General features: G+C 31.3%; 8 protein-coding genes, 1 non-coding gene and 1 pseudogene across 12 annotated transcripts; 4 read left to right on the forward strand and 6 right to left on the reverse strand.

The window, feature by feature from the left end:
- The first annotated feature begins 3,618 nt into the window (after positions 1–3,618).
- On the forward strand, positions 3,619–7,348 carry LOC110613279 (annotated as a pseudogene).
- A 3,836-nt stretch (positions 7,349–11,184) lies between these two features.
- LOC110612962 (agmatine coumaroyltransferase-2) lies at positions 11,185–12,782 on the forward strand. Its single transcript, XM_021753837.2, has one exon. It carries the CDS (start codon positions 11,242–11,244, stop codon positions 12,562–12,564), a length of 1,323 nt encoding a protein of 440 aa, XP_021609529.1. The 5' UTR covers positions 11,185–11,241; the 3' UTR covers positions 12,565–12,782.
- Positions 12,783–33,869: 21,087 nt separating this feature from the next.
- On the forward strand, positions 33,870–40,021 carry LOC110613720 (protein argonaute 5). The gene is made up of 22 exons (XM_021754977.2): positions 33,870–34,436; positions 34,951–35,168; positions 35,248–35,397; positions 35,523–35,656; positions 35,741–35,850; positions 36,105–36,208; positions 36,311–36,449; positions 36,538–36,654; positions 36,749–36,859; positions 36,957–37,028; positions 37,121–37,243; positions 37,343–37,505; positions 37,598–37,719; positions 37,809–37,946; positions 38,026–38,168; positions 38,263–38,325; positions 38,403–38,466; positions 38,858–38,984; positions 39,063–39,136; positions 39,216–39,310; positions 39,422–39,453; positions 39,563–40,021. Exons 1-22 carry the CDS (start codon positions 33,933–33,935, stop codon positions 39,733–39,735), a joined length of 2,976 nt encoding a protein of 991 aa, XP_021610669.1. The 5' UTR covers positions 33,870–33,932; the 3' UTR covers positions 39,736–40,021.
- Positions 40,022–41,664: 1,643 nt separating this feature from the next.
- LOC110614110 (aspartic proteinase 36) lies at positions 41,665–46,787 on the reverse strand. 2 transcript variants are annotated; one of them, XM_021755589.2, is made up of 10 exons: positions 46,332–46,787; positions 45,742–45,871; positions 45,423–45,673; positions 45,099–45,326; positions 44,117–44,279; positions 43,963–44,036; positions 43,776–43,872; positions 43,481–43,547; positions 42,488–42,559; positions 41,665–42,224 (listed from the first exon to the last, which is right to left on the reverse strand). In XM_021755589.2, exons 1-10 carry the CDS (start codon positions 46,565–46,567, stop codon positions 42,052–42,054), a joined length of 1,491 nt encoding a protein of 496 aa, XP_021611281.1. In that variant the 5' UTR covers positions 46,568–46,787; the 3' UTR covers positions 41,665–42,051. The 2 variants fall into 2 exon arrangements, 1 of the variants encoding a protein (XP_021611281.1); XR_006350558.1 differs by having other exon boundaries at positions 42,085–42,224; positions 42,358–42,559.
- Positions 46,788–67,416: 20,629 nt separating this feature from the next.
- On the reverse strand, positions 67,417–70,313 carry LOC110613294 (lysosomal Pro-X carboxypeptidase). The gene is made up of 9 exons (XM_021754345.2): positions 69,848–70,313; positions 69,500–69,686; positions 69,077–69,210; positions 68,885–68,997; positions 68,419–68,668; positions 68,187–68,339; positions 67,992–68,071; positions 67,836–67,885; positions 67,417–67,717 (listed from the first exon to the last, which is right to left on the reverse strand). The coding sequence occupies exons 1-9, from the start codon at positions 70,256–70,258 to the stop codon at positions 67,557–67,559; spliced, it is 1,539 nt and encodes a 512-aa protein (XP_021610037.1). The 5' UTR covers positions 70,259–70,313; the 3' UTR covers positions 67,417–67,556.
- Positions 70,314–81,194: 10,881 nt separating this feature from the next.
- LOC110612939 (lysosomal Pro-X carboxypeptidase) lies at positions 81,195–85,101 on the reverse strand. The gene is made up of 9 exons (XM_021753802.2): positions 84,278–85,101; positions 84,007–84,193; positions 83,780–83,913; positions 83,588–83,700; positions 83,239–83,479; positions 82,936–83,088; positions 82,766–82,845; positions 82,009–82,058; positions 81,195–81,925 (listed from the first exon to the last, which is right to left on the reverse strand). The coding sequence occupies exons 1-9, from the start codon at positions 84,662–84,664 to the stop codon at positions 81,789–81,791; spliced, it is 1,482 nt and encodes a 493-aa protein (XP_021609494.1). The 5' UTR covers positions 84,665–85,101; the 3' UTR covers positions 81,195–81,788.
- Positions 85,102–89,388: 4,287 nt separating this feature from the next.
- TRNAC-GCA lies at positions 89,389–89,460 on the reverse strand. Its single transcript has one exon. It is a non-coding gene; the product is annotated as a tRNA-Cys (tRNA).
- Positions 89,461–90,352: 892 nt separating this feature from the next.
- LOC110613741 (vacuolar protein sorting-associated protein 41 homolog) lies at positions 90,353–102,468 on the reverse strand. Its single transcript, XM_021755020.2, has 19 exons — positions 102,046–102,468; positions 100,732–101,001; positions 100,464–100,643; positions 100,042–100,302; positions 97,633–97,765; positions 97,457–97,547; positions 95,012–95,114; positions 94,401–94,504; positions 94,235–94,328; positions 94,006–94,161; positions 93,854–93,916; positions 93,628–93,693; positions 93,283–93,483; positions 92,270–92,347; positions 92,047–92,166; positions 91,850–91,930; positions 91,654–91,739; positions 91,099–91,180; positions 90,353–91,001 (listed from the first exon to the last, which is right to left on the reverse strand). The coding sequence occupies exons 1-19, from the start codon at positions 102,280–102,282 to the stop codon at positions 90,585–90,587; spliced, it is 2,823 nt and encodes a 940-aa protein (XP_021610712.1). The 5' UTR covers positions 102,283–102,468; the 3' UTR covers positions 90,353–90,584.
- A 725-nt stretch (positions 102,469–103,193) lies between these two features.
- Positions 103,194–109,277, reverse strand: LOC110612893 (serine carboxypeptidase-like 51). Of its 3 annotated transcripts, none has more exons than XM_043955725.1 (13): positions 108,874–109,277; positions 108,681–108,775; positions 108,486–108,593; positions 108,141–108,381; positions 108,006–108,049; positions 107,853–107,920; positions 107,639–107,744; positions 107,349–107,545; positions 107,163–107,232; positions 106,700–106,750; positions 106,342–106,394; positions 106,088–106,220; positions 103,194–103,494 (listed from the first exon to the last, which is right to left on the reverse strand). In XM_043955725.1, the coding sequence occupies exons 2-13, from the start codon at positions 108,765–108,767 to the stop codon at positions 103,381–103,383; spliced, it is 1,272 nt and encodes a 423-aa protein (XP_043811660.1). In that variant the 5' UTR covers positions 108,768–108,775; positions 108,874–109,277; the 3' UTR covers positions 103,194–103,380. The 3 variants fall into 3 exon arrangements, 2 of the variants coding, with proteins under 2 accessions (XP_043811660.1, XP_021609427.1); XM_021753735.2 differs by having other exon boundaries at positions 108,864–109,277; XR_006350399.1 differs by lacking the exon at positions 106,342–106,394 and having other exon boundaries at positions 103,355–103,494; positions 108,864–109,276.
- Positions 109,278–113,218: 3,941 nt separating this feature from the next.
- LOC110612894 (cyclin-dependent protein kinase inhibitor SMR5) lies at positions 113,219–113,566 on the forward strand. Its single transcript, XM_021753737.2, has one exon. It carries the CDS (start codon positions 113,219–113,221, stop codon positions 113,564–113,566), a length of 348 nt encoding a protein of 115 aa, XP_021609429.1.
- The last annotated feature ends 8,330 nt before the right edge of the window (positions 113,567–121,896 follow it).

The following is a 121,896-nucleotide window of genomic DNA, read 5'->3' on the forward strand; positions in this document are numbered from 1 at the left end:
TGTAATGTAAAGTTGTGTAATTATGAAAAAGAAATGTATTGTGTAGAGATGATGCAAAGTAAGGTTATGTTATATACAGAGTTATAGTATTGTGTTTGGCCCGAGTTGGATAATTCCTTTATACATGAGTTTTATATTGACATATGTGTTGGACCGAGTTTGACATAAGGTATGCTGACCCTATTAGAGCATTATTGAGGGCTCTAGCATAGAGGTTCTATGTGTTCAGACATAGTGCATGCACAGGTCAAGCTTGATAAATGAAAAGTTTTAATATTTTATGGAAATGTTTGATCATGTATGGGATTATACCAGCTGTATAGGATGCATTGTAGGCTTGCTACGGGTCCCGGCGGCCTTAAGCCGATCTGGACCCTAGCGCCGGTAGCGGTCCGGTTTTCGGGTTGTTACATGAATCATGCTAAAACTTTATTTATTCACTTTGCAACATAAAGAGTTATTCTACTCACCTCAGTCTAGCTCTGACAAGACACTGAAGCAGCTGACTCATTGCTGGGGTCCTCGGTTCCTCGGGTCCGAACCTACACAGGTGGACTTCAAATGAGGGACCACACATACATGAACATGACTCTAAAATACTCCCCGAAAACCCCCCTAAAACATTTTAAAACAATCATAGAAAACATGCAAAGGAAGGCTGAACATGGCACTTTCGGAGGCAGGTTCGACGGCCGAAAGTCCCTCCAGAGCTGAAAGTCATGCATGTTCGGCGGCACCTTCAGTGGCCGAAACTCCCTTCCAGAGCCGAAAGTCCACTTTCGGGGGCAGGGTTCGGCAGCCAAAGGCTGGCCTCCACAGACAGGTTCGGCGGCCGAAAGTCCCTTCGGCTGCCGAACCTGAGTTCTTCCAAAGGGCAGAACTCAGCCTCCAATCATGCACATTTGCCTCCCAAACCAATCAACTCAAACACAACACTTCCACAACATGCATACACACATACATAAGCTCCTAGGGGCTTCAAACTATCTTAAACCCCAACTACAACACATCAAACATACATAAACAACCCACATTGTTCAAAACTCAACATAAACCCATAAACTCAATAAAAACCTAAACATGCATTTCTCTCCCATAACTTTCATAAAACTTGTTTAAAACATAAAATGGGCTAAAGATCTACTCTTACCTCTTGAAGATCGAGAGGAGAGGCGATCTAACTCGGAGATGGGAGATATCTAACTCTTTGGGTCTCCAAACTTCAAAACTTACTCTTTTTGCTCAAATATCTTCAAACCAAGATAAAATTGGTTAAAACTCGAAAGATTGGAGGAAAACATCAAAAATCAACCATGGGAGAGCATGGACTCACCGTTGGCCAAAAATAGGGAGAAAACTCACCCGTTTCGGCCATGGAGCCCTCTTATAGGGGCTGGCTAGACCACCTTTCGGCAGCCTAAAGTGCCTCCAAAACTCATGCAAGTTCGGCGGCCGAACATGACCTTCGGTGGCCGAACCTGAACCACTTTTGGAAGCCTAACTTGTCCCCCTAAACTATCTCATGTTCGGCGGCCGAACCTGAGGTTCGGCTGCCGAACCTGGAAATGCCTCCATGGTCTTTTTTCATTCAAAATCCAGTTTCTTTCTTACTCAAAATCTTAAAATACATTAAAACATTTTATAAAAACATGATTTTACCCTTCTAGAGGTTTTCGACATCCGAGATTCCACTGGACGGTAGGAATTCCGATACCGGAGTCTAGCTGAGTATTACAAAGAGTTTTAACCCGTCTAGTAGTACAGAGATAGTGCATGCACGGGTTGAGCCTTGGTACAGAGCAAAGTTTTATATTTTTACAGCAAATGTATGATCATGTATGAGATTTTACAGGTACACAGAGAGTATGGCAGGCTTGCTACGGGTCCCGGCGACCTTAAGTCGATCTGGATCCTAGCGTAGCGGTCCGATTTTCGGGGCGTTACATAAGTCCCTCACTTTCTTTTCCGTCCAAATTCGTAGTCCTTCCGTCCATTTAAACCGTTTGTTCAAAGAGTCAAAGGTGAGAGGTGATAATTTTTTTCAAAAATACCCTTCTCTCAATGTGAAATCCCTATTTTTTTCTCTTTCATGTTTTCTCCAGTTGTAGAAAGGGTAGGAAGAAGAAGAAGAAGAAGAAGAAGAAGTTGCAGAAAGGGTAGGACGAAGAAGAAGAAGAAGAAGAAGAAGAGGCATTTGGGTTTGGGTTTTGTGATTTTGAAATAGCGGGATTTTTAGAGGGTTAATTTTGTCAATTTATGTGTCTCAAACGGCTATTTTGAACGGAAGGACTACGAATTTGGATAGAAAAGAAAGTGAGGGACTTAAGTGTTGGATCGCCAAAATAGAAGGAGAAGTGTTAATTACGTTAAATCTCAGGAATTAAAAAGTAATTTTTCCTTTAAGAAATGTGTGAATCAATCACATTTTATGAGGAAGTGATTATTTGAATATTGTATTAGTGATGTCTATCTTTCCTAGAAAAGAATTTATTATTTTACTTGTAAACTGTCACTTGGAGATCAAGTCATGTCTGCAGCCTTATCTTTCCTAGACATAGAATACACAATTAGACCACGTTTGTCAAATACAAATTTAAAAGTTGTGTTTAAGAAAGAGAAAATTACTTTTTAATTCCTGAGATTTAACATAATTAACACTTCTGTCCCTTTATTTTGGCGACCCAACACTTAAGTCTTTCACTTTCTTTTCCGTCCAAATTCGTAGTCCTTCCGTCCATTTAAACCGTTTGGTCAAAGAGTTAAAGGTGAGAGGTGATAATTTTTTCCAAAAATACCCTTCTCTCAATGTGAAATCCCTATTTTTTTTCTCTTTTATGTTTTCTCCGGTTGTAGAAAGGGTAGGAAGAAGAAGAAGAAGAAGAAGAAGAAGAAGAAGAAGTTGCAGAAAGGGTAGGAAGAAGAATAAGAAAGAAGAAGAAAAAGAAGAAGAAGTTGCAGAAAGGGTAGGAAGAAGAAGAAGAAGAAGAAGAAGAAAGAAGAAGAAGAAGAAGAAAGAAGAAGAAGAAGAAGAAGAAGTTGCAAAAAGGGTAGGAAGAAGAAGAAGAAGAAGAAGAGGCATTTGGGTTTGGGTTTTGTGATTTTGAAATAGCGGGATTTTTAGAGGGTTAATTTTATCAATTCATGTGTCCCAAACGGCTATTTTGGATAGAAGGACTACGAATTTGGACAGAAAAGAAAGTAAGGGACTTAAGTGTTGGATCGCCAAAATAGAGGGACAGAAGTGTTAATTACGTTAAACCTCAAGAACTAAAAAATAATTTTCCCTTTGAGAAATATGTGAATCGATCACATTTTATGGGGAAGTGATTATTTGAATATTGTATTAGTGATGTCTATCTTTCGTCTAGAATTTATTATTTTACTTGTAAACTGTCACTTGGAGATCAAGTCATGTCTGCAGTCTTATCTTTCCTAGACATAGAATACAGAATTAGACCACGTTTGTCAAATACTTAATTAGCTTCTACACCTTTTCATTAGACTTTAGAGAACAATTCACCAACCACTAAAGTATTGGTATAAGGCGACACTTCACTATATAAGGAGGTGAGCTTTGCCTCTGCTGGATATGCTAGAAATAGCAAGATATAGCCAAAATATCAGCCTAGCTAGCCAAAAACCATGAAGGTGAGAATTGAGAGCACAAGAACTATTAAGCCAATCTATGAAGGCAATTGCCATCCCCCAACCACTCATTGTATCTCTTTGAGTATATTTGATAAGATCACATATAACGGTCACATAGCCGTTATTTATGCTTATCGTCCACCAACATCAGCAAATGCAACCATTGAGTTTGGCCTCCAAAGGGCCTTATCGCAATATAGAGAATGGGCTGGACGGCTAGGGGAAGGTGAGAAAGGTGATCCTGTTATTTTTCTTAATGACAAAGGAGTTAAACTAGTTGAAGCATCTGTAGATGGCAAGCTTGATCAACTCATGTGCTTGAAGCCATCTCCTTTTTCGCATAGCCTTCACCCTAGCTTGAAGGATGTGGAGGAGCTTCTGCAAGTTCAGCTCACAAGGTTCACTTGTGGCTCTTTAGTGGTTGGCTTCACAGCTCATCACTTGATAGCTGATGGGCATTCCACTAGCAATTTCTTGGTTTCATGGGGCAAAGCTAGTCGTGGAGCTGACATGAGCCCACTTCCTCTTCATGATCGAACCATTTTCATCCCTCGAAAACCTCCTCATTTTGAGTTTGAACACAAGGAAGTTGATTTTAAAAGCAAGAATCTTCCCAAAGATTGTCCAAATAAACATAAGGATAACTTTGTGGATGATATTATAGTCTATAAAGTCCATTTCACATTGGATTTTCTCTCCAAGCTCAAAGCTAGGGCTTCTCCACCAACTAATAATCCGCAGTCCAAGCCTTACAGTACTTTTGAGAGTTTGGTTGCTCATCTATGGAGAGCCATAACAAGGGCTCGAGGGCTTAGTGGATTTGAGACAACAAATGTAAGAATGTCAGTGAATAGACGCATGCGAATGAATCCAAGAGTACCAAATGAGTATTTTGGGAACTTGGTGCTATGGGCATTCTCAAGTGCTAGGGTTAAAGACCTATTGGAGATAATAACAAACAAAGATAATGTTAGTTAGATGTGTATATTTAAAGTATATTTGTATTTTGTAATTCCTAAGATATAGGGACTCAACTGTGTATTTATACCTCTGTATTCTTTATGAAGTAATATACAAAAACCACTTCTCTCATCTCATTCACATGGTATCAGAGCCACGATGAGTACCTCTCCTCAAATTTCTGAAACAAACATTCCAGTTCTTCCTGTATCTCCTTCTCTTTCATCTCTTACATCACCCATTCTTCCTATTCAAACATCAAATTTATTCACCACACCACCTCATGCTCAACTCTCTTTCTCATTAAAATTGAAAGAGACAAACTATTTAGCCTGGAAAACCCAGTTCCTACCTATCATCAAATGCTATAATCTCAATCAGCATATTGATGGAACACCAGCCCCTCTTCCTATTATTACCGATTCTGCTACTGATATATCACTTTCAGTCCCGCATCACTCTGAACCTTCTATTATTGAACAGACAGCAGCTGCAGAAATTGAATCCGCAGAACCACTACAAGTTGCTCTCCCATCTGCTACTTCTGCTCCTCCAATTCGTACTCATCCAATGCTGTTACGACCGAATCCAAAGAAGAAGAAATTTTTTGGTTTACAAACAAAGGTGGATATTTTACAGGAATCAATTACAGAACCTTCTTGTTACTCCAAAGCTATTAAAATACCAATTTGGCGAGAGGCTATGAGTAAGGAAATTTCAGCTTTACTTCAACATCAAACTTGGACGTTGGTTCCAAAGCCTTTACATACAAATATTGTTGGAAACAAGTGGGTCTTCAAAGTGAAACGCAATCCGGATGGTACTATTGAACGATGTAAAGCGCGATTAGTAGCGAAGGGTTATAATCAAGTCGAGGGGATTGATTATGAAGCTACTTTTAGTCCGGTAATTAAATCGCAAACTATTCGTATTATTCTTTCACTTGCTGTTTCACATAAATGGGAAATGCGACAGCTTGACATATCTAATGCGTTTCTCCATGGTTATTTGGAAGAGACTGTGTACATGTCGCAGCCACCTGGATTTACAGATCCTAGATGTCCATCCTATGTTTGTAAGCTCAACAAATCTATATATGGGTTAAAACAAGCTCCGCGAGCTTGGTTCCAACGGCTGAGTGCTTATTTAGTCAGTATTGGGTTTGAAGGTTCTCACACGGATTCCTCTCTTTTTATTTACAAGAGTGATGCAGTAGTTCTCTATATTCTTCTCTATGTGGATGACATAGTTATTACTGGGAATAGTTCAGTTGCAATTACTACTTGTCTCAAACAGCTCTCTACTGAATTTAAACTCCGTGATCTAGGACGGCTGCATTATTTTTTGGGTATTGAGGTACTTCATCTTCCGAAAGGAATCTTGCTTTCTCAACAGAAATATCTTCAAGATTTGCTCAAAGAGACGACAATGGATCAAGCGACTGCTGTTAAGACACCTATGGCTCCTTCTTGTCAGTTACATATCAGTGATGGTGAGCCTATGGACAATCCAACTTTGTATCGAAAGACTGTGGGTGCATTACAATACGCTTGTTTAACGCGGCCAGATCTTGCGTTTGCAGTGAATAAGCTATGTCAATTTTTATCTGCCCCTACCACAATACATTGGGCAGCCTGTAAAAGAGTCCTTCGGTATGTCAAAGGTACCATTCGACATGGGTTGTTTGTTACACCATCACCTGCAGCTACTTTACAAGCATTCTGTGATGCTGACTGGGCAGGGAATGCTATTGATCGTCGTTCAACAGGTGGTTTTGCAATTTATTTGGGACCAAACTTAATTTCATGGTCAGCTAAGAAGCAACCAACCGTTGCAAGGTCTTCGACAGAGGCTGAATATCGTTCAGTCGCCAATACAGTTGCTGAATTAATTTGGATCCGGTCACTGCTTACAGAATTGAAACAGCCACTACGCAACCCAACTGTAGTTTGGTGTGATAATATAGGAGCCTCTTATCTTGCAATAAACCCTTGTTTTAAAGCACGAACAAAGCACATTGAGGTAGACTTCCATTTTGTTCGTGAGCAAGTTAAAGAGGGTCATATAAGTGTTCACTATATTTCTTCACTAGATCAGTTGGCTGATATTTTCACAAAACCATTGAGTTCAACCAGATTCTTGCAACACAAAAACAAGCTGCGAATTCTTGACAGAGATTCTTAGCTTGAGAGGGGGTATTGGAGATAATAACAAACAAAGATAATGTTAGTTAGATGTGTATATTTAAAGTATATTTGTATTTTGTAATTCCTAAGATATAGGGACTCAACTGTGTATTTATACCTCTGTATTCTTTATGAAGTAATATACAAAAACCACTTCTCTCATCTCATTCACAAGACCTACTGCGAGAGCCATTACCTTATGCAGCCAAACTCATTCATGAAGCTATAACAAAGGTAAACAACAACTACTTCAAATCATTCATTGACTTCATTCGCACAAGGCGGAGAAGGAAAAAGACCTCGTGCCGACAGTGGAGATGAACGAGTCAGTGTTGTGCCCTAATTTGGAAGTTGATAGTTGGCTAAGGTTTCCATTTTATGATTTGGATTTTGGAGGAGGAAGTCCGTATATGTTTATGCCGTCATATTTTCCAATTGAAGGAATGATGTTTCTCCTACCTTCGTTCATTGGAGATGGAAGCATAGACGCCTTCGTAGGTTGTTCCAAGGAAAATCTGGCAACCTTCAAGGAAATTATCTATTCATTGGACTAAGTGTTAGTTATTCTTTTTTTTTTCATTGTTATAAGAAGTCCTGGTTAAATAATAATTGTGTCATGTGTTTTTTGCACCATTTGATTCAAATTGAAAATTTTGATTGAAATAAATTAATTTAAAATTTTAATTTGATTTTTTATTCATTTTGATTTAATTTTTAATTTTAAAAATTTTAATTCAACTTTAATTTAAAAAAAAATAAACCGAACCAAACTGATTAGTGATAATAATATATTATATTGTATAATATAGAGATATTAAATTTTATTAGAAATCTCAATTCATGAAACCAAAGCGAATAAAATTAAGTTAGACCAGTTCGATTCAATTTGATTTCTTTTCAAAATCAATTCAATTTAATTTTTACAAATATTAAAATTTTAATTTTTAATTTAATTTAATTTTTAACCGATTCTACCGAAATCCAAATACAAGTCACAACTGCTTCAAGAGACATCGTATATAGAGATTTAATTATATTTGCACGGAAAACCTTTATGGGAAGTAACCATAAATGCATATTGTTTTATGTATCTATATATCTATGACCAATCAACAATCAACCATTTAGTTGGGTTTATTTTTTCTTTCAGTCAGATTTTAATTATTTTTAAGGAATAAAATTATATTTTAAATGCAAATGTAAAATTTTAAGTTTTTTTTCTTTCTATTAATTCTGAGAGAAAATTAGTGTTAAATAAATGGAAGATTTACATTTTAGTTTTTGGATATTACCATTATTAACAAGTCAGTCCCTACATTTTCAGAAATCTATTAAAACGTTCTTAATTTTTATCTCCGTCAACGAAATAATTCTTCTGTCATGTTTTCTATTAAAAATAAATAAAGAATGAGAGAGAAAATTTTTAAAATCCAATTTTACCCTCAAATAAAACCCTTTATTTAATCATTGAATATTGCTATTACTAACAAGTCAGTCCCTATATTTTCAAAGATCTATTAAAACGTTCTTATCTTTTCTCATATCTATTGAAACGTCCTTATCGTTTATTTCCGTTAACAAAATAGTCCCTCCTTAAAAAAGAAGAAAAAGAAGAATAAGAAGATGATGATGATGATGAAGGATAAGAAGAAGAAAAAGAAGAAGAAAGAGAGAAGAAGAAGATGATGATGAAGAAGAAGAAGAAGATGATGATGAAGAAGAATCTCCTCCTCCTGCTCCTTAAAGAAGAAGAATAAAAAGAAAAATCGAAGAAGAAGAAGAAAAAAAAGAACCAAATAAGAAGAATCAATGAAAAAGAAGGAGGAAGAGGAGGAGGAGGAGGAGGAAAAGAATGGGATAATTTGATCTTTTATTATATTTTTAATAGCAGAAATAGATGAAAGAACTATTTTGTTGACGGAGAGAAAAGATAAGGAAGTTTTAATAGATTTTTAAAAATACAATAACTGACTTGTTAATAATGACAATATTGATAGACTAAATTATAAATCTCCCTAAATAAATTATACATAATATTAAACATTCTAATTATATAATTGAATTCATAATTATATAACTTTTACTAATTAAGAATTTTATAAAAATTTAATTTAATTGATTTTTTTATCAATTTTCTTATTTAAAATAAAAAAAATTAAATTTTTTAATAGTAAAATTAATTTTATTATATGATTTTTTAATACTAATTTTTAATAATGATTTAAATGGCAGAATTGAAAGAAATAAGTGGAAAAGTAAATTATAAGAAGGGATAAGTTTTTTTTTTTTTTAATGTAAACTTTCTTGGGAAAAAAAATACTATCCTTCCTGTAATAGATATTAAAGTACTTCAAATATAATTATTGTACAAAATACATACTTAAAATTTTTATGCATAGTTTTTTTTTTCTCATAATAAAATGACCCAATACTTAATAAGAAATAATATTATATTTGAAATATTTATCAATAAATTTAAATTTTTAAATTTGCAATTGGCAGCTTTAATTCAAAATAAAGCTGTAATCAATGAATTAAACTATTATTAAACTTTAAGTGTGAAAGTGATTATTCGTCAAACTGTCCTATTTTGTCTTTCAACCAAATTGTAAAATATGCCAAACTATCCAATTTTATAATTTATGAATTAAATAGTATTTCCTATTAAAACTTAAATTTGATCGATACTGAGTAAATTTGAAAAGTTTTAAATTTATTTTTTCAATTTTCAATCTCATTTAAAAATAAATAAATAAATAATTTAAAAATAAAATCATACTTTTAAAAGATTTTATGTTACAAAATTAAATTTATGTATTTATTATAACTTGCAAGTTGATGTATTATTTATATAAATTATTTTTATTTAATTCTTTTACTTTTAAAAATATATTAAAAAATCACATCTCTCCGTAGTTAACTATTTAGTTTTTTTTATTTTTTTATTTTCAAAGACAGATTAAATAGTTTGTCTCCGTTAACTGTAGCAACGAAATAGTTATTATTTTAAAGCTTTGAAAACTAAATAGTTATGTTTTAAAATTACAAATACTAATTAGAAACAATAGAATAATTTTAGTTATTTTATATATATTAACAGTTTAAATATATCAAATAATTAAATAATCAATGGTCCAAAATCTAAATCCAAAAAATATTTAGTATATTTTTATAAATAAAAAATTAAGTAATTGATACAAAAACTAAATAATAAATGTGCTTATATTAATTATGGAGACGTAATTATGTGCATGAATGGTTGTAGTCTTGCAGTTGCCCATTATATATACTGCAAGTCCAAAACAATAACTAATCTCCAATAGGAAGATTAATTTTATACAGTATATATTATGAAATAGTCTGATCAAATTGATTCAAATAATTTTTGAAATTATTTTTTATTTAATTTAAAATGATTAATTCAAATTATTTAATAATTTTGTACTAACTATTATATACAATTTCGTAAACTGTTGATATGGGACGGAAAGTGCACAGCTAAATATGACACTCTTCTTTATTAAATTTGCGATATTCTCGTCGCAATTAAATCGGATACAATTGCTAAATTAGAATCGAACTCTCGGATATTGTGATTCGCTAGTATTTCAGATTGTTCCACTTCATTTCACACGGGTAACCCTTTTTTCGTAAATTCACAAGCTCCGCACAATTTGTCTGAATTATGGTGGCTCTGATAGCAATTAAAACAGTATTGTTTAAACTGACCTAAATAATTTTTTGACTCACTTTTCATTTGTTTCAAAATAATTGTCTGAATTATGATGGCTCTGATAGCAATTAAAACAGCACTGTTTAAACTGACCTGAATAATTTTTTAATCCACTTTTCATTTGTTTCAAAATAATCTATTCAAATTGTTTAATAGTTTTATGTTAACTATTATATACTATTTTGATTTGCCGTAAACCGTGAATCTAGACCGTAGAATATCACATATTAATGACCAATAATTTAACAGTATTAATTAAAATTGTTAACAGTATTTAATCATTTTCAAGTGACTAAACGTATTCCTAATACGTAATAGATGATCTGGCCATTCTCAACCCTTCAGCCCAAAGTTCCAGATTTTTCTATCTAACTTTAGATCCATTGTTCTATTGTACTGAATTAATCTTTGACTTGTAATAATTCTTCTCTACTACATGGAGCTGATAAAGTCATATCTGCAGTCTATCTTTCCTATAAAAAAAAAAAAAGAAATATAGAATCAGTCCTCGTTTGGCAAATAGTTAATTAGCTTCCATTCCTTTTCTTTAGACTTGAGAGAACAATTCACCAACCACTAAGGTTTTGGCATAGGCCACACTTCACTATATAAGGAGGTGAGCTCTGCCTCAGCAAGATGTGCTCAAAAATAATAAGATATAGCCAACATTAGCCTACCTAGAGCAAAAAAACAAAAGCCCAAATACCAAAAACCATGAAGGTGAGAATTGAGAGCACAAGAACTATTAAGCCAATCTATGAAGGCAATTGCCCTCCCCCAACCTCTCACTGTATCCCTCTGAGTGTGTTTGATAAGGTTACCTATAACGCCCATATAGCAGTTATTTATGCCTATCATCCACCAACACCAACAAATGCAACCATTGAGCTTGGCCTCCGAAGAGGCTTATCGGAATATAGAGAATGGGCGGGACGGCTAGGTGAAGATGAGAAAGGTGATTCTGTTATTTTTCTTAATGACAAAGGGGTTAAACTAGTTGAAGCATCCGTGGATAGTAAGCTTGATCAACTCATGCCCTTGAAGCCATCTCCTTTTTTGCTTAGCCTTCACCCTAGCTTGAAGGATGTGGAGGAGCTTGTGCAAGTTCAGCTCACAAGGTTCACTTGTGGCTCATTAGTGGTTGGCTTCACATCTAATCACTTGGTAGCTGATGGTCATTCCACTAGCAATTTCTTGGTTGCATGGGGCAAAGCTAGTCGTGGAGTTGACATGAGCCCACTTCCTCTTCATGATCGAACCATTTTCATCCCTCGAAAACCTCCTCACTTTGAGTTTGAACACAGGGGAATTGAGTTTAAAAGCAACAATCTTCTCAAAGATTGTCCAAATAAATATAACGATAACTTTGTGGATGATATTACAGTCCATAAAGTCCATTTCACATTGGATTTTCTCTCCAAGCTCAAAGCTAGAACTTGTCCACCATCAAATAATCTGCAGAACAAGGCTTACAGTACATTCGAAAGCTTGGTTGCTCATCTATGGAGAACCATAACAAGGGCTCGAGGGCTCAGTGGGTTCAAGACAACACATGTAAGAATCTCAGTGAATGGACGCATGCGAATGAATCCAAGAGTATCCAACGAGTACTTTGGAAACTTGGTGTTATGGGCATTCCCCAGTGCTAGGGTTAAAGACCTATTGAAAGAGCCATTACCTTATGCAGCTAAGCTCATTCATGAAGCTATATCAAAGGTAAATAACAACTACTTCAAATCATTCATTGACTTCGCTACTCACAAGGCGGAGAAGGAAGAAAACCTCATGCCCACTGCGGAGATGGACAAGTCGGTGTTGTGCCCTAATCTGGAAGTTGATAGTTGGCTAAGGTTTCCATTTTATGATTTAGATTTTGGAGGAGGAAGTCCATATATATTTATGCCATCTTATTTTCCAACTGAAGGAATGATGTTTCTTCTACCGTCATTCATTGGAGATGGAAGCATAGACGCCTTCATACCTCTTTTCCAGGAAAATTTGGCAAGCTTCAAGGAAATTATCTATTCATTGGACTAAGTATCAATTTTTTTTTTTCTCTTTTCCATTGTTATAAGAAGTTCTTGTTTAATGATAGTTGTTGTCGTGTATTTTTCTTGAAGGTGGACCATTTACCAGCTTGTCATAACAATTGCTTTCAAGAGATATCATATATAGAGTTTTAATTATATTTGCATGGAGAACTTTTCTTCAGAGTTACTATAAGTGCATTGTTTAATATATATGATCAATCAACGTTTAACCATTTGATTTGGGTTTTTTCTTGTTCATTGTTTTATTATTTTTCACGAATATAATTATATTTTAACTTTTATATTTTAAATTCCAATAAAGAGATTATGTTAACGTGAAGAACCATGTCTGGTTGTCCCTAGTCAATTTGTTTTTGTATAAAAAGAAAATTTTATTAATTAAAGAAAAAAGGAAAAAAATACAACATAAGATCAAAAGGAAAACCTGATAAATCTTCCAAAACGGATCTTAAAGCCAAATTTGATCTAGTACGAAATGAACACCTAGCAGACCAAAGAGATAAAGAAAGGAACTGGATTCCAAAAAGAACCCAGAACACCTAAGGCTAAAACTAGAGATGCAGCAAACTAAAAGGGTTAGAACCCAGCAAGTAAGGCACATTCATGTTTGATTAGCTTCCTTTTCAAGATCTTCTGCAACTGATGATTCTATGATGGTGGAATCCGTTCCGTACTTGAACCAGTCTTAAAAAACAAACTCAGTGATTCATTAGGAAGCCTTTCTTGTTTTAAAAATGGCCAACATGGATTCGCAGTTCTTCTCCTATGACTTTGCTTTCAAAAACAAACAGAATGTCAATCATCTTCTCCAAACAAAAAGCGGCGGGAAAATTTAATTTGGGATTAACTTTTTCTATATATATATAAAAAAAAGAATTACGTCTTTTTACCGCTTCTTTAGAAAGCTAAACCATTTGTTTGACTTAGGTTTCTATTTTTAGATTTGTTTTTGTTAGTATAAATTTTTAAAAAATAAATAAATTAAGTTTATTGCCTATTTGTTCCTACAATTGTAACTCGATTCACTATTAAAAATGTTAAATTAAGTTAGCAGTAAATATTTTTCTATTAAAAATTATAAATTTATAATTATAAATTTATGAGAGCAATATATAATTATTTATAAAAAAATATGATTATAAATATTTTATAATAAAACTATAATTTTCACTAAAAAAATAATTATTATAAATATAAATATTATATTAAAAATAAATTTTACTGATATTGCATAATAATCATCAAAAGTAAGCTGTGAGTTATTATTGTGAGATAAGAGTGATCAAGTGAATATAAATAAATTTTTCAGCTGACGAAACTTTAAATACAGCTTAAAAAATAGCTGTGTGATCAAGGGAAGCTAAAATAATACGAACAACAAAAATTAGTCAAAACGTGTCATGAAATTGAAAAGACAAACCATTTATCTTCAAATCTGAAGAATCGAAGACTAATGAGTGATCTTTGATATTGCGTAACAATTGCCCCAAATAACTCATAAGCTGCGAGATAAGTTCACATGACAAAGATCTAATGAGTAGGAAATGCGGTTCGTTCCAACAAATGAAGGTACGGACACCTTAACACACAAAACATCATCAAGACTCGCGCTTCCCTCAATTGGAAGAGTCTCGGCGCCAAATTACCGTTAACAAGCATAGCACTATGTATCCCCATAATCATGAGATTACCAACCTATTAGCTGACGATATGTCTTATCGAGCAATGTCTATATTATTATCGGATTATTGAAAAATTCTATATTTATATCTATTTTCTTACAATATAAAATAAGAGAAATTACATATACAAATGTACGCTATTTTGGAACACTACTCTAGTCCTAAACAGTTCATTGCAAGGTACGCTATTCTGAAACACTACTCCAGTCCTAAACAGTTCATTGCATTCTCTCTATTTTTTAATATACTAACTTGAGTGTCGGAATGACTGTCGCGGATACCTACTATTACCTCACCTTCTCTTTATTGCATATCTAATCAATCACGACCTAACTCTTATTAATTAAATTTCTGCAATATTATTTACGGATGTTCATAATTTTTATTGTTATTTTTTTATGTATTATTAACAAAATCATTCATATTATTACTATATATTAATTATTATTATTATTTATATTAATTTTGTTGTTAATTTTAATATTTATTTTAGTGATTTAAATGGTGGGATTGAAAGAAATAAGTGGAAAAAGAAATTATAAGAAGGGATAAGTTTTTTTTATATGTAAACTTTTTTGGGTTAAAATTGGAAGAAAAATATTATCCTTCCCCTAAAGTTAAAATATTTTACATATAATTATTCTACAAAATATACTTAAAATTTTTTTGAAATTACTTTTTTCTCACTACAAAGTGACCCAATACTTAATAAGATATATATTAATATTATTTTTGAAAATTTTATTTAATTCAAAATAAAGCTGTAATGGAGAATTAAAATATTATCAATTGTGAATTTGTAAATCTGGAAGGGATATATTATTCGTCAAACTGTCCTAGTTTTGTCTTTCAACCAAATTGCAAAATATATTAAAGATTTTGAGAGACAAGTTTGCAAGAAAATAATAAATAATTTAAATTTAAAAGCTTTGTTCTGTGAATCAATCCATTTTCTGGTGAAGTGAATTATTTGAACCAGTGTGACAAGTTAGGTTGAGAAAAATATGTTTCACCGGCTAAGCCGTGTTGATTAAATCAATTTGATTAATTCATAATCTTCAAATTATATTCTTAAATTGTTTATTTATTTATCATATTTTAAATTTAAATATAAATAATGATTTTATTTTTTAAATAAATTTAATTATTTAAAATATTACCTAATATGAATGCATGTTTAATTTTTTTTCTGAGCTTTAATTAATTTTAATTATTTAGTAATTGGATAGGATAATTATTAAAAATTAATAATTTTGATAATATTTAAATTTTAATAATAAAAAATTAAAATTTTTGACATAAGATAATTAAAATAACAAATTAAAATATCAAATTAAAAATCTTAGAATATTAAAATATTTATCATATTATTAAACTATTATATTTAAATTTTTAATTATTCTATATTTTAATTGGTCAATTTTAATTTAATATTTAATTTATAATATAATAATTGATAATTTTTAAAATATAACCTAATTAATTTAATCACCTAACTTAATTTTGGTAAAACTAATATAATCTAATCTAATTATTTAATCTAATTCTGCTAAAATTTAACTTTTAAATTTTTAAATTATTTAAATTTCAAAATTTTATTTTTATTTTTTCATAAAATTTTAAATTTTTTATTTATTTTTCTGTATTTTAATTTATATTTTTTAATTAATAATTTTTAAACGCAATATAATTTATTCATCTAATTTAATTCTACAAAAACTAATATAATCATCTAATTTAATCATATTAAACTAAATTTTTAAATTTTTAATTATTTTAATTATTTACATTTATCTTTATATATATATGCATATATGAATTGAAACAAAGAGAAAGTTTAATTTTTTTTTTAATTTACTTGATCTTTTTAATAATTATATTTTACAATTTTCTTTGTACTCAATATTTTAAAGTTTTAATAAATATATTAAAAATTTTCAAATAAATTTTTTTATAAGAAAAATTGTTAGTTTAAATTTAAAAAGAAAAAATATTCTTTTTTTTACTATATCATTTTAGCATTTAAATTAGAAAAACGGTTATATTCGAATCCGAAACTCCAGAAACGATCTGCATACCTCGTGATTCAAGGAATGGGAGTATCAAAAAGTTTTTTAAATTAGAAGATAAATATTTTAATTATTAAGCTGTTAAATTAATGTAATTTTTTATGAGAAATAATTTTTTAAAACTATCTTATTAAGATTAAAAATCTAATAAATTTTTTTTTTTGAGAGTTTTAATTTAAAATATTTTAATTATTAATTTAATTTATAGGCCCATATTACAGTGGGCTTCACCGATCCAAATGAGTGCTGGATCAACTTTTTGGGGCTTGAAAAAAAGGCCCACGGATTTTTTTCTTAACTTATTTATTATTTTTTTTTAGCCGAAAATTGAGGATCGAGAGAATAGAAATTAATATCTCCTGAATTTACTCGGATGCAATTAAAAAATTAAAAAATATAATTTTTATGATTTTTCACTTTTTAACTTTTAAATATAATATTATATAATTTTTTATATTATCAATGGATCTTTCAACGAGTGGAAACTTACTCTTGTCATTCTCCTTTGAAGCACAGATTCGTTGTCGTATAGTTTAAGCTTTCCTTTAGATAAAGAAAAAGGCATTAAAGCCTCTGTTTGAATAGAAGGAAAGTAAAGGAAAAAGAAAATAATGGATAAAAATTAAAAAAAAATAAAAATCAGAAGAGAGTAAAATAAAATTTTTTTTTTTATCGATTCGGGTGATTAAGACTTGAATATATTCTTTATCCATTTCCATCCATTTTCCTTCCACCGACGTAATGTATCCAAACAAAGCGTGAGAAAATTGGAAGAGATTCTATAGGAAAGTTCGAAGCTAGCTTTTATTCTGTTCTCTTTCTATTCTTTTCATACCTTCTCAAGTCTCAATCACGTAATCTCCAATAGTTTGATGCTCAAAGTTGAGGATAATATAGCTTGAATTCAACTCTTTGCTATAATCTATCAGAAAAATAAATATGTATAGAATTATATATTTCATCTCATAATTTTATATTTTAAACTTAAATATTTAATAAAAGTATAAGTTAATTAACACCAATATTTTAATTATATTGTAATTAATTCGTACATGCAAATATTTTATTATAATTTTATTTATTTTTTTAGCTTTTAATATTCATATGTATAAGAGAGTTAAATTTTATAGAACTATTTTTTGAGAATTTTGTAGATAGCCGTTGGTGAAAGAATCTCTACATATGTGATATCGATATTTTAAAATCGCATCTATGCGTATAATGGTTCACACTCTCTTAAATCTTTTTTGATTGAATCATGTATCGTTTTTTATTTCGATTCGTAGCGATTGATAAATTTTTTAATTCGTATTAATGATTTTTCTTTTTATATTTATTTTTTAGTATTTTTCTTTTTGTGTAATTAAATAATAAATTTATTTTTGAAATAAGAATAATAATTACTTAGGACAGAAATATTCTGAGTCTGATTAAAGGGAAAAAGGAAAAGCAACCACCCATAACCGAAATTGAAATAAAAAATGAAGAAACCTATAAAATTGTAAAAGGAAGCAAAAGAAACAGGTGCATATGAAATGGGAAAAAAGCCAGACAAAGGCAGATACAACATTGAAGTTAGAGTGAGCAGAACTTGAATTGTGACTTTCACTTTCCCATGTGCAAAGGAAAAATAATATTCCATTCTTTCCCTTTTTTTATTTTTCTACCCTTTTCTTTGCTTCTCCATTTGGCTTTCCCCTAAAGTCTACTTCATGTGATGGGAACCCACTCCAATAATCCAAATGCTGCATGTATCAGCCAATTGAAAGGGTAAATAAGTAATTTGGCCTCTAATTCATATAAAAAAATTGCCATTATAATATTTTCGTTATTAACTTATAATGTTTATTTTTTTTATATAAATTTATTAATAAATTTTATTTTTTAAATTAAAATTAAATAATAAAAAATAAATTATTTCGTTTATAAAAATTATTTTCTTTATAAATTTAAAAATTTTTTTTGTTTTTTTGGCTCAACAAAGAGAAAAACAGTAAGTATACTGATGGGGTAGATTTCCACAATTTTACGTAAGGATCCAGCATGCACCAAAACAACCATAAACTTTAGTAACCAATGATTTTAAAACAAATTTTAATGTCACATTTCACAAAAGTTAAATTATGGGTCAAAAATGCTATAGTCACTACTAGACAATCACATAATTCTTTGTCTTTATTGTTCAATTAAAAAAAAAAAACAATTCAATCATGAAAATATGAACAATAATGTCTTCGTACAATTTTAGAATACTTGTGACAACAGATGAATTGTAACGTAGCAATTTGTCGGTTCTATGGTCTTTCTATAAGTTTATTAGATAATTTTAAAAAAAATTAAATAATAATTTAAAATATGAATAATATATTATTTATAAAAATATTAAATATTTTTTTGAGTTTGCAAAAATATATAAAATTTCACATTAATTTAAAATAGAGTAATATATTTTTTATAAGAAAATAGTTCAAACATTCTTTCCTTCACCTAATTTTTAAAATAAATTAAATTTAATTCAAATTTAATTTTTTAAATTTTAAATTTTATCACTAATTTAAATATTTTATTTTAAAAATTATATTATTTAGTTTATTAATTTTATTTCCGTCAAACATTCATGTTTCAGTTATTTTTAAAATTATTGATTCAAAAAAGTTATTTTTAAAATTAAATTATAATTTAATTCTTTAATATTGTAATTATGTATAATAACATTCTGTATATTGAAAAGTAGTTAAAATAATACTAAAACTTTAATTATTTCAAAAAAAAAACTATAAGTTAAAAATTTGAATTACCAACTTTTTGTTATGATATTTAAACATTAACTGCAGCCATTATACCACACATATAATCCCTCAAATAAAAAGTCATGAAAAGCATATATAAATTTAAAAAAATTATTATTTAATAGGAAAAAATTTATTAATTATTTTTTTAACTTTAAAAAATATATTAAAATATTTTTAATATTTAAAAATTTTATTAATTAATTTTTTATTAATTTTAATCGTTAAATATATACTACTTAATTTTTACAATTTTAAAAAATTTATTAATTGATTTCTTAAATTTCTTAAAAATCTACTAATTAATCTCTTTATATTAGAAATATTTTATATTTTTTTACGATAATTAACTATTAAAATTAATTAATATATTAATTAATAAAATTTTTAAAATGTGACAGATATTTTATTAAATTTTTTAATATAAATAAATCAATTAATAAATTTCTACTAAATAATAAAATTCTCACTAAATTTCTATTATTGGCCGAATCAAAACGTTTCCTTAGCCTTGTGTTAGGGGCAGTATACTAAATATGGGGTGTTAAATTTAACTTTCCCTGTTGTAACTTTAGCTAGATACAAAAATAAGAGGTTAAAAAATAAAAGTAAATTTACCTACGTACTATATTGCGAGGTAAAATACATTAAATTTTATTTTTTCATTTAAATTTATTTTTAAATTATTATTTGATAACGTATAAAAAAATAAGATCTAAAATCGTGATATGTATACATATGAATCGAAAGTCTTAATATTTGGCCAGACCAGACAATAAGAAATCTGATCTATTGAGTACAAAGAATGAGATTAGCAACACCCCTGAGTTTATCAAAATTTAAAATAAACAAACCGACCTCTTTCAAAACTAGAGAGGACAGGTAGACATCCTCAAAAGTCCATATTACAATGAGACTTTGAATGTCAATGTGGTTGATCCCAATAACCGAAAGGAACTCATTTCTATGTAAGCTGAATGAACCAGGCACGACATAAAAAAACTAGAGCACAGATACTGACTTCCTTCGAGCTGGTTGTCTCCTTGGTATAGTATAGGATCATAAGTGCGCGTATAGAGAGTACAAACCGGCCAGCCTCACATTTATTGTCTTGTAACCCATCATTAATGTACCGCCTGATACATCTGTATAAAAGTATCTCTGTTCTATTAGAAGGGAACATAGCACTAGGGGCATTAATTTTATTCAAAAGTATTTATATACCGAACTAACCTTAAATAGAAAATATCTCATTGTCAAGAGCAAAACTCTATATCTCTTTATTTCGCTATTAGACAGAGAGAACCAAAAAATTACCATTCTTTTCTCTTCTTTGTCTTACTTCTCTTAATTCCACTAAGTTCCCAAATTTGACTTGAGCATCGGAGGGTCCCTACCAGAAACTTCTCTGGTGGACTCCTGACCGTCTTCTTCATCTTACAGGTCTCATTCCTCAAAGCTAAGCATGAAGGGATACAATGGACCGATCACAGATCGATAATCAGTCCAGCGAATCAGACCTCTACCTAGGTGTTCTCATCTGGATGCCCCGCCAAATCTCACCATTAGCAAGTGGCGTCATCTGTAGGAACAAAAGAGACTATCCTGTTGTCGAAATTTTCAAATAAAACACATTGAGATCCAAATGGCAAATCAAGAAAAACTAGTGGCCAAACAACTAAAAAGAACCAAAGAAAAGAGAGATGGTGAAAGACCCGAGAATCACCAGCTACATATAAAAGCTACACGGTGAAAATCAGAAAAAGGCAGACCACGATGTGAGAATGGAATGCAACACGAGAGCAATCCGCCAAGCGTGGAAGAGAGGTAACATGCACAAGTTAACTAAACTATACAGTTATTTATTTAGTTCAAAGTATTTTTGTCATCATGACTAGTTTCAAACATTAATCCTTCTGAATATATGTTTGAGTATGATAGTATTTTAGAAACAACTTATGAATTCCTTAAGAAATAGATTATTTGCTTAAGCATGTTGCTATGAGAATTAAAAACTGCGGAATGATTTATGTATGAGAAATATTATTTATCAAAATTCTTAGAATCATATGAGATAATATAGTTGGACAAAATTAATAGTTGCATTCAATTATAATATGAAGCTAAATATCTTACTATTTAAATTAACAGTAAACATTCTCGTTATATATACTCTGTGCAAACTTTAATTTTGCGGATAAATTTTAAAAGTAAGAGCAAGACTAATAAGTTTGGTAGCTACGACCACAAAATGAAGAAAAAAATCCCAATGAGGTAGGTGATCGATCTCAAAAATAGACCATCGACACCACAAAACTGAATTGAGGAAGCGAAGACCCCAATGAGGTGGGTGACTGGTCTTGAAAATAGATCGCAAGTCGCAGAAATAGACTGTTGGCACTACAAAACCGAGTTGAGAAAGTAAAGACCCCAATAAGATGAGTGACCGGCCTCGAAAATAGACTGCCAGTCACGAAAATAGACAGTTGGCACCATAAAACTGAGTTGAGGAAGTGAAGACCCCAATAAGGTGGATAACCGGTCTTGAAAATAAATTGTCGGCACCACAAAACCTAGTTAAGGAAGTGAAGACCCTAATAAGGTGGATAACCGGTCTTGAAAATAAATTGTCGGCACCACAAAACCTAGTTAAGAAAGTAAAGACCCCAATGAGGTGGATGACCAGTTTCAAAAATAGACCGCCAGTCACGAAAATAGATGGTTGGCACCATAAAACCGAATTGAGGAAGTGAATACCCCAATTAGGTGCATAACCAGTCTCAAAAATAAACCGTCGGCACCACAAAACCGAGTTAAGAAAGTAAATACCCCAATGAGGTGGGTGACCAGTCTCGAAAATAGACCGTCAGCAATATAAAACCAAGTTGAGGAATTGAAGACCCTAATGAGGTGGGTGACCGGTCTCGAAAATAGGTTGCCGGCACTACAAACCAAGTTGGAAAAATGAAAACCCCAATGAGAGGGTGGCCAATCTCATAAATAGACCGTTGGCACCACAAAACCGAGTTGAGGAAGTGAAGACCCTAGTGTAGAAGGTGATCGGTCTCGGAAATAGACCACTTGCACCATTAAATCGAGTTGAGGAAGTGAATACCCAATAAAGTGGGTGACCAGTCTCGAAAATTGACCTCCGTCATCAAAAAGCCGAGTTGAGAAAAAAAAAATTGAAGCAAACCAACGAGTTGAAGAGCTCAAATGATCAATAGCAAAAATGCTCGAAAATGCTTAAGGGCAGATAGTCCGGAAGAGCAAAAACGCTCGAAAGACATTTGGAGGCAAATAGTCCAGAAAGTGCTTAAGGGTAGATAGCCTAGAAGACACAAAGAGTCAAAGAGCTCGGATGAATAATTAGGGCTAAAGAGCCCGGCAAAAAGTCAGCCAAAGAACTAAAACGCTTGGAAGACACTTGAGGGAAAATAGCCCGAAAAGTGATTAAGGGTATGAATGCCAAACTCCTACGAGCTAGTCATCTCTTTGGTACAGTATAGGATTCATAAGTGCACGTGCAGATGGTACAAACTGGTTAGTACCACATTTATTATCCTATAACTCATCACTAATGTACCACTTGACATACATTTACAAAAGCATCTATGTTATGTTTGAAGGGGACACGGTATCAGAGACATCAACTTTATTCAGAAGTATTTATACACCGAACTAACCCTAAAAAAAGAATATATTATTTTCGAGAAAAAACTTATCCCTTTCTCTCGCCATCATATAGAGAAAACCTAAAAACCACCATTCTCTTCTCTTATTTGTTTTACTTCTCTTAATTCTATTAAATTTCCAAATTTGACTTGAGCGTCAGGGATCTCCACCGAAAATTTTCCTAATGGACCCCCGACTGTCTTCTTCGTCTTACATATCTTATTCCTCAAAATTAAGTATGGAGGGATCTAACGAACCAATCATAAATCAATGATCAACCCAACAATTAAACCTCTGTTTAGGTGTCTTTATAAATGTTCCATCGGATCTCACCATTATCATTATTAATATATTAAATATATTTAAATAGATAAAATAGAATGTAACTCACATTTTTTAATTATTGATAAGTGATAAATTTATTTAATTTTTAAATAATAATTTATGAATTAATTTAAACCAAAAGACTAAATTTTGTATTCTTAATGAAAGCTTATATAGTTGAATAGCAAATTTAACTTTTTTTATAAAAAAATAAATTAAAGATAAATATTTTGTCATCAAGACCTTGTAAGCTTTACCTCACATTCCACAATCATTTTAGTTGACTAAAAAGTACTTAGGTCATTCTTCTTTAATTTGTTATCACTAATCCCTATCCAATTCATTTGATATGCCCACATCCTTTAATCATTTCTCTTTTTCAAAAGAAAACTATCAATTTAATCTTAAAGTCATGACTTATTAAGTTATCCTAATGGGGTTCTGAATATTAAAAATTAAATCATTTTTATATTTTTTTTATACAAATAGTTATTTGAATTACAACTTATGAAATTTACTTTAAATTAATAAAAAAAATATTTTAGATTTTATTTATTTTGTAAAAAATATTTTTTTATTTTTCATATTTGAATACTTAAAAATTTTAATTAACGAAAAATATTTTTTATCAAAACAAAAATTTAAAATTTTTGTATGTAAATTTATTAATAAATTTTATTTTTAAATTAAAATTAAATAATAAAAAATAAATTATCTACAAGATTATTCGTATAATCTGGCACACTACACAGTGATGTAATAAAAAAAAAGGTCCCATATGATCAGATTCGGAGATTATATGAATATAGTATCCTAAAAATCACTGTATAAATATAAATAAGTTTATATTTAATAAGTGAATATTATTATTTAAATGTTTGAAATAAATTATAAAAAAAAATCATGAAAATACATGTCTAATCCAGGATTATGTTTGTTTTTAGAAAATTATTTTGTAATTTTTTTTATAAGAAAAAAAATTTGTTGGTAAAAAATAAAATATAGTCATTTTTAAAGAATATTATTACATTTTTAAAAATGTTTTTAAATTTTTAAATATAAATTTAGTAATTTTTTATTTTTAAATTACATTAAAAAATAAAAAATATTTTAATGTGAAATATTTTTCAAACTAGATCCCTGAAGCCATCATACTTCCATCCAAAATATTAAAAAAAAAATTTTAATTTTTTTTCAAATTAAAATAAAATTATAATAATTAATTTATATATTATTATAATTTTATTTTTAATAAATCTCTGAAGAATTTTTTTAATATTTAATAAAATTATTATATTTAAAATGAATATAATTAAAAATTAATAAAAAAATTATATATTTTTTAATATATATAAAAAAATAAAAAACTTTATATAACAGAAGAAATATTATTAATAATAGTAATTAGAGTATAATTAATTTAATAGTTATGATTTAAGGGGCGAGTATTAAGAAAAATTAAAGTAAAATTGGTGATAGTGATAAATTTTTATTTAATTTAAAAAGATAAATAAAATATATTATTTTAATTATATGTAAAATATTCCTTTTTTTATAATACAATATTCTTAAATTATATTAAACATAAAAATATCTTTTTCCAATGAATAAGAATATTTTTATTATAAAATAATCCAGCAATAGAGTATAATAGGGTGAGTATCACACGATCACAACGAATAAAAGTTTCAAAAGGTCAATTATGATTTTTTTTTTTTTAAGAAAAACATTATCCGTACTCTTTTTTGCTGTAACGGCCGTAACACTCAGTTTTCGGAGCGGGGGGAGAGGCGAGGGATGGAAGATTTTTTTATTTTTTATTTGTAAATAAATAAAATTCAACAAATAATATTAAAAAATGTAATTTTAACTTAATAGAAAAAGTAAAATTTTAATATAAAAACATATAAATTGCTTGAATTTATAATTTATAATTTTTTTTTTTTTTTGGAAGAGAAATGATTAAAGGGTGTGGGAATGCCCAGCTAATTGAATAGGGATTAGTGATAACAAATTAAAGAAGAATGAGTTAGTACTTTTTCAGTCAACTAAAATGATTGTAGAATGTGAGCTTTAAACATTTAATTCAAAGTAATGTAAATTTGTTTGCCTTTACATATTTTAATTATTAATTATATGTATTTTTTAATTTTAAAGAATTTTAAGTAATGACATTCAATATATAAAATTGAAATTTAATTTAAACTTTACAATTATTGTATTTTGAACTTAATACGATTTAAATTTTAATATAATTATATATTACCCAAATTCATTTAAATAATATAAATATAATTAAATTAAATTTGAAAAAATTATTCAAACTCCTTGCCATTTTAGTATCACCTGAAGCGTGAAAATTAGGGCCGAGCAAAATTCGGTTTAAACTGAAATAATCGATCGAACCGATTAATTTTAAAAATTTGGTTTGATTTTATTTTTTATTCAGTTCGATTTGATTTTAATTTTTTAAAAAATCGGTGATTTCGATTCGGTTCGGTTTTAAATTTAAAAATTTCGATTAGACCGAACTGAACTGAAATCATTTATATTACGTCGTTTTGAAATGTACCCTTATTTGCCCTAAATCTAAAAGCCATGTCACTGAGTAGAATTCACACGCTAGTCTCCATTCCACGCCGCCTCACGTCACAGTTCACACACAATGCCTGTGCCTCTTCTCTGAGCACTGAGCTCCACCACTTCCGGCCGGTCCACCTCCACTCTCCTTCTGGCATCGACTGATTAATCATCCCGGCTAACTCTGGTCGTTGCTCTTCACTATGTTGTGGATGCACGACTTAGCAACTCCAACTCATCCTCACCTCAGTGTCGCTCTCTAGTCTCTCTCTCCACACAATCGTTGGCGTCGGCCGTCGCTCTCCACGCAATCGTCGCCCGTCGCTCTCCAGTCCGTCGGCTCTCCGCACCGTCAGCAACTTGGTTGTCCTCAGTCCTCTAGTCTTCTTTCCATCCCTCACGGCTCGGGCTCGCGCCTCGAGTCTCTCTCTCACGGCCGTCGCTCACGGCTCGCATCTCTCCCTGACGACCATCGCTCGCGGCTCGCATTTCTCCCTGGCGGCTCGCATCTCCTCTTACAATGTGGTAAATTATAATTATGGTCTAGTTTAATTAGAGAAAAGCTCAAAAACTGATTTCGAACCGAACCGAACCGAACTAATTTGGTTCGGTTCGATTCAGTTTTCTATCTTATTCGGTTCGATCTGCAATTTAAATAAATTTGATTAAATTGGTTTTAGCCGATTCGATTCGATATCGAACCGAACCGACCGATGCACACCCCTAGTGAAAATGGGTACGAAAAATTCAATATTGAATGATGGTAATATATGATCAATTTGATACCGTAATTTTTGGTATAATTATTGAAAAAAAAAGTTAAAATACTTTTATGGTATAATATTTAAAATTGGTAATTTTTTCACTATTTTCCTATTAAAATATATCATTATCTTATATTATTTTACTAAAAAGTTTAATTTTGTTTAGAACTAAAGTATTTTATTTTTTAAATATATATTTAAAGAAAAGATAACCTATGATTTGGATTATATAAAAAAAGTTATCTTGATAAGATAGATAAAACATCGACGAGTTTTAGGGGAAAAAAAAAGCCTAACAGTAGAGATTTAAAAAAATTGGTCAGATAAAATCTTAATTAATAGTAGAGATTAAACAAGGGATGTGGATTTAACTGGCCGCAGGGATTAGTATGGAGTTTCCCACACTTTCATTTTGATTATATTTATTTTAATATAATTAATAGATTAATTTTTAAATTCTTTAAATTGAATATTTAAATTTTTTTATAATTAATTCATAAAAATTAGAGCCGTTAAAAGTATAAAAATACATTTATTATTTTTTTAAATAGATAAACTATATTTCAATTTTTAAATTTTAATATAATTAATAGATATTTTTAAAATTATAAACTTAATTTTTATTTATCACAATTTAAATATTTTGATATTTTATTTTTTATTTGAAATAATATTTAAATTCTCATTAACTTTTATCTATAATATTTCATTTAACTAATTTTAACACTTTTTATTATTCAATTTTCATTTATTAAAATATTCCAATACTTATAATTTTAAAACTTTTAAAAAATAATTAAAATTTTGGCTATTTTAAATGGCACCAAGTAAATTTTTTAAAAATATTTAGAAATTCAGTTATTTTAAAGTGGTACTAAATAAACTTTAAATAAATTATAAACTTTTATAAATAATATTTTAAAAAAAATTATACTTTCAACATAAATTTTACTGTTTATTAAATTTGAACTCATGTATATAATGAACGAAAAAATTGTAATTTTATATTAATTAAATATAAAAAAATTTAATAATTTAATTTTAAAAATATAAAGATTAATTTATAAATTATGCTAAAATTTAAAATTAAAGTTTAATTTACACAATATAATATTTTTATTTATATTAAAAAAGATTTAAGTGTTCTTAGAGTATTTTAATTATTTAATATATTTATTTTCATTTTAATCAATTGACTAATGGAATTATGAAAATACCAATTGACATATTATAAATAAACTTAAAAATTTAATTTTAAAAATATAAAAATTTATTTATTAATTATATTAAAATTTATAGATTAAAGTGTATATTAAAAAAATTATATAAGAATTTATCTATAAAAAAGTTATATAATAATTCGAGGTTAATTGTATTTATATTTTCAAAATATTTATTAAATATTTTTATTTATTTTTAAATATTTTTTATTTGAAATGGGATCGGAGATTAATAGAGTAAAACCTGAAATTTCAGATTTATTTAAATATATTTTATTCCAAGTTTACTTAGATATATTTTATCACAGGTTAAACTTGTAAGTGTGCTTATTTATTTTTAAAAGTTAAACTTAAATATATTAAATTCGAATCATGATAATTTTGAATTTAGTAAATAATCGTGTATATATGAGCCACTAATTTCTTAAAATTAAAGTCTAAATTTGCTTATGAATCCTTTACAACTTAAAAGAACCAAGTTAAATACTTTCTTATTAAGTCTCCACATGTAAAAATAACTGGAAATATTTTTTATAAAAAATATTTTTGAAGGAAAATATTTTATAGAAAATAATTTATTTTTTATTATTTAATTTTAATTTAAAAATATTAGTAAAATTATATTTAAAGATATTAATAATATTTTCAAAATGTAAAAAAAAAACTACTTATTGTTATAAAAAATAAATAAGTAATTTTTCTTAAAATAATCTAAATTTTAATTTTCTTTGCTAAAAAATATTTTCAATTAATTATTTTTTTAACAGTAAAATATTGGAAAACTGAAAAATATATTAAACTTAACAATGCAGATAAAAAAATCTGGTAAATTTTTTAATATAACTCATTGCTTTTGCCATTGAAACTCATTATATTTGTTGTTTAATTGGGTAAAAAGAATAAAATTTTCAAATATATTCACATTTAACTTATTTTCAATTGAAATTAAAAACTTAAAGCTCCTCCAAGTCTACGTAAAGATACGTAAATCTCATGTGAATTGCCTTTGGCACAGAACTCATATGACTTTTGTGCTCTTAAAAATAAAAATAATTAAAAAAAATAAAAACCCTTTTTTTTAAAAAAAAGAGAAAATCTCGTACGAGCATAACTTTATTAACAAAAAAGTTCCTTTTTAAAGCAAATATAATAATTATTATTTGTCTGCATGAGTGCATGTTCACTCTCATCTCACCCTTAGCCCTAACTTTTTCAAAATGAGAATTTCAAAAAAAAAAAAAAGAAAGCTGGTGATGACGATGATCACTTTCTTTATCTTCTGCAGATTTTTTTTTGGTCTTTTTTTAAACTTCTCTGCATTCATTAGCTATTTATGTATTATAAAACAGACCACTTTCTTCTTTACCGCAGCTTTACTGGCAAACTCAACCACACTTGCAGTAGCTTTTCCTGCAAACCAACTGTTCATATTTTGGACTTTCACTTTAATTTCTTGCTTTTTTTTTTCTTAAAATATGAAATAATTTGAATTATTATTTTTTAATGAAAAAATATACATAAATTCTTATTTTTATTCATTCCAAGTTATCAACTACCGACCATAACGGATTCGCATTTTAACACTCAATTAAAATCATGCGGCACTTGATTTGAACACCTTCAAGCTAAGTCAGCCTTTGAAAATTATCCAATTTCTTGTGAATATGAATATCCTGATTAGTTAAGGTTTCACTCGCGAACAACGAAACCAATAGACAACATTCAATTAGAAGTCTCGCATAAAGATAAAAACTGAACATGAAAATTTATGAACAGACTACTTATTTTATTTCAATGGCAAAATAATAATTATACATTATCACCGATATTATCGTTACAATAATTTTCACCTCCCTTGTAGACAGAAAAAACGGTTTACAAGGAGTTACAATAATTATCACTTCCCTTGTAGACAGGAGGGACAGTCTACAAGGAATGAAGTCACAACTCAAGATCTTCGAAGACCTATGAGAGCCAACTGGACCCAGCCCTTGCTGGTGGGCGACTAGTCACTCCCCCTAAAGAGCCTTAGAAACAACTTGACTTGTGGCAGGATGAGACATCAATATGTCTCATATAACACACTCCTCTAAATAAATAATCTAAAAGAAATTACAGAAATCTGACACAACACTTAGCTTACTTCTATTTTCCACTAATTTATCCCAATATTATTTTCAAAAAAAATTTCAAATAGTAACTCATTGGTTAGTTTTATAATATACTCCTTATTTTATATATTGAAAAATAATAAAATTTATTAATTTTAATAATAACTTAATATTTGATATCGACTATATTAAATATATTTTTATGTGAAAAAATAAATAGATAATTAGTAATCTAAAATAATGACTATTGTTATTATTAAATCTAAGATTTTGAATTATTCATGTGTCTGTTAGAAACTATTTAAAATTTTGGTGTCATTTAGAAAAATTAATATCATTGAATTTTTAGTTAAAAACTATAATTTGAAATTTTTATAACTAAAGTATATTAATTTAATTTAAAATAACAATATATATTTATTATATTTTTTATTAAATAAAATAAAAATATAAAAAATAACGATTCGATATAAACTGATCTAAATAATTTTTGAATGATATGATAATTTTTTCCACTCTATTTCATAATATTCTATTGTGTTGCGATCTAATTGTACGGAATCGAATACCATTGTTATGTCAAAACATGAAAATACTGTGATTTGTTAGTATTTTAGACAGTTAAATATAATTGCTATACTAATACATGAAAGTATTGTGATTTGTTAGTATTTTGTGTGATTTTACTTATCTGTTCTCTCTTTATAAATTCACTGAATTTATATAATTTTATGATTCAAAATAACTTTTTATACTAATTATAACCGTTTGAATTAAATTAATCCAAATAATTTTTAAATATATTTTTTATTTTATTTAAAATAATTAATTTAAATTATTTAATATTTTAATACTAACTATTATATATAATTCTATTTTTCCTTGTATCAATACGTCGTATAAACAAGCTCTTATCATGCATGATTAATTTTATACAAATATCATCTATATGAATTAATCTTTACTACCCCTAGGCAGTTGGCCAATTCGATGAACAGAAGTTGGCAAAAGTATAATTATCAAATTTTGATAATATAATCAATAAACTCTAATTCATTATTGGACTGTTTTTAATATCGTAACAATTTAAATTTAAACTAAAACTACAATGGACTTATTCAAATTGAATAAAAAGAGATAATATTTTATGTTATGTTATTTAATTTTTTATTTAATAATAATAATAATAATAAATTAATTTATTTTAAAAAAGAGTTGATATTTTTAAAAGTTAAAAAAATTATTTCTATACTTTAAAAATGTTAGTAGTATTTCTCTATATAAATTTATTAATATATTTTATTCTTTAAAATAAAATTAAACTATAAAAAAATCATTTTATTAGAAAATATTTTAAAAAATATTTTTTAAATATAATTTTTTTAGATAAGTAGAGACTTAATTTTAAAATAAATTAATAATAATTTAGTTAAAATATCTCTTTTTAATAATTTTATTTTTTAAAATATTAAAATTAACTGATTTAAAAATTAGTAAATATATAAATAAAAATAAAAATTAATGTTATTTTAACTTTTTTAAAGTGAGATATAGTTTAAGATAAAAAAATTATTTAAAATAATTATTATTATAGGTTGACGATAATATATAAAAAAATTTCCAGTCGAAAATTAAAGTGATCCGGAAAGAAAAAGGTTCATCCAAACAAGAGATCCAACGGTTAGATAACTATAGTTAGTTTCTAATTTGGAATTCGTGATAACCCTCTAAGTGAAGTTAGCGCTTTCAATTAAACCTCAAATGCAAAGTTAGTTGCTGTGTTGGCACTTTAGTTTCTAATTCGGAATTCGTGATAACCCTCTAAGTGAAGTTGGCGCTTTCAATTAAACCTCAAATGCGAAGTTAGTTGCTGAGTTGGCGGTGAGTGCCAATAACAGCATGTGTCCAGCAAAACATCACCATTGCAATATAGCCAATAGACACTCGAAACGTGTCAAATATAATATGTATACACGTAGATTATCCATTCATTTATTTATTTTTAATTCACTCGATTTTCCATGTCGTCAATTGCATTCATTCCTTGCCTGGAGTACAAAGCACAAGTCTCTCCTTTTTACAACCACGTGTGGATCCCACAAAGCACGTGGGTCCCATCTCCTAACCATTGTGTAGGACCCACATTAACTTCCCATTACTCCCTTGAAAACCTCGCGTGCTTTCCGATTAGTAATGATAGTTGTTTTCTCTGGGCTAGCGCCGCCGCCGCCTAGAAGGCTGCAAAGGTAATCGAATGGTTTCGTTTTGTAGTTTTAGTTCAAAACGACCTTAGTTTTGAGGTGTAGGTGGTAAATTTGGTTCGCCTGCGGGACCGGACCCAGCTCCGTTGCTCTGCACGGACAAATGGCTTTACGGTCTTCTCGATTCTCAAGCAATGTAATTTTTTAAAATAGTATTTTATAAACTAAAACATGACGTCCGGTTGGACGTAAGAAATGACGTCCAACCAAAAAAACAAACCAAGTATTGGTTAATAATAATAATAAGATTTAAAAAAATTTAATTTAAGTAATTTTTATTTACGGACAGCCTATACATCTATATTAGGAATGTAATTAGGGGAATATGAACGAAAATTAAATTATTTAAATTTAATTTATATTAATAAATTTAAATTTATTTCAAATTTAATTAAAAATTAATTAAACTATTTAAATTCATTATAAATCTAATTATTACTATTTAAATAATTCTATTATTATTATCCAAATAAAATTTGAACCCATTTAATTTTATATATTTTAATTAATAATAATTTTTATTTAAAAAATTTAACATTTTTAAAAAAATTTTGATTTTAATTTTTAAATAAAAATATATAAAAAATTTATAAATATTATTATAAAATAATTTTTATATTAAATTAATTATTTATATAAACATTTCAAATAATAAATATTATATACTTAAAACTCAAATTTAATCTGAATCCACCATAAATATTATTTTTTTAATTTGATGGGTTGCCGTCACTAATTTATCTTAATATACATATTAATTTTGAAAAGGGTAAAATTAAGATAGCTAATCTCATGAGTTAGAAGGATAAATTAGTATTTCACATGGGTTTGACATAAAAAAATAATAGAAATTGATGAATGACTTATATAGCTAATGAAGACAAAAATTAAGACATTTTTAATTAGAGGCAAGTGTTAGGTAACTACCAGCGAATAAATAAGAAATCTTCTTAAAGCATAGAATCTTCGCAGAAAAAAAAATTTATAATTGCTGTAAAAAAAATCCACACATCTAGACACCAATTTAATACTTGAAATATTTATTTCGTAGTAAATGAAATTAATGATCCAAATATTTACCGCTTTTAATAATTTTTTAATTAAAAAATCTCATTAGATTTGGCCATCAATTTGACTTGAATTAATTTCAAAGTTAAATAATTAAGGTAAATTCATAATTAACATTTTAATTTGATTTATAAATTATCCAAATTGAATAAGTATTAAACAATTTCTTTTTGTTTATGATGTAAACTTACATTTTTTTCACATGTATTTATGTGCACAACAAAAATAATAAGTATGGATTTTTTTTAAACTAAAATTAGAAAATCATGTTATCCTTGTCAATTTTGTTTTGTTCAAGTTTGTTCCCATTTCTCCCGCCATCGACCCCATCATTTTCTAAAGAGATCATAAAACTCTTCAGTGGTTTACATACCACCCCACGAGTAATTATAAGGTGAAGTGGTAACACGATATTATATCAGAGTATCTACTAATTTTCTTTGAAATAAAAACGTGTGATCAATGATAATTACAGTTTATAAAAAAAATCAACCGTATGCAGGTGTCTACATATAATTGGCTTGGTATTCTAAATGGGAGAATAATAGTTGTATTATATAATTTCTGATTTCTCCCACCCCGCCCTTTCTTGCCTTTTGCTTTTATATGAAATTAGTACAAAAGACCAAGGGTATAATCGTCAACTTACGTCTCAGTAGTCTCCCTGACGTCTCACACACCTCACGCCACGACTCACGTCCTTAGACGGGCCTTCTCTACTATATATCCTCTCTTCCACACTTTCTTCTACACTCCTTCTTTCCTTAGAAATTTCTTCCTACTTGCTCTTTAAGTGTAACCGTTGGACACAATGTCTCGACGTGGCGGTGGCCGCCGGCCGGATTCTCGCTCGGACCAGCAATCATCATCCCCATCGCCGTCATTTCAGCGCGGTGGTGGAGGCGGTAGGGGTGGTAGAGGTGGAAGAGGTGGCCGAGGACGTGAAGGACCTGGCCATAGTCCGCTTCCAACTTTCACTCAATCTGCTTCCACGCCGGCTACGTCCTTCTCTCCAATATCTCGTCCGCCGGTGCCTGCTTACTCTCCTGAAGCTCAAACCCCGTCGGTTGCTCCGTCGCCTCCTCAAGCTGTGGCTTCTTCGTCGCGAGCACCGCCGTCTAAGGCGGCAGCTTCGAGTTCGACGGCGGAGGAGATTCGACGAGAGGTCGAACAAAAGCTGTCGCTTGGAGATCAGGCGACCAAGGCTGTTCGTTTCCCGTCTAGGCCTGGGTTTGGGACTGTCGGCATGAAGTGCGTGGTTAAGGCGAACCATTTTTTGGTCCAAGTCGCTGACAGGGATCTCTGCCAATATGATGTAAAGTTTTTGTAATCCGATTGCACTTGCATACATAAGTCCATGAAAAATAACTATTACATATGACGCTTTTTTAAACTGTTGATATGGACTAATCTGGATGTTTTTTCTGTATGCATTTCTTTTCTCCTCTTATATGAATTTTTGAATTCTCTATATATAGTTTTTATTTATTTAAACCTTCCCCCTTTATCATATGGTCGAATTGTTGTTTCTCTCTCCCAGCAAGTTTTGAGCCTTATGATTTTCTGCTGCATTGATAAATGAATATGATCATGCCTTTTTTTTTATACTCTGTTAACGAGTTTGTGTACAATTTATGCTCATTTCGGCCAATAGTTTAGATTATAACTTCATTTTTTCATTCACTCAGTATTTCCTATTTTTTTTGGTTTTTTAATAATTTTGAAATGAAACTAGTGTGAACGAAAATAAAGTTATTTATTGCTATTTCACTGTGTGTGTGCACCTCGATCGTGGATGTTCACAATTTGTGTTATTGCTTCTTATTTAGGTCACCATAACTCCTGAAGTAACTTCAAAGAAGGTAAACAGGGATATAATATCTGAGCTTGTTCGAATGTATCGTGCATCACATTTGGGCAACCGAATGCCTGCTTATGATGGCAGGAAAAACCTCTATACAGCAGGGCCTTTGCCTTTTGAATCTAAAGAATTTATTGTCAAGCTGGTTGAGAAGAATAATGCAGCTGGGTCTTCTGGTTCATCCAAGTAATTATATTATTAAACTTAATATATGATATATTATTGTTGAAGCTTTTGTCATTTCATGTTATTCATCCCTATGCAGGAGGGAAAGACAATTTAAAGTGGCAATCAAATTTGCGTCTAAGGCGGACCTTCATCATTTGCAACAATTTTTGTATGGCAGACAAGCAGATGCTCCGCAAGAAACCGTACAAGTTCTTGATATTGTACTCAGGGCATCACCATCAGAAAAGTACTCTAGCTTTGTTGTCTTATGGAGCACTTTTAATTGTTTCTGTCAATTTTTCTTTTCTGTTGTATTTGCAGAATATTATAAATGTTGATGTTTTGTTAATCACCTGGAAAAAATTTGAGCAGGTATACAACTGTTGGGAGGTCATTTTTCTCACCTGATCTGGGGCCAAGGGGTGAGCTTGGTGATGGTATAGAATATTGGAGAGGATATTATCAAAGCCTTCGCCCAACCCAGATGGGACTGTCTTTTAATGTTGGTCAGTTTCTTGTAATTTTTACTTCTTTTGGTATGTATTATATTTTTATTTCTCTATCCTGAATATCTAATTTACGTATCACAGATGTGTCAGCCAGATCCTTCTTTGAGCCAATTATGGTGACTGACTTTGTAGCTAAGTACTTTAGGTTGAGAGATTTGTCAAGGCCTCTGTCTGAACAAGATCGCATAAAGGTCTGATTCTTTGGTTTCAGTTCCTAGTGTAAGCGAGTATATGAAGGGTGTTCAATTTCAAATCTGAATAAGTGATGGGTGTCATTTTATGGCTTCTAACTGGAGCTACATGAACCACTTAAAATCTCTGCTCTATTTGAAAAGGATGAGTTAAGAAAAAAGAAGGGGGGGGGGGGATCGAAGTTTTCTGCATTGTTTCTCATTGCTAATAGTTTTGATAAATTTAACCTTTCCCCTAAAATCTTCATTTCCAGGTGAAGAAGTCTTTAAAAGGAGTAAAAGTAGAGCTACATCACAGGGAGTATCCTAAAAGCTACAAGATCACTAGCTTATCTAATCAGCCAATGAATCAAACTTTGTATGTTTATGCATTTTTATTTTTTGTTGATAAATGTCTTTCCTTTTAACAGTTTTATCATAATTTATTCAGCATCGTGCCTAATTTTGTTCTCTTGTCCAGCTTCACTCTCGATGATAAGAATTCAAAAGTATCAGTTGTTCAATACTTTCGTGAGAGATACAACATTATGCTCAAATATACGTCCTTGCCTGCCCTTCAAGCCGGCAGTGATTCAAAGCCCGTTTATTTGCCTATGGAGGTTTTCTTCTTAATTTAGGATACTTCTTTGCTTTATTCTCATCTATAAGAGGTGTCGTTCACCCAACTGTGTTTTCTTTGTATTACAGCTTTGTAGGATTGTTGAAGGACAGAGGTACACAAAGAAATTGAACGAAAGGCAAGTTACTCAGCTGTTAAGGGCAACTTGTCAACGCCCTCATGATCGGGAAAATAGCATTAAGCAGGTAATGTGTCATTTTCTAAACTCTTGTTTACGTTGTTAATATGTTGAGGGTTAAGTGTGCCCTTTTTCCTCCCTTGAATATTTTGTTCTTGTAGATGGTTAGGCGGAATAATTACAGTAGAGATGAGCTTGTGGCAAATGAATTTGGAATTCAAGTTAAAGAAGAACTTGCACTCGTTGATGCTCGAGTTTTGCCGCCTCCAATGGTAATTATCTAATAGTTTTTTTTTAATTATTTTCTTTTTGTTATTTTGATTCTTAAAGTTGGAAGAGTGTATATTTTCCTTTCTATGCTTGATGCAGCTTAAGTATCATGAAACTGGGGGTGAATCAAGGGTTGATCCACGCTTAGGCCAATGGAATATGATAAACAAGGTGGATTTCATAATTTAAATGCACGCCATATGGAAATTTTAATATTCACAAAGGTAACAATAAGATGACAGTTTGTATTTCTGATTTTGCAGAAAATGGTGAATGGAGGGAGAGTGGATTTTTGGACATGTGTGAACTTCTCTTCGCAAATCCATCCAAATTTGCCTCGTGACTTTTGTCAGCAGTTAGTTCAGATGTGTGTCAGCAAAGGAATGGCAAGTTGTGCTAATAACATTCGTATGCTTGTTTAACCATGAAGTTCTTTCTCAATCTAGTAGATTGACCTTTTTGAGTTTATTTGATATAATTTGTAGGGATTCAATCCAAACCCTATTCTGCCAATACAATCAGCTCATCCTAGCCAGATTGAGAGGGCTCTGGCTGATGTTCACAAGCAGTGTACTGCAAAACTTGCAAATGAGAAGAAACAGCTTCAGTTGTTGATAATCATTTTACCAGATTTCACTGGGTCTTATGGTGAGGAACAAATAGGTTTAAAATTTATAAATTCTAATTAGAAGTCTGTCCGTCCTGCATCTGAATTTGTTGTTTTTTTTTTTTTTTAAAAGGGAAGATCAAACGAATCTGTGAAACAGAATTTGGAATTGTCTCTCAGTGCTGTCAACCAAAGCAGGCAGCAAAGCTAAGTAAACAGTATTTTGAAAATGTTGCCCTCAAAATCAATGTTAAGGTTGGTTGTTTTGTAGGGTGCTTGATATTTGCTTGCTTTTCATTTGTTGCTTCTATATAATTTGAATTGATTATTGGAACTTTTGCTAGGTTGGCGGTAGAAATACTGTGTTGAATGATGCTATTCAAAGGAGAATTCCCCTTGTGACTGATCTTCCTACAATTATTTTTGGTGCTGATGTAACTCATCCAGCTCCTGGGGAGGACTCTAATCCATCGATAGCTGCAGTATGTGAACCCTAAAAGTTATTTGTTTTTCCGCCTCTACTTGTTCCTTGGTGTATTGAGTATTGATTGACTGATGCAGGTAGTAGCTTCAATGGACTGGCCAGAGGTAACAAAGTATAGAGGCCTTGTCTCTGCACAAGCTCATCGAGAAGAAATTATCCAGGATCTCTATAAATCATATCATAATCCAGATAAGGGATTAGTTCATTTAGGAATGATAAGGTGAGGATTTGGCATGAATGCTCCAGTGTCTTGCTTCTGATCTGTTCTATATGAAAAAGCCTCCTTTAACTCTTGTCCATTTGCTTATGTGCAGGGAATTACTAATATCCTTCAGAAAATCAACTGGGCATAAACCTGGCAGGATTATATTCTACAGGTTATTATTTTGATACTTAATATGGAAGTTGGCATGTTTCAAATTGATAGCTGAATTTGTTTAATTTCTTCTGACAGAGATGGTGTTAGTGAGGGCCAATTTAGCCAGGTCTTGCTACATGAGATGGATGCCATACGAAAGGTATTATGGACTTTGTTGATGTAGTCAGCCTATGGGTTAAATATAGTAAAGTTAAAGATATTTAAGCAAGAAAATGGATCCTTTGCTTTTGTGCAAGTATGTGCACGCCAGTACACCTCCAATTTTGAGCCTCTATTTTGTTGACTGATTATTTCCAGTCCTGTTCCCCATCTTTGCGTGTGTTGGTTTTTGGTGGTTTTTCCATTTATATTGTACCGAGTGTCCTTAGCTTTGACAGGAAAGCTTTTTTAGCTTGCCTGATATCACATTGATGCAACTCTTTTAGTAATTTTCATAAAGATCAGAAAAATCATAATATCAGTTGAATTACTAGGGATGTTTTTAGTGTTAAAGCATGCTCAGGTTTTAATAATAACTATCTTCTTTCCAGGCTTGTTCTTCACTTGAGGAGGGATACCTTCCACGTGTTACCTTTGTTGTAGTTCAGAAGAGACATCATACACGACTTTTTCCTGTTGATCGTGGTCAGACAGACAGGAGTGGCAATATTCTGCCAGGTTTTGTGATGTGCTCCTCCAATGAATTTTGCTGCATCTTCCTTGACTAGGACTAACCATTTCTTTTTTGTTTTATAGGCACTGTTATTGATACTAAGATATGCCACCCGAAGGAGTTCGATTTCTACCTCAACAGCCATGCTGGAATTCAGGTATTTGTTATTTCAACATTGTGTTGTATCAACTCCTCTGATTGGAAAACTAATACTTTAGCTGCTTTGGACCTTCCAGGGAACAAGCAGACCTACACACTACCATGTGTTGTATGATGAGAATGGGTTCACTGCCGATGGGTTGCAAATTCTGACTAACAATCTTTGTTATACGTAATATTTAAACTTCCTTTTCATCAACCATTTTGTCTAGTACACATCTGTTAACATGGTTTGACCTCCTTTTGTTTGCTGATTTGTTGCAACTGTTTAAAACCTTTTCAGGTATGCGAGGTGTACCCGTTCTGTCTCAATAGGTCCGACTCCTGCTCTCTTTTGCCATTCTTTCATATGAACCCTTTTTATTTACTGGTTCCAACAACTATATTGTTGATGGTTAAATATTTTTCTTTTTAAATAATGCAGTCCCTCCTGCCTATTATGCGCATTTAGCTGCTTTTCGGGCTCGATATTACATAGAGGGCGAAACATCAGATAGTGGATCTTCAAGTGGTAGGAATACAATAGGGAGGAGTAAGGAGGTCCAGCCTCTTCCTGTGATCAAAGATAATGTGAAAGATGTTATGTTTTATTGCTGAGATACCGGCGTCACAATTTTTGTGCGGACTCCTTTTTTTGCTCAAATGGTCTTTTGCAGTTGGTGCAACTGAAAGAACCTTGACGCAACTGAATGAAACTTGTTCTATTACAGGGGCCTTTTTGGGGCAAAATATTATTTAAGTTCAACTGGTATCAGTTGTTTAAGGCCGGTTTTAGGGTTTTGGGACTTGGGATGGCAAGTGAAGTAATGTGGGTGCTTGGTCAAGTAAATTTACTTGTAAATGCGAATTTTAATTAATGAGCAATCTCTTTATTGTCATTAAAGGTCTCGTAATTTTGGTTTCAAATTTGTTGTAAATATTCATACCCTAGTTTCTGTATCAAATATTTTGATGAAGCACTTGCAATTTTTTTTTTTTCTTGGAAGAGTTAAATGAATACTGCATTATATAAAACAGAAAAAATATCCATAGAGGCCAGTGTAATCGCATGAAGAGGGAGCATATCCTTCCAAATTGCTTCTGAATCGCCATACAGGAAATGTTTGCTTGCATTCACAAACTTAATTTTGTGGTTAGGCATTAAGTTGAACAGGGATAGTCCCCTGCCCTCTTATTTAAAAAAAAAAAATACTAAATTTTTAATTGTTTTATATAATATATTTTTCACATTATTTTGACATCTAGGCAAATAAGGTGTTTTTGTTTATAAAGGAGATCAGTTTTACAATATTTATTTGTGAAAAATAATTTATATTGACCTTCATAGTTTTCTTATTTAAGCTTGTAGGTGTATTGCTGACCGAGAGCTCAATGAATCCAGTTGCCTTCGATAAAAGAAATATAAAGAGTTAATCGTCTAAAAAGTTTTATATTTCTGATTTTGTTTATTAAAATTTATTTTAATTATACTCTATTATTTCTATATTGTTAAAAATTAATAAAATGATCATTTCATTTATTATAGTAATTTATATCACCATGCTATATAAATAAAATTTAAAATTAATTATAAAATAATTTTTATATTTTACTTTTGTTAAAGTTGCATTCTATACTTTAATCTTTTACTCATTAAATTCTATCCTTTATACAGTTAAAAACTTATTTTTATCAGTACTTATATAGTTAAAAATTTATAAAATTATAAAATTACTCTTTTTTATTATTAAATATATTTAGAAATTATTATTTATATTATAATTTATTTTTTTAATTTTTATCAATAATTTTTTAATAATAATTTATTTAATTTTATTTTAATTAAAATTATTATGAATCGACTTTTTTTTAATTTATAATAATAATTTACTTAATTTTATTTTAATTAAAATTATTATCAATCAATTTTTTTTAAAATTTATCTAATATACTTATTATTTAATATTATTTTTAAAACTATCATATAAAAAAATAATTTTATTAAATTCATTAGTTATAAAATATTAAAAAATAATTTAAAATAATATTTAACATGATTAATTTAAGAATATTAAAAATAATTTTTTAATATATATATTTTAAAATTATTTTTTTTAACTCTCAAATACAATGCTAATCCACCACTTATTTTTAAATTATATAAATATTTAGAATAAATTTTAAAATAATTAATAATATATTAATTAAATATTTAATTATCTAACATAATTCAATTGACTAAAAAATATGTAATTTATTTGAAATTATAAATTAAAATTTTGTTATGTTAATTTTTAATAGGATATAATTAAAATAACACTAAAAGATTAAAAAAAATACAAATGTAATTACAATAAAATTAAAAGTAGATAAATTTTTTTACCATTAACTCATAAAAATCTATTATTTCAGTTCCTCTAGACTAATAATTCAAAGGTAAACAATCATAAAGAAAGACAAGATGAACCCTAATCATGGCACGCTGTCGCCATAACCAACTACTCCAATGAGATCTTTTAGCAGATGAAAACATAATACAAAAATAACTGAAGTAACAAAACTAAGATATTTCTATAAATTAATTCTAACATTACATCATTGATCCTGTATGAAATATAATTTACAAAGGTGACAATAGACTCTAATCTCAATGGAAGAAAGTCTCGATTTACACGGCTGACGAAAAATATTACCAACAAAAAATGCAGCCACAATGAAGAACCATAATCTATTTGCACAACCCGAACCACAACTCTCCTCTTCTTGGCTTTACCGGTTGTTATATATATTGTTGATCGATAGAATCTGTATATCAAATCTGTTAATTGTGCAAATTCCTATAATTACGTAATTTACTCCTAATTACGCAGTTCATCCCAATGTATATAAACCGGCAAGCTTGTTGCAAAGAAAGAATTTTAGCTCAGGAGTATGCTATAAAAACAGGTAACTTCCGAGTGTGAAGATATTGAGGAGAACTGTCATGGCTATTTGTATAAGCTTGCGAAGTTCATTCCTTGTCGAACGACTGTCGTTGATCTCCCCGGCACTGACAAACTCACTTTTGCCTGTGTTCATATTTGTCGAGACATTCACAGACATTGAACCTAACATGATGGGATTCACATGTAATGTATCAGTTGTGTGCAGGAATGAAATTAAACAACTAGAACCAGAGACATTTTCTTTTCGAATTCAGTGCAACAGATAGAGGGTGGCTTTGTGTAATAATAAAGTTACTTCATTTATGTCTTGAAAGTTATGGGCAGTGGTGGATGCAAGAATTTTCCTTTGGCCCATATGCAGCTTTGCTACTGATCGTGAGTTCGAGCTATAAAAATATAGAGTGTAGAAAGGAACAGCAACTTACAGTCATAATTAGTCCATCCAAGTCGTTGATTAGCAATATCATAAACAAAGATTTTGTCTTTTAGAACAAGATCTACAAAAGAAAATGGCAAATACTGTTAGCAGATGCACAGGATTGCTACTAAATTGAAATAGCAAAGAAAAATAATGGAATAATACAAAATATGTTAAATGAAAATGAGAAAAAAGATACTAAGTTATAGCTTCTCTTCACAGTATAATATTAGGGATGAGCAAACAGAACTTCGGTATTTAAAAAGAGTGAGGAAAAAAAAAATCCGAAAATTTTCATTAGTAACTTGCAGGTGCCCAAGTAAAAGGCTGCATATATGAATCACTACGCACAGGTTTTATGGGAGGAAGGAAAATTCAGAATGTTTTTTTTTTTTTTGGAAATTTACTATTTAGTCTTTATATGTTACTTGGAAACTCATTAGTTGGTCCCTTGATTTTGAAAAATATATTAAAATGTCTCTGAAATTTTAAAAAATCTACTAATTAGTTTTTCCATTAGTTTTAGCCATTAAATGTTTTACTATTTAGTCTGAAAAAACTCATTAATTGATCTCTCAATTTTATAAAACATTTATTAATTAATCCTTCCAAATTGAAAGTATTTTAGACATTAAATGTTAATTTAAGAACTAATTAGTAGACTTTTTAAAACCTCAAGAATATTTTAATGTAATTTTTAAAAAATGAGGGACTAACTAATGAGTTTTGCTATAATAGAAAGATCAAATGGTAATTTTCCCTTTTCCCTGAGATGGGTAACTGTATTGCCATTAGAAGATTAGAAAAACTAAAACTAAAACCTCATGCATAATGTTATTTTGCTTTGATATAAACTTAGAAAATAATTGCTCTGAAGGAGTTGAATCATAAGACTGCAAGGAAATCTGGACTCCTACAAGGCTTGTATCTTTGGCAACCACAAAAAATGTCTTAGAAATAAATCCAAAAACAAGATTATTTTTTTCGTTGGTGTCATTACCTCCTAAGATACTAATCTCTTGACCAGGAGTTTTTTGAAAGCCAATGCACCACACTGCAGCTCCACCCTGCAATTCCAATTCACATATCCCAGTTAGAGATGCAAGATTAAATTTAGGATAGAGGATATAAAAAGAAAAGAAAAAAGGAAAAAAGAAAGACTTAGAAGTTTAAGATGATTTTGAACTTAAAATCTGTGCTTGTTTGAAAGAAAAGAAGAAATATAAACTTTATACTAATATATTTCTTAAACGACAAATAAAAAATTGAACGAAATAATCAGCTTAACAACTCACAACAGAATTTTGCTGTAAAAGGTAGTCCAGAGGATTTAAAATCAGGGATGCACCTCCAGCAAAGTTGAAACTTACTTGAGGAAACACATCATTAATACTGCACAAATATGTAATTCCAGTTTAGGATCATCTCACATAATAAACTCAATGAAAAAACAAACTGAGATCACACGTGTGGAAAGAGAACCTGCTGGTGACCAAGTAACATTCATTTCCCCTGGAAAGATAGGTACGTGCATTTTGTGATACAATAGATGTAATCTGCATCAAGAAGACAACTAAATACTTCAAATATAGTTAAACTTTGGTAAAAGGTAAAAATATGTTCCTTTGAAACTTACAGCATTGACAAAAGGATCATAAGCTGCTTCAGCAAGGTATGCCAAGGTTGTTCCGGAATCAACTATAGTCCCCCGATTGCTTGATGTTGCAAAAACTGATGGATCAATTGCTAAAGTTTGGCCACTGATAGATATGCTCTGTAGATTTAAATTATAATGGGGCCTGAAATTTCAGAGGTAAAGCAGAAACAAATTATACTTTCATTGCTTTGAGCATTGGTTAGAAAAGATTGGTGCAGGTTATCCAACAAATTAAAAGCTACCAAACAGCTATAGTTCATTCACAAACTAATCATCCAGTACATAAGGATGATGCTATTGTAGCTATTCATGCATTGAGCTTAATCTCAAATAATTGGTTTTCGATTTTTGAGGATAGCGACTAAGATATATGCCAATAATAAACTGAGCTAAAGCATCTTAAAGTAAGAAAATTTTTCAGCCCTAAGCCTATGCATTGAAATAACTCAGGATCCACAAGCTTAGCTGAACCAAACTTACAAAGTTTGACCAGGACTCTTATTAACCGTATTGAGATCTAAACTTATAGTTCAGATGGTTTATTTAGTAAACACATGTTAATAAGCCTCCAAGACCTAAGTAGCCAATCCCAAGCTCGATTTCATTCAACAGCTTGATACATACATGCCCAACATATAAGCTGATTCATGGCAATTGGTAACTCAATACAAAAATAAACACAGAATTATCCGCAGAAAAAATCCAATACATACCCTCTTCCTCACATTCAATAAAGCAACAAGCATTAAATTATAAACTATCTGAAGACCAACTGTAGTGATACTGTTCTCCTAAACAAGCTCTGAAAGTTCAAAGCAGCAAACGGATGGTTAAAAAAATTGCACGCATTAGAAAATTCTCAATTGAAGTTGAAAAAGAATATGTATTAAACAAGAAAGCTCTTCATTGTTCTTACTAAAGGAAAAAAATCTAAATAGACAAAGCAGGGAGCAGAACATACTGAGATGGGACAAGTGGAGTATAAACAATATTTGGCTCCACAATTTCTCCAAGAACCAATACACCACCACCAGCATCATCTCCTTTCAAGCAATGAGAGAACACCTTTGGTGTTATCCCCTGTGAAGCCAGCTGGGAGATTACAGACATATCTTGTTGCCCAAAACCAAAGATCCCATCAATTGCTCTATCAGATTTTGTCAAGTCACCAGTCTGTAATGTGCTGCACCTGTTTCAAAATTCACTGTCTAAATTCAAGAATCCCAATTTCTCACAGATAAAAAATGATCCCACATCCATTTTTGACAAATTCGTGACAGCTTACCCAAAGACAACAGCAGCTGAAGAATTATTAGTCACAGATCCACCAAGAACGGTATCAAAATGCAATAAATCGGCTACATAATAGCCTGATGTACCACTGCCATCCCCATACTGGAACGTGTAACCACACTGATTGCTTTGAGAAGAACAGAGAGAATCTGATGATTGAATTCCAACAGTGCATCGTTGGTCTGAACAAGAGATCAATGCAGCTGTTGATGAGCTTCCAGGATCAAAAAAATTGAGTGGAATCTGTAAGGGAAGCTTTGTGAGACTAAAATCAAGCAAGTAAAATTTGGATAAGTTAAAAGTGAACTTACTTGGAGTCCACTAGTAACTGGGCAACCATTGCAGGAGCTGCAACTGACCCACAGAACATCACTTCCAGTATCTATTTGTACGTAGAAGTCTTTTGGAGGAGAACCCAATTGCACTTTTGTGTAATAAAGCCTATTAACACAATCAAAATAAGTACAGTGAATAAATTACTGCATAATCAACTGGTACCAATGTGCAGCTTTTACGCGTCCAATGTAACAATCATTAAGAACTCAACTGCAGATGGAATTTTTTTTTATAAGTGTTTGGGTTCCATACAAAACCAGCAAGAGCCCACAAAACTAAGCTGCATAGCTCAATTAAAACCGCCGGACAAGATAACAAGGAATAATACTAAATTCCATAGTCTAAAACTCCAATCCAGAAACCGACGGAACTGGTAACCAATAGAAAGTAGAAACAGAAAGATCCTTACACAAACAAAGAAACCACTGAGAGGCATTCAACTTTTTACATTTCGAAATACAGAAACTCAATTAAATATCCGCACAACAGCCACAGTGACCAACAACCAAACAACAACCCAAAATTGAACTTCACTTAAACAATACAAACAGCAAAAAGAAAATACCCAACAAGGAAAGGATTGAAGGTTCCTTGAACTGGGAAATCCACGATACCACCAGCAGACTGCAATATTCTACGATGCCTAAAGCTATCTCGTTCTCTAAGCTGGTTCAACTCAAGCCTATGACTCGGAGGAATTCCCCTCTCGAGAGTAAGAGTAGCCGGAAAAGAAGAAAGAACGAGTGTGACAGGAAAAAGTACGGCAGCGATGACAATTCCGGCAGGAAAAGTCACTGCCATTCCTGTTCTTCTTTTGCTTTTGCAGTGTTTCCCGTCGATCTCAATGGAAGAAGACTAGGAAACTGTGAGATAATGCAAACAGGAGAGATTTGCAGTTCTGTTGTGAAATTGGAAGCGAAATGAGCAGATTCACAGATACAAAATTAAGAGATACAAAGAGAGAAAGGAAAGGGAAGTTGAAAGAAACAAACAACTGGTCGTTTGAAACAGAGAAGAAACGCTTATATGGATTACGTTGATGTTGTTAAATCCCCTTGTAATTATTATTGTAGGGGTATTTTACCATTTAGTCCTTCAAGTATTACAAAAATTACATTTTCGTTTATATATTTTTATTGTTCAGTCCATTATTAAAGCTTTATTCTACAATATTAATTATTTTAATAATTACTAATTATTTAAATAATTATTAATTAAAAATTAAAAAATAATTTTTTATAATTTACCCACGCACATTCTAAATACTAATTTTTATTGAAATATTAAAAACTCTTTTTAATTTGGTGTACGGAGAGTTGTTGGAAGATTCAGTTTAATGTGTTAAAATTAAATTGAAAATTAAAAAGGATGGCCCCACTGAACACTCTTTGTTTAACCATCATGTGGGCCCAGTCTTTTGTCTTACCAAAGATAGGCCCCATCAACCACTTCCATTTGAAATAAAGCCGAATTCTCTTTGTTACTTTAGCAAAACCCAATGCACAATTATTTGCCATTTTTCACTTTCTTTTTTAAATTGTCTTTATTTTAAAAAAAAATTTAAAAAAAATTTGTCCACGTAGTCATCTTTTTTATTACTTTTATTATTGTACAATTATACAGCAATACTTAATGACAAAGCTTTGGCTTGCCTTTTTCACAATGACTTTCTTGCCCTTGTATTTTTTATAATAATTATTCTTAATTTTTAAACAATTCAATTATGTTTCTAGAAATTTAAGACACTAAATAATTGAATCAAAATTTTAATAATTTGATTCTTTGCATTTTTAGGCGAGATCTATCAAGAGGATATGGTTCGTCATTTTGTGAGATTATAAGGGTAAGTTTGTCATTGGAAAGAGTAATTTTCCAGTGCCTTGTTTCGACCGGCGAAAGCAAATGTGAAAGGTTGAGCCGGGCAACGGGAAACCGGCAACCGCAAGTACGCCCTGAACTTTAATGGGACCCACTGCAAAAAGTCAAATACCTTATTATTATTTTTCTTTTTATTGGGCATGTATTTTTTTTTAAATTAAATATTTCTAATAAAATTATTTATTAAGTATTTCAATTATAATCACATTTCAATTTATCTTTATAGTTGTTTTTTACCATAATTTATTTAGTACTTAATTTATTAATAATAATAATAATCAAAGTCCATTGCGTTTTGTTGGATGGGCGAGTCAAATCACACCGTAAGTTTTTATATTTTTGAATTGTAAATTTTCAACTAGTTAAATTGCCATAATCCAACGTAATCCACGGTCAAGTTTGAGTCTTATCATTCTTATATATAATTTAGTAAAATATACAAGCTAGCTACTTAATTTTTGTAATTTTAAATAATCTAACAACTTATCCTATTTTTACCACTTAATTCTTATAATTTTAATAATTTAATTCATATAATTTAAATATTTACAATAAATTAGTCATTAAAAATAATATTACAATAATGATTTAACTATATTTTTCATGATATAAGATGACAGCCAGACTCTGGATGTCCGAGTCTTGGTAAAGTCCATAATAGAAAGATTGGATCTCAGCTCTATTAGAGTCCAACGCGCGGCCCTACTCTTCATACAAGCTCAAAATTTGTCCCGACAAAATGGCTAGGCGTGAACCTGCACGTGAGGTCTAGGTATCGAATATCCGTTAGTCACATAGGATAACAAACCCCGTGATGTCTAAGATAGTGTCCAAGTAGCGCTGAATGAAATTAAATGGCCGTCTGACGATAAAAAAAGACACAGTAGGCTAGCGTGCATATGATAAGAGGGTATAAGCGCAAGATAGCGGTTATATATCGCTAAAGGACAAAAGAAAAAAAGAAAAAAAGAAAATAAGGAGAATAGACAAACCAAGCTTACCAAAACATACTTTGAATCTAACCCCTTATTGGATCTCAGACATCAATTGGCGCCATCTGTGGGAAACGAAGGAGCTCTTATTGTCACCGGATTTCTATCCTCATTCACCCATTGAGATCCATATGGCCAATCATAGTGAAAACTATACCAGAAACACCTCAAATGACATGAACTCAACTCAGGAAGGTCCACAATTCTCATTCTCTAGCCTAACCGCCTATGTTACTTAACCCTTCACCAAGCTCAGCTAGAACCATGCCTCGAACTTCCCTGTTTGACCAAGATCTGAGCATGGCTCTCTAGTTACAGAACACTACCTACTGGCTAAGCCATATATTACAGTAGAGAGGGCTCAGCAACTCGTTGAGCAGACCACCAGTCCTACATTGAATTATCAAATTCCCCAACAGAGCAGTAAGAGGATAGACAATGGAGACGGGGAAGCTGTAATACCCGGCTAGACCCTGGCATCGGAATTCCTACCTTCCGGCGGAATCTCCATTGGAATCGAGAATTTTCGGATGTCGGAGCCTTTTAAAAGGGTAAAATAAGGGTTTTCTAAAATGTTTTTACATGTTTTATGGTTTTATTAGAGAAAGAAAATTAAGTTTTGAAAGAAAATATTTTGGAGGAGAAACCCAGGTTCTGTCGCAGAACATGGTGGAGTTGCGGAGGCACTTTTGGCTTCCGAAGGTGGTCTGTCCAGCCACCTATAAAAGGCCCCATATCCGAAAATGGGCGAGTTTTCTCTCTTCATTTTTGAGCAAGGTGAGTCTCCGCCACCCCCTTGTTGATCTTGTATTTCCTCCTCAAATCCTTCAAGATTTTTATGAGTTTTTACCATGTTTTGAAGATTTTTAAGCTAAAATCAAAGTTTTGAAGCTTGGAGACCCTGAACCTCGATTTCTCCCATCTCCGAGTTTGGATCGCCTCTCCTTTCGATTTTCAAGAGGTAAGTGGAGCTCCTACCCTTCTTTTATGCTTTACGTAAGTTTTGAGGGATTTTAGAGAGCTTTGATGTATGTTTAGAGTAGTTGTTAAAGGTTAGGATTTATGTGAGTTAAATGAGAAAATGTATGTTTATTGTATGCTATATGTTGTTGTTGTTGGGGTATAGGCTAGTTTTAAGCCCCTATATACTTAAGAATGTGTTTATGCATGTTTTTGCATGAGTTGGTTTGAGTTTGGAGGGTTTGGGAGGCAAAATGTGCATGAGAGGCTTGAGTTCTCCCATTCTGGAAGAACTCAGGTTCGGCTGCCGAAGCCATGTTTGGCTGCCGAACCTGCCTAGGGAGGCAGTTTTGGCTGCCGAACCCTGCTCCCGAACGTGCATGACTTTCGGCTCTGAAGGGACTTTCGGTCGCCGAACCTGCCGCCGAAAGTGCCCTGTCCAGCCTTCCTTTGCATGTTTTCTATGCATATTTTGGTGATGTTTTAGGGGGTTTTTGGGGAGATATTTAGAGTCATGTTAGTGTATGTTTGGTCCCTCATTTGAGTCCACCTGTGTAGGTTCAGACCCGAGGAACCGAGGACCCCAGCAGTGAGATAGCTGCTTCAGAGTCTTTTCAGAGTCAACCTGAGGTGAGTAGAATGGATCTTTAAAGCAAATAAATTTTGAGCATGTTCATGCATCATGAATGCCATGATATATACTAGGTTGTTTGCATTAGAAGTCACGAATATGTTACATTGCATTCTATGATGTTGATGTGGATGGATGTTGGATGACCCATTAGCCCTCGATATGATATGATGACGATGATACGGTACAGAAGTCCAGTGAGGCCCATTCTACTCCCCTGGCACAAAGTAAGAGAAAGACCAGTGGGCCCATTCTACGCCCCTAGCATATTGGAGATGCTATGTTATGTTATGTTTAAAAGAAAGACCAGTGGGACCCATTCTACGCCCCCTAGCACCATTGGAATGTGTAGAGAGCTATTGGTGACAAGTCCATCCTTGATGTGAATTGTTTGTGATGTGATGCATTTCATGAAAGTATAGATTTTAATATATTGTTTTACTATTATGCTCACTGGGCTCTAGTAGCTCACCTCTTTCCCTTAACCCCGAGGCTTGCAGGTTCGAGATAGACCAGGAGGTCAGCAAGAGTAAAGGCATATTGTATGTAATAGTTAGTTGTGGACATGAAAGATAATGTAATGTAATGTAAGATATTGTATAGAATTGTATTGAGGATTAATATTGTGCTTGACCCTAGAGTTTATGGTTAATCCCTTTTGATACATGATCTTTATGTAATGTTTTATTAATGTGATGTAAACCAAGCTTGATGTATGTAATGTTGACCCAACTAGAGCATTTGATGAGGGCTCTAGTGTGGGGTTTTTATGTATTCAGTTTCAGTACATGCTCAGGTCAAGCTTGGTAGATGAAAAGTATAAAATTTTTATGAAAATGTATGATCATGTATGGGATTTATCAGGTATGACAGGTTGTATGCTAGGCTTGTTACGGGTCCCGGCGACCTTAAGTCGATCTGGATCCTAGCGCCGGTAGCGGTCCGATTTCGGGTCGTTACAGATTGGTATCAGAGCCCTAGGTTCATATGGTCGGACTTAGAGTGTGTTGGGCTCATAGATGTCATAGAAGGGCAAACACAATAGAAAAATCATGTCCACTAGGATAGGATGTGGAGTCCTGTCTTGAATGATGATGTGAAATGCCATGATTTTATGCATGTGCATTATGTATGAATGTGATGCGGGTTCATGTGTTTCCACATGAACCATATGATGCTGATGTTTTGTGTATGTGTTGTTTTTCAGTAAGCAGGATGAGAGGCACTCGTCGATCTGCACGATTGACTGGAGTCCCACCAGAAAATGAGGGCATGGATGCCCATCCCCTGCATTGCCGAGGGCAATGTCCTGCAGATCTAGTAGGGAGAGAGTGTCAAGGGACCCTAGAAAGTCTTTTGATACAAGCAGAAGGGGAGCAGTTCAGGGAGGAGTGTCAACTGAGGGGGATGAAATGGATGTTGATCAGAGAAGGGATGGAAGTTTGGGTGTAAGCATGTCTGAAGAGGGCATGGGAGAATCTCAAGGAGGCACTCAGGCCTCGGGGTTTGCTCAACCACCCCAATATCAACCCTTTCCACAGGGCCCCGGGTATTCGATGGGAGGTACATCGGATTACCCCAGCTTTAACCCTTATCCCTCTTTCATGCCTTACCCTCCTTTCTATCCACCATACCCCCAATACCCAATGTACCCACCCTCACCTTTCTATCCAAATGTAACAAACCCTAATCAAGGGAATGTTGCACCTCCTCCACCACCCCCTGAACCTGTAGCTCCTGAAGTCCAAGTACCTAAACCTAGCTCATCTAGAGGGAGCAGAGTTAAGATGACTGACTACTTGAAGCTGGATGCTCCTAAGTTCAAGACGGGAGATGATCCATTTGAGTACCTGAAGACAGTAAAAATGATTACAGATGAGTTAGGGGCAGATGATTGTAGAGCCATTCAGATGGCGGGGTTCACACTTAAATGCAAAAAGGCCCGTGAGTGGTTTAAAAACTATGTGGACCCAAGATTGGACAGTTTAACTTGGGAGGAGTTTGCTAATGAATTTGCAGGATGGGCTTTCCCTGATAGCTCAAGGGAATTGAAGATAATCGAGTTTGAACAGTTAAGGCAGACTGAAGAGATGAGTGTGGATGAGTTCACAGATAAGTTCTTGAAGCTGTTGCTGTTTGCGGAGCAAACTTATGATATGGACCAGAAGAAAGCAAAGAGGTATACCATGAGGCTCCACCCTAGGTATTCCTCCCTAATTCTTGCAGCAGAGAGGGAGAGCTTCCACACTATAGTGGATGCAGCATGGAAGATGGAGGCTAGTGTCATCATTCAGGGGACAATTAAGCAGTCTGTGGCACAGTCTTCGGGTTCCAAGACCCCAGGCAGGGGAAAGCTAGATCCTTCTTCTCTGAGTGCAGCAGCTTCAGGTAGTAAGAGGTGGGGTAGCACCACCAAAAAAGCCAAAAAAGAATAAGTTCTGGAATCGCTTGAAATCAGGTCTGGGACTCGGTGGTGGCTCGAGCTCGGGTTCAGATGGTGCAGAGTGTTTGAGGTGTGGTAAGCTACACAAGGGAGTGTGTCGGTTTGGGACCACAGCCTGCTTCAGATGTGGGCAGGAGGGACACATGGCACAGGAGTGTCCTAGGACACCTTTTATGGCACAGTCCCAGTAGACAGCTTCTGGCAGTGTGGCACAGCCAGCAGCTCCAGCCATGACACAGGGCAGTGGCAGAGGCAGAGGGAGAGGGGCAGCCTTTTCTTCAGCAGGTTCCCGAGGTGAAGGTCCATCAGCTCCAGCTCGGATTTTCACTATGACACAGCAGGAGGCAAACACGTCCAATACCGTGGTGTCAGGTAATCTCATCATTGGTTGTTTAGATGTGCATGCTTTAATAGACCCTGGTGTATCTCGTTCTTTTATTGCTCCGAGAGCCGTAGAGAGTGTAATACCCGGCTAGAGTCCGGCACCGGAAGTCTGATCGTCCGGTGGACTCCGGAATGTCGGAATCCTCTAGAAGGGTAAGAGATATGATTTTCTAAAGAAATGTTGTATGGTTGAATGTGTTCAAGGTAACTGGAACCAAGGTTTGAGTTGAAATGAACCAAGGCTGAGGAGCTAAGTTCGGCCGCCGAAGGTAAGTTCGGCCGCCGAAAGTGCCCAATGTTCGGCTTCCGAAGCTCAGATTCGGCCCCCGAAGGTTGCATGGTTTTGCATGCGATTCGGCAGCCAAAGCTGAGTTGGCTAGCCAACAATTGAGCATTCCTGAGTCAGCATTTTGGACAGGTGTTGGCTCCAAACCCTGTCCAGAAGCTTGGCTACGTCTCCTATGTGGTACCACTCCTGCAAAGTGTGTGTTTTGTTGGTTTTCACAAGGTGGTGAAGGTTTGGAAGCAAAAAGCTTAGGTTTGAGAGTTTAGTGAAACTCAAGAGAAGTTGATCTATTTTCTTTGTTCAGATCGTTCATCTTCGTGTTTACAGGAGGTATGTGAAGATCTTGAACATGTTTTACTGTTTTACAGATGGTAGAGATGCATGCTTAGGTGACAAAGGGTGTGTTTGATGGTTTAGCTTGTAAAGATGATTAGGTGTTATGTTGGATGTGTTTGTTGGGGTGTTTAGGTAGTGTTAGACCCCGTTTTACATATACATGAGTATATGTGTGTTAAGGAGTTGCAGTGTGCATGTTTTGCGAGATTGAAGGGATGGAGGAGCTTGTTTGCCGTCGGGGCTGAGTTCTGGATGAACTCAGGTTCGGCAGCCGAAGGTTCATTCGGCCGCCGAACCTCTTGCATGGTGGCTTAGGCTGCCACAGCTTGCCCCCACGAGTTTTGCATGTTCGGCTCTGTTTGGGGGATTCGGCCGCCGAAGGTGCCGCCGAAGGTTAGAGACTTTCGTCTCTGGAGTGCCTTTTGGCCCCCGAAACTTGCCCCCGAAAGGGTTCGGCCGCCGAAGCTTGAGATTCGGCCGCCGAAGGTGCTTGAGTTTCGTTTCTGGAGAGGACTTTCGGCCGCCGAACCTGCCGCCGAAAGTGTCCTGTCCAGCTTTCTTTTGCATGCTTTGCATGGCTAGTTGAGTGAGTTTAAGGGGATTCTTGGGGAGTTTCAGAGAGTTATTCATCAGCTTGTTTGGTCCCTCATTTGAGTCCATCTGTATAGGTACAGACCAGAGGAACCAGAGAGAGCAGCAGTGAGTACTGCTCCAGAGTTTCAGAGCCTGCAGTGTCTGTCAGTCCAGATAGCCAGAGGTGAGTGGAACTAAACTGAACTCTTTTCATTTGCATAATGAAATGATTTAGCATATCTCATGCATCATAATTCTACCATAGGTTGATTGCATTAGCGTACACGAATATGTTGCATTGCATAGTTATTTGATGATGTGAGTGAATGCTGAATGATCCAATAGTCTCAGACAGGAAGTCCAGGAGCCTTTGACTACGCCCTGGCAAGTATAGCAAAGTCCAGGAGCCTTTGACTACGCCCTGGCAGGTATAGCAAAGTCCAGGAGCCTTTGACTACGCCTTGGCAATGGTAAGTACAGAGGTGTTATATACACATATACATATATGACAGGAAGACCAGGTGCTCGATTCTATGCCCTGGCACAGAGTTACTGGGGCTATGTGGTGACAAGTTTACTCTTGATGTGGCTTGTCTGTGCTATGGTGCATTCCATGAGATCATCTTTTACTGCGATGCTTTACTGTTCTACTCACTGAGCTATAGAGCTCATCCCACTCCCTTAACTCCAGTTTTGCAGGTTCAGTGTACAGTGTACAGGGACAGTTCAGCAGAGTACAGGAAGAGTAAAGAGATTTGTAATAGCTTAGAGTGGACATGTAATATTAAAGAGATGTAATAGTTGTGTATACAGTTAGAAATGTGCTTGACCTAGTGATGTCTGTTTTGTACATGATCTGTATATGTATATATGTTTTCCTGTATGTGAAAACTAGGCTTAACAGGTATGAGTGAACCCAGCTAGAGTAAGCTCTAGTCAGGGGTACAGAGTACAGAGATAGTGCATGCACAGGTTAAGCCTTGGTACAGAAATGAGTTTTTATTTTCACAAAAAAATGTATGATCATGTATGAGTTTTACAGGTACACAGAGAGTATAGCAGGCTTGCTACGGGTTCTGGCGACCTTAAGCCGACCTGAATCCTAGCGCCGGTGACGGTCCATTTTGGGGTCGTTACAGATTGGTATCAAAGCCCTAGGTTCACATGATCGGACCTATAGAGACAGTGTTGGGCTCATACAGGGTCGAAGTGGTCAAGCACAATAGGAAATCATGTCCACTAGAATAGGGTATTGCATCCTATCTGCTATGATATGCCATGAGTTTTGCATGTGTCTGATTGATATGTGATGTTTATGTGCTAACGTGTTATGTTATATGTTGTGTTTCCAGAGTAAAGATGAGAGGAACTCGTCGATCAGCTCGATTGACGGGAGTCCCACCAGAGAGTGAGAGACCAGCTGCTCGTCCTCCTGCATTGCCCAGGGCAAGGTCTCAGCGATCTAGCAGGGAAGGTACGTCAATAGACCCTCGAAGGTCTGTAGACGAGAGCAGAAGAGGGACAGCTAGGGGAGGAAGATCAGAGGAAAGGAGGAAAGCTATGGAGATTGATCAGTCGAGAGATGACAGCATAGGTATAGGCAGCTTTGAGGAAGGTATGGGAGAGTCGCAGGGAGGCGCTCAGACCTCAGGTTTTGGCTATCCAGAGTATCCGATGGGAGGTATGTCGGAGTACTCGAGTTTTGTGCCATATCCTCCTTACATGCCTTATATGCCTTATCCTTACTATCCACCATATCCTATGTATCCATCTTCCCCTACCCATCCAAGTGCAGCACACCTAGAGCCAAATGAACCAGTACCACCACCAGAACCAGTAGCCCCTGTTGTTGACAGACATGAACCTAGCTCATCTGGAGGTAAAGTCCAAATGACGGAGTACTTGAAATTGGATGCTCCGAAGTATAACACGGGAGATGATCCATTTGACTACCTCAGAGCAGTTAGGATGATAACCAGTGAATTGGGAGTAGATGATAGGAGAGCCATTGAGATGGCAGGGTTTACACTTAAAATGCAAGAAAGCCAGAGAATGGTTTAAGAATTATGTGGAGCCTAGAATGGACAACATGTCATGGGGAGAGTTCGCCAATGAGTTTGTAGGGTGGGCTTTTCCTGATAGTTCCAGGGAGATGAAGGTAATAGAGTTTGAACAGTTGAGACAGACAGATGAGATGAGTGTTGATGAATTCACAGATAAGTTCCTGGATTTGCTTCAGTATGTGGGTCAAGCCTATGATACTGATCAGAAGAAAGCAAGGAGATATACTATGAGACTGCATCCCAGGTATGCTTCCTTGATTCTTCCAGCAGAAAAGGAGAGTTTTCATACCATAGTGGACGCAGCCAGGAAAATGGAAGCTAGTGCCAATATTCAGAAACAGTCAAAGGCACAGGCTTCGGGTTCTAAAGTCCCCACTCCAGGCAGTAAGAGATGGGATCGAGCAAAAGGAACAAAGAGTAAGTTCTGGAGTAAAGTCAAGTCAGGTCTGGGACTAGGTAGTGGCTCAAGCTCTGGCACAGCTTCAGTCTGCAGAAGATGCGGAAAACCACATGGAGGAGTTTGTCAGTTGGGATCTACAGCTTGTTTTCGTTGTGGACAGGAAGGGCATATCGCTCGGAATTGTCCGCAGGTGACATTTGCACCATCCCAGCAGATGAGTTCAGGCAGTGTGGTACAGCCAGTTGTACGGCCAGCAGCTCCGGTCATGCCTCAGAGTAGTGGCAGAGGTAGAGGGAGAGGGGCAGCCTCTACGTCAGCAGCAGGTTCCCGAGGTGGAAATCCGGTAGCCCCAGCACGGATTTTCACAGTGACACAGGAGGAGGCGAACACATCGAACACAGTGGTGTCAGGTAATCTCATCATTGGGTGTTCAGATGTGTATGCTTTGATGGACCCCGGTGCTTCTCATTCCTTTATTGCTTCGAGAGCCATAGAGAGATTGGGTTTGATCAGTTCTGAGTTAGAGTATCCTCTCTGGGTCAGTGGACCTAAGTGTGACCCATCAGTGGCAGTGTCAGTCTGTCGTTTTAGTCCAGTGTTTATAGAGGGTAGATACCTTCCAGCTGACCTTGTGGTTCTAGATTTGACGGATTTTGATGTCATTCTAGGGATGGATTGGTTATCTACATATAGTGCTACTTTGGACTGTAGAGAGAAGTTAGTGAGTCTCAGAGACCAGGATGGGTCAGAGTGTGTCTTCAGAGGAGACAGGAGAGGTATACCCAGAGGTGTGATTTCAGCCCTTCAGGCTCATCATTTGCTTAGGAGGGGTTGTCAAGGGTTTCTCGCTCATGTGAGAGAGCTAGACAGTCAGGTGAGGGAACCAGCTACAGTACCAATAGTCCGAGAGTTTCTCGATGTTTTCCCAGACGATTTGCCAGGACTACCACCTGATAGGGAGATAGGGTTTGAAATTGAATTACTGCCAGGTACCAGACCTATCTCTATTCCTCCCTACAGGATGGCGCCAGTAGAGTTAAAAGAGTTGAAAGAACAGTTGCAGGACTTGGTAGATAAGGGTTTCATCCGCCCCAGTACCTCACCTTGGGGTGCTCCAGTGCTCTACTCCGGAATGTCGGAATCCTCTAGAAGGGTAGGAGATATGATTTTCTAAAGAAATGTTGTATGGTTGAATGTGTTCAAGGTAACTGGAACCAAGGTTTGAGTTGAAATGAACCAAGGCTGAGGAGCTAAGTTCGGCCGCCGAAGGTAAGTTCGGCCGCCGAAGGTAAGTTCGGCCGCCGAAAGTGCCCAATGTTCGGCTTTCGAAGCTCAGATTCGGCCCCCGAAGGTTGCATGGTTTTGCATGCGATTCGGCAGCCGAAGCTGAGTTGGCTAGCCAACAATTGAGCATTCCTGAGTCAGCATTTTGGACAGGTGTTGGCTCCAAACCCTGTCCAGAAGCTTGGCTACGTCTCCTATGTGGTACCACTCCTGCAAAGTGTGTGTTTTGTTGGTTTTCACAAGGTGGTGAAGGTTTGGAAGCAAAAAGCTTAGGTTTGAGAGTTTAGTGAAACTCAAGAGAAGTTGATCTATTTTCTTTGTTCAGATCGTTCATCTTCGTGTTTACAGGAGGTATGTGAAGATCTTGAACATGTTTTACTGTTTTACAGATGGTAGAGATGCATGCTTAGGTGACAAAGGGTGTGTTTGATGGTTTAGCTTGTAAACATGATTAGGTGTTATGTTGGATGTGTTTGTTGGGGTGTTTAGGTAGTGTTAGACCCCGTTTTACATATACATGAGTATATGTGTGTTGAGGAGTTGCAGTGTGCATGTTTTGCGAGATTGAAGGGATGGAGGAGCTTGTTTGCCGTCGGGGCTGAGTTCTAGATGAACTCAGGTTCGGCAGCCGAAGGTTCATTCGGCCGCCGAACCTCTTGCATGGTGGCTTAGGCTGCCACAGCTTGCCCCCATGAGTTTTGCATGTTCGGCTCTGTTTGGGGGATTCGGCCGCCGAAGGTGCCGCCGAAGGTTAGAGACTTTCGTCTCTGGAGTGCCTTTTGGCCCCCGAAACTTGCCCCCGAAAGGGTTCGGCCGCCGAAGCTTGAGATTCGGCCGCCGAAGGTGCTTGAGTTTCGTTTCTGGAGAGGACTTTCGGCCGCCGAACCTGCCGCCGAAAGTGTCCTGTCCAGCTTTCTTTTGCATGCTTTGCATGGCTAGTTGAGTGAGTTTAAGGGGATTCTTGGGGAGTTTCAGAGAGTTATTCATCAGCTTGTTTGGTCCCTCATTTGAGTCCATCTGTATAGGTACAGACCAGAGGAACCAGAGAGAGCAGCAGTGAGTACTGCTCCAGAGTTTCAGAGCCTGCAGTGTCAGTCAGTCCAGATAGCCAGAGGTGAGTGGAACTAAACTGAACTCTTTTCATTTGCATAATGAAATGATTTAGCATATCTCATGCATCATAATTCTACCATAGGTTGATTGCATTAGCGTACACGAATATGTTGCATTGCATAGTTATTTGATGATGTGAGTGAATGCTGAATGATCCAATAGTCTCAGACAGGAAGTCCAGGAGCCTTTGACTACGCCCTGGCAAGTATAGCAAAGTCCAGGAGCCTTTGACTACGCCCTGGCAGGTATAGCAAAGTCCAGGAGCCTTTGACTACGCCTTGGCAATGGTAAGTACAGAGGTGTTATATACACATATACATATATGACAGGAAGACCAGGTGCTCGATTCTATGCCCTGGCACAGAGTTATTGGGGCTATGTGGTGACAGGTTTACTCTTGATGTGGCTTGTCTGTACTATGGTGCATTCCATGAGATCATCTTTTACTGCGATGTTTTACTGTTCTACTCACTGGGCTATAGAGCTCATCCCACTCCCTTAACCCCAGTTTTGCAGGTTCAGTGTACAGTGTACAGGGACAGTTCAGCAGAGTACAGGAAGAGTAAAGAGATTTGTAATAGCTTAGAGTGGACATGTAATATTAAAGAGATGTAATAGTTGTGTATACAGTTAGAAATGTGCTTGACCTAGTGATGTCTGTTTTGTACATGATCTGTATATGTATATATGTTTTCCTGTATGTGAAAACCAGGCTTAACAGGTATGAGTAAACCCAGCTAGAGTAAGCTCTAGTCAGGGGTACAGAGTACAGAGATAGTGCATGCACAGGTTAAGCCTTGGTACAGAAATGAGTTTTTATTTTCACAAAAAAATGTATGATCATGTATGAGTTTTACAGGTACACAGAGAGTATAGCAGGCTTGCTACGGGTTCTGGCGACCTTAAGCCGACCTGAATCCTAGCGCCGGTGACGATCCATTTTGGGGTCGTTACAGAGAGGTTGTGCCAGGGGCGTAGAATGGGCCCCGCTGGTCTTTCTCTTAACATAACATAACATAACATTCCAATGTGCCAGGGGCGTAGAATGGGCCTCACTGGTCTTTCTCTTACTTTGTGCTAGGGGCGTAGAATGGGCCTCACTGGACTTCCATACCGTATCATCTTCATCATATCATATCGAGGGCTAATGGGTCATCCAACATCCATCCGCATCAACATCATAATATGCAATGCAACATATTCGTGAATTCTAATGCAAACAACCTAGTATATATCATGGCATTCGTGATGCATGAACATGCTCAAAATGTATTTACTTTAAAACTTAAAGATCCATTCTACTCACCTCAGGCTGACTCTAAAAAGACTTTGAAGTAGCTATCTCACTGCTGGGGTCCTCGGTTCCTCGGGTCCGAACCTACACAGGTGGACTCAAATGAGGGACCAAACATACACTATCATAACTCTAAACATCTCCCCAAAAACTCCCTAAAACATCATAAAACATTCATAGAAAACATGCAAAGGAAGGCTGGACAGGGCACTTTCAGTGGCAGGTTCGGCGGCCGAAAGTCCCTCCAGAGTCGAAAGTCAGGCACTTTTGAGGGTAGGGTTCGGCGGGCGAAAGTCTGTCCAGAGCCGAAAGTCACCAACCTTCGGCGGCAGGTTCGGCGGCCGAAACTCCCCTCCAGAGCCGAAAGTCCAAACTTTCGGGGGCAAATTTAGGCGGCCAAACTGCCTCCACAGGCAGGTTCGGCGACCGAACATGGCTTCGGCAGCCGAACCTGAGTTCTTCCAGAATAGGAGAACTCAAGCCTCTCATGCACATTTGAGCTCTATGGAAACTAAAGATTTTGTCCCAAATGCTAATGCTAATGGGGTTTACCCTGTTAGTGTCCGAGGTGTAATCCATAATGCCCACAAGATGCTATACAGCTCAGATGCCCAATTCTTTTTAGCACCGTCTAACCGTTTTTTTAGCCCTTAGAGGATAGCTCGATTCATCACCTCGAATGAACCAATGAGGAAAACTTATGCCATATACCCATGTTCCTTGTAAAATCCCCAATCATTGGGTTCAAAGCAATGATGAAGACACCAATAGTGAGAAATTGAGGAGCAACCTGGATGCCCTAGAGGAAATCAGGGATGAAGCACAAGTGCGAATAGCCGCTTATCCGCAAAAAGCAGCTCAGTACTACAACTAGAAAGTTCGTAAGAGAAACTTGAAAATTTGAGACTTAGCCCTGAGAAGACTAGAAGCCATAGAAAAAAGAGCTTCTGTGGGAAAGTTAGCACTGACCTGGGAAGGACCATTTATAGTTACCAAAGTAATCAGACCGAGAAGTAAAATTAGAAAAACTAGAAACTAAAAAATGCTTTTAAGAAAGACAAACGACTTACCATGAGGAGCCTCTCCCTTAGACTGTCCCCGAGATCCTCCAGGGAGCATGAGCTAAGTTGCTTACTATTTGGTGGCACAAGTCAGATGACTAATAAGGGCCAGAAAATGGGGTTAGAAGCATTTGGGATCCCCCCAAACATCTTACTGCACAACATCTCAGCCATGAAATCTGGCATCGACTCTGCGGTCACCTCGGTCTCGTTCAACAACTTGTTGTCCGAGGCAGACGAAAAGTGCTCTACTGCCTTCTTCCCCTTATTAACAGGAGGGGAAGGAGTTGCCCTTGCAGGTTCTAAAGTCCAAGCACATTTAGCAGCCCGGCCCTCAATGGTGATAGCACCCACAGTTTGAATAGGTGGGACATCCAATGGAGCAGACTTGGTGCCCTCTTTTGAACTACTCTCAGTCGACCCACTGACCACGATAGGCTCTTGAGGAACTTCCTTTGGAGCAAGGGGAGCCTTGGAAGAGGCTGGCGCTTTAGGAGGGACTGATATTCTGGAAGCTGCTGAACGAGAGCTCCCTGACACCAAAGCCAGAGAAGGTGGGGGGTAGGAGTAGAGCGAGAACTGACGATGTAGGAGTTGCAGCATGAAAAACCTCTCGAGTCACATTAGCAACAAACTTGTTGTCCTTAAAAATGGTTATAGTCTCCTTCATGCTCTCCCTAGACAGAGTGAAGTTCTTGGGGAGCTTGATGGAGCCCATTGGTACGACATTAGCTGAAAAGGAAATATCAGTTCAGTTAGAACTCGAAACAACAAAAGAGGAACATAAAAGGAAAAAAACTAAAAAATATCAGCTTCCCGGCAGTCCCACAGGTTAGATATAAATATGCACTTATCGACGTCATATTTCTTCTTTACAGAGGTCAGTCAAAGAGGGAAAATTTGGTCTACTAGGCTTAACCTAGGGAAGACATTATAACCCTAAAGGATTTCCCCCCAGGAGAGGTTGATATCCCAATTAACCTCTAAGCTTTCCTTTAGCTCGACAACCACAAAATTTTCTACCCAATATTTAATCAAGTCCTTGCACCCCACGAATATAGACAACCCAAACCGAGAACTGAAATAATAAAACCCATGGTTAGACCTAATAAGGAAGAAGAAGGTACAAAATAACTCAATAGAAGGGGCAAAACCTCAACACAGGTAGATGGACTCAAAGCAGCACATGAACAAGACAGAGTTAGGGGACAACATTCGAGGAGTCACCCTAAAATGATGGAAAACCTCGATGAAGAAAGAGGTAAAAGGGAGGTTAGCTCGAAGTCATGCTATTTGACGAAAAAAATCAAATTACTTCCCTGTTGAGCGTCTATCAAGTCTGTTGATGGTGGGTAGGGAAGAACAATTCGTTCATTGGGTAAAGGAACCCTAATTTTAAAGATGGTGATGTCAGAGTAGTCGTAGAAAAAAAATAGTGAGAGAAGGAGAAAAAAGTAACGGAGGACACTAGACCTACTACATCGGGAATCCTAGTAGAAGCTATGAGAGGAGTAAAACGTACCTCGAATTGAAAAATCAAGAATTACAGAGAAGAGAAAGAGCAAGATAGTAGAAGTAGCACAAAAAGCAAAGCAACGAGTGAAAGTAAGGGCACAAGTTTAAAATGGGTAAAGGTAAAGAAAGGATATTTTGACAAAACTCTTATAGAGCCGCGCGGTAATAATCGGAATCCGAAATTTACCCACTCATAAATCATGAAATAATTAATGAGCGGGTAAAGTGACACTTGATAACGTTCGAGCTCTGGATGCCCGAGCCTTGGCAAAATCTGTGATAAAAAGATTGGGCCTGAGCTCTATTAGGGCCCAACGCGCGGCCCTACTCCTCATTAGGGGTGAGCATTCGATCGGTTCGGTTCAAAATTGAACCGAACCGAATAAACCGAAAATCAAAATTTTAGTGTTTATGAAAATCAAACCGAATCGATTTTGGTCGGAAATAGAATCGAACCGGTTTGATTCAGTTCTATTCGATTCGGTTTGATCGATTTCGATTTTTAATAATTTTTTTATTTTTTAACTTTATTTTTAGTATTTACAAATTTAATTAAAATATTTTAATTTTAATATGATTTAATTTCTCTATATTATTGAAAAAATATATTATTATCACTAATTGGTTCGGTTTGATTTTTTCGATTTTTTTCTAATCAAAACCGAACCGAATCGAAATAATCGAAATTTTTGAAATTAAAAACCGAACCGAACCGAAATGTATAAGAAACTGAACCAAAATTTTAAATCAGTTCGATTCGGTCAGTTTTTTCGGTTTGAACCGAATATTGCTCACCCCTACTCCTCATACAAGCCCAGGACTTATCTCGACAAGCCGGCTGGACGCGAACCTGCACGTTAGGCCCAGGCCTCCAATATTCGTTAGCCCCACGGGATAATAAACCCGTAATGTCTGGAATCGTATTCACGTGGCGCCAGATGAAATTAAATGGTCGTCCAACGATAAAAAATAATATAATATATTCGTACGTATAATTAATATGGATATGATAGGAGGATACAAGTACAGAGCGGTGGTTATATGTTACTTAAAAAAAAAAGAAAAAGAAAATAAAGAGAATAGACAAACTAAACTTACCAAAAACATACTCTGAATCTAACTCCTTAGTAGATCTCAAACATCGATACAAATTAATTTATTGATTTTTTTAAAATTATAAAGTTTAAGTAGCTATTTTTTTAAACAATAAGGAGTAAATTACAATTTATCCTAAAAACAATATAGACTCTTTTAAAATTATAAATAAATTAAACTTATATATAAACTATTTAAAATTTAAACAAGTTAAATTTAACTTAATTCATTTTCTAAAGATACAAGATCAAACCTAATTTTAAACCCATTTAATAAATAAACGAAATTCAAGCTTGTGGTTATTGAAGAGCTATAGCTTAAAGCTAATTTAGATAATTAGTTTATTTTATTTTAAATATTTAATTTTATAATGCTAATTTTTAAATTAGGTATTTAATTTTTAATAAAGGTAACTAATTAATTACATTTGAGCCATCGTTTTCCTTTTCTTTCTTTTTTTTTTTTTTTCTCCCTTTTCAGATGTATATATAACACCAAAATGTTGTGGTTATTATTTCAACAAATGAGATTCATTTTTTTATCTGAAAATTTGTGATAAAAACATCGAGTTGATATACGGAAATGGACATTTTGAAATCTTTCAATGAGAAAACTTAAAATTTTCAAACAAATTTGCATAATCTCCATTTTATTTTATAAAAAATATTTTTTAAAAATATTTTTCACCAGATTTTTTTTTACAACCTAATTGAATTTTTAATTACACCACTCATCAAACTATCATTAGCCCATAAGCACCTAATTTTTTTAGATTATGACATTTGACAAACTCAAACCTATAATAATATTTAATTAATTTGGTGAGTTTTATTTGTCATTCCAAACCCTCACCATAATAATAATAATAATAATAATAATAATAAATATCAAGATTTATAGTTTGTAGCTAGTGATTGACATGCATTTGAGCAGGCCGCCGCGTTAGGGTAGCCCTATTCGGTTTAAATTGAAAAAATCGATCGAATTGAATTAATTTTAAAATTCGATTTGATTTTTTATTCAATTCGATTCGATTTTTAATTTTAGAAATTTTAGTTATTTTGATTCGGTTTGATTTTGATAAAAAAATCAAAAAAATCAAACCGAACCGATTAGTGATAATAATATGTTATTTTTAATAATATAGAAAAATTAAATTATATTAAAATTAAAATATTTTAATTAAATTTTAAAAAATTAAAAATAAAGTATAAAAAATAAAAAAATTATTAAAAATCGAAACTGATCAAACCGAATCGAATCGAACCGAATCAGACCAGTTCGATTCGATTTGATTTCTGACCAAAATTAATTCGGTTCAATTTTTATAAATACTAAAATTTCGATTTTCAATTTATTCGATTCGGTTCAATTTTAAACAAAACCAATCGAATGCTCAGCCTACGCGACGTCAATTTCTATAAATATATATATTCTCGGTGAAAATTAATTTTCTCGTATTTTATTTTAATTATTGGTCTAAATTTTTATATATATATTTAATTTTTTTAATTGTTAGTGACATATTTATTTTATATTATTTGTTCATTTAATTTTTTTTATAATTTTTTAATTATTAAAAATATATATTTTTATTTTTTTTTAAATTACAAATTTGTATATAAATTCTGGTTTCGCCGGTACTTTAAGCATAAAGATATATACAAAAGATTGGTTTGGTTTGTTGAGGTGTTATCCTTCTCTCCGATCACCTAATCCTGTGCTTTTCTTGAAAGAGCTGTGACAACCAAATCTTCGGTCAACAAATTAATAATAATAAGCTTAGAAAGCCGGAGAAAAATAATTTCCACGAATGTTATGTTTATTTTATAAAAAAATTAATAAATATTTTTTTAATATTTTTAATATTTAAAATATTAAAAAAAAATTAATCAATAAAAAATATTTTTTAATAAAAAAATTAAATTATTTTAATAAATAATAACTTTTTTTTTAAAAAAAAAATTTATACACTTTAATAATTTTATTATAATTATATTTAAAATTAAAATTTAAATAAGAGAGTGCATTTCGATCATATGGCAAGATGCAATGTATGCAATTTAGATAAATGTTATTAATAAAAAAAATTAAAATGATAATTTTATTAATTTTAAAAATTTTAAATTAAATTATAAAATAGCTAAAATTTTAAATTTTTATATAAATAAATATTTTTTGTAAATAATATTTTTTTAAAAAATATTTTTTAAATAAAAATTATTTTTAAAAACAAACAGAGGTCTTATTAAATAATTTTAACTAAATCATGTCATAATATTATTTATTTTGAATTATTAAAAACAATATTTATTTTTTATGAAAATATTGACACTATTGTAATTAAGTCATGTGTGTAGCACATGTTCAAAATCTTGAATTGTGATAAGCAAATTGATGGGGATATTCCAACTCAGCCTTATAATTTCTATAATATTTAATTATCCACCAACATCCCATGTTATTTGCTAGACAAAATAATTTGCTTCAACTACAATGTGCTACCAAACTCCAAAAAGACTTTGACAAAATAATTAATTAATTAAATTAAATAAAAAATCTTTCCAACAAAATGAAAAAAAAAATTTTTAGAATCGAAAAAATTAATCCAACTGAATTAATTTAAAATTTTAGTTTAATTTTTTATTTATTTTAATTTGATTTAATTTTTAATTTTAAAAATTTCAATTATTTTACTTCATTTCGATTTTAATAAAAAAAATTAAAAAAATCAAACCGAACCGATTAGTGATAATAATATATTATTTTTAATAATATAGAGATTAGATCATATTAAAGTTAAAATATTTTAATTAAATTTAAAATATTAAAAATAAGGTGTAAAAAATAATTTTTTTTTATTAAAAATTTAAATCAATCAAATTAAATTGAATCTAATCGAATCGAATCACACTGATTCAGTTCGATTCAATTTTTTTAAATCAAAATAGATTCGGTTTGATTTTCATAAATACTAAAATTTTAATTTTTAATTTATTCGATTCGATTTAATTTTAAACCGAACTGATCGAATACTCATCCCTATCTATATAGAATATATATTAAAAAATAAAATTTGACATTGTATTAAAAAATTAAATAAAATTTAGTTTTTTATTATATCAATTATATTATTTTAAATTATTTTAGTAAAAACATATACTATTTTTTAGTATTCAATTCATGTGGTGTAGTAGAATTAATATTAATTTTATATCGGCTAAATGCTAAATGTACTCTTATATGTATACAAAATTTAATATGAACTATTTTCATTATGGGCTAAATTAAATTTCCTTAATAAATAAAAGGATGAAATTGAGTTTTAATATAATAAAAAAATTAAATAGTAAATTTTTTTTATATAATTTATTATTAATTTAATTGACTTAAGAAGCTACTGGTATTAGATATAATGCCTTTAATGGCCGACAATAACATGATAAACGTGGCACTTAATGGGTGACGTGTCCCAATAACAGCTAGAAGTAGCTTGGAGTTGTAGTTCCATCTCTGAGCTCAGCAAGATCAGTATAGTATTTGGAAATCCAGGCTTTGATTATTTCTACCTCTGATTTTCTTTGCATCACCAACCAGTGTGGATCACTTGGCCTCTCTCCTTGTATGTCTAAGCAATGAGATCCTGCAAACATGATCATCCACTTTTTAGTATTTAATTATTATTTTTTTAAAAAATATTTATGGTTAAGTACCCACGTTTGAAATATTTAAAAAAATTAATTAATAAAAAATATTCATACCATTAACTGTAGTAAGGGCAACAATACTATCTGATATGCTCTCCAACACTCTGCAATAATAAAAAAAAAGAAATCACATATTTAAAAAAAAAATTCAATAAAAATAAATGGGTAATTAGTATAATTGATAATTTAATTATTTAATTATTTAATTACCCGCCACTGCTATAAGGATCCCTGAGACCATTGGAGAAGATGATATTACTAGCAAATCTATGAAGAATCAATTTCAAATCCTGCCATTGTTGTTGAATGTCATCATCATCATCATCCTCTTTTTTTTTAATATAATAATAATAATAATAAAGAGTTTTAAATTAAGCAGTTAATTATAAAATATTATGTACATACATGGCCTCCATAATAAGTAGTGACCCAGTGAGGCTGAGGTAGGACACCAAACAAGGTCTTACACTCCTTTATGTAGCTTTTCAAATTGAATGGTGCTGGTGGAAACATTGTGTTTCTATCATGCCCTATGGGCATCACCAACTCACTACATGTCTGCACATACATACATACACAAAATGTTTATGGATATAGAAAATTTTTAGGTGAACACAATGAAGATAATTAATTAAACCTGCCATCTCCATGCAATGGATGTATCTTGAGAAGGGTCATAAAATTCATCCATGTCATAGCAAGGCTTGTCTCCCATGAAAGCAACAACTCCACCAAAAATTTTGCTGAGAATGTCACTTCCTTTGGGTGCTGCATCTATTCCTCCACACACAACACTTACTGGATAGTTTGGTGGTTCATTATACTGAGCTGCTTCACAATATATTGAGTCCAAGTAGTCTTTCAGCTCAAAAGTCCTCTTCAATGGTCTAACCCAACAAAGCAACACCATAAATTAACAAATATTAGATCCAAAACTTTTTAATTATAATATATCATGCATGATTCTTTTATTTTCTTTCAGAAGAAAATTCAATATTAATTATTATTATTATTATTATTATTATTATTATTTTCTTTTATATTCTTCCAGACAATTTTAGAAGCATGGATGTTTGGTATTGAATTTCAAGATTGATGTTTACGAGCAAGTCTTGAATTTCTTGCTGAGCATTGAAAGACCATTAGGCTTGGAAGCTACTCTTTCAATTTCTGCCCAGGATTTGCGTATGGTATTGTAGCAACTCTCACTAGTTTCCTGTAATTAATTATTTGAATTAATAAATTAATTAATTATAATCCAAAAGAAATTAAGTAATAAAGATGGTCTGTCTTACTTTAAAATCCTTGGTGACAATGGAATAGTAACCATTACGTGGAGCAATATCATCAAAGTAGAGAATTGGAGCTGACGAAGCCAAAGCACCAAGAGCAACATGTGGATATTTTAATCTAAACCATGAAGCTAACACTGCACCACCTCATCAAAATAAGCTGACGTCACAAGTATTAATTTTTTTTTTTTGCTTATCATATTATTAATTAAACTATTCATCTCTAAAGCCCTAGGTATATATGCTTATAAAATAAAGCCAGCCCTAGGAATAGAGCAATGAAGACATTGCACTCATTTGCTAACCTGCAGGCTGCTACTAGCTTGGAAACTCATTTGGCAGATAATTTTAAATAAAATAATTTATAAAAAGTTAAAGTGGATGGAGGAAATATATAAAAGAATGAAAGAATGATCGATCACTTACTTCCACCATAGGATCCACCAATGACAATAACAGGAGAAGTATTTGCAGAATATTTTTTCTTGACATGCATGATAACAGCAGCATAATCTGCTATGGCTTGAGCTGAGTTGAAATAACCAAGAGAACTAGCATTTCTTAATGCTTCTTTACTCGATCCAAATGGTACAGATTTTCCATAATAACGATGCTGTCAAAATTCATTAATATCTATAATTAAAAACCCATAATATATATTAATTAATATATTCATTTTTCTATTAATATATCTGCATGGATAAATTCAATTTAATCGAATTATATATATCAAAAAATAAATACCTATATTCATTTTTTTTATTAAATGTTTACCTCAATATAAAGAAGGAGAGCCTTGAAACGAGGAGCATTATCAGTGAGGAAACCAATGGCATGAAGATCATCATCAATATTCTCTTCTGCACCAAAGAATACAAAGATGGGTGCACTTGTATTTGGGCCACCCCAATACTTAAAATTCATCACATATCTTTGCTTGAAAGTGGTATAGCTTTCAGGCTTATAGTTGAAGTGGTCAAGTGTTTGTGAGTAATAAAATGTCACAAAATCACTTGAAGCTGCAGATTCTGAGCTCATGCTGCTTTGAGGTAGGTCATTACCTCTGCTATGTTTCCTGAGTGCCCTAAGCCTTGAGATCTTAGATTGAACTGCAGAGGCATGAAGTGAGAGAATTAGTAGCAATATTGAGAGAAATTGATGAAAAGGGTATCTGAGAATGTGCATGGTCTTGAGGTTTATTGGCTGAATAGTTGGTGTGGCTAGCTAGCTCTTGTGCTTGTAGTTTGAGCTTGGAAATTGTGAGCTCTCACTTAGACCTATTTATAGAAGAATATTAGCAATGGCAGTGAGGTCATGTCATTGGGTTATTGAGAAATGGGTATTCCGTTTAGTTGTGATGACCGCTGGGTTCCACCATCTGAGTATGAGGCCGAATTTAAAAAAACTCATGAAGTCTCCCTGACAATCCGGACCAACATTTTCGGTCTCAATTCAGACCCACAGAGCAAACTGAATCACTCACAAACCCAAGTCCATCCATTATTGGCTTAGTCTGGTGACGTGACCTGGGAGGGACAGTAAGTCCAGTCATTTCGCAGCCCTGTTTCCACGCGCGTCGGGGGAATTAAATAGCCGCTTGGCGTAAAGAGTATGTCTGACGCTTTCGTACGTACGGACCTGACGCTTTCGTACGTACGGACCTGCGTGATCGAGACAGGTAGACAGGTGGCACTGTAGCAGAGAAGCCGTTACGCGTCACTATTAGATAAAAGAAAATAAATAAAAAGAGATGACACATTTCTCTCCCCACAATCTTACATAATTATTATAAACCAACATCAAGTTGAATAAAATTATTTTATTTGGACGTTTTTTATGGGTATTATTTTATTTATAAAAATCGAATTATCAGTCTATTTATAAAAAATAATACCAAATCATTCATTTCAATATTTATTGAGTATCATTTTAAAGTGGTCAAAATGGTACTGCCCTTTTTATCATATTAACAAAGACTTAGACACATTACTAGGATTGAAAAGAGATGGTAGCCCTTTAGCTAAATGGTTGGTATAAGTAGATTCACATCCAAATAATTCATGACGCAAGTGATGATTACATAAGCCCATTACATAAACATATTTCAAATAAAATATTCTTCATCACAAAAAAATTATTTTCTTTAAATTTACAAATTTAATTCAATCATTTCATTTTTAGTGTGAAACTGTTTATTTGATTTAATTAATATCAACTTTAGCATCAAATTTTTCTTTTGAAATGAAAAATAAAATTTAAAATTTCAGAAAATATATTTACTATTATATTAAATATGTGAGTGCAAGAAACAAACTTTATATTTATTTGTAAATTAAAAATTGAATAATAATAATAATAATAATAATTGGTTGAAGAAAATAATTTATTGATATATTAATTTCATAAATAAGCAGGGTATCCACTAATATTCTTATTGCTCATAAATCTTAAAAATCTTTGGGTTGGTGTAATGGAATTTGAGGTGGAAACCAAATCAGATTAAACTTAAGAGGAAATATAAGGTAAAAAGATCAACAACCCTCAGATCATTTCATTGGCTTTTTAATAAATCATTAATTCTATTTTTATAAATTAAAAGATTGAGATAAGATGCAACTTCAATGGCCAGCACATTAATCTTATAATCATAGTAATTAATTTTTTAATATTAATATCCAAATTTATAATATTCCCACTCACCTTAATGGAGACCTAATTTTATCTATATTGCTTTTCCATTTTAAACCTGTAATTTCTTGGAGTTTACTTCTGGTAAAAATATATAAAACCTAATTTTATCACAATAATAAACATCTAAAAAACAATTTCAGAAATAATTTTTTATAAAAATACTTAATTTTTCTTTTAATTAAAAAAAAATACTTTCCCTCAATTAAATTTTTAAAATGATTAAATCAAATAGATATATAATTCGAAAAATATCGATTTAAATATAATTAAAAGAAAAAAATTCGAATCGAATCGAATATATTTTTATTGCCAAACTCTCTATAATGTCACAATAAGGGGGATATGCATGATTACAAAGAAACACTTCTCTCATTGTTTCTCCATTGTAGTGGATGGCACTGCTCAGGTAGAAAAAGAAAAAGAAAGTCAACAAAGGGGCTGTACAGTAATAAGCAAAAATAGTTGTCCCAATGTGAAATGGATTTTCATTAAGTCATCAAAGTATTAATTTTTCAATATTAATAATATTTTTTTAAAAAAATATATTTATGAAAGAGTTAGTATCATATGAATTTTTTTTTTATTAATTTTCACTTTTAGAGAGAGGTGTGGTTGGGAAAAAACAGAGCAATGTGAAACCCATGAAGCCATTATCTTGATACAGTAGAAAGTTGGAAAAGAAAAGCAAATAATGATTATAAATTAGTGCCCACGATTTGAATGAAACCACCTCTCCATCTCTTTCATCTATATGCGGAGGGCTGGCTTCGACTCCCCTTCATCATTTTTCCTTTGCTTTCTATTAGGATAATGCTCTCTCTTTTATCTTTCTTTCTCTTTTATTTGGTTAAAGTTGCTCCATAAATCTAATATATATATTTTTATAAATAAAATTTTAATTTATTATTATCCATAAAAAAATTGTTTTTATTTTTAAATATTTAGGGTTTTTGAGGTTATGACTTATGTATTTATAAATCACAAATTATTTTGAATTCCCATTGCATAAATTGAGTCCATTTAAATGGATTCATTCTGGATTTGTTTAGGAGGCTGAAATCAAATTTTAGGGTATCCTTGATTTTAGGTTTGATCTTGAATTAAATTTTGTCATTATTCAATTCGATTTTGATTAAGTCTAACGATAAATTTGTGTTCCTAAATTTTTATTTTCTTGTTGAATTAAAAAAATTTTTTTTAATAAAAGAAAAACTTAGTTTATCCAAAACTAAATACAACAGTTTTGTCTTATTCAAATTAGGTGGATTTGGATATAGCCTGAGTCTAACGTGACTCACGGTTAGGTATACATCAACTAATTATCAATTAAACAATTCAACGGACAAAGGCATAATAAAATTGAGAAAATTATTCGTTAGTCCTTCTAATATAAAAAAAATTATTAATTATTTTTTTTAAAAATATATTAAAATATTTTTTACATTTTTAAAAAATCTATAAATTAATTTATTCATTAATTTTAACCGTTAAATATTATAAAAAAATTTAAAATGTCCTTAAAAATTTTTTTAAAAATTTAAGATATCAATTAATAAATTTTTTTAAAATTATAGGAATTAAATAGTAAAATACTTAATGGTAAAATTAATAGAGAGACTAATTAATAAAATTTTAAAACGTCAAGGATATTTTAATATATTTTTCAAAATTGAGAGATTGACTAATAAATTTTCTTATACTATAGGAGTTAAATAGTAATTTTTCGAATTGTGAAATTTATGGGTTTTTTTATTTAAATTTATTATGAATTTAGTTTATGTAAGAGTTATTATATATATAATAGAATTGATTAGGAATCATTTTAAGTCTAGTTAAAGTTTACCATTAGAGATAATTTAGTCTTATTTGGTATGAGAGAATTTAACTAAGAAATAGAACTTTCTTAATATGTAAAAATCTAAAAAAATAATAAAATTATAAAATTGACATCTAAACAATGAAATTTTTATCTCGAATTTTGTGACAGATTTGCCTTCGTCACATTTCTAAAAGTTGTGTGTCTTGAAATTTTCTTTTTGAAAAACGATTATGGGCTTCTAATGGTCGTCGACAACAAAAATTAAGTCTGGTCCAAGTCTAACATAAGAATCTAAAGCTAATTACTCTGCATCATTCTCTTTTATTTGTAAAGAACTCAATCTCAAGTTGTCATTAGCAGGATAGTACTGAAATAAATTTGTCACGTTAAATGTCTTGGAAATTTTCATATAACTTGGGAGGTTAAGAACATATGTATTGTCATTAATCTTCTGATTAATCCAAAATAGACCAATTTTATTTGGGTCAAACTTTTTCTGTCTTTCATCACGTTTCTTATACAGATATATCATATCTTATCACCGACATTGAAGCACTTGAAACATCTATGTTTATCAACTGCAGCTTTATACTTGTCATTGGCTTTTGTAAGATATTGTTGTACCTATTTGAAAACATCCACATACTGATTTGCCAAACTGTTTGTTGCAATACTGTTATGAAAACCTGTAGGAAGGGTAATAAGGTTAACTGTATGTGTTGAAATTTTTCTATACACAACTACAAAAGGTGACATCTTTATAGATTTATGGATAAAATTATTGTAAGCAAATTCTATTTGGGTAATAGCAAGATCCCAAGCAGTTTTCTTATCACTGCATATGCAACGCAAAAGATTGCTAAGAGTGCAGTTCACTACTTCAGTTTGGCCATCAGTTTAAGGATGAGCAGCAATTCTATATCGAAGTTCAGTCCTAAAACGATTCTATAAAGTCACCCAAAAGTGAGCTAGAAACTTCACATTTATGTCAGAAGTAATGGTTTTAGAAATACCATATAAACGAACAACCTCCTGAAAAAACAGTTTTACAATATGAGAAGCATCATTAGTTTTCTTGCAAGGAATGAAATGCGTTATTTTAGAGAATCTAACAACGACAATAAAAATGGAATCTGATCTACGTTGAGTACGTAGAAGACTAAGAACAAAATCCATAGTCAAGTCCTCCGAAAGATATTTTAGAATAGGTAAGGGAGTATATGCTTCCATATTCTGGGAAGACCCTTTTGAGTTTGACAAACTGGGCACCTCTGTACCATCCGACCTGTATCATTTTTTAATTGTGGCCAATAAAAACACTCCTCTAAACCAGCAATAGTCTTGTCGTGCCGCAAATGACCACTCAAACCTCCATTATGGACCTCTCAAATCAATTTTTCCTGCAAAGAAGAACGAGGAATGCATAGTCTGTTCTCCTTAAAAAGAAATTTATCATGTATCAAGAACTCATCAGCATGCTGACGAGTCTAGACCTTCGCCCATATATTAGTAAAATCATTATCTGCAGCATACAAATCCTTCAAAAATTCAAAATCCATGACCTCTTGACTAACTATAATCAATAAAACAACCCTCTTACTCAAAGCGTCTACTACCTTATTACTATAGCAACTTTATATTTTATGACATAATGGAAAGTTCCAAAATAAGTTGTCCATCGAGCATGCATCTTATTTACATATTTTTGAGTTTTAAAGTGAATAAAAAATTGATGATCTATATGAATATTGAACTCCTACCCCATCAGATATTGTTTCCAAGTTTTAAAGGCCAAAACACTGCATATAATTCCTGCTCATAAGTAAACCACTTCTTTCTAACATTATTTAATTTCTCACTAAAGAAGGCAATAGGCCTATTAGACTATGATACACACCGCCAATCCCAACTCTAGAAACATCACATTCAACCTCAGATAGTTTATCAAAATCAAGTAGAGCAATAATATGAGCAAAAATAATCTTATTTTTAATCTCCTCAAAGCTTTTGTTGGCAGAAGTTAGTCCAAGTAAATTTCTGCACTCTCTTTCTTCAAACAATCTTTGATAGGAACAACGATACTGCGGAAATTTCTGATAAACTGCCGATAGAATGTAGCAAGTCCATGAAAGCTATGGACTTCTGAAATATTTTTAGAAATGGGCTAGTTCTACATTGTTTTTACCTTCTTCTTATCAATATGTATCCCTTTTGCACTAACAACAAATCCAAGAAACAGAACATGCTCCATCATATAGATGCATTTTTTTAAATTAATAACCATCTCATTTTCTTACAAGATTGTCATGACTTGACGGAGGTACTGTAAATATTTTTCTTCGCTGCGACTAAAAATCAAGACGTCATCAAAATAAACAACCATGAATTTGCATAAGAAAGGATATAGAACCTGTTTCATAAGTCGCATTAACGTGCTAGGTGCATTTGTCAAACCAAACGGCATAACCAGCCACTCGTACAAGCCTTTCGTAGTTTTAAAGGTTGTCTTCCATTCATCTCCCTCCTTAATGCGAACTTGGTGATAGCCACTTTTAAGGTCAATTTTATAAAAGATTTTAGACCCTGATAACTGATCCAGCATGTCATCTAGGCGAGGAATAGAAAATTGATATTGAATTGTAATCCTATTGATGGCTCTGCTATCTACACACATTCTTCAAGTTTCATCTATTTTTGAAACTAATAAGGTAGGGACTCCGCAAGGGCTAATGCTCTTCGGAATGTGCCCCTTCTTCAATAACTCTTCAATCTGTTCTTAAATGATTTCGCTCTCCTTTGGGTTCATCTTGTAATGAGGTAGATTCAGTAATTTGAATCCAGAAATGAGATCAATCTGATGTTGAATATCTCGCAAAGATCAAAGTTTTGAAGGTTCCTCCACTACCCTAGGAAACTCCTCCAACAACTCTTTGACGGATGGTGGTGAAGATAGTACATTCTTCACTTCTCCTTTTGTTCTCACCAATAAAGCTAGTGTGCTTCCAGATTTCTAAAATGCGCTTGATAACCTTTGCACTTCCGTAGAGACATCAACAACAGTTTTCCCTTCCACTTTAAAATATTTTGCAGAACCAGAAGGCAAAATAGTCATATTCTTCAGATTTTATGTAAACATGTATAAATTCTCCTTCCTTTTATGCAATGCATCAACATCAAACTACCAAGAACAACCTAACAAAATTTCACAACAATGCATATTTATAACATCATAATTAACATATTCAATGTAAGATTTACCAATAGAAATAGGCATACTATAGATTTTATTGACTTCAATTGTCGGACCTTCCTTAATCCATCCAACTTTGTATGGTGAATGGTGACACTGTGTAGGCAACTACAGTTTCTCCATCAATTGCTTAGCTATCAGATTCTCACAATTGCAACTATCTATAATTAGCCTGCAAATTGCTTCTCCCGCTTGACAATTTGCCTAAAAAATCTTCCTCATTTGCATTCCATCCTCCTATTTCGTTGAACATAAATTTTTCTTCACCATATAAATAATCTCCCCATCTTCAGAACCAGCAATAGACCCATCATCTTCATTCACTTCCTTCTCAGATTCAATCACCTCCTCAACCACATTAACCTGTCAACAATCATTATTAACTCCCTTGCATTCTGAATGATTATTCGATCGATGTTCAGATTGCTTGCAGCGATAACATATGTTTCCGGTTGATTTCTGATAAGGATTGATTTTGCCTCCTTTGTCTGTTGTATTAATGATTGTCTGTCCCTTACTGTCTCTTCTTTCTTCCACAGTATTTTGATGATTACTAGAATTTATAGCCCTATAAGAATGTCCACTATAATTACCTCTATATTGCTAAGTTCCTATTGAACTATAATTTTTGTAATTAAAATTCTGATTAGACTGATATTGAGGCTGTCATTCAACACGTTCCTCTGCTCTTTTCACTATGTCAATGGCATCTGCTAAAGTGAAAATCGCAGCTACTCCATCATACAATGAATTTCGTGATTCAGTCTCCTCTGATAATGAGTAACCTGCTGGGCTTCATTCTCATAGTTATTACACCTCGCTTGCAACCGCACAAACTCCTCTGTATAGTCATCTGCCCTTCGAATCCCTTGAATACAATCATGATATCGGTTATACAAAATCTAAGTGATCACTAGGCAAGAACTGATGTCCAATCATCTACTTCATCAATAGCCAGTTTCGTATAGGTTCCAGCCTCTTGCAATAACGTTCGTTTTGAACAGAATTCTATCATACTGCTTGTAACACCCCTTACCCTATCAAAGAGTAGACAGAGCAAGGAATGTCACAAACTATGCCACTTTTGATATCTTACTAGTCCTTGATTTACATAATCTTTACAACTCACTCGATTAAATATGTACATGCCAAAATATAACTGTACTATGACTCAGAGACTCAAAACTACCAGCTATGATAATGGCCTTGATATCTGATGTAGACCTCTGATGAACTTTGCGTATCTACTTTATCTACAACCTGCGTGAGGTAATAACCAACACGCTGAGCTAATGCTCAGTGGGTGATAACAACAAATAACATAATAAAACAAACAAGCTCGCATAAATAGATAATCAAGTAAACAATTACAAACTCGTAGATGCAAACATGTTAACATTCACCAATAAGTTCACAAAATTAAGTATCAATCTTATCTGTCATATATTGCATCAACTTTTCAAGTAGTTTAGAGTTACAATTTAACTTCAGTTTCTTCATAAGAAATGTACATTGATGTCTTATCTTTCCAACAAGGTATGGTTCATGCAATTCTGATCATCCTATCTTAAGTTATGAATTTTTCTTTATAAGCTGCTCAATCAGGTCTTAATTAGTCCAGTATTGGTACCTGTTTATAGTATCACAAAACATATAATATTCATGCATTTTCATACAAATTTAAGCTTAAGTGTCTTCTACAAAGTTTTACGTATACTTCTTAAGATTCAATTGGCACTGGTCTTAACAAATTTCACTGAGTACAAAATTAGTTATGGTATCATCAATAGACTCTGTTCCGGATGCACTACCACTGTGTCCAGTTTAGGTTCACTTGAAATTTTCATCATCTTACATACAAATTTCAAATTTGGTCAATTCATGAAAGTTTTAGCTCTTTGTCTTAGCTTTCATTTGGTATATCTTAGGACTAATTTCAATAAAAACACAATAAGTTATGAACTTGTTAATACAAGCTGCCCTGTTAAAACCTATTCTGCCAGATTTGCACTTTAAGCTCTCATATTAAGTTTCTTTACTCTAAGTCTTTCAAACACCATTTTAACATACATATACCATATTTCTATGATCAAAGCAACATTTCCAGCAAGTAAAATCAATCTCCAACTTCATATGTCCATGTGAAAATTCAAGGAAAACAGAAAATCAAAGAAACACCAAACTTTTCTTTAATTCCTCTTTCCTTTTTCCATTTCTACTCTCTAGCTATCTCCTTTCCCTTTGATGTTCCTTCACCTAGGTCAATTTACTCTAAGTCTTTCAAACACCATTTTAACATACATATACCATATTTCTATGATCAAAGCAACATTTCCAGCAAGTAAAATCAATCTCCAACTTCATATGTCCATGTGAAAATTCAAGGAAAACAGAAAATCAAAGAAACACCAAACTTTTCTTTAATTCCTCTTTCCTTTTTCCATTTCTACTCTCTAGCTATCTCCTTTCCCTTTGATGTTCCTTCACCTAGGTCAATTTATATCTTAGGGAAGGATTGAATAAACTATAAATTAAAGCTTTATAATTCAAATTCATGCATGAATAAATGAAAAGATGCCATTTCCTACACACTTCTAAGCTCACCTTTGATTTACAAGCTTGGTGTATATGAAATCCTCAACTTTTCTTCTCCAATCCTTTCAATATATGGCTGTTCCTTTAGCTCTTGATCTTAGGGTACATTTTGGTTAAAGGAAGAAGTTGTTTTGGTGAGATTTGGCTTGGCTTTGGTGGAAGGAAGACAAAACAAAGCTTTGGTTTTTCAATGGTGAGCTACGGCAATGGTGGAGGAAGAAAGAAGAAAATCCCTTTTTCTTTTTTTTTAATTTGCTTTTTCATTTCTCCTTTCCTTAGTTAGGTGACACATGGAAAGTAAAATTTGACTTTTATGTTTTAACTTTTCATATTTACACTTTAACCTACTAACTCTTTACCATGTTTCAATTTAGTTTTTAAACTTTCAATAATCATAGATTGACCTACTAAAATATGCTTTTAGCCTTTAGAAATCCTTTTCACTTAAGCTAGCATAACGGATTTAAACAAGCACCTCCCGAAAGTGTTTCGTTCCCGACTCGCTAATCACACTGTCTACTTTAATTCTGAATACGTCCGTTTATTTATTTGAGTTTTCTATGATTCAGTTATTAGCAGTTTAGAATTATGCTAGCACATTCCCTAAGGCCACTTACTCTAGTAGTGAAAGAGCCTAGCCCTACCTAGTGATGGCACTACTCTAGCTATAGGTTTGAGGATGTTACACTGCTGCACCTCCCTTTAATTTATAAGTCACAATCAGAACCTTTCGATTCTCCTCTATGTTTATAATTTCGAAAAACTAATCAACCTCCGCTAACCAACCAATGACATATTCCACATCCAACGAACCAGAAAAGTTTTGAAAATCTATCTTTATCCTATAAAATTCGTGATAATCTTGTTGGAGATTTGCGACCACAGAATTTGGAACTGTTTATGGGCGTTCGGCTGCGGCGGGTTGGTTATTACCTCGTTGTGGGGCTAGCTGTCTGATCATATCTCTCAATTCTGCCAATGATGTCTCCATTGCAGTGAGTCACACTTCTTTATTGTCGGTCATGGATGAATTTTGCTCTGATACCAACTGAAATAGGACTGTTTAGGATCCGTCAGGAGTTTTAACCAATAACGTTTGATTAAGACGAAATTTCGAAAATAAAAAATTAGAAGTCGAAATCTTTTATTAAATTCTCAAAAATTAAAAAGTGTCTCAAATAGCAAAAAAAAAGGGCTTATTTATAATATAAAAAATCCTAATATAAAAAAATTTTAAAAAATAATAAAATTATAAAATTAACTCTCTAAAAAGTAAAACTTTTTTTTAAATTTTGTGACAAGGTCTATGCTCTATTAATACTTTTAAAAATCGTGCATATTAAATTTTACTTTTTAAAAAGTTACTATGAGTCTATAATAAACATCGATAGTAAAAATTAAATCTAATATAAATTTATCATAAATTTTAAAATTAATTATTCTGCACCAATAATCATTTGAATTTATTAAAATAAATAAATAAATTCAAGAAAAACTTATCGTACATTATTCGGTCAATACATATTAAAAAAATGAATTAAAAATATTAAATTTTCTTTTTAATATGAATTTACCTCTAAATTATTATTAAAAAATTAATTATGATTATTATTTATCAAGATTTAAAAGTGTGAATTACAATTTTTTTTGAACTTATTTAAATTTATTTGATTTTTTAAATAATTTTTAAAAGTAAATTTAAATTAAAAAAATTGACATTTAACCCGCTTGAAACTAAATTTGGACTTCTTGTAATGATACAAATATGAAAACACTAAAGAGGAAGACAAGCAAGTACAAAATTTACCAGAGACCAAAAAACGTTAAGGGTTGGTAACAAACAAGACCATAAATAAATAAATAAATTCCAGGAGACAAAAGAATAAGAAAATTGACTCCACCAACAACCACAAAGATGTGCAGACCCATAGCAATAGCAGACAGCATCTCACTGGAGAGTAGCAATCCCCCTGGAAACAGCACACTTCTTGGTCTCTCTGTCGAGGACATTCTCAGATTATTTCTTATTTTATATAAAGAGAGGCCATTTCCAGCTCATTTTCATTCGGAATTTTTTATAATAATTTGTATAAATTTGGTCTAAATAAATTTATTTTATAATTTAAAGCGTGGACAACTCGACAAACGTAAAGTTGGTAGGTGTTGTTTTGGGATTTTGTGAATTAATCACACGGTATATTTAGGATTTTAAAGTCAATAAAATTAGCATAGTATTTGGAAACCTAGCCTTGGATTTTTTGGCAAAGGCCTTGATTTCATGTATATTCCAGTCCTTTACTCAGAATATATTTCCACTACCCTTAATCCCATTCCAGATAATAACAAATTTGGCGTAGTTTTCATTGCTGATTCCTTAGATCATCATAGTACTTGTTAATCCATCCTTCAATAGTTTTGATCTCAACTTCTCTTTGTGCGACCAACCACACTGGATCAGTCGTTTTGTTTGCAACCAGTATGTCCAAGCAATGAGACCCTGCACCCAAATAACATATTTGGGCAAATTTGATAAACTTAGTTAGTGAAAAACACTAAAATATTTTAGTTATGAGAACATACCATTAACTGTATAAACAGCAGTAATTGTTTCTGACAAGTTCTCCAACACCCTGCAGTTAGAGGAAACACACACTACAATTACATCTCAATGAAACTAACAGCAGGATTATCACTATTTGTTTTAAATTAAAAAAAATTGATCAAATTAAATTAATTTAAAATTTTAATTTAATTTTTTTTTATTTAAGTTCGATTTAATTTAATTTTTCATTTTAAAAATTTCAATTATTTTGATTTAGTTCAGTTTAATTTTAATAAAAAAAAATAAAAAAAATCAAACCGAACTTATTAGTAATAATAATATATTATTTTTAATAATATAAAGAGATTAAATCATATTAAAATTAAAATATTTCATTAAATTTTAAAATATTAAAAATAAAGTGTAAAAAATAAAAAATTTATTAAAAATTTAAATCAATTAAATCGAACTGAATCAAACCGGTTCGATTCAATTTAATTTTTAATCAAAATCGATTAGATTCAATTTTCATAAATATTAAAATTTCAGTTTTTAATTTTTTCGGTTCCGTACTATCTCACACTAACCGGCTCACCCCAACTAGCCGGTGTCCATAACAATAATCTTCTATATATATATATATATATATATATTAATTTCTATCTTCATTTAAAAAAAAAAAAATTCAACATTTCTGCCGTCCAACGTAAGCTAAAATGATAGAAAGGTTAAATTAAAATTAACCCTTAAATGAAGAGGGAAATTAATGAATTTTCAAGTAGAGACTCTGTTTACCCGCCGCTGCTATAAGGATCTTTCAATCCATTGGAGAAAATGATGTTGCTACCAAACCTCTGGAGAATAAGTTTTATACTCTGCAATTTTAAAAAATAGTAATTAAAGAATGAATTTTAAATGAAATTAAAAAATAAGAAAAAAAGCAGAAAATAAAAATAAAAACATACGTGGCCTCCATAATAGGTAGTGACCCAATGAGGTCGAGGTGAAACACCATATGAATTCTTACAATCTTGGACATAGGTGTTGAGATCGAAAGGGTCAGGTGGGAACATGGTCTCGTTCCCACGGCCAATCGGTATCACCATCTCACTGCATGTCTACAAAAAAATCCCACATTCATTGATTAATCCTTTGCATTATTAAGTTCAATTTCAATCACTCATCAATCCAATAATTGAATAAATATCTTGTAAAAATATAGAAAAAAAAAATATAATCTAAATCCTGACAGTTCTCTCTTAATTAACCTGCCATCTCCACCCTAATTTTGTTTCAGAAACATTCGTGGGTGCATTAATATAGCAAGATCTGTTTCCCCTGTAAGCAAAAACACCAGCAAATATTTTGGTGAGAGTATCATTCCCAGAATCACCATCTACGCCACTGCACACTCTATTCACAGGGTATGTGGGTGGCTTATTGTACTGAGCAGCGCCACTATACATTGAATCCAAGTAATCTTTCAGCTCATCAGAGTCGGCTAATGGTCTACAAAAACAAAAACAAACTCTCCGTTTGAAATCAAGAATTCTGACGAATGGTTAATGAATCACGAATGAAGTTTCAAGGAAGATTACGCAAAGTGTTGTTTTTTACTTGCAAGTTTTGAATTTCTTGCTGAGGATTGAAAGGCCATTGGGTTTAGAAGCAATTTCATCAATTTCTGCCCATGACTTCTGTATTGTCTTGTAACAAGTCTCACTAGCTTCCTGCAAAATGAAATAATAATTATTCAATTTTACATGAGTTCTCATGTCCGAGTCTCAGTCAGAGCTGATTGCAGATTACTCTGAAATCCTTGGAAACAATAGAATAGTATCCATCCTGTGGAGTAATATCATCAAAGTAAAGAACAGGTGCTGATGAAGCCAAAGCTCCCAGGGCTATGTGAGGATACTTGAGTCGAAACCAGGAAGCCAGCACTAATAACAACACAAATTGAAGCAAAAAAAAGATTTAAATTTTAATCTATGGAACGTTTGTGAAGAAGAATAGATATATGTTAAGTGGCCTACTTCCGCCGTAGGATCCTCCGACGACGATGACCGGAGAATTTTCAGCACGGAAGCTTTTCTTGACGTGAATGATAATTTCTGCATAATCTGCAATAGCTTGTGCAGAGTTAAAATACCCACGAGTGCTTCCGTTTTTCAAAGCTTCATCCCTTGACCCAAACGGGATTGATTTCCCATAATATCTGTGCTGATGAAAATAAACAAGAAACAGAGAAATTTTTTTAACCATAAAATTTTAAACAAAGCTTAAAATATAAGGAAAAAAAAACACCTCTATATACAGCAGAAGAGCATTAAATCGAAAAGCATTGTCTGAGAGAAACCCAACAGCAGCAAGATCACTGTCCAGTGAAGCTTCTGCTCCAAAATAGACAAGAATTGGTGCATTAGAATTAGCACCTCCCCAGTGTTTGGAACTGATGACAAATCTTTGTTCAAAGGTATTGTAGCTTTCAGGTTTGTAGTTGAAGTGATCAAGAGTTTGGTTGTAAAAGAATGTCTGCAAATCATCTGAGGTTTTTTCAGACAAAACCTCAGCTGGGTCTTCAAGAAATCTTGGTCCTATTGGACTAAGCCTTGGAATATTAAGAAGTGCTGTTGCAGAGGTTAAGAGAATGGAAAGGAACAGAAACCATTGAAACAGAAGTAGAGGAAACATGGTGGAAATATTCCCAATAGATTATTTTTTGAGGATATTTGTGATTCTGAATTATGGCTTATATAGAATATGAAGAAATCTTAGAGGTTTACATGGGGAAGCTACTCCTAATTATGATCTCCGACATGAAAGATACTTATCTAGGTCGGGATTTATGCGGATTCATACTATAAAATTAAAATAAAGAGCTAAATAATAACTTTCTCAAGAATTAGTTTGTGAAATTTACAGTATCCATGCATGCATGTAGAATAAATCCTTGTAAAAAATATGTGAATAAAAAGGCCAAGAGCTATAAGGAGTTTTCAAAAGCTAAGTTGGCATATTAGGCTTCACATCCAAGATTAGAAATTGGCGATAGTGCCATTGCCAGTTTATGCCATCTCTGGCAGTGAGAAGCAGCAGAATCCACAAGAAATTGATCTTCAAGATCTTTTTTTCCTTTCTATTTTTGTTTTCATACCTTTTTTTTTAAAAAAAAACTTATTTGGTAGTCCAGCTGATTCAAATTTACATGTGAAAAGTCTATAAAAGAAACGAATATTTTCCCAAATTTCAAAAATATTCTATATTTAAAATTCAATATTACCAATTTAAGGTCATATTAATTATTTTATTATTGTTAGTTTCACATTATTTTTAGGAAAAATTACTTTTTAGTCCATGAGATTTAACGTAATTAATACTTTTGTCCCTCTATTTTAGCGACCCAACACTTAAGTCCTTCACTTTCTCTTCCGTCCAAATTTGTAGTCCTTCCGTCCATTTAAACCGTTTGGTCAAAGAGTCAAAGGTGAGAGGTGATAATTTTTTCCAAAAATACCCTCCTCTCAACCTAAAATCCTTATCCTTCTTCCCTTTCATATTTTTTTCATTTCCCTTTATTCATCCATTGTTAATTCTCCTTTTTTTTTTCTCTCTTTTTTTCATCCTTCTTCTCCCTCATATTTTATTTATTTCCTTTTGACATAGTTGATTTTTCTTTTTTTTTTCTTTTTCATCTTTTTTCTCCCTTATATTTTCTCTATTTTCTTTTGATATTATTGATTTTTCTTTTTTTTTTGTTTTCTCTTTTCATCTTTGTTCTCCCTGACATTGTTGATTTTTTTTTCTCTTTTCCATCTTTTTTCTATAGTGATTTTACAGTGACTTTACAGTGATTTGGGTTTGGGTGATTTTAAAATAGCGGGAAGAAGAAGAAGAAGAAAAATAGCGCGCGGGAAGAAGAAGAAGAAGAAGTAAAATAGCGGAAAGAAGAAGAAGTAAAATAGCGGGAAGAAGTAAAATAGCGGGAAGAAGAAAAAGAAGAAGTAAAATAGTGGAAGAAGAAGAAGAAGAAGAAGATTTACAGTAATTTTTGGGTGATTTTAAAATAGCGTTAGGGTTAATTTTGTCAATTCACGTATCCCAAACGGCTATTTTGGACGGAAGGACTACGAAATTGGACAGAAGAGAAAGTAAGTGACTTAAGTGTTGGGTCGCCAAAATAGAGGGACAGAAGTGTTAATTACGTTAAACCTCAAGGACTAAAAAATAATTTTCCCTTCTTTTTATCATATCTCTCAAATTTTTATAGCAATTTTGAGAAGTTATCTTAAGATTAAAATTATAAGATTATTATTTTATTTTATAAAATTAAAATTTAATTTCTGATATCGATATTATTGATCGTAATAATATATGATAATTTTATTTTTTTATAAAAAAATTATTTTAATTATTTAAATAAATGAGATTCAAATTTGAGTAGTCCTCTTTAAAAAATTCTAAAGGTTGAATTATTTGCCGATTGAATAAGTGATGTCGTTTTGCAAGCATCAATGGGTGGAAATTCAATAAACAATTTGTATTGTCAAAAAGACAGTATTGTCCCACCACAGCTTTCTTTTTTTCTTTTGGTTTTTTCCAAAGCTAATAATATCAATAAGCTAAAAAGATGCAATCCCCACAAGCATAAAGCAAAGGAAAGGAGACTTTCTCACTTTTTTGAGATTTTCTGACCAACGTTTTTCACATTTCAGTTACAGAATTTCTCTTTTAAAAAAAAATTCACTTTTTCTAGAAGCGATAAATATCTAATTGTTTACTTAATTATTTTCTGATGATGTCATCCACATGCTAGCCGTAGGATCGTCAGTGGGGTAGATCTGGAAATCAAAATTAGAACCGGACTGTGAAATTTGAAACCAGACTGAAATTTTATATTAAGGGTTATATTCTCCTCTCCTATTAAAATCGGAATCCGCTAATTCAAATCGGTAGTTGGATTCGATTTTTATTTATAAAATAAATTATTTTATAAAATTACGTTATTTAATTTTAAAATATAAATAAATTAAATTATAATTTTTTTTACTTATAAAAATATTATTTATATTTTTTTTAAATGAAAAAATATTATTTATGTTTAAATGTCATATTAATTTGTTTCTGTATTTTATTTTTTATATTATATAAATAGATATAAAATTTATTTATTTAATAAAATATATATTTAATAATATTTAAAATTCTTATTTATTTATATTTATAGATTTAATTTGATGGTAAGTAAATTTAAGAGATTTCAGATTTTACTCTCTTAATTTTTTATTGTCATTTTAAAAAAAAATTATTTATTTATTCATATTTTATTTAATAACAATAATTTTTTTTAAAAAAATCCTTATGTAAATGTGTTGAGACTCATCTCATCTCATCTCATCTCATCTATCTCATCTCATCTCATGGTGACATCCTTTTATTATTATGATTATATGTATAGCTTTCACACTATTAATTGCGTCTAAATATGAAGTTGCCATGCCTTCACACTTCAAATCTATTGCTCAATTCTAGTTGTTCCTTCTGTGTTTAGTTTCATCCAAAATATTTTTTATATGTTTTAATATTTAAAATACTCATAAAAATTAATTAATAAAAATTAAATTAATTTAATAAAAATGACTTTCTTTTTTAAAAAGAGATCATCAATTTTTAAAAATTTTATTAAAATTTTTATATATAAATTTATTAATATATTTTATCTTTTAAAATAAAATTAAAAAAAAATAAATTATTTTGTTAAAAAAATATTTTATATAAAATATATTTTATAAATACAAATTATTTTTTCAAATAAATAAATTTTTTATTTAAACCATTTAATATTAATTCGATTAATCAAAACATTAAGTACTAAATTTTAATATATGATAAAATTAAATAGAATAATAAGAGTTAATTTATACATTATATTATAGTTTAAAAAAATAACAATAATTTTAAGATAATAAAAAAATTAATAAAAATTATAAGACGAAAAGAATATTATTATACTTTATTTTTGCTTTAATTTAACATGGTTAAACATATATACTATTATTCCTAATATATTACAAAAGCTATATAAGCATAACCATTTATGTCTCTAACTACTGGTACTGGATCAACATATTACTTATTAATCCATTGTTTAATAATATTAATCTCAACTTTTCTTTGCACTATCAACCACTCAATTACTTGTGCTTTGATTATATCCAGGTAATCAATGACAATTTGCAAGGTTAAGTTTGAGTTATTAACAAGGAAACCAAAAAAGAGAGAAGAAAGTAGAAAGAAAGGAGTACAACTTTGATAAAATAGAGTCTCCTTATCTCTAGAGGAAGTCATAGAAGAAGAGGAGGGTTGATTCAGCCCCACACAAATTACAATATCGACTTTTATTCTCTTTCAAATCGAAAATGACTTTAATCGAAAATAATGATAAAATTCATATTAAATTTAGATATGTTAGATCAAGAGAGTAATTTAAATCGATAATTGTTGTATAATTAAAAAGCTCTATAATCTTATACTAAGAGATAGAACAGTTTGGATCGATTCAAGTATCAAAACGAAATTGCAGTGCATTCTCTCTTTATATAATATCTTTACAAATTTAAATAAGTTTACTCAAATCTCACAATGGCATAGTGCATATCTCTTATCAGAGAGGGACAGAACAAAATCTCCAAGTGAGGGAATGGAAGAACATGATAAGAGAATGAAACAAGAACAAAGAAGAAACAATATATATATAAGGAAATATAACACCATTCTGATAAAAGAATAAGGGTAAACGCGTTAATTAAAAAAATCCATAAAAATATAAAAAAAGATGAATTTGTAATCAAAGGGTGAAATTTTTATCAAAATTATTATTGTTCTCCTTAATATTCAATTGATAGTTCACATTTATTATATTTATATAGATTACAATTCTATTATTTAAAGGAAGAACTTTTAAAGAAAATAAATGAAAGTGTCATTATGTATTTAATTATTTAGTACACTTAAATATTTTTTTAAGTAGACTTTTATATATATATATATATATATATATATATGTGTGTGTGTGTGTGTGTGTGTGTATATAATGTTTTTTGGTGAATTATGAAAAATAAATTCTACGTCCATTGTGAGCAAAGTAGAAATGCTGAATAGTTAATATCTAAATTTAATTGAGATTTAAATGAGAAAAACTATTTCACTGAAAAGCTAGCAGCTTGATAATTTTAATTTTATTAAATTTAAAAATGCGCTATAATAATTATTATAAAGAATACATATATTTTAATTAAATTAATTGCCAGATTAATGAGGTTCAGATATCAAGCAGAAAGACTAGCCCTGCACCAAAACAGAAAAGGGCTAGTTGGAGTTTTCGAGAAAAAAATGAAAGGAATTGTCCAGAAGAAGAAAGGGCCCTACCGGGTTCGAACCGGTGACCTCTTGATCTGCAGTCAAATGCTCTACCACTGAGCTAAGGACCCAATTGCTTTGTTTGCTTGTCTCAAATATTTCTAATTGGAGGCACTAGGATCAACACTGAAATTAATAAAATTTAAATGTAAGAAAACACCCATTAATCATAACAAATATTTAACTAGATTACATGTATAATTGATTTCTTTCCCTTCTAGTCATGAAAGTAAATCAATTTTCTAAACTCACTTCTAATCCATTTCAAAATAAAAAAAAAAAAAATCATTCAAGCTATCTTTTAATTACAAATATGAGAAAAAAAAATCATTCATGCTATCTTTTAATTACAAATATGAGATTACGTTAGTTCAATTTTTTCAATCGTTCTAAAGATTACGTTAGTTCAATTTTTTTAATCGTCCCACCTTATAAAAAAAAGGCTGCCTTTGATTAGATTAAAATAATGTATCATACACCTATAAAGAAAGATCAAATATTTCATCCTTATTTGATTAGCTTCAGTTGCTTCTTCCGATTGCCTCTTTTGTTAGGAAATACATTTAACTGGATTGTTTAGTCAGATTATTTGCTCTTAGATCTTTGGTCACTACTTTAATCAAATGACAAAAGGAATCACTTATTATAGAGAAGTTACAAATAATTCTGAGTACTTCATTATCTAATGCTCCCATAGGTCCTCAAAAGAATAGGCAATAATAATAAGTTTAGCAGCAAGAGAAAAAAAAAAAAAATCAATATAGATAGTCCTTCGCGACTCCTGTGGCAATTAGATAACTGAGTTACTTGAATAAAAGTATAATAAGAATCAAATGAAAGCATGACAGCAAGGAGAAATTTCGTCAACAATGTCTAGATTCCTTCAAGTTTCAGGAGAAATTATTTGCTGAACTGCAGGAGACTGGAGTTGAACATCTTTGTCCAAACACACTCAAGACAATCTCCAGAAAAATGAAAGATTTTCCATTTCTAATTAAATATATATAGATATACATTAATTGATACTCGATAAAAAATGGCAAGTTGATGAATATCATATATCAATACAAAAATGAAGGGAAAGAAAAGGAAACAAAAGCCTGATAAATAGGAAAACTCGCACAACACCTTCCCCTTCCCCAATCCCCAGCCAAAGAAAAAAGGGACTCAGTAAAAAGAAAACGAATGCCCTATCTCAACTGGCAGCAGTAGTACACAAAATGCATCGCAACCGAGGAACACCAGAACGGGTATCATCATCTTCGTCTTCTTCATCATCATCATCTTCGTACTCATCGTTTTCTCCACTTCCTTTTTGGTCACTAACACTATGCATGGAATCCATTAAACAAGTCGTGTGATAAGCATGACAGCAAAAGAATACAATGACAGACACATTTTGTATAGAGAAGGGATCGAAACACATGCAACATCTTGAATCTCCTCTTGTTTTTGACTTGACCTCCATCGTTCTCACGCTTAATGCTCTCTCAGTAGCCTGAAAATCCCTACTATCATCACTTTTTGCTCGTGCACCGTCTCCTTCACTAGTTAAGCAAACTGCCCGTCTTGCTTCCTTGTAGTATTTGACCAAGAGGTTCACACAATCGGCCTGCACATTCACAAGTAACAACAAAATGCTAATGGTACGCGCTACTAAATATTATTTTCTGTTCAAATAAAAAGCAAGGGCATGTAAAACTAGGTACCTTAAGAATATCATTGCATCCATGTCTAAGGGATGTTTCAGTTCTGTAATCAGTGATAATTTTGACTAAGCGGTCCCTAAGCCTGAGAAAATAACAGAACAGAGAAACAGAATAAATCAGTATAAAAATTTGCTACACTAAAGCCATTATTTAAGAAAAATTGAAGGGTTAAAAATTATAAAATATTTATACTGTTATAGGATCTCAGCCTGTTTCTTATCAGGCTCTATAAGAGTGAATAGTGCAAGTAGAGTTTTGTCACTTGTTAACCTGAAGCCATCATTGCCTAAATATTTAATAACTCAGCAGGATTACTGAAATCATATTTTAATATTTGATTAAAAATAAATTTCCAATTTGCATTCATTCACTTTCTTCTCTTGTAACTTATCTAAGAGATAAGGAACGGATTCAAAAGTTCTCTTGGCGTCAAAGCAGTCCAACATTTCAATCACATTGCATCTATTACACAAATGAAAATGGAATGGGCAACTTGAAATCCATAAAAAGAAATGTACCAGCCAAAACTTGACAACAAATTCAAGGAGCACTCACCGAGGAATTTCCAAGCCATTAGGTACCACATTTACAATATATAGGGGGTCAAGATTGCCAACAGTATGCTCCAACAACATTCCGACCTACAAAGTAGCAGAAAATATCAGCAAAAGCTTAAAGAGTTGCATATAAAAGCCTAATTTATAAAATGTGCTTATATGTTAGGATTCTACATATTAAGTTCTTAATATACCATTTCAGGTTTGTGAAGACACTGCTTAATCAATTCTTCCCAAAGTTCATCATCATGCTGCATGGTTACAAATTCTACAGCCTGCATACAAAATCATAATGCTTATCTGCACCGATATTCAAGATCATCACAAACACAAGTAACGATCCATAGGAACAACTGAAGTATTTAAAAAAACTAACAAAGATATCCAATACCTCTTCCATATCTCCTAATTTGTTTATAATGATAGCGAGAGCCTCTTTTGCATTTCCCATTCTTCCAAGTACGAACACTTGCTCCCTCAAAAGATCTCTTTTGACACAGATGTCATATGCCTGAGAAAGTTGAATGATCAATTACCGGACAACAATTGAGGAACGAAAAATGACCATTCATTAACTCAGCATGAAATAACTGGTATAGTATTGACGTTCAAACCTTCTCAAGTGTGTAATGTTGGCTGCTACGAAGAAAAGGAAGTAGCATTTTTGGATCATAATCTGCATAAAGTTCTACCTGTCACAATAAACATAAAAGTTGATGTTAGTTGATTCAAATATGCACATTTCAGATCAAAACTAAAATGATGTACGCAATTCAGCAACTAAAGTGATATTAGCAAGAATTCATTTTTATGATTCAAATAAACAAATATGAACAGGAAAAATCACTAAAATCCAAGGTTTTCTAGACAACTAAGAAAGGAAGCCTACAGCATAAGTTAAATAATGGGAAATAAAATAAATAGGCCTTTACTTATTTAAAAGTTGTTTCTTACAGTCTTTTTAAATTCAAACTAGAGAATGAGAATTCAACATATGCAAACCAGTATACAGAACTGCATCAGTTACAGGTGGCAAAAATAGACAGAAACTGGGCTATGCCTCGAGTCAAGTGCACACATATCAAAATGACATTCTAACTGAAGATTATTGTATTGTGTCATACATTAACCCTCCTACAGGAGTTAACAGGTTATACAAGTCATACTAATGGGATGTGCACATCAACCCAACATGACATTCTTATTAAATCAATACTCCATGTTGTGCAGTTGACATAATAACTTAATTGCACTCGCATTTAGTTTTTAGAGTGATACAAATAATCATGTTGATCCAAATATAGAATACCCACTTTTGCATGATACAGACACAGAACTTGACATTAATTGGTGAATTATGATGCAGAAGCTACACAAATGGGTACATCAAATTATATACTTCCATAACAGCCACAAAAAATTGCCAGGACATAAAATCTATGGTACATTTTTGTACGTTCACCTCAGTTCAATTCTAATGCTGAGTTGATAAAGGTTCATGAAATTTGATATCCTTATCCAAAAATATTTCAAGCAAAATAAAGTCTTTATGAGCATGAAGTAAAGCTAAGTTATTAAGACAATGTTCACAATCATAAAAATACAATGCCTAACAGCCTTCTCATACCTGCATGTCATGAAAATCCTTTCCAGCATGTGGGCTTGCCTCAAATAATGAACGGAGATATACATGCAAGAAATATCTTGAATCACACTTATTTCTGGCAGCAAGCAGTTGCGAGACGATTTCAGCAGGAGGAATTAAGTCCTTGTTTTGGATAAACAAAGGCACAGCACGCTTGCAATCTACCATCATCAAGTGGACAACCTACACAAGCACAAGAGAGAAACTAGCATGAGAAAAATATTGGGAAACAAACAATTTGCTCTGTTTCTTTATACTAAACTTTCAAATAGACAAGTGAATCACATTATAGCCATTTCAGTTTCAATTTATTTTCCAGAGTCAAACCTTTTCACGAATAGCATCATGTAAGCTGTGTTTCTCAATGAATTCAAATATATCTGGTTTCATAAGCTGAAAAACAAAAACCAGTACAACACTTAATCAAGTAATGTCAGAATTATTAAATTGATGCATTTGCTTTTCCAAAAACATTTATGTAGACATAATTGTAGTGTTGCTGTCTCTGCACATAAGTTTTGCAAGAACACAAGTGTACAAAATAGATACTTACATCAGCATACAGAGTGCAGGCTTTCTCATATTGCCCATCAATTACATATAACTCTGCTAGTGCCTGATACAAACGCAAGCTAATTAAAGATAGGTTGGAGTTGAGAGGTTTTCATTTCAATTCAAATGACAAGCAGAAACTCTCAGTCTGACCTCTTTAAGTGCATCAGTCATGGAAGAGGTGTTCAGCTGAGGTTCTATGGTAGAAATGACAGGTAATGCAGAATAAATCACAGGTGGCCAAGATTTAACAGTCAACAACAGATCCTTATGAAAAGATGAATTTGTCGCCAGTGCTACAAGGGCAACCTGTGGCAAGAAAAACAGTAAGATTAGACACCTTGATCACAAGCTGGCATATAAACATAGTTCTGTGGCAAACCTCGTAAGCAGTATCACGCAGTCTTGGGTTTTCTGTTGGCATATATGGAACCAATACAGGAAGCTGACGGAGATGAGCAAAATGGAAAACCCACCTGCAAAAATGGTAACCCGCAATCAATTTATGAAGCAATGTGGAAATATTTAGTAATAGTTTCTTTATTTACCTCTCCCATGCTGATGCAGATCCTCTTAACAATTTGGGGCACAAAGATGCAGCTTCAGCATATTTCCTTTCCACAATCAAATGATCAAGATATCTAGATCCCACCTGATCATGTGGCAGACCCCAGTAAGCCATTATGCTGACTAAATTAACATAGAAACTAAAGGGCTTGGCCCTTATTTGGGGCAAAAGATTAGAGCTGGGTCAATTTTTAGGCCTGAGTAATTTGAAACTGAGCCTGGAAATATTATGCATGAAATTATACATTACATATATATTATAGCATAACATATGAAATGTAATAATTTATGTATTCATATTTATATGTAATAATATAAAATAAATAAGTTTTTTTTCCCTCTCCCTGAGAAGATGCTTAGGGTCATGGGATTGACCCCAGCCCAAGCAAACATTGACCATTATGGATTTTTCCCTGGACCTCAGACTTGCATTTTTGGTAAATCTTGGCTCATGCCCACCGCAAGAATTGACTATTATGTCCAAACTTGCATAGTATATACCCATGGGCAAAACATCCTATATACTTATGGCATACATATAAAAACAGAAAAAAGCTCTAAAATCTTTGGCATTATAAGAGAAAAATTATACCTCATCAAGGAGTTCACTTCGAGCCTGACCTGCTTCAACTGCTGCTAAAGCTTTTTCATGCCGACCATGTTTTAGAAGCCATACAATGTGATCTTCAGCATCCCTAGCAAATTTGTTTTTTCAGAAGTTCTGTTTAGGATACATTAGGGTACCATCACTTTTTAACCAAAAGTCAAGCTATTTCATCAAAGCCAAGTGTATTTTTCTAAGCTATCCAATGTTTGAAAGCATACTGCTGATCAAATCTCATGAACTAGAATTCAACTTTTTATGAATGCAACATAATTGGCAAAAGAAAAAAAAATAATTTTAGCCCTTAAACTACCTGTAGTGATATTTAATTCCGCTCTTGAACAAAATTTGTATTAAGTTAGGCCACTTACCTTTTATTTTTTTATTAATTAACCCATTTTGTCCCAATTTCATAATTGTCATTTTGTGAAAGTGAGATTTAGAAACAGTAGCTTCAGAGAGAAGATTGGGATAACCGCACTTGGTGAGCTTGCGGTTGAGTAAGACAAGGAGGTGGGGATGGAGCCTTGAACTTAAGTGGAGTATGAAAAAGGGAATGGATGTGTGAGCTTGAAATATGGAACTCATTGGAAAGTCAGGGGTTCATTTGATTTTATTCTTGAAAAGTACTGCTTGCCCCAAAAGTTCCATCTTCAGCTGAGGGGTTTGAGCTGGCCAGCTAGGTTTCAGTTTCACTAATGATGGTTCTTGGCATTGTTCCATTGTCTTTCCCCAAATCATTATTCTTTAGTTGCTTGCTTTGGTCTCAAAACCTCATCCCTTCCTTTGATCCTACAGACTATTCAGCACTGAAGGAATTTGCTGAAAATGGAGGAACCAAGTTTGGGTCTTTGGGTTCTATGTATGGATACTGGATAAGCATCAAGCCGTGGCCTTTCAAATGGATTCTCTAAGGTTTCTTCACTACCAACCATAGAATCAAATGACAATCTTTATGTAATATAACTGCCATTATGTAACGGAATTTTGAGGGGCCACTAACTCACCATTATTTACAAGCCCCCATAATTTACAAGTGTAATGGCTGTTATCGCTATTACTTAACAAAAACAGCTGTTACCAATAATTTGCCACTTCAAAATTTTTTATTGTCTACATAATTATTTTAGCAATAAATTAATTAATGATAATGATGCTTAAGAATGATATATTTATAGTCTTTATTTGAAGTATTATGCTTATTATATAGTTGTGTATCTTAATCTTACTTGTATCTATCAATATCTCTTTATTTCATAAATATTGCAAATTTTTTCAAAAATTTGCATGGCGCCAAGCCATTACTGTCACAATATGCTTGTTGTAGGCCCGTTTCTCTTACCCACGACTGCGACTGCAAACACCGCCTCAAACCACAATTTAAAACCATGCTGCAAGTGTGAACCACTTGCCATTTTCAGGATTTTTGTTAAACTCTTGGTGAATTATTCTAAATAATTTTCTATTGATTTTTTTCTGGCATTTTTAGTGTTCTGCTTCTGGATATATATGCATTTCAGTTTTTTCTTTCACTTTTTAATTGTCCTTTTAATTTTAAAATTTAATAATTTCATGCGGCCCACATAACCTGACTTATCTGTAATCTAACAAGTGATAGGTCGAGAAACCAAAAATGCCCTGATTAAATGCAAATTTTGTTCAAGTGCTGAATTGAATATCTCACTATTGTTTAAGGGTTAAAAACGTATGCTCTTTCCCAACATAATTTGTTGATTTTTCACTTCCACTCAAGATATTATACCTAGAAAAAGCATATAAGAAAATAAAGATTCATCCTAGTACAGACATCTATAAGTAGCTTTCCATGATATAATACTTTTAATCAGTTCACTAACACATCAAACTGAAAGCAATAGCAAACAATACTAATCATCTATAAGGTTCTCCAGCAACACCAAATTCTTAATATTCCTACCATCATTTGAAGAGAGAGAGAGAGAGAATAATGCTCTGACCATTTCTGTCCAATTTTCTAAATCATGTTTATCAGTATGGTGTAGAACTTCCAATGTCTAGAAGTCCCAGAAACCAGTGAACTACAACTAGGCATTTAAGAAAAAAATACAGTAGCCCAATTTATCACCATAAAACAAAAAAGGAAATATATTGTGACCATGACATCAAGACATCCTGATTCTTAATAATTTACATGGCTAATGAATTATAATTCCTGAAGCAAATAACATATGAAAGGGTAATGCTGAAAGACAAGGTCATACAGACAAAATTAAAATTCAAGATACAGATAGATATATCTTTCACATGTTATGCTGCAAGCGAACAAACACAAACTGTTCTTATGTATGCATGTATTATTAAACTCTAACAAATTGCAGCAGAAGTCAGAAAACAAACTAATATTCATTTTCCAAAATCAGGCATGCTCAAACCTGAGGAACAAATAATACTAACCTTGGTTTTGCAATAACCACATCCTTTGGGGATACAATGTAATATAATGGTTCAACACCAGCAGCCCATTGACCACCTGCATAGCTGCTGCCTATATTCACATGAAAAGTATCATAAACATTTAATGTAGATCATCTAGCATCAAAGACTGCCGACTTCAAATTCAAAAATTTAACCTGAGAAAGGAGAATGAGCAAGGGAATAATCCTTTGCCTTGTAATGCTCAAATCCATGCACAGGTAGGGCATCTGTTGCAAGTTCATCATTATTCCATGTAACTACCCGTACCTCTGGTCTCTGTGCATTGCCCTGCTTTTAAACATGCAGAAGAGTTAGAAAAAATAGTAGTTCTTGAATATCTGAAAGTGATCATAAACCATGTTTACCACAAAAAGAAAACAATTAAATTCAGAGTTAGCATTGAGCATATTTAACATTAACTCATTTTATATGGGTTTACACAAGTGATTGAGTTGCTTTACACATCAAAATGACTAGCCAATTTGATATTGCAATCCAACCATTCACATTCACCATTTCATAATTAGTTATTTCTAATGTGGGATTCACTCTCAACAAAAGCTACTTTTTACTGAGAAAGGCCGTATCATTTTGGTGTCTGAGAGCAATAATCAACATTACTACTTGCATATCATGCTAATTAGCATATATGAAATTTGCATTAGTCATGCTAACATGCATTTACACAAAACCAAATGCAATCCAACCATTCATATTCACCATTTCATGATTAGTTATTTGTAACGTGGGATTCTGTTATGGATAATGGATAGCCTAAATCCATAACAAATAGATTTTATTTATCTAGTAGTTACTTTTCAGATTTCTTATTATCTTATCTTATTATATTTTCTATTATCTTATCCTAAATCTAATCGTTGCTTGTATTAGACTTCTACTTTGATTAGAAGTTCTAGAACCTCCATTATAAAAAGAGTTTATTTTATTCAATAAAAGCAAACAGATTTATTATAAGAATTGTGAGATTAAGACTCTTCTTTTTTGAATCTTGAGGTGTTAAGAGCTCCCTCTAATGAGCTCCTTTCCTGTCAATCATCCCACGACAAGATCCGCAACTCGGGACTATAACAACTTGGTATCAGAGCCTGTGGTCATGGTGTTTCTTTCATGCAACAATTTGATGGACGTTTGAATGACTTAGCTCAGCAGATTTCTGAACTAGTTCAAACCTTCAATAGGAGTTGAACCAAAACCAAGATAGATCGAGCTACGACCAATCAAATTTTGGTCAACAAGGAAATGATAAGATAGAGATACTTATGGTGCCCAAAATGACAAATTAGTCGTGCGATGGCACAAATAGTACATTATCATCCTACATTTCGAGACCTACAAGAGTGGGGGTATTAGATCATGTTTTAATAAAACTTGATTTAGTTTTAAGTGAAATTGTTTTAGTTTCAAGTGAAGTTGTTTTAGTTTCAAGTGAAGTTGTTTTTAATCCAGAAACTTGGGTTTAGAAAGTAGTAGGTAGTGGGCAATGTTGTCCTGAATCTGAAACTGCATGGAAGCCTATCATTTATTTTTATGCTACATATCCTATATTTGAGCTCGAGGACAAGCTTCGTTTCGAGGAGAAGAGTGATGTTATGGATAATGGATAGCCTAAATCCATAACAAATAGATTTTATTTACCCAGTAGTTTCTTTTCAGATTTTCCATTACCTTATCTTATCATATTTTCTATTATCTTATCCTAAATCTAATAGTTGCTTGTATTAGACTTCTATTTTGATTAGAAATTCTAGAACCTCCATTATAAAAGGAATTTATTTTATTCAATAAAAACAAACAGATTTATTATAAAATTTGTGAGATTAAGACTCTCTCCTTTTTTGAGTCTTGAGGTGTTAAGAGCTCCATTTAATGAGCTCCTTTCCTATCAATTATCCCACAATGCGATCCGCAACTCGGGACCATAACAAATTCACCCTCAACAAAAGCTACTTTTTAATGAGAAAGACCATATCATTTTGGCGTCTGAAAGCAATAGTCAACATGACTACTGCATATCATGCTAATTAGCATATATGAAATTTGCATTAGTCATGCTAACAGGCATTTACACAAAACCGAAGAATGGGTGCTGAAGCAAACAATAAGAATGAGTGTAACTTCTGCAGAAATCTCTGCATCCTTCCTGTACTCAAGTAACACAGCAGGGAAGGTGGTTTAAATTATCTTTTAGAAACATTTTCAAGCAGAAAAAAATCCTCATTTTTCTCATTAACCACGTTCAACAAATAAAGCAAAGCCTGGATGCTGGAAAATAAACTCTAAAAGCATGAAGATGAATGATGCTAGCCATTCTAGAATAACCTTATTCCAATGAATCCTCATATGCAGCATGATCTCCTATTACAGATGTCCTTTCTTCTGTCATAATGGTAAAAAGGCGGCAAGCAACAGAATTAACTGATGAAGATAATTAGCAGCTTGCCAGAATGACAATTCATATATTTTCCCTGTTTACTTAGCACATAAAGCTGCTAGGTCAAGAATCACAAATTCATAAAGTGCCCTCAACATGATTGGGGAAATACCTGTCTCGATGGAATGGTGCTGCTAAATTCCTTTTCTCCATTTTCTTCTCCAGGAATATAAGCTAGAACAACCAAAGAATCACCAAAAGGAGCAATTCCAGAAATATAATAGCTGGTTTGGAAAGATGCCACAATATCCACCTTGTTCATACTAGCCACTGGAATTTGCCTATATGTCCCATTGGTTCCCTTGTGCTCATTTGTTCTTATCGATGCAATTTTCACAGATGTTCCCCAGCCAATAACCAACAGGGTGTCATCCTGGATGTGATAGAAGGGAACAAAAAGAAAAAAGCATAGATTGTATGAAGAACAAAATGGTTATTTAAATTTCAAAACCACAAAAGTATAGAACAGATCAATAAAGCAATGAAAAGGATGGTGAAATTGTTTGGACTACAGATACCTGTGATTTGACTAACCTGCCAAACTAAGTGAGGGAGCAAAAGCTCAGGACGTGGACTTCCTTGTGGTCTTTCGATGAATGTTACTCGCTGAGCGTTAGCAGCATCATAAACTTTCACACCTGCATCATTAGCCCATGCAATGAGACTTCTTCTCCACTTTACAGCATGTATTGGACCTTCACCAGAGTGCAAAACCTGAAAAATGTATTAATTTGCAGCACGAAGAACTGAAACTTAACCAAACCAATTCATATATAAGTTATCACAGTGAACTTGTACTGACCTGGTCTCGATAACCCAGCCATTTTTTCGAATTAAAATACAAATGACCAGCTAAACCACCAGCTACAAATCTTCTAGATGTTTTTCTAGAATATTCAGGGTCCAAAGCAATAGCCTTCATCGGACGATGATAATCAAACTTCATTTTCTCATCGGTGAAAAGGCTATGTACTACAACAGACCCATCATCTGAACAGCTTCCTACATATTCGCCTTCTATGTCAAAGCTAAGGTCATTGACTGCAGCAGTATGAACAGGATATTCTTTAACCTGAAAAGCAATAAATAACGAACACAGTTCAAAAATACAATAAGTTTCGGCCCATAAAAAATGTTGCATAGATTGTCAAATGTAAATAGTCGTTAAAGTTTCATTCTTGCACTAGTAATGTCATTCCAAGATCAAGTTACAGATTGTCATCCTACCTGCACCCTCTTCTCCCCTCTCTCCCTCCCCCAATTACCCGCTCCCCCCAACAGAAAAAGAGAAAAGAAAAAAAAGAAAAAAAAAGAAAAGAAAAGAAAGGAGTGGTATACAATTGAATTCACATTTTAGGTTGGGTGAAATTCAATTGAATTCTGCATTTTAAGTTGCGTCATAATAAACAATAGAGTTCATTTCATATGAATTCTATTTGGCATTCAATTGAATTTCACATAGTTTTGTGAGATAGAATTGAACCAAACAGTATGTAACCGTTGTTCAATTTAGCATTTACCACCAAAACTTCTAACGCAAGGAGTAATTGGTTTCATTACTGACACAGATATCTGGAGGTAAGAAAAGAAGCTTATAAATTTTCACAATTTACTACTATCTTGTAAACAGCCGCATATATTACACACATCACTTTATGGCGCTTTGGGCATGGGAAAGGACCTTTGAGGATCAGAAGACGAACTGTGTCCAGAATAGAAAGAAAATTTGAGCGATCTTAGATGAAACTTGCATGTATTTCCTGCAAATTACTCATTTATAAAACAAAAGGCAAAGCAGTAGTAGCTGAAGCTAAATCCGATACTCAACCATGTTTTGATCATTGCTATGTCTTTCAAAGAAGTTTAGAATTCAGAAGCTAAATTACTATCTAAAACAACTAGAATCGTTATATTAAGACAAGAAATGTGAAAACACTTGGTTTCACATATTGCTAAGCTGGTAGCGAGCTAACTATAAAGAAGTTAATAAAATTTTGTGATTATAATGCGATAAATACATGCAAAAAAATAATAATAATTCAAGCTTCCACGTTGAGATCGAACAGGCTTCAATTCAACGATTTCACAGCTCAGTCAATTATTAATCACTAATCACCTGGTTGCCAAGGAAATCGAGAATATGAACGGTGCCGTCAAGTGTTCCAAGAGCGATCATGCGCTCCGCCACCGCAATACACGATGCCGCATCATTGGATAGCAGCGTAGGTATACTACCTCCTATTCTCTGATACTTAAGCCTGGGTTCTTCTTCCTCCTCGTCTACCTCTTCTTCTTCCTCCTCTTCCCGCTCGTCGTCTCCGTTGACGCCGTTTTCCGTCGGCATAGGAGCCATTTGGAGGATTGTTTGATTCGTTATGGAAAGTAAAGAGGAAATAAAATGATTAGGAAAGATCTGCTTCGATTGGGTGATGCCTGAGGGAGGAAGAGAAGAGTGGTTTCGGTTAAAAACGGATTAATTATTAATTAACAAAGCAACAAAAGAGTAATGACACCTGTTTTATTCTTCACTCTCTCCTCTTCCTTTTTTTTTTTCCCCTTTAAAAACGTGACTTTTTTTATTAATTATACATAAATAATTAAATTCAAATATATCTTACATATAAATTTTGCATTTATATATACAGTATATTTATTAATAAAATATTTGATTATTTCTCTTATATATATGAAAAAATAATTTATATTTGAAAATTATTTTTTATAAAAAATATTTTATGTTTTTAATAAAAAAATATTTTTTAATAAAATAATTTATTTTTTATTATTTAATTTTAATTTAAAAATAATATATATATATAAAATTTTCTTAGAATGATTTAATTTTTATTTAATTATAAAAATATTTTTTATTGATTAATTTTCTAAATGCCTCAAATGTTAAAACTTCTAAAATATTTTATATGAAACAAATAAAATATTAACTTTAAATTGATGAATAACTTTTTTTAAAAAAAATCTCCTGAAATTAAGATTATTGATAAATATGAAATATATTTATTTAGCTTAAATTAATAATTGAACTAAAAATTCTGTAAATTTAAAACTAAATTTAGTAATTGTTAAATTAAAATTCATTAACATCGATAAATATGAAAATTATAATTGTAAAGATTATATAATTAAATTTGTTCGATAATTATTTTTAAAATAATGTTTGGTGTTTTAATTTAATTAAAATTATTAATAATTAAAAAATAATTTATAAAAAAATATTATTTAAGCAGCTATCTACTGGTACAATAGTTAATATTTATTATAATAATTAATATTACTGAATAAAGACTTAAAGTTCTCAAAATACATTATAAATTATTTAAATCCTGAAATTTAATAAACCTCAACTAATTGAATAACAATGGCAACTCTTTTTTCTTTAAATAAAGAAAGAAGAAATTTAAAAAAAGAAAAATGATTTGCAGCAACTTTCTTCTCATGGCTTTGTTTGTTTTATCAGAAAATCAATTTCTGTCTTTTTTACTGCTGCTGGGGACTCTGTGATTGCCCCCACCATGTTTAATGCTATGCAGGGTTGATCTACTGGTACCTGCAGCATGCACCCAGATACAAAAAATTTTTAAAAAAATTATTTAATTATTTTAAGAATTTAGTTAAGACCCAAATTATTTTATATGTTGAATTAAAATTTAAGAAAATGCACTATTTAATCATGTTATGAAAATTCATTAAAAAAATATATTAAAATATTTTTAAAATTTTAAAAAATTTTCGAATTAACACTTTTAAGTTTTTTATTATTTAATTCTAATAATACAAAAATTTAAAATTAAGTGATTAATTAATAAATTTTTATATATTATATAAATTGAATAAATAATTTTCCTTAAAATTTATTAAATTGGCTTATTCAAAATATCAAATAATTGAAAATAGTTAAAATTTAATTTAAGATAAATTATTTTAACATTTCTAAAATATATCAAAATTAATATATATTTTTTATTTTTTTATTTTATATTTTAATTTCGTCAAAGATGGAGCTTTATCTAACTAATTTTAAAATAATTAAAATAGTCTTAAATACATAATATTTTTAATTTTAATTATATCAAAGTTAATATTTATATCTCCTATTTTTAAAAAATAAATAGTTTAATCAAAATTTATACTTCCTTAATTTAAAATTTTAAAAAAAATGAAACGATTTAAAACTGAGCATGATTGTGAGGTCTGAAATTGAGTGGGGAAATATGAAATATATTTTTAAATAAAAAAAATTACTATTTAATCTCTATTTTATTTAAAATTTTATTAATTCATTTTTTATTTTAAAAAATATATTAAAATATTTACAAAATTTAAAAAACTATTAATTAATTATTTTATTAATTTTAATTATTAAATATCTTATTATTTATTTTTTTAATATGAAAAAATTTATTATTTAATTTTTTAATTTTATAAAAATATTTAAAAATTAATTCTTAAATATATTTTAAATTTGTTATAATATTTAATGATTAAAATTATTTAAAAATTTTAATAAATAAATTTTTTAAAATTTTAAAAATATTTTAATTTATCTTTTAAAATTAAATATTAATTAATAAATTTTTCAATAGTACAAATGTCAAACAAATAGTTTTCCCATTCAAATATCAGGGTAACTCTCTGCGTCTGTGCACATATTGGTTGGCTACGCAAAGGATTTGCAAAACTTCCGTGCTTTCCGCTGACACATATTATCAGTGTGTACATAAATATTTTCGTAGGGTTTTGGATCAGAACTGTCAGTTCGGTTGACTTTATGGTTTGGACTGATCTTAGTTTGAAATGTTTTTGATTTGATTTTTGTTCCATCTTGATTTAATTTTTGGAAAAAATATATATAAATTTTTAAATAAATTATATATAAATTAATTTTCTTTAAAAATAAAAATTTTATAAATTAAAAAAATCAAAGTTTTTCATTCCAAAAATAAAATTTAATAGAAAATAATTAAATTAAATTTTTATTAATTTTTTTATTCCAAATAAAGGAAATACGTTTTGGATCGTGAATTCAACTACTATTATACAAAACATTATATTATTATTATTAATATTATTTACTTGAATTTCTTTTGATCATTTCCCAGCTGGAATGACCTTGTTTCCCTAACGTATTTGCATGAATTTTCTTGTAAGTTTTGAATTTGCTGGCCGTTTAAGGCTGTCCAGTTATTAATTATTTTGTATACTTAAAGATAATACCTCTTTTTATTCACAAGCTCACATGAAAGTATTTAAGAAAATAATAATAAAAAGATTATAGATTTCTTTTTTATAATGTTAATTTTTTTTGAGTAATTAATTCAAAATAATTCCATGTGGAATAATTTAAAGGTTAAATATCTCTTAATATAATATAAAATTAAAGTTGGAATGAGTATAAAAATTTTATATAGTTTTATAATTATCACAATACAGTTTAGCGACTGCACTAATAATTTTTCAGGAAAAAAAAAATCTTATGCTGGCGGATAATGAGAGCAGGCTATTTATTAATTTAAATTTTTAAAATATATTTTTATTAATTGATTTATCTATTTAATGATTGATTAAATTAAAAAATAATAATAATTAATATAATAAATATATTTTAACCAATAAAATGGATAATAATAAAATTATATTTGATTATAAAATTAATTCCCTATAAATGCTCAAAAGAAAATTATCTATAATTTTCAAGGCACTTCTTAGCTTCTGGTGATCAATAATCTACTGCAAATATGTATATATATTATTATTTCAATTCATAGTTAGAAAAAATACGTAAAATTAAATCAAATCCATTAAAGATAATAATATATTATTTTTAATAAATAAAAAAATTAAATATAATTAAAATTAAAATATCTTAATTAAATTTTAAAATAATAAAGATAAGTATAAAAAATTAAAAATTTATTAAAAAATTCAACCGATTAAATTAAATTAAATTAAATTATATCAGTTCGATTCAAATTAATTTTTATTTAAAAATCGATTCGATTTTTAAAAATATTAAAATTTTAATTTTAAATTTAATCAGTTTAATTCGATTTTGAATCGAATCGATTGAGCGAATAGTTACCCATATATAATAAAAAAAAAAAATTATGTGAAAAATTTTGAAGGGAAGTTTTTGAACTTACAAAATGGCCAGCTCCAAGAATCCAATAAAAATGGAAGTTTTTGTAAGACTTGGTAAATCCTCTAGTAGTAGTATCATCACCACAGTACAGGGGGCTTCTATCCATCTTCAAGAAGCTTGGAAGCCCTTCCCACCTGAAAATCAAGAATAAAATTTTAATTTTTTTTATAAATATAATAAAAAATTATTATATATGACATTAATATAATTCACATGAGATCAGGAGTTGATAATTTAATTATTTTTATATATTACTTGAGCTTTTCAATCCATGCTTCAGTACCCTTGGTTGCACATATCAAATCAAGCTACAATAAACAAAAGAAAAATTACTGTTATAAATTAATATCATGACAATGATTTTTAAGCCTTATAAATTAAAAGAAAATAATTTAAATAAATTTTTATAGAATCATGCTTTATTTTAAAATAATTTTTTTAATTAAAAATAATAGAAAAAATCAATTGAATTAAAATTTTTTAAAATTATTAATTCCAAACAGGAATATGGATAAAGTTTGCCTAAGAATTCAATCTATTTTTGCTGATTTAAGTGGTTGTTGGTACCACATTGCTAATAACATTAAAGAGAGGGACTAAAGAGAAATCTTACTTGCCCACTATATACAGTCACATTCACCCCTTTAGCTAGAAGCTCATCCACCTACAAATATATAAAGAAATTGGACCATCAATTAAATAAAAGTTAATTTAAAATTTTCATTTTTTTCATTATTTTTTAAAATTTTAAGAAATAAAATATAGCTCACATGTTTAATCTAATAGTAAATGTATCTAAATAAATTTAAGAGATTTCGACAATCCACAATCGAAAAGAAAAGAGTCTGGACAATGTTACATATTTCAATTATTCCTTTATCTTTCTTTCCATTAGAAAAATGGAAATGGATGAAGTTCATTGTTTGCCTAACTCATAATTAAAGTCACCCACTTTATAAAACAATCATTTATTCTTGTCTTTTTCAGTAAAATTTCTCTAAACAAAATTTAATTAATGTCTTGATTATGATCTTTGCTGAATTAACCAAACCAAAAAAATTGAATTATAGTAGTACCTCATCAATCCTTGCTCTCATAAAATCACCTGCCAGATTGCTGAATACTTCATCTGACTGTCCACCCCAGCTGCAAATAATAAACTTTAATTTGTCGGTATTAGAGTCACCACTAAAACTGAAACATTTTGAATTCGAACTTTAGTCCAAGCAAAGATGATTACTTAAAGGAAAAGAAAAGCATGCCTGATATTCTCTGGGATAATCTTCAACTTTTGTTTAATAACACCATTCATCAAGCTATTGATATCACCATTACCACCAGGAGACGAACTCAAGGTGCTGAGGTATCTGATGTACCTCTTCATTGCTATTCCTTGTAATAATTTTGCTGTTAGAGAAACTGGGTCCATTCCAGAATCTAAAAGAAAATTGTAGAAATCCTGATATTTGCCACATGTCACACAAAAATTAAGTGCTTATAATAGTAGTGTATATATATATGTATGTACGTATGTGATGATGAGTGTAAATACCACAGAGTTGCTGCTTCTGCTGATTACTCCCTCAAGTACAGCCCAAGAATCTGTTGCAGAAACATACTGCCCGTCGCGGATTTGCTGCTTAATCTTCTGCGCTAGACTGGTTTTAAAATGGGATTTCTTAGACAATCAAATATGTTTCATTCTAAAGATTGATTTGATTTTTTTTAAGCTACTTTTAATGCAGAAATTACTGAACAGTATAAACCTGTTGGCCATCTCAAGGCCATTGTTGTCTAGTCTTGATACATCTTTGAGAAGAGGACCCCATGAAAGCTGGAAAATTCAGACTTAAGTCTCAGAAAATCAAGAAAAATTGCAGAACTTCAACTAGAATTCATTGCATTTTTGCTGAACTTACCACAAAATCTTCTGGGGAGATCCAAGTATCACCCAATATCACTCCTGAACATTGCAGAGAAATTTAGATTATGTACATATATAATCATGATCATATAGTAATTAAAGAGAATTCAATGAAAAGAAATTGAAGTACCTCCTAGTTTAACCTTCAATTTGCCTGCTTCTATAGCTTTTAGAGCTGATAATCCAAGAGTTACTGCAAACTTGCCTCCATAAGACTCTGCTACTATATGAAGAGGACTTTGTTGCAGGCTCTCATTTCTGTTAAAAATTTCCTTCAACAATGTGGTTAAATCAGTTGCTGCCTCTTCATCAGTTTTCACAAATAAATTTGATTCCTCCACAAAACTGAATCCTGTACCAACTGGATTATCCTATTTCCAAGAAAATAGTAATTAAAATGTTTAAAAAATAGAATGCAAAATTATGATAAGATCAGCTTCATAAGAATCAGTTAAAAAATTGGAAGAGTAATTACCACAAACAGGAGATCAGCCATTCTTAGCCATGTTGAATTTCTTGGCTTCAGATTAACATCCAGGGGCCCAATCTCTTCAAAATTCCCTAAACCAACGCCTGATGCTCCCTTTTTCAATTCACCAACAAAAACAAATAAAAACTCAACACATTTAAGCAAGAACAATTAATAAAATTGCTAAATATTTATACTTACTGGTCCACCCTGCAACCAAAGAATGATTGGCCATGGCTTGGAGCTAATTTCAACTCTGTAAGGACTTCTATATAGCCACCAAAACATGTGTGCTTCTGTTCAATTCACACATTTTTCATTAAAATTTCTGTTTCAAATCATCGAAAAAAAAGTAAGTATTAAGAAAAGAAACTAAATGCTTACTAGGCCTCACTTCTACATATCCCCAAGCTTCTGATTCATTCTGGGTTCTTGCAGCTGTGGCTATCAGTCCATGAATCAGAGAAACCAAGAAGAGAACACACAACTTTTCCATCCAAAAGTGAGAAAGACTAGATACCCACTTCACAGATTCAAAAGAATCATGTAGTAGCAGTAAAGAATACTAAATATATAGAGATGATTGTTGAGATGAAGCTTTCTTTGTTTCTATCTGCAACAGAAAAAGAAGCAAAATATGGAAATGTTCCTGTAAAGGCAAGTTGTTTAAAGATTGTACATTACAATAAACGTTTTGGGTTCACATGAAGATAGAGAAAGAGTATAATTCGAAGAAGAAAAAGGAGACGTATAGATTTTAACTGATGTGAGGAAGTTGAGATTGCGTAAAGAATGGTGTTTATATTTACTTTCAGTTTCTGTCAGCGTAGAAAGGGACCTCAGGAACTGTTCTTCTATAATAAAAGCTTGTGAAACGTTAATAATTTTAAAGAAAATTTTAATATTATTAAATTATAATTTTTTTAATTTTTTTTTTGTTGATTTTATTCAGAATTTAAGGGGATTTTAGATAATTAATGCCCTGGTTTTTTGAGTTCCAGTTGTGGTTGAATTTGGTGATGATAAGGTCAAACAACTATTCAATCCACCCAATATCCATGGTGTTATTATTCGGCTAGTTTGGCCCATTCAGATATTTTGTTTTGAATGGCTGCTAATAGATTCTCTGTGTGCAGTGGGTGTAAAAGCTGACTTATAACATCACATTTATATATGATCCTTATATATTTACCACCTACAAAAAATTTTCAGAATAAAAAATAATTTAATATGTACTCACATACTTAACCTACTCGTAAATGCATCTAAATAAATTTAAAAAATTTTAAATTTTATTTCTTCAATCCTGAAAATTATGATCGGCTCTCCTTATTCTAAGGTTTGATTTAAAAATTAATTGATCAATTCGATTTCAAATTTAATCGATATGATTCTGGTTCGGATCTCGAATCAAATATTCTCAGCAGACTATTTTACATACATGTGTATGTAGACTTATATACCAAAAATTTTATATTGCTGTGTGTGTTTTATTAATATAAAGAATGAATATATGTTCATTCTTTATTCTATAATTTCACAGGGTTAAATATTTAGCTTCCGTCTATAAGAAGTGTAATTTCATTATTTTTAATTTTTTTATCTAAATTAAAAAAGTTTCAATTCAATATAAATTTTAAAATTTTGGACTATGTTATTTTATTTTTTTTTTAAATTTTCGATAAAAATTTAAAGAAACTCAATTTATTGATTTTTGGACAAAATTTATTGATTTAACAATTAAAAATTAAAAAGTTTAATTCCTGACTTTTTTGTTAAACTGAAGTTAAATTAAAACTTCTAAAACGATTTTGAAAAAAAAAAAATTTGACCTGAAATTTTCAAGAAATAAAATTAATTTTTTTTTTTAAATAGAAATTGAGGGATTGAAAAAGTAGAATTTAAAACTTATCATATTTATTCAAATATATTTATTATCAGATTAAACTTGTGAATTCATGGCTAACGCGAGCAAATTTGTAAATGAACCAATCAAATATTAACGTATATGCTTGATTTTATTCAAGAAAAAATAAATAATTTAGCATTAATTTATTTAAAAAAATTATTTTTTAAAAAATATTTTTTATATTTTTTAATATTTAAAATACTCAAAAAATTTAATAAAAATAAAATTAAATTATTTTAAAGAAATTGAATTTATTTATAAAAAAAACCACTAATAACTCAATATGCCTGCAATAAATTTAAAGGAAAAAAACATTTATTTCAAATTTAGTCAAAATTTTTAGTTGTGTATAAGTATGTGTCTATTTAAATTATGGTCTCTATTTAAAATTTTTATTTAAAATAAATTTATTCTATTATTAAATTTCTAAATAAAAAAGTTTCTCAAAGAAAATGTCAACAAATGATGGAGAAGAAGAAATTCAATTTTCTCATTCTATCTATGTTCTTTAACACTTTCTCCTTTAACTCCAAGCTGGCCCAAAATGACTTAAGCCATTGGCTCAGCCTGAATACCTATCACCTGCTCTCAAATGTTTCCCAAGCTAGGCCCAATCAGTCTCAGCAATTCAACTTGGGTCCTATTCTCTTTTAAAGGAATTTTTTTTCTAAAAAAAAAAAAAAACTTACAAAATAATGCCTTATAAAACTTGCACCATAACAAATACTAAAATTAACAATAAAAGTTTTTATTATAAAAAATTTAAAATTTACTAAAATTAACTTGTAAATTTTTATCATTGAGAAAATAAAATATGAGTCCTTCTAAATTTACTTAGATAGTACTAAATTTGTGAGTGGTATTTAAAAGGTAAAAGCAGAAGGATATATACACAAACCTTGGGAGGCAACCGGCAGTGAAGTGTATCTAAAATTGGCCAAGTGTAATCCTTGCAGAGCAGTGAAATTGTTACAGAAACAAAAGCGAAAGGAAACTGCTAGATACCTCTGACTCTCCTGCTCTTTTTGTCCGAGTGCAAATATACACAGGCCACCGTCCTTTGCTTGTTCCCTACTTAAAAAACTCTCAAAACAAAAGAAAGAAAGCATAGAATATTAGAGCAGATCTAGCGAGTTGTTATGTGATTTCATTTCTTTTAACCAATCACATGAAACACTTCAACCCATACCCACAAAAAGATCTGAAATGGGTATTAGCTATTGGTGATTATTGTAGGGCAAAGTAATGGCATGTGCACTTGATCTGCCCTAGGGAACTCTTGATCCTTCTTCAACTCTCAAATAATGGTGCAACTCCAATAGGGTATCCTATGCCTTTTACTATAAATAAAGACAAACCGAAGAAAAGGGTATGATGCTACAGCATTAACAGATGGGATAGCGCGTATTTCTTCGATTTTAATCAAAATTTTCATATTTAAACTGATAACTCTGTTTGGCACGATAACCGCCGGATTTTCTAAATTTGAGGGTAAGGTCAGACCCTGAAAAAGAACGCTACCCTAAGGCCATTAGGCCTCACTTAAATGAACCGGTCTCACACTGCGAATTTCAGCTCGGTAACGTGAAGTGGGCCAAACAGGCTACACGCGTGGACCCATCTGAAAGAAACATAGCCCATTGATGTGACAAGGGATAAGAGAGCAGGTCAAGTCACCTTGTAGTCCTGCCCGTATGCACGCCGAAAGAATTTAATGGCCGTCTGGCGTGGAGAGGGACTTTGATATATCCATACCTACAGATCTGAATGACAGAAACAGGTGGATTGTAGTAGAGAAGCGATTAAAAGACGTATAGAAAAATAAGAATAAAATAGAACGAACGTTTTTTCCATCCAAATTTATACAACCACTGTAAATTTTATTTTCTGGATCTAAAAACATCAAACACGAATATGATGTAATGGGATGATATTAGGAAAAAAGAGAGGTATGATATGGCAGTACTGAGAGAGAGAAAGAGAAAGAGAAGATAAGGAGAGATGCTATGGCTGCATGGGATGCTTTCTCTCTCTCCTTAGGCAGATATGGGAAATGAGATTGTACGTGCTTATGTTATATATCACAATAGACATAAGCACATGGCTTCAATTTCTTAAACAAAATTATTCATTTTATAAACATTTTTTGGTTTCATTGTTCATTGAATTTATATATAGGATTCTATAACATCATTGTCTTTTTCTTGCAACTATGCTTCTTCAAAGAAACTTTTAAAACAATAATTTTTACTTTCTTACCATTTACGTTTTGTGAATAAGAATTGAATTTTTTACCATCTCTATTAAAAATTTAAAATTTATACTATATATTTGGAATTTTTCATGGATTAATTAAATTTCTCATAATTAAGTCAGTTAATTTGTATTATAATACAAAATATCATAGATATTAATACTTATAATTTCATATCAAGATTAAAAAAAAAACGTTGGTTAGATTTTAAATTTGAATTTGAATTGTAAAATGAGTTATTTTTAAAAAAATTACCATAGTAGGCTTGGTTTTGCATTTCAAAATAAGGAAAGGAAAGATAAGGAAAAACGATAGAAGTAGAAAGCTAATGTGAAAGAAATAGTATAAAGAAAGAATAAATATAATAAAAATTTATTAAAAAACTAATAAATAAATAAATATAATAAGATCAGTACAAGCTGCAAACTTAATATATAGACATAACTTTCAAAAGGTAAGAAACAAAGAAAGAAAAAAAAAATACTTGTCCAAAAATAAAAATTCCCAAAACTCTCTCTCTCTCTCTCTCAGATACTTCTTCCATCACAAGTTTCCATACCTTTTCCTTCCATTTCCATGTCGGAAGATCACAAAAACAAGCAAATTCCACCAACCCTCGAAGGATCTGCAGCATCACAAGGTCTCAAGCAAGACGAAGATGGGGACGCAATCATGGCTGCCGCTGATGAAGAAGGATGCACAACGCCAACTTCAAGTGATCACAAGATACCAACTTTTCGAAGCTGCCCACCAACTCCAAGAAAAAAACTTCAGAAACTGTTCTTGCGCAAGAGGAAATTGGTTGATGAGATGAATTTCTTTGAAGCTTCTCATAGAGATGAGGTGGAGGCTTTCTTTAGATCAAACTTTGAGCTTGCTAAAGTTGAATCTCGTCCCATGAAGAGAAGATGCAGAAGTTTTTGAAAGATTAATTTTCTTTAAATTCATCAACTTTTGCATTTGTATAGATATGCAAAATTATTACATATCTATTTTTAATTATGATAAATCTAGCTTTCTAACCATCTGTTAATTATCTGTTTAAGTATACTTGTGATCTTTATTGAGGTATAGAAAGAATGGATGAATCATGAAAGTTAGCTGGGTCTGTATCCATTGTTGTTTATGATCGTCATCTTCAACAGATAGAAAATGAAGTTTGCTTCTTTTGATTACAATATTCTTTATCTGATTCTTCCCACTTTCTATTTATTTGAATTATTTTAACTGGTGAGATTTTTTTTTTCTTTTTTGCATTTATGAATTAATGCAAATTAATTAGATTTGTTTCTTACACCAACTGCCTCAACTAGCCAACATCATTGTTTTCATTTTATTTGTTCCAGGTTTTTGCATCTGCCAAGGAATTTGTGACTCAAAAGTTAGGGATATATATGAACTAATTCACTCTATAATCTTTTTTAACCTAAAAATTTTAAACTACAACGTATAAATATGATCTAATTAATAATTTTCTTACAATACTTATCGCAGAATATTCGATTCGAATCTTTTCATCTGTCGTTTAATGTCAACTATTCAAATATCTTCATCAGTTATTTTAATAAAATTGATCATTCAAATCTTTTTATCTGTCGTTTAATGATCAATTTTCGAATCTCTTTTTCCGTCGTTTAATGAAATTAATCATTTATAAATTTTATATATTTTGTTTGGTTTTATAAACTCTAGATATGTTGCAGTACTTATAATTAACAAATTTAATTATCTTAAAAAAAGTCCATACATTAAAAATAATTTTATCATCGTAAAAAAATATTCAATTCGAATCTCTCTATCCTCCATTTAATGAAATTGATCACTTATAAATTCTGTGATGTGTTTAGTTTCTTGAAACCCTCAGTATGCAGTAGCACCTGTTTATCTCCTATAATTTTAAGCTATAATTTTAGCCAATTTATCTCCTGTTTGGCAACAATTTTTAAGTTAGTGTTTAATTATTTGACTTAGCAAAAGAAGTAGTATTTAGAGGTTAAGGTAGCAGATTACAAAGAGTCCATTTTTAGAATTTTCGACCAAGTATTACTGTAACAACTATCAGCTAATACGACCATTTTCATCACAACAGGCTTTATCATTAAAAAAAAAAAAAGTGGTCTGTCACTGATGCATCTTAATTAGGAAGGTTAATTAATGTTAGATTGTAAGAATTAGGTTTCCAAATAAAAGCAATGACTTGCCATATAATAGCTTGCTAATGTGATTCATGCAACCATTCTATCTAAGGAAAATATTTATTAAATGGTATTGAATTATATGGAATATTCTAGTTACATCTCATTAGCCTGCTTAATTTAAAGATTTTTGCTATTAAGATTTCAAATTTTATCTAGATTTTTTATTCTATTTATAAATAGTTTTAATATTTGTAAAGAAAATGATGGTCTTAACTTTTAATATTTAAATTATACAACTTTAAATTAGCTGAAAATTTATTTTTTTTCTATAATTATTTATTTATAAATAGAAAAAAAGAAAAGAAAATGTTTACTTTCCATATAGAACGCATCATTATTCGGAGTGAGCAGTATTTGATTTAAACCGAAAAAATTAATCGAATGGAATTAATTTAAAAATTCAGTTCAGTTTTTTATTTATTTCATTTCGATTCAATTTTTAATTTCAAAAATTTCAGTTTGATTCGATTTTGATCAGAAAAAATTGAACCGAATCGATTAGTGATAATAGTATATTATTTTCAATAATATAGAGAAATTAAATCATATTAAATTAAAATATTTTAATTAAATTTTAAAATACTAAAATTAAACGATAAAAAATAAAAATTTATTAAAAATTCAAACCGAACTGAATCAAATTGAATCAGACCGATTCGATTCGATTCAATTCAATTTCTAACTAAAATCAATTCAGTTTGATTTTCATAAATATTAAAATTTTAATTTTTAATTTATTCAGTTCGATTTTAAATCAAATCAATTCTCGAAAGTTTTTATTAACAGGAAATAATAGATTTTTTCAATGATTTATGGTTTTGTATGAATATTTTAACAATAAATAAGTTAGATATATTATATTTGCCAACTCATTAATTAACTGCACTATATTAATAACAATATTTTATTTCTTAAATATCTATAATTATATTATAATGAAAAAAAAAATCAACTATTTTTATTCAAATTTATAATTATAACTATCAATTTTTATAATTTTGCCTAATTTAAGGTGTAACTTTCTAAATTTTTTGTTTATCATAACAAGTTTAAAAGGTTATACATAACTTTTTTAAATCAAAAGAAAATGCATTTTTTAATTTTATTCATTCACTTCGGAGTCGTTCTAAACAGATCCATTAAAAAAAATTTGAATATTAATAGATTTAATTTAGTATCCACACACGTGGCAAGTTCTCATTTGTAAATTTCCTTTGGACCATATAGCAATGAAGCGACTTTCCTCTGAATGTCCAAAGCATGTCTCCTTCTATATGTAAAGATAATAATTAATTAAAACAAGCAATGCGTCTTTCTGGGTGTGGTGTTTTTTGTAAATATCCTTTGTCAGAATGTCCAATTTGACATATGCAATAGAAACAATTAGAGAAGATTTTGGCACGACGAGTTAAAGGAAGCTATTGTTTTCAGCAGTCACATGGACAGTAATATTCCCAAAAGCCAACGTTAGATGTCGTGAGCTGTAGGAAAATGAGAAGAAAGAATATAAATTGTTTGAGTTTGAATGCTTGCTTTGGATCCCATTTTCATATTTAATATTTCAATTCTTTGAGTTGTTGACATTTACTCTGCTGCTTCTTCATTCGAAAATGCATGCATATAATTCCAAATTTTCTTCGTTGTTTTCTCCTTCTCCTCCTCTCCATTGCACTAACGCTTGCCGCCAGTTAACGGCTAGAATTTAATTACGGGATACATATATATATTGTTTTACATATTTTTATTTTAAAATTTTTTTTATTTTATAATATTATATTGTTAGTAAATAATGATAATATAAAAATATTAATATTTAAATAAATAATTATTATGAATTAATATTTTTAAGAAATAAATATAAAAATATAATGTGATTTTATTTATTTTAATTGATTGAATTTATATTAAAATTATATTTTATAATATAATTTTTACGTAAATATTTTTAATAATATTTAAAAATTATTATTATTTTCATGTTAATATTTTTTTAATAATATTTAAAATTTATTATCATTTATAAAGAATAAAATATTATGAATTGTTATAAAAAATTGATGAAATCATAATACACTTTTAAAAAAATTACATTTTAAAAAATATATTAAAATATTTTTAACATTTTAAAAAATGTACTAATTATTTCTTCCATTAATTACTATTTAATTTTTATAATTTAAAAAAATCATTAATCGGTGTTTAAATTTCTAAAACCTCCATTAATTAGTTTCTCGGTACAGAAATATTTTATATTTTTTTTAATATTTAACTATTAAAATTAATAAAAAAATTAATTAATAAAACTTTAAAATATTAAAAAAATTTTAATGTATTTTTTAAAATAAATAAATTAACTAATAAATTTTTTTATAATATAAAAATTAAATAATAATTTTTTTATATTTTTAATATTTTCGTATTTAATTAATTACAAGTTGCTGAAAAAGAAATCTTATATTCATTCTTTAGAAAATGCATTATTAGAAACTTAGAATAGGCATCCAAGAAATTAAAACTGATTAATATTTGGTGAATTATGAAAAGGATATTGACGAATAGAATATTAAATAAAAAAATTAATTTATAAAACTAGATAAAATTATTTTGGATTGTATTGTTTAATATATTATTATTAAATTCTCTTCCTTTATTATGCCGATACAAACCATTATAATTTATCACGAGATCCTCATTTTTTTTTTTGAGAAAAAGAAAGAGTTTATAATTAGTTTAAAATGATTCTATTGAATTTAAACTTATTAAATATATACATTATTTTTATTAAATATAAATATTTTAAATCTCTAAATGTAAATATTATTTCGCTCTTTAAATTTAAATGTTACGATGCGTCATTATTAAAAAATTAAGTGAAAAGTAAAGGCAGAATTTCATGGGCCACAGTTTTAGAAAAGGACAATACGTATGTAAGATTTGATGGGCCATACCATCATTGGCAAAAGCCTGTCTTTGGGTCAGCCTCAACATTAAACGAGGCCTTCGTCCAAAAATGTAAAAATTTTAAATCTAATTTTCAAAGTTCAGACTATAATTAAGGTCTCGAGAAGTTAAAAAAAAATACCGATTAAATAAGCTGAATATATCAATTTTATGAGAATTTAATATTTTTTACCTAACTTAATCCCAACCAAATAAGATTTAAGTTTTTTTTTATTATTTTTATTATAAAAAATTAATTAGATTTCCTCAAAAATTTTAACCAATATTATTTGATTAAAATGACACAAAAAAAACAGAAAGACGAATATTCTTATTAAAATTCTTCCAATATTAAAAAGTGTGTTTATAATAGCCAAGGAGGCTATTTATAATAAAAAAAATTATAATATATAAAATTATAAAAATATCTATAAAAATAATTAAAATATAAAATTAATTTCTAAACCATAAAATTTTCATATCGAACTTTATAATAAATTTATAGCCGTCGTCACACTTTTAAAAATCATCCATTTTGAAATTTTCTTTCTGAAAAGTTATCGTGGATTTCTATCAAAAATCGATAATAAAAATTAGATTCAATTTAAATCTGTTGTAAAATTATTAGACTATAATTTAGTGAGGAGTTTTAAGCTATCTATTAGGATGGATGCTAGATATTGTTAATGATTATGGTAACCCTTAACAGTTCTGGTGAAGGGAGCTATAACCACCATTTCTCAAGGCTACGGTATTATTGGTATTTTTCCTTTTTAGCTGGTTCAATCTTTACCTTTTATATTTCTGTTCACTGGTTGTATATACTCATATCCAATTTATTTCCTCTTAAATCTTCTAGCTTAATGGTGGACCCCCTTTTTTACTTTAATGGAGATCTTGCATATAATAGAATGTGTTTAAAGATGTGACTTTATATAATATAATATAATGTAATAATAATAATAATAATTTTTAGAAGAATTTTATATCTCGACATTTCTCTGTTAGTCTGGTGTCTCTTTGATAGAAGCTTTGCATTAATTTTTTATTTTTTTTTAAATATAAATTTTATATCATGTTTTTCTCTTAAATTATAAATTTTATATCGTACTACAAAAGCGCACGTCACATATCATTTTATCTAAAATATCCATTAAATTTGAATAATTTTTTAATTTTTTTAAAAAATATATATTTTATGTCGTGTTTTAAACATACACGCAATAGATCATCCTGTTTAGAATACCTATCAAATGTTTATAAATTTTTTTAATTTTTTTTAAAAATATATTTTATGTCACATTTTTAAAGTGTACGCGATAGATTATCTTATCTAAAATATCTACCAAATACAAGTAATATTTTTTATTTTTTTAATTTTATTTAAAAAATATGTCTTATACTGCGTTTCAAAAGCGTTTCAAAAGGGTGCGCAATAAATCATTTATCGTTATTGAGTTAACTCTACTAGCTCTTTTTTACAAACCCTTTTTCTCTTTTTTTTTTTATTTAAAAAATATATGTCTTATGTTGCGCTTCAAAATTGTGGGCAACATATAATTGATAGAGAACTGATCAGACTCCATCAAAAATTTTAACCAATAACGTTTGGTTAAAATAAATTAAAATGAGATGCTAAAAGTAAAAAAAAAAGTTTTATTAAAAAGATTGAAAAGTATCTCAAGTAGCAAAAAAAAATACTATTTATAATAGAAAAAATTTTAATATATAAAATTATAAAAATATTTAAAAAAATTAATTAAAATATAAAATTGATTTTTAAATAGTTAAATTTTTGTCTCAAATTTTGCGACCAAGTCTCTGGCTCTCGTTATATTTTTAAAAGTCGTGCGTGTCAAAATTTTCTCTTCGAAAAGTTATTGTGGACCTCCATCAGATATCGGCAGTAAGAATTAGATTCGATCCAAATCTATCATAAAAACTAAGATTAATGGCTCTGTATTATCATCCTATTTAGAATATCTACAAAATGCAAGTAATATTTTTTAATTTTTTATTTTTTAAAAAACATATATTTTATATCACGTTTTAAAAACGCACAAAACAAATCATCTATTTTTGTTGACTTAACTCTACTCGCTCTTTTTTTACAAACAATTTTTCTTTTTTTTATTTTAAATAAAATATATCTTATACTGCGATTTAAAAATACACGGATAAATCATTCTGTCTAGAATATTTGCCAAATACAAATAATATTTTTTATTTTATTTAAAAATATGTCTTATACCACGTTTTAAAGGCACACACAATAATCATCTATCTTTATTAATTTAACTCTACTCGCAATTTTTTTATAATCATCTATTTTTTTTATTTAAAAATTATATTAATCATTCTATTTAGAATATATGTTAAATGTGAATAATATTTTTTTTATTTTTAAATAAATGTATATTTTATACCGCAATTCAAAAATACGTGCAACAAATCATCTATTTTTATTAATTTAACTTTAATTCGCTTTTTTTATAAAATACTTATTTTTTTATTTTGTAAATGTTTTTTTACATTTTTTTCATAAAAATTCCAATAAATGTTATGAAAAATAATAGTAAAATTGAAAATATTTATCACGTTAACTTTTTTATAATAATTACGTGATTAATTATTGGAAATAGTATAATTGCACCTCATTATTAATCAATTAAAAAGCTAATAATAGATCTGCCATTAACCCCGAAGTCTGATGGTGATGTACGTCTCTAGAGGTGGACGCGTGGAGGAGATGGTGTCTAGACCTTTATATATATATATATATATATATATATATATATATATATATAAAAGGAAATAAACTCGAATGGAATAATGATTAATAAGAAAATAAATTAATATTTTTCATCAACTAAATTATCAGATAGAATGATCAATGGTATTTAAATGAATGATTTAATATAGAATCGAGCGTTGGATTTTCGTTTATAAAGTAAATTATCCATTGAAGTATTTTATTCCTCATTTAATTTATCTGGTATACTTAATAATATTGATATAAAGAACATTAGAAAATTAAGAAAAGTAAAACTCAAAAGCTCAATAGTAAAATATTTATGATTCAAGAATTCGAATGAGTTATATTACAGTCGGCTTCATACTATAGCCCTAAATAAAAGGTAATGAAATAATCATTATTTTACTAAAACTCAATAAATAAATTCTAAATCGTATTAAGATAACATTACGGATAAACTATATAAATAGACAACTTTCAAGTATATGTAATTTATCTTATTATTTTATCTTTCACTAAATACGCTTTTGATCATTTGACTTACTTAAATATTAAAGGTTTTGCCTATCAAATCATTCGATATTCTTATTATTTTATATATTCATACTCGAATAAAGAATCGGTGAAGTATCATTGGTGCCGTCTGTGGAAAAAGTTTTCTCATAGAAATATGAATTTTGTGATTATTTATCTCGGTTTTATTCTTTAGGTGATTTTTGATTTCTCACCCTTATTCGCACAACAATGGATAACAATGGTACCATCAAAGTAGGCAACAACAGGAACTTCACAAGTATGGGAGAGTGTTCTACAGATGAATTTTTTATGCGAGAACAACTTTTAGAAAAATTGAGAATACTAACGGAACTCTTGAAAAATGAGAAGGAGATGGCATTACTGTAAAGGACCCATGGTATCCATAGTAAGGAGAATAAGAATGATACATGGGAGAGGACAGCACAAAATCGTGAAATCACTGGGACGAAAACTAGAAACCTTGAAGGCTGGCATCTGGAGGTAAGATTGATGAATGCTGTAAGGAGAATTCAAAAGGAGCACCGGGACAATAACTTTGGAATTGGAGATGTTTCTCCCTTCTCTGCTGAGATACTAGCCCAATCATTTCCAGACAAATTTAAACTACCGTCTTTGGATAAATATGATGGAAAGACTGACCCACGTAGCCAATTGGCTAACTTTCGTACAATCATGCTCCTCTAGAACGTCAACAATACGATCTTATGCAGGGTGTTTTCTTCTACTCTCACGGGATTGGCTCAAAAGTGGTATCAACACCTTCGGCTAACTCCATTCATGACTTCAAGGAATTAGTTTATGCCTTTAAGCAATGATTCTTCACA

The sequence above is a fragment of the Manihot esculenta genome, chromosome 4 (assembly GCF_001659605.2).
Source record: "Manihot esculenta cultivar AM560-2 chromosome 4, M.esculenta_v8, whole genome shotgun sequence".
Taxonomy (NCBI): Eukaryota; Viridiplantae; Streptophyta; class Magnoliopsida; order Malpighiales; family Euphorbiaceae; genus Manihot; species Manihot esculenta.

What these genes read in the sequence shown, in the direction of transcription:
- LOC110612894 (XM_021753737.2), top strand. Translation starts at nt 113,219, where the DNA reads ATGTCGGAAGATCACAAAAACAAGCAAATTCCACCAACCCTCGAAGGA.
- LOC110612893 (XM_021753735.2), bottom strand. Translation starts at nt 108,975, where the DNA reads ATGGAAAAGTTGTGTGTTCTCTTCTTGGTTTCTCTGATTCATGGACTG. An exon ending in GGCCTTGAGATGGCCAACAG is followed by an intron (nt 107,745 to 107,852) that starts GTTTATACTGTT and finishes TTTTAAAACCAG; the next exon opens with TCTAGCGCAGAAGATTAAGC. An exon ending in GCATGGATTGAAAAGCTCAA is followed by an intron (nt 106,221 to 106,341) that starts GTAATATATAAA and finishes CTTGATTTTCAG; the next exon opens with GTGGGAAGGGCTTCCAAGCT.
- LOC110612962 (XM_021753837.2), top strand. Translation starts at nt 11,242, where the DNA reads ATGAAGGTGAGAATTGAGAGCACAAGAACTATTAAGCCAATCTATGAA.
- LOC110614110 (XM_021755589.2), bottom strand. Translation starts at nt 46,567, where the DNA reads ATGGCAGTGACTTTTCCTGCCGGAATTGTCATCGCTGCCGTACTTTTT. An exon ending in TCAGCTGCTGTTGTCTTTGG is followed by an intron (nt 45,327 to 45,422) that starts GTAAGCTGTCAC and finishes ATTTTGAAACAG; the next exon opens with GTGCAGCACATTACAGACTG. An exon ending in TTTTACAGCAAAATTCTGTT is followed by an intron (nt 43,548 to 43,775) that starts GTGAGTTGTTAA and finishes TTGGAATTGCAG; the next exon opens with GGTGGAGCTGCAGTGTGGTG.
- LOC110612939 (XM_021753802.2), bottom strand. Translation starts at nt 84,664, where the DNA reads ATGTTTCCTCTACTTCTGTTTCAATGGTTTCTGTTCCTTTCCATTCTC. An exon ending in TTGTTTCCAAGGATTTCAGA is followed by an intron (nt 83,701 to 83,779) that starts GTAATCTGCAAT and finishes TTCATTTTGCAG; the next exon opens with GAAGCTAGTGAGACTTGTTA. An exon ending in AAGAAATTCAAAACTTGCAA is followed by an intron (nt 83,480 to 83,587) that starts GTAAAAAACAAC and finishes TTGTTTTTGTAG; the next exon opens with ACCATTAGCCGACTCTGATG.
- LOC110613294 (XM_021754345.2), bottom strand. Translation starts at nt 70,258, where the DNA reads ATGCACATTCTCAGATACCCTTTTCATCAATTTCTCTCAATATTGCTA. An exon ending in CCATTGCATGGAGATGGCAG is followed by an intron (nt 68,340 to 68,418) that starts GTTTAATTAATT and finishes ATGTATGTGCAG; the next exon opens with ACATGTAGTGAGTTGGTGAT. An exon ending in TGCCCTTACTACAGTTAATG is followed by an intron (nt 67,718 to 67,835) that starts GTATGAATATTT and finishes TCATGTTTGCAG; the next exon opens with GATCTCATTGCTTAGACATA.
- LOC110613720 (XM_021754977.2), top strand. Translation starts at nt 33,933, where the DNA reads ATGTCTCGACGTGGCGGTGGCCGCCGGCCGGATTCTCGCTCGGACCAG. An exon ending in CCGTTTATTTGCCTATGGAG is followed by an intron (nt 36,450 to 36,537) that starts GTTTTCTTCTTA and finishes TTTGTATTACAG; the next exon opens with CTTTGTAGGATTGTTGAAGG. An exon ending in AGATGGATGCCATACGAAAG is followed by an intron (nt 38,467 to 38,857) that starts GTATTATGGACT and finishes TCTTCTTTCCAG; the next exon opens with GCTTGTTCTTCACTTGAGGA.
- LOC110613741 (XM_021755020.2), bottom strand. Translation starts at nt 102,282, where the DNA reads ATGGCTCCTATGCCGACGGAAAACGGCGTCAACGGAGACGACGAGCGG. An exon ending in ATGATGCTATTCGTGAAAAG is followed by an intron (nt 93,484 to 93,627) that starts GTTTGACTCTGG and finishes GTGCTTGTGTAG; the next exon opens with GTTGTCCACTTGATGATGGT. An exon ending in AATGGCTTGGAAATTCCTCG is followed by an intron (nt 91,181 to 91,653) that starts GTGAGTGCTCCT and finishes TTATTTTCTCAG; the next exon opens with GCTTAGGGACCGCTTAGTCA.